Source organism: Rhamphochromis sp. 'chilingali' (genome assembly GCF_963969265.1).
Source record: "Rhamphochromis sp. 'chilingali' genome assembly, chromosome: 14".
Lineage (NCBI taxonomy): Eukaryota > Metazoa > Chordata > Actinopteri > Cichliformes > Cichlidae > Rhamphochromis > Rhamphochromis sp. 'chilingali'.
The window spans coordinates 26034199-26149046 of NC_137941.1; the positions used below are offsets into that span (position 1 = coordinate 26034199).

General features: G+C 41.1%; 9 protein-coding genes across 13 annotated transcripts; 7 read left to right on the forward strand and 2 right to left on the reverse strand.

Annotated features, from left to right (window-relative positions):
- Positions 1 to 1299: 1299 nt before the first annotated feature.
- On the forward strand, positions 1300 to 33701 carry ankrd44 (ankyrin repeat domain 44). 2 transcript variants are annotated; one of them, XM_080904114.1, is made up of 28 exons: positions 1300 to 1837; positions 8780 to 8863; positions 10036 to 10114; positions 10525 to 10595; positions 13525 to 13725; positions 14217 to 14304; positions 14513 to 14655; positions 15381 to 15593; positions 16546 to 16624; positions 16716 to 16830; positions 16923 to 17005; positions 19838 to 19901; positions 20356 to 20424; positions 20808 to 20948; positions 22037 to 22102; positions 22725 to 22836; positions 23614 to 23685; positions 23776 to 23977; positions 24800 to 24887; positions 24985 to 25102; positions 25349 to 25571; positions 25746 to 25833; positions 25947 to 26030; positions 26119 to 26264; positions 26352 to 26434; positions 26602 to 26684; positions 26945 to 27036; positions 29506 to 33701. In XM_080904114.1, the coding sequence occupies exons 1-28, from the start codon at positions 1811 to 1813 to the stop codon at positions 29763 to 29765; spliced, it is 3174 nt and encodes a 1057-aa protein (XP_080760240.1). In that variant the 5' UTR covers positions 1300 to 1810; the 3' UTR covers positions 29766 to 33701. The 2 variants fall into 2 exon arrangements, with proteins under 2 accessions (XP_080760240.1, XP_080760241.1); XM_080904115.1 differs by having other exon boundaries at positions 29603 to 29776.
- A 2518-nt stretch (positions 33702 to 36219) lies between these two features.
- On the reverse strand, positions 36220 to 66759 carry pikfyve (phosphoinositide kinase, FYVE finger containing). 3 transcript variants are annotated; one of them, XM_080904111.1, is made up of 43 exons: positions 66225 to 66759; positions 64313 to 64509; positions 62587 to 62742; positions 60375 to 60484; positions 59325 to 59496; positions 58881 to 59088; positions 57491 to 57517; positions 57178 to 57267; positions 55808 to 55964; positions 55548 to 55705; positions 54928 to 55039; positions 54550 to 54697; positions 54145 to 54309; positions 53690 to 53749; positions 53477 to 53606; positions 51935 to 52115; positions 51731 to 51805; positions 51492 to 51599; positions 51266 to 51406; positions 50114 to 50240; positions 49156 to 50033; positions 48648 to 49055; positions 46586 to 46686; positions 46428 to 46499; positions 46156 to 46327; positions 45742 to 45920; positions 44402 to 44515; positions 44029 to 44137; positions 43803 to 43957; positions 43592 to 43688; positions 43017 to 43074; positions 41594 to 41725; positions 41391 to 41511; positions 40823 to 40918; positions 40647 to 40727; positions 39947 to 40041; positions 39789 to 39848; positions 39357 to 39533; positions 38989 to 39092; positions 38786 to 38914; positions 38284 to 38545; positions 38128 to 38202; positions 36220 to 36682 (listed from the first exon to the last, which is right to left on the reverse strand). In XM_080904111.1, the coding sequence occupies exons 1-43, from the start codon at positions 66266 to 66268 to the stop codon at positions 36567 to 36569; spliced, it is 6357 nt and encodes a 2118-aa protein (XP_080760237.1). In that variant the 5' UTR covers positions 66269 to 66759; the 3' UTR covers positions 36220 to 36566. The 3 variants fall into 3 exon arrangements, with proteins under 3 accessions (XP_080760237.1, XP_080760238.1, XP_080760239.1); XM_080904112.1 differs by having other exon boundaries at positions 36221 to 36682; positions 48657 to 49055; positions 66225 to 66758; XM_080904113.1 differs by lacking the exon at positions 57491 to 57517 and having other exon boundaries at positions 36222 to 36682; positions 48657 to 49055; positions 66225 to 66757.
- A 3152-nt stretch (positions 66760 to 69911) lies between these two features.
- sgo2 (shugoshin 2) lies at positions 69912 to 82313 on the forward strand. 2 transcript variants are annotated; one of them, XM_080902173.1, is made up of 9 exons: positions 69912 to 70099; positions 74654 to 74770; positions 74865 to 75040; positions 75183 to 75257; positions 76354 to 76427; positions 78700 to 78842; positions 78931 to 80757; positions 81852 to 81972; positions 82056 to 82313. In XM_080902173.1, the coding sequence occupies exons 2-9, from the start codon at positions 74686 to 74688 to the stop codon at positions 82156 to 82158; spliced, it is 2604 nt and encodes an 867-aa protein (XP_080758299.1). In that variant the 5' UTR covers positions 69912 to 70099; positions 74654 to 74685; the 3' UTR covers positions 82159 to 82313. The 2 variants fall into 2 exon arrangements, with proteins under 2 accessions (XP_080758299.1, XP_080758300.1); XM_080902174.1 differs by having other exon boundaries at positions 70097 to 70234.
- A 1487-nt stretch (positions 82314 to 83800) lies between these two features.
- c9h2orf80 (chromosome 9 C2orf80 homolog) lies at positions 83801 to 90619 on the forward strand. Its single transcript, XM_080903511.1, has 9 exons — positions 83801 to 83877; positions 86320 to 86391; positions 86479 to 86560; positions 86650 to 86732; positions 86963 to 87053; positions 87192 to 87269; positions 87376 to 87463; positions 88415 to 88515; positions 90394 to 90619. Exons 2-9 carry the CDS (start codon positions 86351 to 86353, stop codon positions 90460 to 90462), a joined length of 633 nt encoding a protein of 210 aa, XP_080759637.1. The 5' UTR covers positions 83801 to 83877; positions 86320 to 86350; the 3' UTR covers positions 90463 to 90619.
- Positions 90620 to 96415: 5796 nt separating this feature from the next.
- Positions 96416 to 100412, forward strand: LOC308410433 (gamma-crystallin M2-like; the record flags this gene model as incomplete). Its single annotated transcript, XM_080903770.1, has 5 exons — positions 96416 to 96427; positions 96694 to 96933; positions 97700 to 97927; positions 98997 to 99239; positions 100140 to 100412. 5 exons carry the CDS (start codon positions 96416 to 96418, stop codon positions 100410 to 100412), a joined length of 996 nt encoding a protein of 331 aa, XP_080759896.1.
- A 707-nt stretch (positions 100413 to 101119) lies between these two features.
- Positions 101120 to 103047, forward strand: LOC308410553 (gamma-crystallin S-1-like; the record flags this gene model as incomplete). Its single annotated transcript, XM_080903957.1, has 3 exons — positions 101120 to 101242; positions 101441 to 101683; positions 102775 to 103047. 3 exons carry the CDS (start codon positions 101120 to 101122, stop codon positions 103045 to 103047), a joined length of 639 nt encoding a protein of 212 aa, XP_080760083.1.
- Positions 103048 to 103822: 775 nt separating this feature from the next.
- On the forward strand, positions 103823 to 106994 carry LOC308410434 (gamma-crystallin B-like; the record flags this gene model as incomplete). The annotated part of the gene is made up of 5 exons (XM_080903771.1): positions 103823 to 103831; positions 103932 to 104174; positions 104482 to 104754; positions 106378 to 106620; positions 106722 to 106994. 5 exons carry the CDS (start codon positions 103823 to 103825, stop codon positions 106992 to 106994), a joined length of 1041 nt encoding a protein of 346 aa, XP_080759897.1.
- Positions 106995 to 108955: 1961 nt separating this feature from the next.
- LOC308410557 (gamma-crystallin M1) lies at positions 108956 to 109705 on the forward strand (the record flags this gene model as incomplete). Its single annotated transcript, XM_080903961.1, has 3 exons — positions 108956 to 108992; positions 109076 to 109327; positions 109430 to 109705. The coding sequence occupies exons 1-3, from the start codon at positions 108984 to 108986 to the stop codon at positions 109703 to 109705; spliced, it is 537 nt and encodes a 178-aa protein (XP_080760087.1). The 5' UTR covers positions 108956 to 108983.
- A 2352-nt stretch (positions 109706 to 112057) lies between these two features.
- On the reverse strand, positions 112058 to 112924 carry LOC308410558 (gamma-crystallin M3-like). Its single transcript, XM_080903962.1, has 3 exons — positions 112876 to 112924; positions 112507 to 112746; positions 112058 to 112391 (listed from the first exon to the last, which is right to left on the reverse strand). The coding sequence occupies exons 1-3, from the start codon at positions 112888 to 112890 to the stop codon at positions 112113 to 112115; spliced, it is 534 nt and encodes a 177-aa protein (XP_080760088.1). The 5' UTR covers positions 112891 to 112924; the 3' UTR covers positions 112058 to 112112.
- Positions 112925 to 114848: the final 1924 nt, after the last annotated feature.

The following is a 114848-nucleotide window of genomic DNA, read 5'->3' on the forward strand; positions in this document are numbered from 1 at the left end:
TGTGGATCTTGAGAAAGAGGAACTGTAGAAATGCACGAGGAAGTCAGGACAGCAAGACAGTGGTGAGATGTCTGGAAGGAGTGCCGGAGGTGTTCAAAGTGGGGGTGGGATTACATCAGGGATTGGCTCTGAGCCCCTTCTTGTTCACAGCGGCAATGGACAGGTTGATGATGATGGCAGCCAGGATGTTTGCAGAGTAGGAAGCAGGTGGAGGAGAGTATGGAGAGGTGGAGGTATGCACTGGAGAGAAAAGGAATGAAAGTTAGTAAAAGCAAGACAGAACACATATGTGTGAATGAGAGATAGACCAGTGAAAAGATGAACATGCAAGGACTACAGAGAGTGAAGGTAAATGAGTTTAAATACCCGGGGTCAACCATCAGAAGCACAAAGCACAAAGATCTGGGTCAGGGCAGATAGCTGCCGCTCCCTGTGCCTGGTTCTGCCGGAGCTTTCTTCCTGTTAAAAACTTTTCCTTCCCACTGTCGCCAAGTGCTTCTCAAAGGAGGAATTTGATTGCTGGGGTTTTCTCAGTATTATTGTAGGGTCTTTGCCTTAAAGACCACAGCTTTTTGAGGTGGCTTCTGTTGCGATTTTGGTGCTCTACAAATAAAAGTGAAATGAAGTGTATAGAAGAGAGTGCAAACAAAGTGGAGTGGGTGAAGATGAATGTGAAAGGGAAGGTTTACAAGATGGTAGTGAGACCTGCTGCCATGTAGTGTGTTTTGGAGACTGTAGCACTAACAAAAAGATGGGAAGTCAAGCTGGACGTGGCAGAGCTGAAGACGTTAAAGTTTTCATCTCAGTATGACCAGGATTAGAAATTAGTACATCGGAGGGACAGTTTAGATTGAGCATTTTGGAGACAGCGTTAGAGGCAAGCCTGAGATGGTATGAACATGTGCAGAGGATGGATAGCAGATGTGGAATATGGAGCTCCCAGGCAGGATGGATGGATTAAACTGGTTTTAGTCCACAAAGAACAATCTGCTCTGTCTACATGGTGCTTGATGTCTGCCCATCTTATCAGAAATTACATTTGTCACTTGAAGTGGGACTAATTCATGAACAAATATCTGGAATGAAAATTACACTACGTCTTTATATAACCTACAGCACTGCAGTCATCACAGCCATCTCTCTTTACACGCATTCATTTTTCATGCTTTGTGTTACTTATTTTTGGATCGTGTAACTGCGCTTCGGCCTCTCTCTGTATCCAGTGGATGGCAGCAGCGAGGGGTATTCTGCTTGTTGTTGATGCTGAGGAAGCTTCTCCTCCACTTCTGCATCTAAAGAGACAAGCACGAACTTCCTGTGTGATCTCCGTTCAGCTGACTTCACCCTGGCTGCCTCTCTGGGAGGCTTACAGGCTGTGCAGTCTGGGGGATAGAGAGCCTTCTGTGGGCGGTGTACAGCTCGCAGAGACGCTTGGAATATTCTTGCAGAAGCATCAACAGAAGATCAGCAGCAGCAGCCATAAATGTGGATTGTTTACACCGGTCGGTCGAGCCGTTCCTGCTTCCCCGCCTCCCAGCGACTCCGAGCGGCCGACTGTGCTCAGCAGCGTAGCCGCAGATAGCGTCAGTGGAACGGGGCTGATGGCCCTGGTGCTCGGCCCGGCCTCCATCACCCTCAGCGTCTGCCCGTGAGACTCCTAGAGAGCTACAAAGCCACACCGCTACACCTAGTCGCCTCAAGTCCCGTGGGAAGAGCGGAGAAAGGAGAGGCGGAGCGGGGCTCAGCATCGCACCGTGCATGGTGCTGCGGTGTCGGAGGGAGTGGATGTGCAGCCAGAGCTGACCCAGAGATGGCTGTTCTCAAACTGGCCGACCAGGTAGGACCAGCTAGCCAGTTAGCTTAGCTTCCAGACCTGCAGAAGCACAGTATTTCTCCTCCTGTGTGGTAGGAAAGTGTTTCAGTAGCACATGTTGTGCTATTTAGTTTTATACAGCCTAGAAAATAATAAAATAGATTCCTTCCCTACAGATTGGGCACAGGACTCTATCAATAAATTAGCATAACACTAAAAAAAGAAAATGGCCTTATTATTTGTTGTAAATGTCGTTAAAATGGTGACAGCTCATCTGTCTCACATTTCCTGTTCTGTTTCCTCCTGTAAGCTGTTAATGTCTTCAGTAACTACTGTGTTGAAGTCAAAGTACCCGAGTATGTCCCAGGGAAGGCCCCTAAGTTTGAAAACAATACTTTCAAGCTTTGTATTCTTGGACTTTGCTAAAATAGACTCGCACAGTTCACAGTTGTAAGTATGGATCACTGACTCTTTATGCATCCTCTCAGTGCAACCTGTCTGAATCAGGCTGCTTCAGCTCCTTCCTCTTTAAGGTCCCCTCCCTAAAAGTCCGCCTTCAAACCCATTGGCCAGTTTCTGAAAGCCTGCAGAGTAGTAACACTCAGCCCATGTAAATTGTATTGCTTCTACTTCTGGGCCATCTTTTGCCCATGAGATGATTTATCATCATTTCATTTAAAATCTTTTAAAAACACTCATATAAAATGTGCATTTTGGTGCACACAGTATAGTGTAATTAATCTGTAACTGACTTATTAAACTTGCTTCTTGGTAAAAATGAACAAAAGCCAAGTATGTCTTTTGTTCTTATAGATCCTGCTTTTCTTCTTATATAGTGCTTTTCTAATCTGTTCAGTGGTAAACTGTGAATTAATGAACTAGCTGATAATCAGAAGCTATTGTGCTCTGTAATTAAACCGCAAAATTTAAAGTTGTCTTTGAAAAAGCTAAAATCTTCGTTCAGTGGGTATTGTTTTAAAATTTTTCTTAAAGAAATTCTTTTTCTGTTTATTGACTGATTGTTTCACCTTGAACATGTCGAAGAGGAGCTTAGAGAATATTTTACTTTGAAGGCGATTTAATCAGACAATTTTTATGTAGAATTCTGGCTGAAATATTTACTTGATGAATTATTCAGTATAATATTAAAATGATTTTAACCTGTCCATTTTTTTGAAACTCAATTTTTCAACCACAGTGTTTCTTTTTTTTCTTTTTTCTTTGAATTTAAAGTACACAGACTAAATTTGAGGTTTGAATTATTAGTTGAAGTCATTCACAGCTATCAGTTTGGCTCTTGTTAATTTCAAGATATCAACAAATCGAGCAAATTCTTTTAGTCTTAAATTAAACAAACAACATATGAAACAAAAATAAAGCAAAACAAAACAAACATACATAAATCAAAAACAAGAAATAAGCAAACCCCACCACAGTATAGTTTCTTTCATATGAAAAATACAGAATGTGTAACTTTGCAGATTCACAAGTTATGGAAAAACAAACAAACAAACAAAAAAACCCCCAAAAAGAACTGAAACAGCATTTCCAGCAACATTACCGTCCTGGGTTAACCCTGTTTTCTTCATTCTTATACTTATTTAAAATTAGGTTTTTATATTTTAATTTAAACTGGTTTATGTTTTTACTTTCTTTTCTGTTAGACTGTTCCATAATTTAACTCCTGCAATTGAGATAGACGTAGTTTTTAAAGTTGTTCTAGCACTTTGTATTTTTAAATTCCATTTCCCTCTTAAGTTATACCCACTTTCTCTTTCTATGAACAATTTACAGATTTCTTTTGGAAGCAATTTATTTCTTACTTTATACATTATTTGCACTGTTTTAAGCTGCACCAAGCCTTGGAATTTAATAGCTTGCATTTTGACAAAGAGTGCATTTGTATGGTCCCTGTACCTGTGCCCCACAATGAAAATGTTAGAAATGCTTACTGGCTGTATGTCAGCAGTGCTGTAATGTTTCAGATTCCTTGTGAAGGACCTCCAAAATGACCTCCAACTCCAAAAATTTAAATTGTCCCAAGGAGACATACTTGACATGATGTGTACAGTACTCTTCAGCAGAGGTTGAAAAATAAGAATTTTTATTTAAACAAGTCATAAACAAGCAGCCCTAAAGGTGTTCAGAGAAATATAAATTTGAACATTTACATTTAAAACTCGGGCACAGTCTGCGACTGTTATGTTACTTTACAGTCACACACTGGTTAAAAAGTACAATTAGACAAACTGCTACAAAAAGAATCACAAACGTGACAAAGAAACATTTAAAGGCTACAAAGAAACTTGTAACAGCTACAGGACACAATATTGCTACAAAGAGACACTTACTGGCTACAAAGAGATAGTTGTTGATAACAAAGACACACAACAGCTACAAATAGACAAATGATGGCTGCACATAGACAACCAGCTACATATGGGCAGAAAATGAAGAGATACACAGTGACTACAAAGATCTCTCTGTGGGCAGCAGCACAGATACACACCTCTCTGAGCAGATGTGAGCATGGAAGTGTAAAAGTACGTGATTTTGTAAATAAAAATTCAAAAGCAACACCACCTATTAAAACAGGACTTTGAGAATCACGACCCTCAGAGGTCCTTCATAATCTCACATTAAGATTTTTTTTCAACGTTAACTGACTCAGCATCTCTCTGCAGAGCTCTCATGTGGCCATGTGAGATATGTCTTGAGGGAAGCAAGGGCTGCTGTCAGAGTGTGTGTGTGTGTGTGTGTGTGTGTGTGTGTGTCTGTGTGTATGACCTAGAAGTGTAGCACTTCCTGTTATTTTCAGACATGCTGATGATGCCTGATAACTGGATGCCTCAAACTTTTTTCTTTTCATCCCGGGCTTATCAACAGCGGGTACCATAACAATCCCACTGCTGTAACGTCTCTTTTAACTTGTCATCTGCTGAATTGATTCCGAGGTTGACGTCATGTCTAAAATTCCTCGGATGTGTTTGTGAATAAACATCAACTTTTTTTTTCTCTCTCGTTTTTTGTGCGTGCGTGGAAATGAAAGACTCTGTGGGGTAAAAAAAAAACTCATCGCAGAACACAAAGGAAGTACAGGAAGTCGTTGACTTCTGACTTTGTGCCAAAGCACAGTTATGTGTCTGTTGTAGATGTGCACACGATTTGAAGCAGGTGAAACATTGAGACCTCTTTAAAAATGACTGCAAACAGAAGTAAATAGGAACGATTTTGTCCTTTTCAAATACGTAATTGTTCGTGTTAAACTCAACTTTCAAAACGTTCTCAACTTTCTTTATAATTAGCCCCAAACCATAGGATTGTCTTTACAAAGCTGAATAGTGGATCGTGTTCAGGAAATTACAAGGAACGTTTCCAGGTAATTACAAGGACAAAACGAAACTTGTTACGCTTTCACTGTTTGAGGAAGTCTGAAGTGTGCCACTGAGCCTGAGGAGAAGAGACTGAGCCAGTATGAGGCCTGTTACCTCAGGCATCAGCGGAAATTAAGGCATTGTTGCAGAGCACATATATTTCAGATTAGCCTGCTAGTGTGTTTGGAGGATGCCAGTGGAATGAAAACATTGGTAATCAGATGCAGGATGTTTGTGCAGTATAAGGTGGAGAGAGGATTGTCCTGCACCGGCCCAGAACCTCAGGTTCTAATAGCTGGTTCCACTCGGTTCTTGTTCACGATTAGTAAAATCAGTGTTCAGAAATTCCCCCAAAAAACACATGTACTGAATGCTAATGACCCAGCTTGCTTTTAGAAGCAGCACTCCATTAGCTTAAACAGGATAGCACAAGCCAAAACATGTTAATGGTAGCTGATTGATGAATCTAAACTGGACAACATTAGTCGTCTTGCAACCACGTCTTTGGCCTTCACGTGGAATTTAGGTTTAAGGAACTTTCATCTTGGCTTCATTTTTGCACCAACAAATAAAGCTCAGTGAATTTCCACGTCTTCTGCTGTTTGTGGCCCAAACAGGGTTCTATTAATTACTGATTTAGACCAAAGAAAAATAAGGTCAGGTGCTTTCATAAATGTTAAGCTAACATTAGCCTTTGGAAGCATTGCTACTCCACAAACAACAATGGCTCCTGACTAGTAACTAGTGTTAAAAACATCTCCCGCATCCCTATAACCTGTTGTTAAATCCAGGCTTTGTAGAGGATTACACCAGGTGTAGATGTCATAAAACAGTAACATTTAAAGAGATCAACATTGTCTTTTGTTTTTAATTTTAGTGAATGGAGAACCTTTAAAGTATTTATTACAGAGTCATATGTGTTCTGCAGTCTCATTGGTTGCACACCTCAAAGTTGAGATAGGTTTATATTGGGACATGCCTACTTCAAGGCACTAGTGGTTTTGTTTTTTTGCCAGTAGTCACTTGAAACTGCTGAACGTCACTGACTTTCTTTGGTCTGTAGTCACCACCAAAAAAGTAGTAAAAATATTCATCAGCTTTCAGAGTTACTGCAAAAATTTTCTTCTAGTAGCTCTTGTGTGAGCACGTGTTCGATTTCTCTGATTTATAGAGTTTGGGCCTTTTAAACAGTTGACATACTTGAACTTGAGAATAGAAGAAGTGTGACTTTTTATTTAAAATATATAATTATTAGATCCTTAACACAAAAAGGCATATGTTATGGCCAAATATGTTTGGCTGTTACCGGCAGGCTGACACTGCACGTTGAAGAGCATTTTCTCATTGTTATTGGTTACTAACGGGATGTTGGTCACATTGGTTCTGCCTTAAGGCTAATGGGAAGTGTGTGTGTGTGTGTGTGTTTGTGTTTGCGTGCGTGTATGTGTGCAAGCTGCAATAATGAGCTCCTGTGTTTGAAATAGCCTGTGGGGATGATATACCAGGAAGACTAGTGCAGAAAGCCAAGTCCTGATGTCATTTCCTGTCTAAACCTGTCTTCCTCAAGCTTCACTGCATTTCTCACTTAGCATTTCTCTGAGTTATTGGATTTATTTACTAGAGTTCCCAACAGAGGACACTAGCTTTTCTACTAAGGTATTCCCCTGACACATCCTATGAATCGTTGCCTTCTTGTGGCAGTACCAGCCAACTCCTGAGAGATGCCAGCTGAGTGTTTTTGTTACAGCCACTAAGCATCGAGCTAAATATGCCTATAATCCTGACTCCATCACTGCAACTTTGTGAGTGTGGGAACGAGCATAGATGAGCTCATTTGCATTATTGTGTGACTCTGTCAGTGTTACACATTAGATCTGATCTGAACTAGCAGCTTTAAACATTAGTGTGGTAGAAAAGCAACTCCTGTGTACTGCAAGTAAAAGTAACAGCTACAGTCCTGCGACATGCTGTGCACACGTGTCTGCCTTCACTCTCAGCAGTGAGTGAGATGATGGATGCTGCAGCAAAATTACATTCAGGGGAATGAAACAGTCAGATGAGGAAGAAGTGTTGTGGCGTGCTGTATTTTTTAAAGCAGAAGTGAAAAACTTCTCTGTGGTTGGTTCCTCTCTCAGGTTTCTGAGAAGGAGAGACTGTGTAACAGGAAGTGAGGCAGGAGTAGCAGAAACGCACAGGAAGTGAAGTGAGGCCTCCCTCTGCTCAGCCTGGTTCATAAATAACACAATGAGCACAATCTACACATCATCTACATTTCGGTTTCAATTTTGCAAAATTTTAAATTGAGACATTTTGACTATATTTGTAATTGTGTTTTTAGTATTTTTTTAAGTAAAGGAGCTATATCTGTTTGTTTTTCACGTTTTCAAATGGGAGCATTTGCTGTTGTCTTTAAAAAAATCATTTTCTAAAAACTGGTAGTCCTTAGCATCCTGTTACTCTTGTTCTCCAATACAAATTTGCCGCCTTCAGAATATTAATAATTTATAAAAATAACAATAAAGAAACATATTTAGATATTAATGCTTAAAATTTTTTGTAATGATATTAACCTGCTACTGATGTTGCTATGACAATGATATCATAGCAACATAACATACTAGCCTAAAAAAAAGAATAGTTAGCTCCTTTGCTAGCCTGAACAAGCTAACATCACCTGCTATTTTAGCCCAAATAGTATAACACCAGTGATAATGACTTTATTTTGTTTAGGTTATTGTACATTAGATACAATAACCTAAACAAAATAAAGCTAGCTGATAATTTAATAGATTAAGCAGAATGAGATAAACTGAACCTAAACTGGGTACATTACCTGCAATCCTCATAGGCTAAAGTAGAAAATAGAGGTACAGTTTTAAAAAGTCATGAGTTTATATAATGTCAGTGCATAGATCATGATTGTGTTTCAGAATTTAATCCATGCTTGTTTCAAAACAGGTTAATCGTTAACAGAAATGTAATCAGGAAAAATGATATTCCCATACTTTGCTTCCAAAGAACCAGAACTTGTTCTAATTTGTCAGAATCTTCCTTTTCAGGGTTTGCCTTTGGACATTGGCTGCTGTTTCACTCGTGACAATTTTGATTGTTAAATTTATTTATTTATTTAATACAAACATTTAAAGAACATATTTGGCTTTAATACTGTTTAGCAAAACCTGCATGAACCTGAACCTAAAAACTGGCCTTTAAGTCCGCCACATGTTGTCCCAGTTTTCTGTGTTTTTGCATTCCTCAAAAGCCTCTGATATCTGCTGTTTGGGCCTGTATTTACCTCACCTCTCTCATCCTGAAAAGAATAATAGGGGCATCGGAGACACTGAGCCCTTTTTTATTTTTGTGATGTGTATCTACCAAAAATTTTCCACAGTAGTTTCTCTGTCTCACAGAGAAACGGGAGATATAAGAAGTAGGGGAAGGCTTGCATTTCTTTTGTGTACAGTCTGCAGTTTTTGTACACGCTGCAGCTTTAAGTACTGCACACATAGGCAGCACTTCATACCGTGGGAAGGATCATAGCCTTTTGTAACGGCCGTAGTGGTCACGTGACTGTTCTTTCTCGTCCCCACAGCCTCCTCTCATCCAGGCAATCTTCAGTGGAGATTCTGAAGAGATCCGTATGCTCATATACAAGTCTGAAGACATCAACGCTCTGGTATGGTCACATGTACACCAAACAGGCATTCTGTCTCTGTGCATGTGAAACACTCACCTATTCATATTTTCCACAGAGCAGATGGTTTGTATTCACAAATAAACTGTATGCAGGTATTTACCTCACTGGCTGCTGCTGTGAAGTGGAGGAAGAGTGAGCTCTTTTTTTTTTTAGCTCTTGGTTTCTACATTTATAAACATGACAGATGTGTATAAGTGACACATGATAAGAAGTTCACCCTGCATGTGCTGAATTTATAAAGAATATCAATCTAATTTAAGTGGTTTCACCATAACTCTGTTCATCCAGGACACAAATATTCACACAAAGCACTTGTGTTCTCGCCATCGTCTGTAAGCGTGCATGTTTTAGTGCAGAAAAAGTTTCCTTTGCCCAAAGTCAGCTTTTAGGGAAATAAAACTGGACTCGGTGGCAACCACCTTTTTCTTCGTTCCAACCCCCACTTCCTGTTTTAGAATGAGGGAATTAGGGCTCCGAGTTAAGAATCAGTAAAATCAGAGTTCAGGGTGAGTGTTTATTTACACATCTGCTCATATGGGTATAAATACACAACACATGTCGGGGCTGTCCTCTCTGCTTATGTCAGCCCACTCAGCCAGTGTGATGGGCATTTATTCAATGAGACGCTCTGAGCACGAGGTCACTGATCCTCTACTCATCTGTGACCTCATACCAGCTGCATGAATGGAAATAGCACTGGATTTAAATACTTATAGATTTCGTTATCAGATCCATCTGTTGATGGTACGCTGTATGTTTGGTAAATGTAAACCGAGGCTTTTGTGTTTACAGGAAAACTCCACAGAGCGCTCTAAATGTTGCTGTGCAGACTGGCTTTGCCTTCGAGAAAAATGCAGAACAACTGGAAGCATGTACAAAAGAGCCACACATAGACAAAAAACACCCCCAAAGAAACATAAAGACACATATAACTGCCACACAGAGACACAGAAACGACCACAAAGGGGCAACCCCCCCCACGACAACAACCACAGAGACTCGACCAAACAGCCGCAAAGTCATACAAGCAGATAACAGAAACCATCACAGAGGGAAAATTGCCAGAAGACAATTAGGACTGTAACTGTGTGACATGTGCTCATATGTGGGAGGGTCACTTGTCTCATAACGCACCACTGTTCCTCCATCAGGATGCAGAGAAGCGCACTCCGCTGCATGCAGCAGCCTTCCTGGGCGATGGCGAGATCACCGAACTCCTCATCCTCTCGGGTAAAACACGCCACGTCTTTCTTGCAGATTTCAGCTGTTTTTGTTGTTGTTTTTTATTGAATGAATGTAGATGTGGAGCTTTATGACATTTAAAGCATCCCAGATAAAATACAGTTAGCTCGTGTCCAATTTAAAAACAAACACACAAACAAACCCCTACATTGTTTTGATAATATTAAATTGGCTAAAACTTTACGTAGCCCGGCCACTAGCGTCCTGACTGTCGCCCTCAATATGCTTCATCATTTTCTGGTGAAAGTAATCACCGTATGGATGCATCTAAGGCTCATGTTAGTTGATGGAAGTGGAAGGCTGGTGTTTCCTGGAGCTGTGAGGAAATTTCCAGAGTGCTTTGTAAACGTGAAGTTACATCTTTTCCGTGTTTGCCATGCTGTGTTTCTGCTCTGCAGGGGCACGTGTCAACGCCAAAGATAACATGTGGCTGACCCCTCTCCATCGCGCTGTTGCATCTCGGAGTGAGGTGAAAACACACACACACACACAGGCAGTGCAGTCAGGGAACCTCGGTGTGTTTTACATGAAAGCAGACAGATGACTTTTCTTTTCAGGTCTCAACCAGAACTCACGCTGTTCTCCATCTTAAGGAATCTGGGTTACAGCAGTTCATTGGCTGCATAACTCCCAGTATCCATACTGGTAATTCATCATAGCAGGACTAGCTGAAGGATCCACTGGCTGTGTGCCCATTTATAGATACCAAGTATCATGGGTTTATATGTACACGTTAAGAGTGGTTAGAGTTTTAGCAAGCTCTTGCTTATTAGACTGTATGTATTTATGTGACAGATTAACTTTATTTTCAAATTCTGATCACTGTCTTTACATTTAAGTGCAAGATATTCCAACTGTTCAGAAGTCTTGATCCACCCCTCATTTCTTTGCCAGGGAAATGGGAAGTTGAAACATGACCAAACAACCAGGGAAATATAGTTTGTAAGGATAAAGCAGAGTTTGTACAATTCTTACAAGGCTGAAAGTCAATGTCTGGAATGAACATCCTAATTCACCAACATAGCCTGAGCTCTCTTTGGCAAGCTTCTGGGGTTGGCTGTAGCTCAGGTGGTAGAGCAGGTCAGGGGTTCAATCTCAGTCTGCTCCAGTCTGCATGCCAAATATCCCTGAGCAAGATGCTAACGCCGATGCATCCATCGGAGTATGAATGCATATGAATGTTAGATAGTAAGCACAGGAATGACAATGACGAGGGCCGGTATCCTGAAGTGTTTCCATGTGTCCCTGCTGCAACACACCTGACACCTAACCCTACTCAAGTATATTTAAATAAAAGTGCAAGTTTTAAAGAAAAAATGTATTTCTAAAAGTACTTTTATTGCACCTTATTCATTCACTCAGGAGCTGCTGTGACATGAATCAAATGGCTGAATTGCCACCTGCAGTCCAGTTCTATACAGTCTTTCTAATGACCAACTAATATTATTTAGCTGTGTTGCAGCAGGGACACATGGAAAAGTTACAGGACGCCGGCCCTCGAGGAGTTCGACACCAAAAGTACTCAAGTGAATGTACAAGTTGTGTAAAGTGCTTTGAGTACTCAGAGTAGAACAGAATAATCCTTTAATTGTCCCACAAGGGGAAATTTGGCTGTAACAGCAGCCAGAAAGACACATATACAAACAAACAGTACACAGGACACAGAACAGAAACATACGCAATTTTTCTTACATATTTAGATTAAGGATAATGGTTACTATAAACAGAGTACTGTACTATTATTAAGTGAAATAAAAATAACTACAGATAAGAGGCAAAGCAGGTTGTAGTGCGAATTGGTTGATTAAATTATTGCAGTTACAGCGCAGATGTAAACATCTGTTTGTTGGGAGCAGTTCTGATTGTACAGTCTGACAGCTGCAGGGAGGAAGGACCTGCGGAAACGCTCCTTCATGCATCGAGGATGCAGCAGTCTGTCACTGAAGGAGCTCTGCAGTTCAGCAACATTTACATGCATGGGGTGGGAGACTCTGTCCATCAGAGATGTTATTTTGGCCAGAGTCCTTCTGTCTCCCACCACCTGCACTGGATCCAGGTGCATCCCAGAACAGAGCTGGCCTTCCTAATGAGTTTATCCAACCCCTTCCTCTCAGCTGCCAATAAACTGCTGCTCCAACATACCACACTGTAAAAAAATGACAGATGCCACCACAGAGTCATAGAAGGTCTTTAAAAGCGCTCCCTGGACTCCAAATGACCTCAGCCGCCTCAGCAGGTAGCGTCTGCTCTGACCCTTCCTGTAAAGAGCATCAGTGTTGTGGCTCCAGTCCAGTTTATTATTCAGGTGAACACCCAGGTACCTATAAGAGTCCACTATCTCAATGTCCACTCCCTGGATGTTCACCGGTGTCAGTGTGGTGGGTCTGCGTCTCCGGTAGTCCACCACCAACTCCTTGGTTTTCCCAGCGTTGATCAGCAGGTGGTTCTGCTGACACCAGTCCACAAAGTCCAGAGTCCACTGTCTGTACTCTGAGTCGTCCTCACCTGTGATGAGGCCGACTATGGCAGAGTCATCAGAGAACTTCTGTAGGTGGCAGCGTGGGGAGTTGATGGAGAAGTCTGCAGTGTACAGGGTGAAGAGGAACGGTGCCAGCACAGTTCCCTGTGGGGCCCCCGTACTGCAGACCAGTAGAGTAGAAAAGCGCTATGTAAGAATCGGTCCATTTATCATGTACTTTCTTCTAATTCGATTAAGTAGTCCAAGTCTGGTTCCCTGAAAGCAAAATATAAGGAAATAAGTTGTGGTTCAAGACTTTTGCACAGCTGTATATACAGAAAATATGTTGCTCGGTTAATGTTAAACAGTCCTAGGACGTGTTACAGGTTTAACTGTGTTCTCACTGATGTGCTGATTACTGAGAATAAATACTGTTATAGGAACAACAGCATGAAGTATGAGGAAATCCCTAAATGAGGTGAATATACTAAAAAGATTAGAATAAATAATATCTGATAATTTTAATATTAATTAGAACATTAAGGCTAATTGTAAAATCATTGATGCCTATGCGGAGCTTCATGTGACATCTCAGTGGGAGTGTCTTCCGTTAAAAAACCTATAAACTCACATCATTACAAGAAAACTCTTTATTTATTTGTTTCAAAGCCACTTTAAAAAAATTCCTCCCATTTCAAAGATTAGCACCACTTAGATAGCGCTAGCTAAAGAAAAGAGCTGAAGTAAAAACTGTCTCAGTACGTTAGTCAGGAGGGGATTTACAAAGAGGAAGCTTACCCTGTTTTAATGGCATTACTTTCATTAGTTAAATAATGTTCTGAGATATCAGTTGACTGATCAGTTTATCTGCAGGCTTGGACTGCATTTATTCAGGTGTCACATGATTCAGGTATGTGCAAAATTCCAAATTCTTCCTCAGGAGGCTGTTCGAGTCTTGATCCGCCACTCTGCTGACGTGAACGCGCGGGACAAGAACTGGCAGACGCCGCTGCATGTCGCAGCAGCGAATAACGCGCTGCGATGCGCTGAGATCATCATCCCACTGCTGAGCAGCGTCAACGTGTCAGATCGTGGTGGACGCACTGCTCTCCACCACGCTGCCCTCAACGGCCACACTGAGGTAAAGCAGCCTGGAGCCGTCTTTTTAAGCACTGGAAGTAAATGATCAGCACGTAAGCTGCAGAGTGGGGCCGCATTCGGTTGCACTTCACACTGCAGTTCACAAATAAACAGGCTGTGACGTAACCGTCCTTTGTGCTGTTCTGGTTGAATAGCTTGGTTGAAGGAAACAGGTGGGCGAGTGCAGCTGTGTCACTGGGATTATTAAGTGGGCTGTGCATTTTGAAGCACTCCTCATCTTAGACAGAATCATTCACCAGCGTGCCAGATCTAAAATTAACAATGAGAGGCGGCAGATTTGTGGAGCGGAGCTGAATGGACGGTGCCTTCATTTCTGCTCGATAGGCCCTCCGGTGTGTTTATGCGGCGACTGGGCTGAGAGATGAGATGGATTTACAATGCTGTTATAAAAAGACCCGCCCGCTCACACATCCTGTTGCGCACACCTCCCTCTAATATTTCCTTCTCATGTCCTTTCTGTTTATTTGTTAGATGGTAAACCTTCTCCTCACTAAAGGAGCCAACATCAATGCCTTTGATAAAAAGGATGGCCGAGCTCTGCACTGGGCAGCTTTCATGGGTAAGAGACAGAAGTGAAGGTTGTTAAGCACATGTCACAGAGATAAAGGAAATGGAAAACCAGTCCAAACATAACAAAAACCTACCAACAAAAACATAACAACAACCTCTAAGGTCTACAAAGACATCAGCGGTTCATCGGAGCAGTGCTTCGGTGAAAAGGACGACCAATCAGCTGAGTGTCAGTGTTTCTTATAATCCCCCTTCAGGTCACTTGGATGTGGTGTGCCTGCTGGTAAACAAAGGCGCAGAGATCAGCTGCAAAGACAAACGAGGATACACTCCGCTTCACACGGCAGCCTCCAGTGGACAGATTGCCGTCGTCAAACACCTGCTCAACCTGTCTGTTGAGGTCAGGACACATACACCCACGTAAACACACGCTTTTGTCCCTAATTTTCAAACAGTCCACATTGCAAACAAAAATACATTCAGAAGTTTACTTTCACTCCGAGTGCTTCGAGTGATCCCTCACAGTAGAGAGGATGTTGTGGAGAGTAGTTAGATCCCACTCCAGCTTTTCAAAATGCCATCACTGTACCTCTGCTGTTTCAATGTGAAAACTACCACTAACTAAATAAAAGAGGGAAAAAAAGGATACATAGAGTCAGATTTTCCTTGAATCTAAAAAGAAATCCTCAAAACATTCCTTCTGCGTGTCACTCATACGCCTGCTTGTTTACTTCAGAATGCCCTACAGAGATAGACAGACAGTCCCTTCTTGAGTGAACAGACCAATCCTAACATGACCAGCATTCATTGCATCGTTCACAAGTTAGAGCCAGCTCATTCTTATATACCTCAGAAATATGCTGCTGACCTCAGTAAGTGAACCATTTCGTTCACTTCTTTTAGCTAGCATATAGCATAAGCATACAGTCTATTACTTTTATCTAAACATAAACTATTATCTAACCCAAATATGCCCTAAATATTTTTACTAGCTTTATTGCTTTTTAATGGAGTTATAACTGATTTGACAAGTACTAGTCACGTTGAGCTGATTGTGCCGTTTTCCCTTTGCACCTTGAAAGAGTTTACCTAGTCTTTATATGTTTCTGTTTTCTCTGACCACAGATAGATGAGCCCAATGCATTTGGAAACACGCCTCTCCACGTGGCCTGTTTCAATGGTCAGGACGCTGTTGTCAGTGAGCTGATTGATTATGGGGCCAATGTCAGCCAGGCCAACAACAAAGGCTTCACCCCGCTGCACTTTGCTGCTGCCTCCACACATGGAGCGCTCTGCCTGGAGTTCCTGGTCAACAATGGGGCCGAAGTCAATGTACAGGTACAGAGAAATATAGTTACTGGCAAGACTGGAGCCCAGCTATTATTGTATATCGAGGGTAATGGTGATGTTTATTTTTATTTTTATGGAACAAAAAAATACAGACTTAAGTTTAGACACATTAAGAGGTGTTTTAGTATTCTGTGGTAAACGAGTGCTGCTGCAATTGAACCTGAAGTGTCTGTGTCGACAGTTCGAGTAGTTCAGCTCAGTTCAATTTCATTTTATCTATACAGCGCCAAATCACAGCGACAGTCGCCTCAAGGCGCTTTATATTGTAAGGTAGACCCTACAATAATACGTACAGAGAAAAACCCAACAATCATATGACCCCCTGTGAGCAAGCACTTTGGCGAAAGTGGGAAGGAAAAACTCCCTTTTAACAGGAAGAAACCTCCGGCAGAACCAGGCTCAGGGAGGGGCGGGGCCATCTGCTGCAACCGGTTGGGGTGAGAGCAGGAAGACAGGATAAAGACATGCTGTGGACATGCTAGTTGGTACAACATGCTAAATGCTAAAGCTAAAAACTTTTTTAGTCAATATTTTGGGCTTTCTTGAAAATGATTTTAAAGTGTTTAAATAAATGAACTGTGGCTATTTGCTGATTAATTAAATTTTGCAAAGTAAAGCAGAGACAGGAGAAATACCCTTCAGTTATCTTATGAGTGCTGATGTTGCATAATTTGTCCACCAAAGGCAACAGGGAAGTTGCAGAATGTTAAATGATAAATATTACCAGGATTCTAGAATGTTGAATGAGAGGATTACGAAATGTAAAAATATTCTAGAAAATACTGAATGTGACCCAAAGAACACCGTCCCCAGAGTCGAGCACAGAAGTGGCAACATTACGCTTTGGGGGTGTTCTTCTGCTAAGGGTGCTCATTAAAAACACTGAAGTCTGAAGTCCGTGTTTCATTCGAAAGCTTTTTTTCTTCTCTGTCCACGTTAGAGTCGGGATGGAAAGAGTCCTCTCCACATGACTGCGGTTCACGGACGGTTCACTCGCTCCCAGACCCTCATCCAGAACGGTGAGACTTCTTTATGCTTGTGTTTGTCTCGCGGTGTCTTAAAGCTGCCTTAACTCCACTGGGTCATTATTTTTTTCGCGTTTTGTTTCAGGCGGAGAGATCGACAGTGTGGACAAGGATGGCAACACACCCCTTCACATTGCTGCTCGCTATGGCCACGAGCTCCTCATCAACACGCTTATCACCAGCGGAGCCGACTGCACCAGGTTTGTTTGTTTATTTGTTGACTTGTTGAGAATTTTATTGGTTACAATGACGTGTTATGCAGATAAAGAGATACCCATGTCTTTCTCCAAAGGCGAGGAGTCCACGGGATGTTTCCTCTTCACCTGGCTGCCTTGAATGCGCACTCTGACTGCTGCCGGAAGCTGCTGTCGTCAGGTAGCTAACTGGGAAATGGTGCATGATGGATTTAGTTAAACTTAGCTTTGCCTTATTTTCTGCCCTGTGGTGCTACAGTTTCAAAGTTAGTCAAAGCTTGAAATAAAGTAAATGTTTGTAAATGCGAAAAGTTGAGAATGAGGCAATGTAGAAGCTCAAATTGATACCATAAGTGTGTCTAATAATAATCTCGGACGAGTTTGACCTCAATGTCAGAGGTCATGTTTTCTGAACATTTTCTGAATGCAATAACACAAGAAGGAAGTCAGCTAGTATTCTGAAATTGATACCTGAGTGGTGACCTTGGTGATTGCCAGTATTTTCTAACATTAGTAACAAAATTAGCTGATTTAAAATTCAAAATTCAGATATATTGTCCTATGATGTTTCCCGTCTTATTGAGACGTACAAAACATAAAAAGATCTCTCTAATATTTGTCTGCCTGACCTGATACGATCAGCTGGCTGTTGTGTTTGTGGGACTTCAAACAGGTGTGGGCAACATGTGGCACATCCTCTGGTGGACAAACTATCCAACTTCAACACTCATAAGTTCCCTGAAGAAGGTTTCTCCCATCTCTTATTTATTAAAAAAAATAAATGCAGACATTGATAGACTGGCATATAGATAACATCAGCTGATACATTGGTTGGTCTTTAGCCTGCACTACATGGTCCTTTTTTTCCTGGTGTCACAGGAAGCATTCTTTATATGTACTCGTCAGCTACATCACAGCGTGTCCACAGAGAACAGGAAGTCGAGTTCACGAGCACAGAGTGTAGCTGCTCAACAAGCGCCTACAGAGCAGAGGAGGGTGAACTGGTTGTTTCTGAAAAAAAATAATAACTAGCTAGCAACAGCTGATGAAAAATGCATGAACGGATGCTATTTTCATTAAGAGCATTTTGAGTCAATCAAACACAAACAGTGTTTTATGTGCTTTTGTCTAAAAAAGTGAAATTATTTGCTATTGTTTGTTGTTCCAAGAACGCCGAGTCAGCATTTCTACGTATGTGCACGTTGCCCTCAGTGTGCTGACTGAGGACTTCTGTTGTCTTAATTTCATCTTGGAGTGTAACTTCAGTGAGCGTTGAGTCCAGCTGTTGTTCTGCACAGGCACGTTCAGCTCCAGCCAAATTCAGGTCACAATGCTCCTGAAAAGACAAGGCCTCAGTCTCATTACTCATTTTCCCTCCGGACACAGTGCATCCCTGTGAATTCTCCTCTATCAGCAGTTATCTTGTTTACATCAGAAAGTTTCCGTGTTGCTTTATATCTATATGTCTATAGATGAACAATCAGAGTAATCTGCTGGTTGTGCTGTAAAATAATTTTCTTCTCATATCATCTGCTAAACTTTTATTTCTGAAAACAGACGAAGAAACTTTGCATTAAACAAAAGTTGAGAAAAGACCCGACTTCTTCGTGCTTCCAGTTAACTTGATGATTTAACAAGGCGCCAGCGCTTGTGTGTGGATGAAACTGGGCTCCTCACATGGCTCTGCTGAGCTGCTGCAGCGAACAACAAAGAAGTCATTTACATGTGTTTGTGTGTTGTGCAGCTGCAGTACTGGGTTTGGTCAGGAATGCTGTGTTTGCTGCACCCACAGCTAAATCTTGGATTTCAAAATCCTTCATACCGTGGATCTCAAGAGTGATTTCCTGTCAGCTATGCAATTGTAGGTCTAACTCTGATAATCATGTGGATGTGAAAGAAAGCGTACACGTGTACGTGCAGCCTGTGCCAATCTGAGCCTGGACTCGGTAAGACTTATAATTCAGTGCTATAGAAACAGCCCGTTACAAGTTTCAAATATTCTTTAAAGGCCTTTTTGTTCATTTCCACAATTTCTTTCAAATTATGACTTTGCATGGCTTGTTTTGTCTAAAGAATAACATTAAAATGAGCAGTTCGGAGGAGAAACTGAAAATGATCATATTTAAGAAGCTAAACTGAGTAAATGTTTCAGGATGGAAAGAAATGTGCACGACTTTAGCACGAGTCCACCAGTTTTAGAGAAAATGCCTTCTCGGAAATGCATCCAAAAATTTACTAGTTGTGAGCAGTTTCATGGTGGACGCCATCTTTACTGGGTGACTTTGGTGTTTTCATGGTGCCGTGGTGACTTTAGCACGGGGTGGTGTGCCAAAAGAAATCCCAGTTCCTACATGAAACTACTAAGTAATCACAATGTTTCAAAAAAGAAATGACTGTTGAGTTTTGTTCAGTTTTTGTGGTGCTTACTTCATTCCATTATATTTAATGCAAAGGCAGAATATGTCTATAGATGAACAATCAGAGTAATCTGCTGGATTATTAGCAGACAAAAGGTGAACCCTATAAATGTAAACGAGCTTTACCTCTAAATAAATGTACGTTTCCTCTGATTAAAACGTCCCATGTAAACATTGCAGAACCATAATAATGGATTAATTTGATGATGACTTTATTTATCTGCGTATCTGTAAAAATCCTAATCACCCTACAGTGTCAAACGTCCATTTAATTCAAGCTGTGTTGCGTTGCGCCGTTTGTCTTGTTGCACTTTATCCTGTGAGGCTGTCTGAATGTGTCTCTGACCTGAAGATAAGATGTGTGGCTCTCTCTGTGTGTAACCTGTCCTTGTATTTTCCTCTATGTGCATGATCGTCTGTGTAACCCTCGTTTCCCCACCTGTCACACTAACCCCTGTCTCCCTCTCCGCCTCCTTCTCTTCCTCTCTCTCTGTGATGGCTGCTGCTGTCTTGTCTGGCCCTCCTTCGTTTCCCTGCGCTGCTCCCATCAGGTCGGAGGTTTAGCATAATGTGTAACGACTTGGTCCTGTCTGCAGGCTTTCAGATAGACACTCCAGATACGCTGGGGAGGACCTGCCTCCACGCTGCTGCTGCTGGAGGGTGAGTCCATTACTTTCCAGATATGAGAATATAGTCAGTGCAGCAAAGGTCTGAGGAGAAATTGCCAGGTGGAACAAATATGATAAAATCTTCCAGAAATGGAAAATCATTTGTGTTCTGACATCAGCCAGGACATGATAACATTAGCTGATGTGGTAACGGAATAAAACCAGTGCCTGTGTTAGCCTCGGCATGATGGTCTAAATATGAGAACAAGTCATGGTGTTAATGGCATTAATTTGATTATGTTTTATTTATTGATTATGTTAAGACCTTACAACAATCACATGGCCCCCTATGGGCAGGAGCCTCTGCCAGAACCTGGCTCAGCAGTTCAGTGTTATGCTGCATGTTTTTCAGTAACCAAACATTTTCCTTTTGCCTAAGGATCATAAATCCTTCACCTGTAAGCGTCATTTTGAGTAATAACTGCCGTCTCTGTGTTTTTGTGCAGTAATGTGGATTGTGTCAAGTTGCTCCTGAGCAGTGGAGGAGACCACAACAGGAGAGATAAGTGTGGCAGGTACTTCATGTTGCTGTGTGGAGAACAGCTTTCTAAACTTTTTAAGAAACGTCAAAATAAAAAGGAAAGAAAAAAAGCAGGTCTTCAAATTCTTGTGTATGGTATATTTTGTTCTATTTTATTCTACTGTATATAGTATTTTATTCTATTCTGTACAGTTGTGTACTTTATTTATTCTGATTATATTCTAATTTTTGATACATAACTTTTGCACTGTCCACTTCCTGCTGTGACAAAACAAATTTCCCACGTGTGGGACTAATAAAGGTTATCTTATCTTATCTTATCTTATCTTATCTTATCTTATCTTATCTGTTTCCCTTTGATTGCATTTTGAATGAAGTTACTTTTGTTGTCTTCATTTGAATTTCTCTCACTTCCAGGACTCCTCTTCACTATGCGGCTGCCAGCCGTCACTATCAGTGTCTGGAGACTCTGTTGGCATGTGGCACTGCCATAAATGCCACAGACCAGTGGGGGCGCTCCGCCCTGCACTATGCTGCTGCCTCAGATCTGGATAGAAGGTGAGCAAGCATTCAAAAACTTTACATAAAGCTGCAGTCACTTCTTTCTTTTTTCTTCTTATATGCTGAACTTGGTCAAGTTGTTGGCATTTTCAATCCAAAGTTATCTAATTATATTTATATTCATATTATTTTTTTATTTCGGTTTGATTTTGAGTTTAAGTCTAAAATGCTGTGTTGTAGACAGTTCCTTGGGGGACTATGTGACTCTCTTGTTGCTTCACTCTGTTTATTAGCTGCTCTGATCTTTGTACTGAGCACACTGTGGCTTTTAAAACAGCAGAATGCTCCTTTGAGAGCCTGAGTTTGCAGCTGGATGTACTGCTAAAATAAAGCTTCAGGCAATGATCCTTTTTTCACATTGTATTCACACATTTCTTTAAAGTATTGCATTGACATTAAACCATCTTCACTACATCTGGTTTAAAAGTTAATTTAACATTTAAAGGAGAAGGCCAACTAGTTTAAAATGAGCACATTGGCTAATACTGTCACGGTAACGCTGAAGAAATAAATGCACCAATACAAGCATTCAAAGACGCTGCATGCATTTGTGTAGAAACAGTATACGTCTGGTTACTATATTACAATGATAAATACTAATGCTGATCAGTGTATAAGCAGCATTTCACTGTTGGGTTTCCACAAGGTGGAAGAAGTTATCAGTGCATCTCAGTAGATGTGTTGAGCAGAGTCCTCCACGTTTACCTCAGTCACAAAAATGAGTGGAGACAGACGTTAACAGGTTATCCAGCGCCTGGCTGGGAGCTGAGCTGAGCTCTTCACACCCCCTCCATGGTGCATCACAAATCTGGCTAGCTGTCCTATGTTACCACATAAAGAAACCTGCTGAGCCATACCTACTGTTTCCATGGTAACCAGAGGTTATGCTGTCACTGAGTCATGCATGGTCTGCAGGTTTACGTTCAGTATTAGTTCAGTTAGCGTGTTAGCACATAGTTAGGCTGTTTTGTTTTTGTTTTGTTAATGCGTGTTGTATGTATGTAGTATATTGATACTTAATGTCATCCTATCTCTGCGCCCATCTGATTTTTACCCTGATCCTCTGTTTGTCTCCTCCCTCATAGACGTCGTGTTGCTCTGGAGCCAGAGAGTGAAGGCGTTCAGGCAGAAAGGGAGAAGGAGGCAGCACTGTGAGTGGGAACAAAATCTACTGAAATTTGACCAAAGCTATGCACAAATCTACAATACATGCCAAAAACTGAAAGGTAGAACCGCATCTGTTTAAATGAAATTGTAAACAACAAAAACGACATTTTTGAGACATCTCCAAAAAGAGGTGAAATAGACTGAATACTTAGATTAAAAAAAAAACTGATTCACTGAAGGTAATGAATAAATGATTAGCATATAGTAGTATAGAAAATTAATAAATTCTATTACTATGTAGCCAAATGTGATTATATCAAAGTAAATAGTAATGTTAAAAAATGGAACAGGAAATATAACAGGTGATTTTCACAGTTTTCTCAAAGTTTATTAATGAAAAAAAGAAACAAAAAAGTAAAAAAAAGAAAACAAAATTGGATAAATAAAAAGAACAAATGGCGATAAAAGACTATCATTAAACACAAAGTCTATAGCATACATGTGTGATGTGTAACTGACATTTAGCTCCAGTCAAGACTCACCACTATACATTTAAAACACATAAAACATTTAAAACGGTGTTATCTTGATGTCATAAGCTTGTGTGCTTTAAGCATGTTCTCTGTGGTTCGAGCTGCCTTCTGAAATGACATGTTTGTGTTGCAGATGTTTGGAGTTCCTGCTTCAGAGCGGTGCTACGGCCTCACTGAAAGACAAACAGGGTTACAACCCTGTCCACTACGCCGCAGCCTATGGACACAGGCACTGTCTAGAACTGGTCAGTTTACACAAACGTGTGACACATAGCACACCTTAGCCCCTTACCCCAGTGTGCCCCAACCAGGGCTATTAATGGGGAAAGAGTAGCATCAGCTAGGGATAGACCGGTGGTCACCGTAGCCTCTGAGAGTCACTGAAAATTTGCTTTATATTGTCCCCGCTCTCTGCCCCCCTTTCCTAGCTCTCTCAGTCAGTCAAATCTAATAAAAACCAAAGAGCCCCGAAACAAATCTGACATAGTATTAGCTAGCTGACAGTAACAGGTAAGCTAACAGCTAGCTAAATGTAAGTTAGCTTGTTACAATTTGCCAACAAACTAATTGTCTTTGAAAAAGTAGCAGGCTAAAAACAACAAATTTACTGATTAGTTAATATAATTTGCTAAAAACAGCTGACTAAAAACAATGGTTTAAATGGGTAGCAAAAGTATAAAAAGGTAATGGTCAGTAATGAAGTCATTTCGATTGGACCCTATTTCTGAACCCTGACTGAATCAAACTGCCTTCACTCTGCACAAACAGGATGTCTCCAGACTAAAGTCCTCACACAGATGCTCACACTCCTGTCACATGTTGTTGAATATGGTTGAAGCCTTACTGAGGAAATGCTTGTACTGTTGGGGAGTGTCTGTTAAGTTAGAGCATCAAGTCTTTTATGTAACAAACAAACAAAAAAGAGCTCTGAGTAAATCCCTGAAAAACAGAGCTACTTAAATTTGATAAAGCACATGAACAGACTGTGACTGTGTTCACGTTGTTTTTGTTTTGACCTCCAGCTGCTGGACAGAGATGGCGGTCACCAAGATGACTCTGAATCTCCACATGCCAGGAGCCCGCTGCACCTCGCTGTCAGTATTAAACGGATAAAAGGATTTGTAGTAGGTTATCCTATTTTATTTTTTTAATTTACATTTTTAAACAGTAATTTCTCTCTTCAGGCGTACCATGGCCATGCTCAGGCCCTGGAGGTGCTGCTGCAGGGGGAGAGAGAGGTAGACCAAGGGGACGAGATGGGGAGGACAGCTCTGGCGCTGGCTGCTCTCCGTGGTCACTCTGACTGCGTTCACACCCTCCTCAGCCAGGGAGCATCGCCACGCACTACTGATAAGCAGTATGGACGCACCCCGGTGCACCTTGCAGGTGAGCTTAGAAACATGGAAGCATGCAATTTGGCAATTTGTAGAAAAACAGGAATAGAAATAAGATAGCTGGTCTGGGAGACTGAATTTTCAAAACAAGAGCAAGGATGTTGTTATTTTGTTCCAAAAGATAAAAAAATTAATCAAAAATATAATTTCTATATGTGAAAATTTGTAGTGAAATCAGCATATGGTCGGTGTATATAACACTTTAATCCCTCTGCCAAAGCTTTTTTAAACACATGTGGACTGTGAAACTACAAACAGCTGATTACCAAACCCTGGGATGGTTGTTTATTTAGATGGAAATCCAAGTATAAGATGTGTTATTTATGTGGAAAAGCTTTATTGGGTCTCTTATGTCTGAAATTGCTTTGGCCTCTTCCTCCAGCCTTAACTCATTACTTCAGAATCATAGGAAACACTTGTTTTTCGTGCACCTCTGGGCAGGATTCTTTAGTGTATCAAAGGTCATCTTAGTTATTGTGTCCTCTTATTCCAGCAATGTGAGCATCATTTGAACATACTTGAGATGCCTAACCTTTGGACTGAATGTAGCTCTCTGTAGCTTCAGATATCTGCAGTCTTAGAATGGAAGAGTCCTTATTGTTCATTTGAAGCACATGTATGTGCCGCTCACGAGCCTGGGTTGCCTATAACTACAGTTCAGATGAACTAAATTTAGAGTTTGTTCCCCATGTGGCTGAAAAAACAGGTGGTTAAATACTTTTTTTTCTACTGTGGTGACAGAAGTCATCACAACCTTTGTGTCACAGAGCTGATTTGTACGTTTGTGACACCTTGTGTTTTGTTCTCTTTGCAGTGATGAATGGTCATACTACGTGTGTGCGCCTCCTGCTGGATGAATCGGATAATTCAGACCTCGTGGATGTTGCTGACTCTCAGGGACAGTGAGTGACCCTCGCTCCCGCCCCCACACATCCTGTTTGCTTCGTGCGATTTGTCCCTTTCCGTTTTCCCTCTTAAATATGTTGTCCTCGTCTGCAGGACTCCTCTAATGCTCGCGGTGGCCGGAGGTCACGTCGACGCCGTGTCACTGCTGCTGGAAAGGGAAGCCAATGTCAATGTGGCCGATAACCACGGCCTCACAGCGCTGCACCTTGGGGTGAGCGCGGAACTTGTGTTTGTGTGGATTTAGTGCAGTCTCTATTTATAATTTCTTTCATTTGTGACAAGAAAGAAGCAATAAGTTTTATATTAGGGCCTATTAGACTCCCATTAACATTTTTAGGAGGGACCTTCTTGGAAATGTGCTTTATTCATTAGAAGACTTGTAAAAAGAGACAAACAGGAAATGTTCTTTCAGATTTGTATTATAGATTCTTATATAGCTTCTGCTCTGTTGTCTCAGCTGCTGTGTGGTCAGGAGGAGTGCATCCAGTGTCTGCTGGAGCAGGAGGCTTCGGTTTTGCTCGGCGACTCGCGCGGTCGTACAGCCATCCACTTGGCCGCTGCCCGAGGCCACGCTTCCTGGCTGAGTGAGCTGTTGAGCATCGCCTGCTCGGAGGCGCCATCCTTGCCCCCGCTGAGAGACCACAGCGGGTACACACCGCTGCACTGGGCCTGTTATTATGGTTAGTGGCACCTGCAGACACGTTTTTAAATTTAAAAAAAAAAAGTAAATTCAGTTCAAAACAGACAATCCTTTGTGAGCAGCACTTGGTGATAGTGGGGAGGAAGAACTCCCATTTAACAGGACGAGACCTCCAGTTAGGAAACTTTTCCCTAAAGTGTGTGTTTGTGTGTAGGTCATGAAGGGTGTGTGGAGGTCCTGCTAGAACAGAAAGGCTGCCGCTGTATTGATGGGAACCCCTTCACCCCTCTGCACTGCGCTGTGTAAGTCACACTGATATCCCGGAGTCGTCTTTTTTGCTACTGGAATAGTGTTTTTCCTGCTTTTCAGAGGCCGATTTCAGTCGCTGAACTCCTGTTTGTGTTTTGTCTTTCAGAACCAATGATCACGAGCCATGTGCATCGCTGTTGCTGGAGGCGATGGGTTCAGACATTGCTGGCTGCTGCGATGCTAAGAGCAGGTAAGAAGCGAGTGTGGACATGTCGCCAGCGCAGCTCCTCCCACGCTGCCGAGCACCATATGTTCTCATTCCATCCTCTCTCTTTCAGGACTCCTCTTCATGCTGCAGCATTTGCCGGTCATGTCGATTGTGTCCAGTTGCTCCTTTCCCACGATGCACCTGTGGACGTCGCAGAACAGTCGGGTCGCACTGCGCTGATGATGGCGGCTCAGAGGGGCAGGGTCGGGGCTCTTGGTACGGGGTTGTTTTACATGTGCTTATGTTCAGAAAATGAGCAGTGATTTTGTTTTTTATACGTGCTCTGTATTCTGTCTCGTACAGAGGTGCTGTTGACCAGCGCCAGTGCCAACCTCAGTCTGACTGACAAGGACGGCAACACCGCCCTGCACCTGGCTTGCAGTAATGTACGTCTACAAGGGGGCACCACGCTCCAGCATTAGTGTTTGGCCCAGTTTTGTGGGACCTTTGTTTACCTGTTTTACTGAAAGGAAGGCTCACAGATGAGACCTCAGTGCTGTTTACTTATGCAGAACTCTGGAGGACTTTTTAACTTGAGTCCTTCTTCTTCCAGGGGAAGGAAGACTGTGTGTTGCTGATCCTCGAGAAGCTGTCTGACACTGCGCTCATTAATGCCACGAATGCAGCGCTGCAAACGTGAGTGTGAAAATACTTTGGCCCTCATGTCTGTACATATAGGAAACACATGTGTCACTGTAAACAAGAGCTTTTGAAATGATGTATGTAAAGATTTGGTCCAGGATCAGTCCAAGTAAAATAAATAAAATTAGTTTTTCAGATACTGTGAACATTTTATTAAACAAATTTGAAAACCTGTTTCACTAGAGGTGATGTAGTTCAGTTAAACAAGAGTACTTGTGTAACCATGAGTGACATTATGTGTAACTTTCTGTCAGTCCTCTGCACCTGGCGGCTCGTAGCGGTCTTAAGCAGGTGGTCCAGGAGCTGCTGTCCAGAGGAGCCAACGTTCAGACGGTGGATGAGAACGGTACGGTAAACTCAGTACTTATCAGGGCCTGACTGCACACCTGCATGAATGTCTTCCTTCTCTCAGCATGGACTCAGCTTGTCTACTGAAAAGCTTTAATGCTGTTTTCCACGTTTGCTGCAGACAAAACAGTTTTTAAAAGGGTTACCACTCGTTGTAGAGTTAGGTGAGTTTTATAGAGTGCAGGAAGGGTTTTCAAGTGAATTTGGGGTTTGTTACATAGCAACAGACAGACAGGATGGGTATAGAAAGCAGGCCTGTTACTGTTCGAGGTCGGCACAATAACTAGTCCACCCATATCTAGGAAAACGTAATGATCAAAGTAAATCTTTGATGGAGTGATATTTTTTGGCTTTTATTTGATGGCAGGAAATGAAAGAAGAGCATGAATTGACATAAGATTTAGAAATTGATACTTCAGGTGTATCTACTAAAAATCACAAGTTCAAATCTGAGCTCTACGGGAAGGTCAGAGGCCAGGAAAATCATGTGAATGCGATACATAGGACTGTGATACCACAGGTGTTTGATACCAGGCGACTGGGGGCCAGTAGTTTTTATATGAAGCTGTGGAAACCCGGATTAAAGCTGTTCATGTGTTTTTTGTGAGCTTTCTTTGTTCTTTGTTCTTTGTTTTGTTGGCTATAGATCAATTTAAACCTGAAAGTCCATAATTGATTAGCTTAGATCAGCAATACTGGATGAAGTACTTTTGTATATATTCAGTTACTGGAGTTTTAGATTAAGTTGTAACCCCATTTCTTTTCACTACTATGGCCTAAGGATTTGTTTTATTAAGGGTAATTGTAAGAACAAAAATAGTTAAGCTATAAAAACAAAAGATTCATTTTCACTGAATATAATGTAGAGCTACACGTGGACAGCTTTTTGCTAATGTCACTGAAAAAATAGTGTCTCCATACCCTGAATGAATAAAATTGTATTTATATTAGGGCTGTGCGATATGACTAAAATCTCATATCCCAATATGAGACATCTATCGTCCCGATAACGATATAAATCACAAAATTGAACATTTTCTGTAAATTCTGTGAATTTCGGGCAGCTCGACTTGCGTGAAGTGTTTCCAGCTGGGCGTCGCGTACCTGGAGTCGAGTGTTTTAACCGATGCATGAAACGATACATTTTTAGACATAAGTTGAAATGGCCGCCATTTTCTTTGTATTTATTACACGGCGTGCGGTGGGGAACAGCCTGTTCTAACGTTTGAGTCTAAGGTTTATTTTTTAGCACCTGGCGGCTCTTTTTTGCTTCTCATCCGTAAATACTCTGCATACTCTTTCACGTGATTCAGTTTATTTTGAAAAGTCTCAACAGGATCTTGAGCTTTATTGTGAAAGGTTTATGTGGAAAATAAACAATGGTTTTACCATCGTTGTTGCTAATGACAACGCATAAAAACAGGCGCTTGTCCGTCCGTAGTGTGGTTATATAAAATATAAGAGAAAGAGAGAACTTTAACAAATTAATAGAGCCACTACAGTGACCATCAAAACCATGAAAAATATTGCCGTAGACAGTTTATTTTGCGACACCACAAAACGAACGATAGTGTAAAATGAAATGACAGATGTTTTTATATCGTCATCCGATATATATCGTTATATCGAACAGCCCTAATTTATATGACACCAAATCATATGTTTAAAATGTTTAAAAACTCTTTAATATCAGAGAGAAACCCCGACAATCAGCTGACCCCCTATAAACAAGCACTTTGCGACAGTGGGAAGGAAGAACACTCTTTTAACAGGAAGAAACCTGTGGGAAAACAAGGCTCGGATGAGATTGGTAAAGTTGTAATGAAACTTAAACTTTAAAATATAAAAACACAGAATACAAACCTCCTGTACAGTTCCTTCTGCTCATCCCCAACCAATCACAGCAGGTGGATGCGCTCTCTGCCAGAGGTTACTTCCTGTTAAAAGGGAGTTTTTCCTCTCCACTGTTGCCAAGTGCTTGTTCATAAGGTTTTGTCTAATTATCGGGGTTTTCTTTCTGTCATGGTGGAGTCTTTACCTCACAATATAAAATGCCTTGAGGTGACTGTTGTGATTTGGTGCTGTATAAATACAATGGAAATGAAAAACCAACATCTTTTCCTGCAAGTAAACACATCATTTTTTGATATAAAGTCATATTTTTAATATGGGAGTCTGTTTTGCAGCTAGATGAGATGAGGTCTCCAGTTTTTATTTTATTTTGTGACTATACTGCGCTTTGTTTATTTATTGTCCACTTTGGTGTCGGGCTGCTGTTGTTGTCGCTGTCCCCTTCTGTCTGCTCACACTGTCAACTGGCTGAACTCTAACGGGATGCTGCTCCGATGCTGCTTTGCCTTCCTCCGCTTCCTCCTTGTCCACGTCTCGCTCTGTTCCTCCTTTTTGTCCGTTTTTGTCGTCCTCCCTCCCTCTGTCTCCGTTCTTTCTCTCTGTCGCTCTACCTCAGGTCTGACGCCTGCTCTGGCTTGTGCTCCTAGTAGAGAGGTGGCTGACTGTTTGGCTCTCATTCTGGCTACCATGATGCCTTTCTGCTCACCTTGCAGCTCTGGAGCTCCCTCCCCAGGGTCCTTGTTGAGGCATATACCCCACCAGGGGGGTAAAGGCCTATCCACTGGCCCTCGGGCGACACGCAGCCCCAGGAACCCCTCGGGACCATCCAGCGAGGGAACCACAGAGAACGACTCAGAGGATTCCGAAACTTTCTGACCCCTCTAAACCGACTCTCTAGCTTCCTACCTCCAAGAGTGCACGTGAACGTCTTACCTCTCTCCTCGGCGAGGAATGATGCAGTGTTTGAGTGCACAACTGAGGGAGAAGGATAGAGACTTGGTCATTCATAGAGCCCATAAAAGTTCAATATTAAATAAATAACTTGTGGACAATAATTAATCGTAAGATGAGTTGGAATATTTTCTAATAGATGGTTAAATAATATTCATATTTCTCATGTCTTCTGTTTGTTTAATATTGAACCTTTGGTGCTCCACATGCAGTGTCTATATCTTCTGTTCCCCATGTTGGGAACATGAACACGAACTGAATCGCTCTGCTTTGACGCCAGGCTGGAGACCCTGCAGCTTCTTTTTTTTGTAATGCTCTTTTTTTAAAAGAAAAACCAAGATGGGAGCAGCTGCACTGCCCAGGACTGACTGACTGGAGCCCAACGAGTCGCTCCGTGAACAAGAACTCGATCTGGACCAGTTTGGGTCTGCATGCTTGTGTTAATTTACACCACGGTTCATTCTTTCTACTCACGGGTGCTTAAATCCAAACGACCTCGGTACTTAGTCTCTGCACGGCACAGCAGCTCGCTGCGGAGACTCGTGTTGTCTTTTTAAAAAAAGCCATTTTTAACTGTTTGTACAAAACGAAGGAGACTATTAAGAAATCAGAGTGTAATTTTAAACTTTTTATGATTTTAGGCTTGTTGTACCAAATATTTGACTTCCACGAGTAAATAATGAACATGTGACAAAAGGTCACATAAACAGGTACATAGAGCTTGTTTTTAACTGTTTAACAGCTGAAGCACAAATTTGTAGGTTTTTGTTTGGTTTGGATGACGTTTGGATAGAATGGGAATTGTGTGGCCTCTCCGAAAGACGATCCTAGTTCAACTGTGGACCAGAATAGAGGATACGAAACACTAGGTACATCTCAATGACCTTTACATCGAGAAATCCAGATGACACAGCCCTGACGAAAGATTCCTCAAGCCTGATTTAGAGTTCTGTGGTAAATCATGGTAGAGCTTACCATGTGTAACCCACGTAAGTGGCCGTCAGCATTTATGCTTGTGCTGGTTCATTACATGTTAATTACCAAGTGGGTATGTCCACTGATGTTTCCAGCTGATGGAAACATCCTGGGTAAACATATTTGTCCCTGAAGTTTTTCCACTTCTTTCCACATTCCCTCACGTCAATTAATAAATAAATATCCCAAGTTCGTTTCAGTTCCACAGTCACGTGTGTTTCAGCATAAATTTAAATGCTAATGCAAACACTGAGGCACAAAGCTGTGTTCAGAAGAGCTGAACAGTAATAATGATAGTCTGTTAATGTTAAATAAGTTAACGTTAGCCTCAAGAGGACATAGATACATGCTACGTTAGCATAATCCTGACAAATCTTTTGCTATGTTAGCCATTTCATGTTTCATGTTGAAGGATGCATTTATATCTGATTTAATTTTATATTAATCAAAGCGTGGTACATTTTATGGTAGTATAGTAGCTACACAGATAAGTCAAAATCCTAGTTCAATTAAAAAAAGGATTGCATTAGCAGTGCTGTTAGCCTAAAGAAAATAGCTGCTACATTAGCACAAAGTGTTTTTACTATATTAGATCAAAGCTAGTGGTATCTAATGTTGTTGTTCGGGACATTTTTGAAAACATTCAGTATTGTCAGTATGTGGTGTAAAGTCAAGAACTAATGTATCACAGGTGGAGTTGTAGATATCAACCATGGGGGTTAGCATTGCTGCTATGCTAAAACCAGCCTGGGGGTTCTTCCAGTTTAAAACCAGACTGAAGAGATAAAGACGCTTGTGTCCACCACTTGAATGACTTCCTGTGGCCATGAAACAAAGGCTGTTCTCTTGATTCTTTGAAGCACCATCTGTACTTTTAATGGAGTGATGTGATAAGGTAATGGGGATGTACCTAGTGATGAATATAAGGTCTGTGGAGATCAGATTGAAAGATGAGATTATGACTAAGATTTATGCATTTTGTCCTCTGGCCTTGAATGGCCATCTGCACTGTTTTCACTCCATTTGCATCCCTACCTGTTGTGTTGTGCATGCTTGCACACTTCCAGGCAAAGCTTCTTTTTTTGTACTTTAATGTTTAATCGTAAATGCCCAGATTCTCAACAAAGACCAAATTTCTGAGGCAATGAAAAGCTCTGTTTAGCTCTGTTGTGCTATATATGATCCATTACACGATGGTACAAACAATGCCAGCACTTAAATGTAAATTAACACAGGGCTTTGACCACTTTCCTCACATTCCTCCCCACTGTTTGTCGCTCTGCCAGCTATGTGCCATTGTTTCGAATGTGTCCAGTGCCTTGATGAGTCTTTTTTTCTTTTATGACATATCCTGTGCTAGTAGTTGGAAAGGATGAGTTCACTATTATTGCAAAATAGGAAAAGTGTTGGTGGTACAGTGGTGCAGATTTTAGCCATGCTTTGAGAGATTTACCTCAGACCTCTACCGTTTTATTGTTTGTGTAGGTTTTTCGCCTTTTGTACACACCAGACACTTTTAAAAGTGAGAAGAAAGTTCCAAACCAGCCGTCAGTTATGAGGAGCTGCTAAATGGATTTGAAGGTCGAACTTGTAAAACCAGACTTGATGTGCTGCTGTGGTCATATGATGTGACTGAAAGCACAATTACTGAATGGACCTATAAATATAAATCTCACTGCAAGAAGAAAGAAGGAATACTTGATTCATCGTTTAAGTTGGGAAATGACTGAAACCGTGAAAACAGCGAGCTCTTTCTCCTCTCTGTGGAGGTGCAAATCTTAAAACCTGGACAAACGAAAACTAGGCGTGGCTGAGCACCACCAGGTACCACCAGTTTTTTTGAAATTGTGTGAAATTATTCTTTAATGCGTTGAGCTAAATATGAGTGGTTATGTTGTATTGAATGACAGTGTTTGACACAGTTTTGGTTGTTTTGTCACCTTAAACCTCTGAGGTCTAAGTCATCATTTTGCTTTTGAGTTTTTGCAAAAAATGTGAATTGTTTTTCGTGTTGTCAGTTGAACTGATTTTTTCTTTGGCCCCTGATTGCCAAGATTTTGGAGAACAAAGTAATAAAAAGGAAAAAATGATGTTTGCTTGCCTAGGGTAGGGTCGGGGTCACCACCTGTGACAACTTAGACCCGAGAGAGTTAAAGGCTGGAGATTTAATCCCCCTAATTTTATTGTCAACAAATCCACTGCTCCATAAATCCTTTTGTTCCTCATGCAATAAATTAAGGAGGTTTTACCGTCAGACCTCATACTCTTCCTGCTAGATGATTAACTCGTAATACTCACCCAGTTGAGTGAGTATTTGGAAGCCTTTGATTTCCAACGTATTCCGAGTGGAAAGCCTTTTAGTCTTCTGTTATTGTTACACGAGTGAGTCTTACTACAGCAAGATCGATTTCAACTTTGCAACAACAGTCGAGGCCTGCGGCTCAGAGCAAGGACTTAGTTATCAGTCATTTGTTGACAATAAGAAAAAAAGACAATATCTCCAGCCGTGTGTGTGTGCGTGTGTGTGTGTGCGCACTAGCTTAGGTACTGATATGAAATCCACCTGCTTTTTACATTATGTACTGTAAGGGAAAGCTTTGTATGAAGAAATCTCCATCCCAGATGGTTTTGTTTGACTTTGGATTTAAAATGTAATGAGTTGTGAATCCTGTTAGCTGCCAGATAAGCACACATATTGTTAGCAAGCACAGTCTTTACTGCCTCCGCTGTCCCTGAGAGACAGAGCCTGTCCGCCAGTATTCAACCAGAAAATGAGCTTCAGCAGGCCTGACAATCGTCGTGTGATTTTCATAGCAGTTCCTGATGCAGTACGGCATGCTGAGGGCTGTTTGTCACCTCCACTTTGTTTTATATTAACTGTACAACAATAAAAATCTGTTTGGAGTTAAAAACATGCCAATTCTTTTCTTTTTCCATCAATCTGTGAGGAGACTCATTACACCAGAGATGTCAGACTCATCTTACATTGTGGGTCACATACAACCTGTTTTGATCTGGCCAGACCAGTGAAAACCCAGTTTCTGTCAGTGTAAAGAAACCTAACTACTCATGTAATCAATGATTAGTTTAAGACAGAGAAGAGTAATTTCAACAATATGTCTCTACATGATAAAGAAATGCTGCTGTAGTAAATGAAAGAAAGCACAAGTTGTGCTTACAGATTTTAAATGTGTAAAATTACAGATGTGTGTAACTGAATTACTTCAGTATACTGTAAGTGACCGTGGGGTCTTTATCAGTAGGAAAAGCTGAAAATACAGTTAAAAGTCCGACATTTCTGTCCTTCACATTTTCCAGAGCTCCCTAGCGGGCCTGATTGAAGGTTAATGGTTCTTTATTCGTCACATGCATAGTTATACAAGTATAACACAGAGTGAAATGTAACCTGACACACTCCTTGACCAGGATGTGATGTTCTGTGTGAGGATGCTCTCCACAGCACCTGCATAGAAAGTCCTGAGGATCTCTGGAGACACCCTGACCTTCCTCAGTTGTCGTAGGTGATACAGGCGCTGCCTGGCCTTTTTGGTCTGGACCTGAATGTGGGCAGACCATGTCAGGTCTGAGGAGATGTGGACACCGAGATACTTGAAGGACTGCACCCTCTCCACTGGAGCTCCATTGATGATAATGGGCTTGTAGTCTCTGTGCTGACTCCTTCTGAAGTCCACCACCAGCTCCGTGGTCTTGCTGACGTTCAGCTGGAGGTGGTTGTCTTGGCACCACGATGCCAGATTCTTCACTTCATCCATGTAGGCCGCCTCATCATTGTTGGAGATGGTGCCCAACACCACTGTGTCGTCACCAAACTTCACAATGGTGTTGTAGCCGTGGGTGGCCACACAGTCTGAAGTGTAGAGGGAGTAGAGCAGTGGCGAGAGGACACACCCCACTGTGGTGCTCCTGTGTTCATGGTGATGCTGTCGGAGACACATCTACCCACCCTCACCACCTGAGTTCTGCCAGTGGGGAAGTCCAACACCCATGCACACAGACGGCTGTTGAGTCCCAGATCCCTCAGCTTTGTGAACAGTCTGCAGGGCACTATTGTGTTAAACGCTGAACTGTAATCAACAAACAGCATTCGCACATAGTTACCCTGTTTCTTGTCCACGTGGCTGAGGGTGGTGTGCAGGTCGTGGGCGATGGCGTCCTCTGTGGATCTGTTGGGTCGGTAGGCGAACTGGAGCAGATCTGTGGTGTCTGGGATGGAGGAGGAGATGATGTTCTTCAGCAGCCTCTCGAACACCTTCATTACTACCGAGGTCAGTGCAACTGGCCGGTAATCGTTCAGGGATGAGGGTTTGCTGTTCTTGGGCACAGGGATGATGGTGGATCTTTTGAAGCATGTGGGGACCACAGACTTCGCCAGGGACTCATTGACGATGGAAGAGAACACACCTGCTAGCTGGTCAGCGCAGCAGACAGCCGGTGATGCCGTCTGCCTCAATGCTGCTCGGACGTCGTGCTCCTCATTGGTCTGATTGTTGGGCTGATTCTGGTCCCTGGGCTTTAGGTTTGACACCTGCGTTACACTGTCCGTGTTCATGTTTCTCAGAGCATATGCTTTATATGGTCAATGCTACAGGCACAGCACACCCATGAAGTACAGACAGGTTGCAATGCTTGCTACCTCTCACTAGGCTCCCAGATGTTAGCCAATCACAAGTAAAGGGGCATTAAGAGGATTAATGTATGGACTATTTAAAAACAACACAAAAACACTTGTTTCTCATTTCCCACAGAAGAAAACAGAAATGTCTGACAGTGTGCTTATTGTCAGATTTAATTATTAGAAACAGGTCAATTAATGTGATGAAGTGGTTTGGGAAAGCCTGAAAACCCCAAAACAAGCTGAAAGACACGAAAAAGTTCCACAGCGCTGAGAAGAACTGGGTGAGGACTCTCAAGTAAAGTACTTTAACGGTCCCATTCATTCATCACTCATCCTTTAACAGCATCCAGTGTAACTGAAACTCTCATGATTGGTTAAACCCTGTTTTCGATCCTGTGAAATGAATGAAATAATAAAACAGAAAATGATCCCCAGCAAGAAGCCGGAAGTATTTTTGATTGTCTTTCAGTTCTCTGTCTGATAAAGAGTGCAGTTAAGACGAGCCATTGCAACATAGATGTATGTTGAGGGCTGAGGTGACAACATGTATATACAAACTTGCTTATGTTTATAGGACCACCTTGTGTCTTCCTTTTATTTTTCATTTTTCCCTTGCTGTAAGAGCTCTGTAACTCCGACATTTCTCATCTGTGGGATAATAAAGGTTTATTCTATTCTATATTCGTGCATCTATCTTCATTAACATCAGTGGAAACAGAAGATATTGATAAGAACCTTTTAATAGTTACATAATCTCTTTACATTTACAAATTTTAAATTACATGAATGAGTCTTTTTAACAAACTAAAACTGCCACAGCGACTACCGTCAGTGGCTCCACTCATGGCACTAATTATAAAATAAGAGGAATCCAGAGGGTTAGTCATTAGAACCTGATTATACTGGGATAAAACTGAATGTTCTAGACTGTTTTCATAATGCCACGGATGCAGAGTGCTGGCTCTGCTGGAATGACACTGCTGTCTGTCAGGATTTAGCCTGCACCATTCTTAAAGATTTACAAGGTCCAGTGTGCTTCTAGCTCTCAGCCAGGCGTTTACAGGAAAGTCTGCTTTGTGCACAGCGGCTGTGTTTCTGTTGATCAGTACTCAGTCTCAGCAGTTAGTTCCCAGACCAGTCCAGTGGTCAGGGACCATCAGGAAGTATTTGTCCATGGCTTCGCAGAAGCGAGCTCTGTACAGCTCCGGAGAAACCACAGTGGGCATCTTCCCTGGAAACAAAGCATAGCAACACGTCAGAGGAGAAGGAGGATTGTAATTCAGCTGGAAGTACACCGATGAAGAAGAAAAACAAAAGCATTCTGTCATATATACACATATACATTTATATTCAACTCTACCTAAGCACTCTAAGTGTTTTATAAAACTGGCTGAAGTTTAAATTATTGAAGCCAACACATGAACCTCCTGTGAGCTAAAAGCTCAGGCTTCATATGTTGGAGAGTAACTCCACTATTGCCACTTTCTCTCTGTTGTTCTCATTGGCTTTGTGTTAAAGTTTATTTATCTTAGGTTTCACGTCTATGTGCTCAGATTTGACACCGAGCTTTAACACTAAGGGTGACTTGACGTTTCACAGCCCCTACACGAGCTGGACACAAATATCTAAGGCTACGTTCACACTGCAGGTCTTAATGCTCAATTCCGATTTTTTGATCAAATCCGATTTTTTTTGTCTGCGTGTTCACACTACAATTAAAATGTGACAGCAGACGCGCTCTAGTGTGAACCCTCAAAGCGGCCCGCATGTGCAAAAGAAGACGTCACACACAACGCGCTCTGTTTAGACCCAGAGCAAACAGTATTTGCCTTAAAATTGGAAGGTTGCCGGTTCGAGCCCCGGCTTGGACAGTCTCGGTCGTTGTGTCCTTGGGTGAGACACTTCATCCGTTGCCTACTGGTGGTGGTCAGAGGGCCCGGTGGCGCCAGTGTCCGGCAGCCTCGCCCCTGTCAGTGCGCCCCAGGGTGGCTGTGGCTACAATGTAGCTTGCCATCACCAGTGTGTGAATGTGTGTGTGCATGGGTGGATGACTGGTTGTGTAAAGCGCTTTGGGATCCTTAGGGACTAGCAAAGCGCTACACAAATACAGGCCATTTACCATTTACCGTTTCCCAATTTAGCTTCAAGTTGTAAAGTTATTTTGTTATTTACAAATGGCCTAATAATGATCCTTATTGCTGTTTTAGAGGAGCGGTGCTTCAAAGGATAGTTGCAGATTTCTGTCAGAATCTGCAGATTATACAGTATAAATAAAATGTTCACGTTTCTCCAACGTTGTCTTCCCAACAGTTTCACTGACATCTACACTGGATGGCCAGGAAGCGTTCACGATGTCTTCTCGGGCGCTGATAATTGGCGTCTGTCTTGTGTCAGTGACGTAAAAGACGGATTTAATGCGACTTGACCGTTCAAACAGCAGTCGCTTTCTAAAACATCAGATATGTATCGCATTCAGTACCACATATGAAAGTGACCCAGATCGGATTTGAAAATATCGGATTTGTGCCGTTCACACTGTCATACCATGATGGGATATGGGTCGCACAGGGTCAGAAAAGTCAGATTTGATGTGCTTTCGCCTGCAGTGTGAACGTAGCCTAAGTAATCCATCCCTCCATATGCAGCCATACTTTCTGTGGGCTTTATGACATTTACCTTGGCCTCCGAGGATTCCAGTGGATTTAACAACCATTTCCAGTCTCTTGTCCCAGGTGAACGTCCTGATGTAATCTGCAGAAATGAGAGAGGGGAACAAATTAAAACAAAACCCCAACAAAAGTCTCCAAAAAACACTTCTCCTCCTCCTCTCACCTATAATCCCAACGACCAGCTGCTCGGTGGCGTCGTCCCGCCCAACCAGCAGGGAGTAGTCGATGATGAGGTGGCTAGACAGGAAGTAGGCGTCGCTGTGAATGGCAGCTCGTAAGATGGACTTGCAGTGGGAGCGGATGTAGAGCGGGTTGTCGTGGATCAGCTTCAGCAAGTTCTCGTCCAGTAGGACCACCTCGCAGCTTTCCTTGCCCGATTCTGTCTTCACATTGCGGTTTCTCAGCGAGCCTTTGAGGTCGAATACCTGCAGGGACGGCACAGCATCAACAGAGGTCAAAAGGTCCTCATGATCCGAACAGCCACTACTGAGGAAACTGTGATGGATCTAAGATTTGTGTTAGACCTGTAAACACGTTTGTTCACACTTTGATGAATTATGGACAAACATGTTACAAGTATTGTCCTTTCCATGTTCTACATCAAGAATAAACAGTGTGTCCTGTCCTATCTGCACTGAGAGGCAGAGTGACACCACATCTCTGACCTGAGCCATCTTGCGTCCATAAAACAGGTTTTCCATAACAAGGAGGTCCAGCTTCTTCTCCGTGTTGTTCTGAGAGTTCTTGTAGCCAATCCTGTACACACCCAGGATCTTCGCCAACGCCGTCGGCCGCTGTGGTGCAAACACGCTCGTTACTCATTTGCAATCAGATGGTTAGAAACGGTGCGAGTGTTTATGATGCATACTTTCTGCTGCACAGCTCCTGTGATGTAGGTAAAGTAGTGGGGTGCAAAGTCCAGGAAGGACTGGACCTCCAGTCTGGGCATCTGCTTCAGGATGAAGCGGTCGTCTGACAAGACACACAGCAGGACTTACATCAGAGGAAAGAACAAAACATGCATCCTGAAGTGTCTGAAGCTAGCAGAGGTTTGGCGTTTTATTCTTATTTGCCATATTCACAAGTGTCACGATGTTTTGCATCCATTTTGTACTTACTATTTTATTTAGAAAAGCACAAGCACGCTTCCTTTTACACATGTGCACATACATACTTGTGCAAGCTCATGTGCCCCTTTTATATCTATGTTGTATCTGTGAGGATATCAGCCCCAACCTTCTGTTGCGTAGAACACAGCTCCAGATTTCCCCCCACGAGCCTGCCAGTTAACGCAGTGGGACAGCGAGCGGACGAAATCCTCCTCACTGCTCTCCATGATCTCCTCTCGCATCTTGTGAAACTCCTTGGCGTAGTAGACCCGACAGTAGAACTTGGCGTTGGCATCGGAGAACTCTGAAAATAAGAAGGCAGTCAGGAACAGCAGGCTTAGACACATTTATCAGAGGGATAGCATTCAGCTTGAACCAAAGAGTGTGCAACACAGTAATGCAGTGGTTAGCATTGTGTCCTAACCAACAAGGTTTGGTTTGACGTCTGCACGTTCTGCCACAGTAAGCGTGAAGCCGTGAGGTGACCTGTCCAGTGTGCACCACTCTCAGCCCCCGACTGGAAAAGCAGTTAAGAAAACAGTAATAATAAAACACTCACGCAGCTCAACGTGTGGATTTAGGGCCTGTTTCTTCTGCTTATCTGCTGAGTCGGCCTCTTCTGCACAAAACAGAGACAGAATTGAAACATTGCACCTCCAGGTACGCCTCTACAGCCTTTGCTCTTTCACTGACTTTGTGTTGTATGTGAACACTTACTGAGAGAATCTGTGTCTGTGCTGCTGCGACTCTGCTGTGATGCTGTCGTCTCGGTGGGCCTGGCAGGGCTGCTCTTAACCCGGCTCTCTCCACCACTGAGGACCAGACAGTAGAAAACTCGACTCACATTTGAATTCATTTGTTTAAAATTTGAACCATTTGAGTTTTAGAGTACGTTTTGCTCTTACACTGCTGGGCTTTTCAAACCATTACTATCCTCTAACACAACACAACTCTGGTGTGGCTGGTTTGGCCACTTGGGGGCAGCAGAAACAAGTCCTGAAGAGTCATGTTAATGACTTCAGTTGATATGCTTGGCTTATCGTCATCACTTTATTATCCAACATTCACTTAGAGTCCAGTATCAATTTTGGTCTCCCCCATCTCCCGAGGGTCTAAAGGTGCTTTTGATTTGTGTGATGATGCCACTTCGTCACAAACGAAAATAATGGGATTGGAAAGCTGCGAGAGATGCTCCGTAATTAAACTGGGGTTAAAGAGGATATATGAAATTAAAGTACCTTAGCATTTTAAATGATTGTTAACAATAAGGACGTTACCTTTAATTCTTCACCATATTCTGATGTATTGTGTTCATTAATTAAGTGCAAACATAATTAATAGATAACAGAAATAAGCTAACAGCTGCACAGTGGATTTTGAGGCACAGAGTTGAAGCTCCGGTGGGAATGCAGCGTACCTGCTGGGCTGTGAAGTCTCCTCTCCTCCTGCGTTCGACACCTTAGACAGATCATCCAGTGCTGTTTTGTACTCCTTGCAGCTGAATGGTGACAATCGTATATTTTAGCATATTTTTCCAAACGTGACATCAATAGTGCCAATTTAAAAACAGAGAGGAGGGAAGCAGGTGGTCACCTGAGGGCGAAGGCGATGATGGAGCTTGGCTCTCTCTCGCACACTGCGATGGGAACCCGCTCATGTTCGTACATGAGGTAGTGCTTATCTGGATCACTGTAAACATGTGACACAGCAGTCAGAAACAACGCCTGCTGAACGTGAGGTGGTCCACGCCTCTTTGGGGTTTTATTTTGGATGGCTAAAGCAAAGTTGGGAATTATTTTAACTGGCTTCAACAATCACATTTTCTTCATTTATAATAACACCCCACCCTTTATAGCAATAGCTTCCTAGCCTTAAATGATAATCTAGCGCTCCACCCTCTCATCTAAACTGGATCACTTCTGGATCAAAAAGCAACATAGTGGAAGCTAAAATGCTAACGCTGAGTCTAGTCCAAACACAAATGGCTTATGTCATAGTGGCCTTGTCCATCTTTTAAGTACAGTACACTATTTTTCCTAATGGTATTGTTTACTATACAAGTATCTAATTCTCTATTTAGTATCAAATATATCTACCACTTCAGCCAATATGTGATCAGTGACTAAGTGAACGTCCCGCAGACCTAGAGCACAGTACTTACAATGGGAAAGGGATGGGATTGTAGCTGTTTCCTGGGAGGAAGTTGGCGAGGATTGCTTTCATGGTGGATTTTTCCTTCACCTGGCTGTCAGTGGAGCCCAGCAGGTGTCCGTCAAAGACGTCTGAAAGTGAGCACGCACACGGCATGTAGAGCAGGGGTAACGGTGCACGAAATACGATAAAGATTAGAGGAGGAGTGCGAACCTTCTGACATGCTGACAGAGTCCTGCTCGATAAAGGAGGGGACAGGTGTGACCGGCTCGGCTCCAGGATCTCCTGGTGATGGCAGCAAGGAGGAAACAGTGGAGGAGGACAGCGTACTGAGGTGACGGTCCTCTGCCAGACAAGAGAGGGGAAGAAAAAACAAAGTGTCGCAAACAGCTTCATTGAGTAAGGTTTAACATGGAGGGATATTACTGATTGAGCAGATCTCACCCTAACCTGGAAATTGTAGAAAAAATTATTTATGCTTTTATCTTCTGAAATCTCAAAGCTCCCCGCTTTCTGACATGAATAAAAACAGTTGCTGTCTCTTGAAGTTCTTTTCGGAACTGAGCGTTTTTCATATTCTAGGCTCGTCTACATAACGCAATGGCTGCTTTGCATCAGAAGTTAGTGAGGGTGGTCTCTGCCTACGCAGTTACCCTTGGGGGGGGAAAAAAAAAACGCAAAAAATATTCTAATGGTCGCCAAAGCACATCTTTATTGATATGTACCGTGGTGTCAAACTCCGTCATTACAACGAGATCGTCAAATGTCGTCTTTATGGGGCGAAGAGTTAAAATGAAACAGAGCTTTTACCACGATGATCCCTGACTTTTATATTTACATGCTTTTTTCTTTACTGTTGTTTTAACTCTTTATCTCAACTCTACTTCAAACGAGACCTATTATTATTTCCAGCTTCATGTTTATCTTAAAGCTTTACAAGAGCAGCTTTTCACGACTGACAATTTAAAAACATTCCTACTGTGCCCTGGCTTCTTTGTCACTTTCCACTCCCTTTCTAGTAGATCTATTTTGATTGGCTGCTCTGGTATAAACCTAACCTTCCAAGTCTAGCGAGGGAGGGACCTCTTTTTAATGGAGAAGATGACTCTGTCGCTGAGAAAGGAAATAACTTTTTACAAAAGTGGAAGAAATGGATTGCCTACACCTCCCCTCAAGAGGACACTGCCTTTTCATCTTGATGCAGGCTCAATCATCCAGGTAAGTAAAGGGTTAGTTCATCTGGACGTAGCACTTTCAGTGGGAGAAACGCTCAGCTGAGATAGAAAAAGTCACTCGGATGAGTGACGAAACGTTTCTCCCAATGAAAACGCTGCGTCCAGAGGAACAGAATCAACCTTTTGGGATACTACCTTCTTATAACGTAAATGCTTGGGACTCCTGGGACAATATGCACCAAGTATCCCACTGGTTCTTTTTTTTTAAATAAAATTGTCAAATCTAAACAAACACACAAAAATCTGAAATCCAAACAATTGAATTCAATTCTGTTTTATTTTTATAGCGCCAAAACACAACAACAGTCACCTCGAGGTGATTTACATTGTAAAGTGAAGACTTCACATTAATACTTTAAATGAGAAGTCACAAAAGCACACTCAGTAAAGCAGTAACTCACCTTTCTCACCATTTTGTACCACCGGTGATGGGTTACGAGGGGAGGACTCCACAGCACTCTATTAAAACACAAAAAGATTATTGTTATATCGCATGTACGGGGACCATGAAGCTACAATCTAAGCTTTGTTCAAACCCACAAACAAAACAGAAAGAACGTCTCAAATTCTTTCTAATTGGTTTGTTGTCAAGTTACACAGTGAGGAAGAAGATGTGGAGAAGAATTCCCTTTAGGAGCCTTCAATAGAAACCGGATCATTAACATTAACCTTCATGAACGTCCCTTTCACGCGTCCCTCACACCTTGAAAACCTTTGTTCTGTGAAAAGTGATGTAAACTCAGATTTTTAGGTTGAGTTTTGGATGCACCACCCATCCACAGTGTCCCAATACTGATGCTGACTCCTGTCACTATAGTCAATAATATTACATCATAGTTATAAAACATTATGTCGTAAGGACAAGACTACATGGTTAAGAAACACAAACAGCCCAGGTCTCTGACTACACAGCGTGTAAAGCAAACGGGTGACTGAGTGAAGTGCATGCAAACATTCACTGAATGATGCTACAGACCTTGCTGTCGTCAGTGGTGTTTGGCCTGTGTCTGCCTGGGCTGGGGGGTACAGACAAGCGCTTCTTGCCTTTCTCCTGCTGGAACAAATCCTGAAGTCTGAAAGTATGAAATCAGGATTAAAACCAAGTGTTGGTGTTGCTATGGTGACATGACATTTATATTGCATGGATGATGTAATAAAGCACGTGTCAGATATTCTCCGACTCTCACCTGCTGTTCCAGGACTGCAGCATCTCGCACAGACTCTGTTTCTTCACCACCAGCGACTCGAGAACAGCCTGCAGCTGCTGAGGAGAATCTGAGCCGCACACCTGCAGTCGAACCTGAAGCTTTTCGATCCAGCTCCGCAGCTCTGCCTCTTCCATCTGCACATAAATACCAACATGAGCCCAAGACACCCCCTGCAACAAGAGACGCTGATGTGGGGAGAACCTACATCTTTCTGAGCGAAAATGTCCTCCATCTTTTCTTCACGCGTCTTACTGAAGGTTTCAGTTTTCAGGGATGTGAGGCGGTCATCGATGGCCAAGTACACCTGTGTGACTCTAGGGGGGGGGGGATATTTGCAGGTTACTGTAAACATGCTACTACACCCCTACCTCATGCACTGAGACCTTGTTCCGGTGTTTAAGTAAGTAAAAACCGTAACAATCTAAAGGGTACCCTCCATAATAGTCATATCAATTATCTGAAGTTGAGGTATATCAGATCTCATATCTGCAATTCTCTTAACATTACAGCTGTTACATAGGATGTAGTGGTAGAAATACACTAATTTCTTGAGCTGAAGCTAGGTCAGTGGTATTTACTTCTGAGTGAAGTCCTTCAGGTCCTGCTGCAGGTTGGTTTTGGATGGTCCCAGGTTCCTGATGAAGATCTTGGGCCGAGGAAGACAAATCTCCAACAACTTTATAGACGTGTAGCTGAAGAAACAGGAAAAAACAGAGTCCCATATTTGAAACTGTTGTCATTAAAAGTGCTTTAAGACAAGTATTGTTGTGAACCATTTATACAAATACACTTTAACTTAAATGAATAGCCATGTGTAAATAATTACTACATTAAGGCCAAACTCCTGGTTATTATCATAGATATTATCAATAAATAGTTATGATGGAATTTGGTAATTATAAGGTAAGGATATGTACAGTTTCTGGTGCTATTTATGTATTATGTGTTTATCAGAATTACTATTGCTACAAAGAAGTAATCAAATCATGCAAACAAACATTTATTGGGCCATGGAGTATAGAAGGTGGACAACACAATTAACCTGTAAACTGGATTTAAAAGGGAGTGAACAACAAATTACTGAAATGTGTGTTTTTGTGTGTCTGTGTACTTTAGTAGCTGTACTGTCTATCATGAGATGTGGTGTAATGTATATTATTGTCAAACGTGTGTGTTTCGTCATTGTTTTATTAAGAGAATCAATACTGGATGCCTGTGATCTTCAGGTCCTCAGAGGCCCTGCGTTAAAAACAGGCATGATTCTGTCACTGCACGTCTGTGAACTCACCATGCCATCCACAAACGCAACTCTATCATGCAATGAAGAAGCTAAACAGAAGCCAGAGCTCAAAGCTTGTTTCAAAATGACTCGGGAGAAAATGAAAACTGTTCTGGAGTCAGACAAATCCAAAAGGTAACCTGGAATTGGCAGCTTTCACATTGGGAAGGGTATATACAAGTTTTAGAGAGCAGGTCTTCTGCAGGGAATTGCTGGCATATTGCAGCGAGACAATAGTGAACTGCATACTGCATGTATTACAACAGTATAGTTTTGTAGTAAAGAGTCCGGGTGCTGAACTTGCCTGCAGTCCAGAACCTTCACATACTGAAAACATTTGGCTCATCATGAAATGAAAAATAGGCAAAAGAAGGCTGCTGAGCAACTGTTCGCCTCAGTTACCAAACATTTAAGAACTGTTAAAACAAGAGTGGATGTCAAACATGGCCCTGTCCCCACTTTTTTCAGACTTGTTGCTGACATCAAATTTAAAATGCAACATTTTCCCGGTGTAAACGTCATGTAAACTGTGAATAAAATACAGGTTTTATGAGATTCATGAGATCATTGCATTCTGTTCTCTGACCCATTTGTTGTTTGACACTATAATGGCTATAATGCAGTAGTGTGAATGACTACCTGAAGGAAGCCACCATCTGGTTATATGAGAAGTACTGGTGGTAGTCTTTGTGGATGGAGTGCCCGCAGGGCTCTGCATTAGCCCGTCTGGAGTACTGGTGACCATAGAAGCGAAGTTCCAGGTATTTGGCAAAAGACATACACCACGAGTCATTGGAGAGAGGAACCACCGGTGTCACCTACAGACAGAGAGAAGAGAAGCATGGTGAGAAGACCGGGTCACCACTTTCATTCATTCATTCATACAAATAGTGGAATTTTCAGTGGCATCACATTTGGCAGAGTACACCTAAGATACAAACACAGCAGAGGACACTTTAAGCTGCTTTTGACTGATTAATTGCTCGACCATAGAAAACGAACACACACACCATACAGTAAGGCCCCAGATGGTCTATCTGAACTGTTACTGACCTGCTTGCAGATTCGGCACCAGGAGTAGTTGAGAATTGTGTGCTGATAACCAGGCACAGGGGAGTCCAACTCCTTCAACACAATCTGCACACAGCCGTTGCCGTGCACAAACCGACGGACGTGATGCACCATGGGAGTCTCACAGAACATGCTGGGGCACTGGTAGGATGGCCTGCAGGTGAACATCCACACAAACACATTACAACATGTTCCAAGAATCCAACTTTTTAAATCTCATCTCATTAATCTAAGGCACGTCTTTGTTGTCGTACCTGAAACAATATCGTTCCAGGAAAACACCCAGAGAGAGGTCGTTCTTGCCATAAAACTCCATCGTGACAATCCTGTTGACAAACACAGGGCAGTGACTCCAGGTTCTCTCTTTTATTTCGGATCATATTTACAGGTTATCTCTGTATGACCGGTTTACCATGGGCTGACACAGGGGTTGGGTGCATTGTTGGACTGAATAGATGAACTACTGAAAAGCACACACAACCTCTGATGGTTGATGGGATTCAGGCAGTCCAGCTGAGGATGAGAAAAGTAAAGAATAAGTTCAAACACCTCGATACACTTCTTAAATCAAAGCTGAGGAGTCCTGGCTCAGCAGTGCAACTAGGATGCAAAGGCACTTTCTACTAAAAGGTTCCCTTGAATGTGCTTTTGCACATTAGTTCAGCCGTTTTTAATACCCCTACAGACAGGCAGCTAAACACACGAACCAGTGACAGCATCAAGCATAATGCTGAGCAATTTGTACTACAAATATACTATACGGTCAAAAGTACTGGGACACCTACACGTGACGTCTACAGATGCTGCTCAGCCATGAAAACCCATGACATGAAGCGGTTTTGTGCTGATGTTAATGTCGGAAGCGGTTTGAAACACAGCTTTTACTTTTACTATGATGTCAGCGCTCAGTGACAACATCTGTATCTTTATAGAGTCTGCCACTTCATGGCAGCGTTGCTTTGGTTCCTACATGCATCCAGTCTGCAATACCACTCAAAGCATTGATTGTAAAATATCTAGAAAAAAAAGGCATTTCACAAACTGACCTGTGGCAACAGAAGCATCCTGTTACAGTATCGCACTCTAATTCAGTGAACTCTTTAGAATCACCCATTCTTTATTAATGCTTGTAATGACAGACACTGTTGCCAGCTGCTTGATTTTAAATACCTAAATTGAACTGCAAAAACCTGAATTCAAAGGTCTTTTGAGTAGGGCTGTTCCACATAAAGATATATATCGGATGACGATATGAAAACATCTATCGTTTCATATTACGCTATCGTTTGTTTACGGTAATATGTTTTCATGGTTTTGATGGGTCACTGTAGAATTTCTTAAGTTTCTCTCTTTCTCTTATATTTAATATAACCACACTACGGACAGACAAGCGACTGTTTTCATGCCTTGTCATTAACAACAACGACGGTAAAACCATTGAGTGGCTCCGCCGTCCGCTTGCTTATTTTCCACATAAAGCTGTAGATCCTGTTGAGATTTTTCAAAATAAACCGAATCACGCGAAATACTATGCAGTGTTTACAGAGAAGCTAAAAAGAGCCGTCAGGTGCTAAAAAATAAACCTTAGAACAGGCTTTTCCCCGCAGCACGCTGTGTAATAAATACAAAGAAAACTGCGGCTGTTTCAACTTATGTAACACTCGACTCCAGGTACACGAGCCCAGCTCAACACTTCACACAGTCGAGTTGCCTGAGATTCACAGAATTTACACAAAATGTAAAATTTTGTAATAGATATCGTTGTCGAGACGGTAAATGTCTTATAGCGGGATATGAGAATTTGGTCATATCGCACAGCCCGACTTTTGAGCACATAGTGTGTGTTTGCATTACTGCAGTTCATTTAAACCTCCAACAGTCAATTCACTAAAATTTCACAAAGAAAGATATTCCCAAATACGGCAAATACAGAATCTTGTGCACTAAACCCACCTTTTCCTCTGCATTTCCTCTGATTGAAATTTGGTGTGTGGTGAGAAAATATTTTAAATGATAAGAGCATTTGTATCAATATAGCTCCATATATGGACATGTTTTTGCCCTAAATAGACCCTAGTAGGCTGCGTCCTTCAAACTGTTGTTTTTAAATATCTACAAGTAAATACTCTTTTTGAAGATTTAAACCTAGTTCACCTCAACAAACCTCTGAGAAATAATGACAATGAAATAAACAAACAATAGACAACTTCACAAAGGAACAACATCAGACTTTTAGTATCTGTTTAGATTCTGTTCCTCAGCTGAATTCACCAGATAACGATTGAGAAACTGAAACCTCAAGGCTGGAACTCATGTTCAGGCAGTAAATACACATCACACAAGCATACATCATTTATCAGAAGTTACAAATATATGGAGGCTAAACAAATAGTGTCTCACTGTGCTTGGCAGTGTCAGATTAAAACATTTTGATAGTTTGAAATTCTGTTCTGGTGAAGAATGATCGGCCTTACGTTGCTCACCTTGGGGGCCCAGTTCATCTCGCTCTGTTTGCTCGGCCTCTCCTCTTCTCCTTCGCTCTTCACTGATGGTTTGCCTGGTATATCAGCCCCCCGGCTCTGGCTACTGGCAGCAGCTGCGGCAGAGTTGAAGGGGTCATGGGTTTCTTTCTGCCGGATGCGACCCCCCTTTGCTCTGTAGTCCGCCAACATCTCGGCCAAATTCTGACTATTGCTCAGCTGCTCTACAATGCGGGTGCTGGTCAGACTGTGGCAAGGCAGGAACTCAATGGGCCTCGGTTGCACAACGCCGTTGGTCTGTCCTCCAACCAGTGAGGAGGGGGCTGAGTCTTTAAGGAGCTGCCGTTTTCTGCGCACGTCCAGTTCCTTCAGGTCCTTGTTGAGGAGAGGAGAAAGGTAGACCTACAAGGCGTGGAAAAACTCAAATTAGTGGTCTGTGAATCGGGGAAAAATTCGGAAACAGCGCCAAAGTGCAGGCAGGAAACTAAGTAAACTAAGGTACCTGCTCAGGAAAGTAGTCCCTGCTGGGGCAGTGCATGCCAGCTGGTGTGAGAAGGAATGGTTCTTTAAATGTGATGAAGGGGGAAATGCACAGGATGACGTCCTTGAGCTCCTGCTTGAACACTGCAGAGATGGACTTCAGGCGGTCGTCAGATGAAGCCACCTGCTCTGCGAAAAACATCCCCGTGTCATCCTGCAGGGGGTCTCTGAACAACTTAGGAGTTGGTGTCTCTGATCCATCACCATCCTCTAAACCTAACGACTCCTGCTTCAGCAGCGTTGCCTGTCGCCCCATATCCCCATCAGATGCTGCGATCAGCGTGTCGGAGCCTGTCATCTCTTGGTCTTCTTCCATGAGGAATGGAGGGGACACAGAAAAGGGCGGAGCAGGAGGGTTGGAAAATGGAGAGGAGGTCCTCGTCTCTGCAGGAGCCTCATCCTTTCGGACAGATGGGGTAGGTGATTTTGGGTTCAATTTGTCTTGGAGAGCTTCTAGGTCTCCATTTTTAGATAAAGAGTCTAAGAGAAGCCCTTCATCCTCAGTCTGTGCTGCAGATGCAGAATCTTCACTTCCTGCAGTTTTCCCTGGGCTCTCTTCATTGTTCTCGCTCCCTGGACTCTCTCCATCTTCCTCTTCCTCTGAAGCAGCGGCGCCTTCCAGCAGACAGGGGAACGAAGTGCTTTGTGCCAAGCTGGGCGGCATGGCGAACTCATCCATGAGGAACGAGATCTCCAGCTGGGAGTGGTAGGCCACGCATACCATCAGCATGATGATCTCCTTCACCCTGGCCAGCTCGTACTCTGAAGCACCACGCAGTTTTATGGAGCATCCAAGATGAGGAGGGCAGCCCTCAAAGAACATCAATGTCTTCACCTCACCTGGAAGGACAAAGAGAGAGAATGACAGCAATGACCTATCATTGCAGCAGGGTCCACTGAGAGGAGTGTGTGCTTCTTACTGTTTGCCAGTATAAAGGGCTGCATGTAGAACTTGTGGCAGGTCCCCAGACGAGGTTTGGTGAGGAGCTGGTCCATGGACATTACCAGGTCTCCCTGAGTCATATGACTCACTCTGTCCAAAACTTGCTAAAAAGGAGGGGAAAAAAATGAACACTTGAGCAAAGACATCTCCTCAAAGACATTTCTAGCAGGTCCATTAGATGATGATGATGTTCCAGACCAAGCTTTGTTTCTTTAAAATGTATGAATCAGAGTAAAAGAGCATACACACAAGAAAAGTCAAGAAGCAATGAGGTGACCACGTACATTATACACTAGCAATTGTTTCATCTCACAGCACAGACTTTTTACTAAAGATGGAGAAAAATGAGTCTCAAAAGTTAAGAAAAAGACAGTAGAGGGTAATTTCTCTGGTTGCGAAGAGAAATCTGGTTATACCGACGTCTATGAGAAAATGACCCTTCGGCTCCTTTGATCCATGACCTCGGTAAACACTTTCCGCTTAGAGTACATGGCATTCTTTGGGGCTGTCCCACCTTGTGATCGACAAGTTATGTGTTACACTGCCAACGTTTACATGGTCACAGGCATCTCCCTCTCAGATCCAGTGTCGCCAAGTGCTGGATCACAGAGGTCATGTGATTAATGGGGTTTTGCGTCATCGTAGGGTCTTTACCTTACAATATAAAGCAGCTCAAGGCGACTGTTGTTGTGATTTGGTCAGTCGTCATGACTACATCCATTTTTTACATGCAGATTACATCTCAAAGTTGACAAATTTAACTTAGTGCCCACCTAAGTGCATCACAGTGATTTATTTATTTCAGACCTGCATGTCCAGCACCTTTCCACAACATTTATCAAGGCAGGATGTGATGCCTCTACCAATCTGCTGTGATTTTGGCTGCACTCAAAACCCAAAACTGTGATAAAATGAGCAGGTGACAGAAATTTTATAATCTTACCAACTGAAAGAATTTTATTTCTCGGTGTATTAAATGTGCGTACAACATGTTATATGAATACTTTTTTCTCAGTTCACCATTAATGCCACTGTGACAGTGGCATTAATGGTGAAACTGTTGTTGGTAAAGGTAAAACTAGAGAAAGTAAACTATATATTTCGAGTGGAACACTGACGTTAAACTGACCGGTTTGACGTTGATGACCAGTGTGATGCCATGCTCCAGCAGCATGTCTTGAGCAATACGAGAAACCGTCTTCTCCACCAACACCAGGTTTGGACGGACATCCACGATGCGCTGCACATAGTTCTTCAAAAACTCTCGCTCCTGAGGTAGAGACAAAGAAAGCTTCTTTCAGAAAAGCACAGAAAAGGCTCGTTTCCTCTGCTGTTTCACTGCTGGAGTGACTCACTTGTAGGACGATGGGGTCAATGGAGGTAAACTTGGTCTCCTCTCTGTACAGGTACTCTATGGAACACTTGAGCATCAGGATCCTGGGGTTCTTGATGTAGGGGTTCATCTGGTTGCAGGTCAGACGGATTAGTTTACTATCAGCTATTCTTCACATATTTCATTCAACAACTGGTACATTCCTTTACTGTATTTCTTGATATAACTGCAGATTCATATGATCACAATAGTTGACCCTACCTTCTTGTGGGCGATGTTTTTTGTGCACACAAAGCCATTTACGACCATTGAGTCAAACTTCTTGCCTCCAGGAATCTGAACCACAAATAAAGATTCAGTTATAACTGTATGTAACTCAGCTACTCATAGAGCTGACTATACTGTTTATTTAGTTAATTAGACAAAATATGAATACAGTGGTTGCGGCTAAAGTTTGGCTTCAACCTTCTTGATGTGGACCAGCTGCCGGATGTCCATGTCGTCATCGCAGTTGCGAACGTCGGGCCGCACCGTCTGCACGACCTGCCGGACCACGGGTACGATGATATCCCGCCAGGACAGAGATAGCGACTCACTATAGAGCAGCTGCTGCAGCAGCGCCATCATGTGGCTGTGGTTGGCTGAACTAAACAGACAGGCAGGTGGTTAGAAACCTTCTACCATGTAGAAATGCCAGCAGCTTACCTTCTAAGTTACTGTCATCTTCAAACCATTTTTTGGAGCTTTTTACCTTATTTTTACCGAATTCTTCTCTGGAATCCATCACCCACCTGAAAGTCTGACTTATTGCCGACTACTGTGATCCCCGAACAGTTGGAACACTTCCCCCTCCTTAAACATGGGAACCATCACCCCAGTCTCTGCCAATCCAGAGGTACCGCCCCTGATGTCCACACAACATTGTAGAGGCATATAAACCAAGACAGCCCTACTATATCCAGAGCCTTCAGGAACTCAGGGCGAACCTCATCCACGCCAGGGGCCCTGCCATAAAAGGAGTTGTTTAACTGCCTCAGTGACCTCGTCCCCAGAGATAGACGAGTTCTCCTCATTGTCCCCAGACTATGGAAGACGTGCCAGTGGAGGTCCTCGAAGCTTTCCTTCCACCGCCCAACAATGTTCTCAGTCTAAGTCAGCAGCAGTTCTCCTCGTGAGTCACCTAACGGTTTGCCAGAATCTCATCAAGGCAGTCCGAAAGTCTTTTTCCATGGCCTCCCCGAACTCCTCCCACGCCCGAGTTTTGGATTCAGTCACTGCCTGAGCTGCGTTCTGTTTGGCTGTCTACAGTCCCGCAGGCTAACTAAGCCCGATAGGACTCCTTCTTCAGCTTGGTGGCTCCCTTCACCTCTGGTGTCCACCATTTAGTTCGGGGAATACCACCACGACAGGCACCAACCACCTTACGACCCAAGCTCCGTGCAGGGGCTTCGACGATGGAGGTGCAGAACATGGCCTATTGGGGCTCAATGTCCCCAGTCTCCCTCGGAAAGCTGTTGAAGCTCTGCCGAAAGTGCGTATCGAAGATCTCTCGGACCGGGGCCTCTGCCAGGCATTCCCAGCGCACTCTCACTATACGTTTAGCATCCACCTGATCCAACTCACCACCAGGTGGCGATCAGTTGACAGCTCAGCCCCTCTCTTTATCAGCACATATGGCCGCAGGTCTGGTCATCGACAAAATCGATCATCGACCTGCAGCCTAGGGTGTCCTGGTGCCATGTCCACTTATGGACACCCTTAGGTTCGAACATGGTGTCCTAAATTACATCTGATTTAATTTGATACACTTGTGTTTTTGTTTATATTTATTTATCTATTTGTACCTCTTCTTGTGAGTTAATGTTATATGTCTATATCTATTACATGCCAATATCAAATGACTATTCTATAGCAAGTAAATAGTGAATGCAAACTGGTAGTTTGTGGTTTGCAGCCCTAGTTTTGACACTATTGCTCTATAATCACAGTGGTGCCATATCCACTCACAGCAGCCTCTCCATGGCCTTCTTCTCCCCGTTTTCCTCTCTGAGCTGATCCAAAGAGCTGTGGTGCCAACCCAGTGGGGTGAACATCATCTCTTTAGCCTTTTCCTCCACACGACGGTTGAACAGAGACTCTGTGGCAAGAATAATAAGTTTGCCTAGTCAGATATGCCAGTGAGTTACCAATTAAATCAGTGAGGATCTGCAGAGTTCGTACCTTTGATGAATGCATCAGTTATGACAATGTTCTGCACTCCATCCTCGGACAAAAGAAATTCTGTTTAAAAAAACAAAAAGAAAGTGTTATTTTTAAACACTCCCAAACAACTATTAGATTTTCACTCAGGCATTTCCTTTTGTTAAAAAATCTAAAAAACAGGAAATGAAATCCATCAGCACAAAAAACTGAGACAGCACGTGGAATTACCTGCATGTTATCTGCACTTCTGTGGAAGAAAATAGGCCCTGCTTCTACCACAGACCCAGCATAAATACTTTGCTTCACAAAACAATTTCATTGCAGAGACTGTCGCAGGGCTAACACAAAGAGACAGACAACCATTCACACTCATATTCACACCTATGGCCAATTTACAAACTCCTAATGACAGACGATGTCACTGTGGCCAAGGATCCTCACGTACAGGTCATATCGCAGCAGGGAATATTTACCTTTCTGCTCAGCAGCAGGAGGCACGTGTGGATATTTGGACTGCTTCTTAACATGAAAGTTGACATTGTTTTGCTCCATGTTAAGGTTTATAGAGGCGGCGGAGTCACTATCCACCACAGAATGGGAACTGCTAACTGACGTCCTCTTGCTGGGGCTGGCAGAGTCTAGATGCATGCATACACACACACACACACACAGATTGGAATGCAGAGAAACGATATGAAGGTAAATACGGTGTAAAATGTGAGAGCTTGTAGATGACATGTGTCAATTAAAAAATTAGTAGAAATACAAAAATCTCCCACAGTTTGCAACATATTTACATTCATTAAAACCAAACCCCATGCAAAGAGGCTTCAGTTGCAAAGATAAAACACTGAATAAAGTGTCACACAGATACGTACTGGGCATGGCGTACTCAGTCTCATCTGCAAGCTGCTCTGTGTCGCTGTCATCAAACTTGATGTCTTTAAACCAAGATGGCTCTGAATGTCCCTCCAGTGAGTTGACACTATCGCTGTCTGGAGATGGGGTTTCTGAGAACTCTGTGCTCTAAAGATCAAACAGCGTGACGTCAAAGTCTGCACATTAACCTTCACTGAAATAATATGACCCCCTTGAGCAATCAAGCCCACCCCATTGAATCAATATCACTGCTGCAATGAGTCAATGCGGATTACAGCAAATGTAAAACAACTTAGACGGTATCCTAAAATATTTCTGTAATTCGGCTTTCCCTCACTATCTGCAGGCTTTGCGTATCAGCAGGAAGCAGCTCTCACCTGAAGAGGTCGGTAGAGTGCATACTCGTCCCTGAACAGCTGGTCGTGGTGTGTGACGCAGTCGATCCAGCGACCGTCTACTAATGCCTGGCCTATTGCAATAGCCTGTGCCCTGCAACATGGAAAAACCGGAGTAAAACATGAGAGAGAGCAGCTTTTAACATGTTAATATATTTTTATCAAAATGAGCAGGGGAAGTCAGTCAACCGTTCATGCATGTACACATAAAAAGTAATTTACCAAACTATTAGAAACTTTTAGAAGAATTCCTAATCATGTGCATGCAGATGCAGATGCCAAAGACCTGTCCAACGATGTTTATGAAACACACACCTTTAACGCACTAGAAGAAAATAAGCATTGTTGTTTCTCCAGGGCAGGGGTGTCCAACTCCAGGCCTCGAGGGCCGGTGTCCTGCAGGTTTTAGATGTGTCCTTGATCCAACACAGCTGATTTAGATGGCTAAATGACCTCCTCAACATGTCTTGAAGTTCTCCAGAGGCCTGGTAATGAACTAATCATTTGATTAAGGTGTGTCTACCCAGGGTGAGATCTAAAACCTGCAGGACACTGGCCCTCGAGGCCTGGAGTTCCTCAGCCCTGCTCCAATGCAATCGTACCTGGTGGAGATGGTTCCATTTCTCAGCAGCCAGTTGACAAGCTCCTTTCCCACAATGCAGTTTGGGTAAGTCCTGAGCCAGTATCTGTGGTCCTGAAACTCCATTCCTGTGCTATTGTGGCAGATTTTCTTCCACAGATCCTTCAGCTGAGAGGAATCCTACAAGACATGTTGTACTGGTTGGCATCACTCAGATGGTGTTACAACAACGAGGAACCGTGAACCATGAAATCAGAAGAAGAGAAAGGAAAAATCAGCTACCAGCAGGATCTTTCGCTCCTCCTCACTGTGGTCCAGCTTGGTGCCGCTCTTGGTCCCCGACATGGATCGACTGGTTGGCGGGCTGACTGAGCTGTCGTAGGAAGGCACCATAGAGGATACAGAGCGATCCAGCGTCATGGTGGTCACACTGGCAGATCTGAGAGAAACGGGAACCACTCACATTCATGGCTTCTAGCTATTTAAACTGTACAGATGTTTTTACCCAAGGTTGTTCTGGACTGAGACACAAATAAGCTGAAAAACTGAGCTCAATAATCTTTTTTTATAAACTTCTACTGCTAAGAACAGAAGATACAATTAACTGTGTTGCCTCTGGAAAATTACTTCTCTGGTCATGATCTCAATATTTCATGTTGCAGTGAGTGGAAACACTCTCAGACAAACTGGTGACAGTTATCAAAAATAATTCCTGTCTTATTTAGAAACACTGACTCCCTGAAATCACTCTGAGTCAGTCTGCACCGACGAGCCCAACTTCAGTCGCAACAAACGACTCAGTTCAACTGCTTGCATTCTAGTAATACTCGTATAGGTTGCTGAGCATGTGTGTGTTTTTGCAGTTCAGCTGCTGTCCTGCAGCAACGTCACTATTGGTGGAGAAAATTTGATTTCAAATCTCGGAGGTTCTGGCAGGACTCATGTGGATTTATGTTTAGTGTGAATTTATGTGCATGTACGTGGCAACAGATTTGCAATAGACAGAAATACTACTATGCTTTTCACCAGTGTATTACAATTGTTACCACAAACAGATGCGTGGAATTACCAAATTAACTCAATTCAATCTCAAACTGACAGCAGTCTGACTCAGACTTATTGATATTTTATTGTCCTCTTGATGCACCAAAGTTTCTTTGAAGACAGCAACTGTCTCAGAGTGGTCGCAGCCCTGACCCTTGGCTTCAAAGCAACCATTTAAAATGCAACAAGATCACAAGCTCTTCGCACTCAGTCACAGCAATTCTGTTTGTGCCACAGTCTACAATAACTGTTTCCCCCAGTGTGACTGCAGCTTTGGAAAATCCAGTCCTAGAACTCAATTTCCATTAGATGACCTTACTAAATGAAGACTGAACGATAATAACAAAAATAACAGTAACAAATGGAGACAGAGAAATGTAGGAATGAAGTAGGAAACAGAATTATTCGATGTGGCAATGATCTGGATAGCTTGTTGTTTTTGGATAAAGATTGAGGTGATCTAAAAAAAACAAACAAAAAACTTCAGACCCTGCTGGCATGAAGAAAACACGGAGAAAACCAAAATTCTTCTTTACCTGTGCGGAACGAGGCTGGAACACACTGTGCATAATGTAATTTGTACAAGCAAACAAAAAGCAGCGACTGACCTCTTCCTCACAGGTGATTTTCCTACGTCTTCCTGCAGTGTGGTCAGCCTTGAAGTGAGGCCGCTGTTCTGAGGCTCCTGGTGAATCATACTAAAAACACACAAACTTGGATTTAGACTCTTCCTGCAGTCCTTGCATTTCCTTTCTGTTCTCCGCCCACATTTATGATCAGTAGATTTCAGAATGCAGAAGACTATTTTCTTTACAGAGCTAGAAAGCATTAGCCTCTGCTAACTGACCGCTAAAGCTGAGACACATGTGGAAAAAAAGAAGAAACGAAAAGAAAAAGAATGAAACAAACAGCAAGACTCACGTCTTTCTCATCCCAATAGGAGTTTTTCTATGCCAGAAGAGAGAGAGAGAGGAAACAGATTTTCTTTGAAGGAAGTTGACAGAGAAAAAGCAGGGGAGCACACAGGCTTAAAACTGCAACCAAACAAGCACAAGTTGTAAAATGCACATATGCTTGGAGAAAGTTTGAAACAGATAAGTCTTTGAAGACTCATTTAACAATTTGTCTGGTCTGTTCTGTGCACGCTAAAGATATCTTTTAAAAAAAAAAAAAAAAGATCGTCAACCATTTTTCAAAAGGAAAGTTGAGATTAGTTATGCTTTAAGCAGATTCTTAAATAATTAGAATCACATGTTAAAGGCATGTGCAATATGATTCAGCTTGATGGGTCTTAACCAAGCACATAGTACAGAATCTACAAACTTCACATTGAAGCAGAAAATCCAGCAAGGAAAAGATGAGCAGACATCAAACAGCATGATTCCACTAAGAGACGGACCCTTCATGACAGGCTTTAGTGAACAGGAAGAAGTATGACGGCTGGAGGTGCAGCGTGGAGGCAGGAGGAACTGGGCTACAGTCAAACAGTGTCCGATTGCCATTGTAGGGTCTTTACTTGACAATATAAAGTGTCTTGAGGCGACTGTTGTTGTGATTTGGTGCTATATAAATAAAACTGAATTGGATTGAAGCATCTCCTCTGACAGGGCCTTGTCGGTGAGCTGGGGGAGCTGCGCCCTCAATAGATACATCTGTTGCTGCAGGTGGTTAAGCATCATCTCTCTCAGCCACACTGCTCTCTTCTAACCAGGGTTGGGTCATTATGTCCATACTGACCACTATTATTCCCCTGAATCTCCTGCTTTGACAGCAGGTTTCTTCTAATGAGCTACCAGGTACTTCATAGTCATTACAGACTTGTTCTCATTCATAGTTACTACATGTGCCAGCCAAGTCTCTGAGTTGTCTGGCATAGTAGCATTCCAACACTTCCATGTTCCCATGTCTATGTAAAGCCTTGTTCCAGTAGCCCTCATCAGAGCAGCATTAAAAACAGGTGTCACATGACTGCCCAGTCTGATTCTCTGAGCAGTGCGTGTCTCTTCTTTTATGTCCCTGTGAGTACTCAAACTTTACAACATGAAGTATTTTTATAAGAGTGGTCAGGAAAAGACAGGAGGACACTTTTTTGACTCTTTGACTGTAACCATCAGTTCAGAGCTGATAGTGAAGGAATCATGCAGAAAGCCTGTATTCTACCTGCGTTTGTTCAAACTCAACTGGAAATCATTCAAACATAAGTGCCAGAAATCAGGTTTTACATACAGTATATTACAAGCTCAATTCCATCTGGGTATGTAAATTAAAATTTCTCAGATATAACTTGCCACCAAGTGTGCATTTGTGTCACCTCTGCCAGGTCAGGTCCTCCTCAAGGAAGATGTTCCTGCTGGACTTGCGCCCACCCAATGGCGTCCGTGGTTCACTGGGCTCCAGCACACACACAGAGGAGGGAGAGTCAGACAAGGCGCTCAGATCCTCGCCGATGGAGCCCGAGTCAGCTGAGTGAGCGTAGTTTAATGCTAATTTACGGCAGTATGTACACGCCCGCAGGTCTCCTGGCAACACAGAGAGGCCGACCAAGACAGGAAGAGGCGTAAAGAAGGAAAGAGTGACAGATAATAGAAATGGGAGGAATTATTCTCACAAAAGTGTCACGAGTACTTAGATAGAGGAACGTTTCCACCAAGGTTAACATTAATGTAGGATGATGTAAAATGACAATGCAAGATATTCTGGTGGATTACAAACAGTTTTCTGATACATTCGTAACCAAGTAATATCTGGACCCTACCTGTGTAGCCCATGAACTTTCCGGGAATTTCCTGGTTGCAGCAGCGGCTGCAGAAGATCTGCCCACACAGCCTGCAGTGATGTCTGCGGCGAAAGGTGGTAAACTTCTCGTTGCAGTCATAGCACTCCTTACACTGGCTATCTGGCATCCAGTACTGCTTCAGATCGCTGTCCTGAAGGGGGACAACATCACAGCATGCTGCTTTCATCCACAGAGACGTATGGGTGATATGACCTTAAGATGACATCACGATAGTCCAAGGAAATTTGCAAGAACCACATTTTTGATAATATAGGGAAAAATTGAGTTCCTAATTCACTTCCTAATTCTCTTAAAAAAAAAAAAAAAAAAAAAAAAAAAAAGGTCCCAGCAGCATTCTCATTCAATAAAAGAACTAGATGTTACAATCCCAGATAGTACATTGCTTCAAAGGAGAAAGTCTTGAGGGATAGCAGCCCAGAAGCTTTACCACCTTTGTATTTAAGTAAAAATGCAGCAGCATTATGCAGCAGTAAAAGTACAAAATTACTACTGAACACTGTAGTTCAATAATAACTAAAATAAGCTAACCCTGTCTTCAGGAGTTGTGCAAGATTATGACATTATGTCATATCTTGGGCCCTGCTTTCCCACCATGTAACTGCAGTCATTTCCATCCAGTGTTTGGTCATACTACCAAGTGCTTCAGTGACATCATTTGTAGTAGTGTGCTCTGTTTTATGTACACCAGGGTTATCTTATTGTTGTGCACAATGGGGAAGATAAATGCATGGCATCGCTACAACAAAAACTTTGCAATATGCTGTTTTTGCATCGGGTAAAGATGCTTACTGTATTATCGAGGATGATATGGCACAGCCCTAGAGAGGTATTGCATGGCTTGGGCCATATTTATGACATTGTTGATTAAAAACAGACAAACTCAGTTCACTTTTAGCGCTCAAAACCTTTGAACTGGACTGAACATTCACACTTTTCCTAGAAAAGGCATATTATAATGAAATACCAAAGGTAAACAAATGTTTCCAAATATAGAGGAGTTTGTTTTACCTGGCTCTTTCCCTCCATGATCTCCTTCAGCCGCTTCAGTGCAGTGCGAAGTTGCACAGCAGTACGAGGGTCATGATTACTTAGAGATGCAACAGATTTCCCGCTTCCCTCTAAAAATCATCCATGCAAACAAATGAACAAACAGAACAAGTGAGCACAATAAATAAGTCTATAAATAAGTCCTGCCGCATTGTCAAATATTCCTCTTTTAAAAAAGAAAATACATATATATATATTTAATCTGAATAAATGCTACATTGGCTTCTCTTAGGTAATGTAATTACACAGCTAAATGAGAAACATTTGACAATGAACAACTACCTTTAAAGTTGCAAATGTGACATGACACAATCCAAGTTAATAAAAAAATAAAAAAACAAAAAATAAATAACTTGGCAAAAAAGCATGATGACTAGAAATGTTAGCTTAAAAATCAATCATAACAAATTACATTCCAATTATTAGTACCTGAGAGGCAAACCAAACACTAAAAGGAAGCGCTTTGTTTTAAAAGGCAAATCTCACACACACACACACACACACACACACACACACACACACACACACACACACACAGGCTATTTTTTCAGACTGAGCAGCTACAGTCCAGACAAAATAGCTTTAGTAAAACCACACAGTGCAGAAGAGCCCTCACCTGGCCAATCCACTGCAATCAGAAAAGACACGAGAATGGATGTTACAGCGCTCATGTGCATCATTTTTTTGTTTTCTCTTTCCAACATAACAATGGCTGTGTCCCAAATCACTCACTTCCATTAGATATTTTGTATTGCCGTCTGATCGTACAGTAAGTGTAAATACGGTGCTCTGAAAGCTCTTCTGAGCAGGTCACTATCCAGGGATTGTATACCATCACGCACTGTGAGGAAGAAGGAACTTGTTGATGCTGATTTGTCACAACTTCACTGCATGACAGTGACATGATTCAAAGTGACTCGACAAGTTTCCAAAAGTGTTTGTGTCATTTTGCCAATGAGTTCATATCTCGTCTGCTACACAGAACCCCTGACACAAGCAGCAGGGAATGATTTCAAACACAACCAGTTACACAAACACCAAAAAGTTGATTCTGTTCTTCTGGATGTAACGTTTTCAGTGGGAGAAACGTTTGGTCACTCATCCAAGTGACTTCTTCAGTCCTTGGATGAAGAAGTCACTTCGTCTGAAAACACTACGTCCAGATGAACAGAATCAACTTTTTGGCACTTACTTACCTGGATGATTGAGGATGCATCAAGACAGTTACACAAACGCTCACAGAATTGTTTCTGTGATCAACTCACATTCAAATCTGCAGGTTTTCGTTCAAAAAAAGAAACACAGAAGCTGGTGCTTCATTAACAAAGACATTTCTAGTCAGACACCTGTTTCTCTACTGAGTTAACACTAATAAAGGTTTACACAGAACATGTTTTTTGCCTCTGAAACTGTAATTAGGGGAGTTTGGTGGTGTCGTCAGGCAGAAGACATTTTAACTTAATCACAAAAAACAACAAGACAGACACTTTTTTCCTGCCATGAGCTTTATTTTTGCTCCACTTTCCTGACCACTTCTATGAATTCTTTATAAATTTCCTTTGTTTGAATCAGTGTTTTGTTGTCATTTAAGTGTTATTGTTGGCATGTACAAAACTAACAGTGTTTAAGGAGTGTGCAGTGTTTCTTCACAGATGACAGCCAAGCAGTCTTACCAGAACAGACCACACAATAATATTTACTCAGCATTTTAGTTGAGAAGACAAAAACCTTATCAGTTGTACTGATCATCACAACCACAACACGTGCAGACACTATAGCCCGTGACAGGCAAATGACTTGTTTGTATTCTTATGTTATAATATGCAATATGGTTGTTGCTTCTGTTGCTTTATTGGATGAGACGACTCTTATTATTCTTCCCCATCAAAAACTGGAACCAAATGCAGGATGCAGTTCAATTCAATATTGTGAAATGCATTTTATGATCTTGTGACAATAAAACATGTTTTATTGGTTTTGCACAAGATCAAAATGTTTAAGAGGTTTGCAGCACTGGAAATGATCCTGTTCTTCTCGTCTCACAGCTATCTGTTCATTTTCAACAGAGTGTGGAGCTGAATTTGAAAGCTTTCAAAGAGTTTGACTAATTTGTAAGCATAAAAAAACCAAACCTGTCTCGAATATCAGGAAGTGTCCAGTGTGTGACTTTTACCTGAGGCTGTTGAGGTGCGTCTGTAGTGGTCGGGATGTTGCTTTCGATGCGTCCTCGAGTGAGAGGGACTGGTGGACCAGCTTCTCCTCTCTGATTGAGGAGAAGGGGCTGGAATGTCTGGCTTCTCTGAGGCTGTTGAAGGAGGGCGTCCCTCATCTGAACACACAGAGAATGTGCTGAATAATTAAGTCCAGTAGTTTGCAGTTAAATCAAAGCCAATTGTAAAAAGTCATCAATTTCAAGATAAGAAATCTGACAGTAAAGGACTGTTGTTCAGTCTAAAGATCAGGATATTAGAAAATTAAATGCATTAAATGCAACCACAAAAAGGTTTCTCTCTAATGTGAGTGAATCCAACCTCTTTTACTACAGACTCATGTGACTCCAAAATCTGCATATTTTGTTGAGCAATAGAGCCGCCTTCACAGATGGGCCGGGTGCAATAAGGCACTCTATCGGATTCACTCTTTAACTGTGTGCTGATAACAAACAGAATGATGCAAAAAAAAACAACAACAACAACAACAACAACAACAAAAAACGGATTTCAACTGGTCAGATGACAGGGTAGTTTAATAGCTCCATTTTAACTAAACCATGCAAAAAGTTTTTAACTAAACTCTTTGCATGGTAAAATCTTAACATGAGACATTTGCATATGCAGTGCTGAAGTTCTTTTACTGACAGCGGTTTAGAGGAGTACCCCTGAGTCTGTGCTGTGATTTCTACAACAGTCACACAGATCACAGCCGTCACGGGACTTTCACTGTCCCTTATGTATAAAAACTCTTCTTTGTGTGGAAATTTCTGAATCTGTAATCAAATTATGTACCGGTTAACAAGAGTAGTGAACGCATCAGCTTTTCTGAAATGCAATATTACTGATGTGTTCAATATTACACAACTTCTCCAGTTTGTTGCCCCTTGTTTTGTTATATATGTTGCTGGCAGCCAATTCAAAATGATCAAATATACGTTTGAAAACAGCGTTTTCATCTGAAAACGCTCCACGTCCACACTATCGTTTTCAGTTGTTTTCACAGAGTTGCGCGTCCACATTGAAACAGCCGAAAACGCTTACGTTCCAGTACTGCGCATGCGTGAGACGCAAGACGATTCGACTGCCGTTTGTTTACTTTCCGGCTCTTTGAAACGTCGCGGCAAAATGTCGAGGAAAAGCACCGAGTTTTTTAAATGGACTACCGTAACAATGAGGTGGAGTTGTTGCTGTGAGTAACAAAAAAAAAAAAAAGTACAAAGTTGCAAAAGTGAGTGAGAATTAAAGAATTTGAAGAAAAGCTATCTGGAGCATGTACACACTCATATTGATCTTTAATAGGGCTGTCAAAACTCAGAGCAAACAAAACAACTGGTCACATGACTGCATCACATGACTAAAATTAGGGGACCAGACTTATTGGAGAATTTTAATTCATGACTTGTGCAGCTAACTGGGTCCTGGCTCCGGTTCAGATAAACATCTTCTATAAAATATTGTGTCGAGTCAAAAATACTGTAAGATGTAATTTCCACTACAGATTTATCACACTGTGTTTACAGTGGTAGGCAAAATATCTATATGTAATCTCTGTTAATCAGTGAGCGGTCTCACTTTTCTCTAACTTTCAAACATTAAAGAAATAAAAATCAATACAGAGTGTAGCTTTTGGACTAACTCAAGTGAAATTCTTGGGCTTCTATTTGATTATATTGTGCATTTCCTCACCTTTGTTGTTAAACCGAAACAGGTTGACAAAGGAGCTGTATGCAGAGCGGAGGGGAGGTTCATCCTGCTCTGGAGTCAGTGGCTTGAAGTGAGTCAGGTGGGAGGGGCTGGTGGGTGAGATGCCAGCTGGCTCCACGCTCCAGTCCGTTGAGGATGAGGACGAGGACTTGTCATCTGTAGCCATGTCACTGTTCCTCCTGCCATAGAGGGAAAAAGGTATGCACTGAAGAATGCACATGTAAGCAAGAACACGTTTAGCTTATTCAGTCTTTAGTCAGTTCCTAGAAACTTACCTGCAAAAATATTCCAAGATTCTTGCACCTACCCTGCCTAAAAACAATCAAATTGCACGCTCTGTCATCTAATACACATTACACATTTCAAGGACTACACTGTTTTTCTACGAGAGCAGTTTTGCATGATTCAAAGTTCAAAATAATCCTTATATATCTTACAGTTTGTCCACTTTCTGAAACAAGCTGTTTAAGCTCCTCTCAGTTTACAATTAACATCTTCGGACTGGTTGAAAGGGTCTAACTGTCCGAGGGCTTCTGACAGTTTAAACTTAGACACAGCTGGGTGTTCCAACAGGAAAATGATCCAAAACATACATCAAAGCTGATTTTACCATGGACAAAGGAGGTTAATATTGAGCTGCTGGAATTGCCTTCTCAAAGTCCTATACTTAAAACTATGCTTAAAAGCCAGTTCTGTGGCAGGAAGCCAACAAATTTAAATGAATTCTGTCAAGAAGAGTGGTTAAATATTCAGCCAGAATTATACCAGAAGCTTGCTGATGGCTATCAAAAGTTAAAACTTGGTATGAGATATTTAACCACATATTAGTGGATGCTAACAGGGATAAGCTACCCAGGAAAAAGGAAAAAATGATGACCATGGTAATAAAAGTATTTTAGCCATTTGTTTTTGCTTTTCATTTCCTCAAGCATAACATATATGTTTATTTATTGAATGACAAGAAATAGCAGGAATATGCCAAGTGGCAAACTCCAGGCTGAAAATGAAGCCAAGACAGACCTGCCAGAATGGTAGTTCCTCACGTAGCTACTCACCATAAGCAAGTCAAATCCAAAGACTCCAATGTCAAAATGCCCAACTTTAGGGCATTAAAAACTACAATTACAGCCTGACATTGAAAACAAGATGAAAACTGTTGAGCTTTATGCTTTTGTGTCTCCTTCTATTCATTTTCTGACTTTTCCATCCTTAGTGGTGACTTTAAATCCTTGTGTTATTGTGCAACCAAAGTCTTTGCTTAGGGAGGGTATGTGCAGTGTATACAATTTGCATGACCTGGTAGCTGAGTCTGTACTGAGTCTGTGTTATAGGATAATCTGTCCATGCTGGGTCCCCTCAGATTGTACCCAGTAAACCTGTTGAAATAGGCTCAGCGTGACCAACAATTTTAATAGTGGTGACAGGAAGTCTGTATGCCCAACACCATCACCACCAATGTTGAAACTGATGACACACAACCTTGTGACTGCAAACTTCAAAACAAGAGCTCAAATCCTCACTCTGTGGTGTAACCACTCAACTCCAGCAACCATTTCAATGTATACCACAGTGAACAAGGAAGTCCACATTTTAGGGCAACCTGTTTAATTTCTTTCAAATAGTATATTTGGAAAAAGAGTCTGCTAATAAAGAAGAAATTATCAGGTTTTTTACTTTGATTTTTTTTTTCCATCAACGGGAACAACATCTTTGTATCTCCTTTCACACACTGCTGTTGCAACCTAAAGCTGACATATCTAACATTTGATCGCTGACGGTCCCACACATGAACTCGACCTCGTGACAAGAAAGACTCTCGGCTGGTCCGCATCCGCTTCTTAAAATTCTCCGTGATCAAAGCTTAAAAGCCGATACCAATCTCTTTTTTACTTACCTACTCAAGAAGGCCACGGACTTTGAGTTTGCAATACAAGCCATTTTAGATACTAGTAGTGAAAGCAGAAGTAGCAGAGGCACCACATCCACCACCTTATCATGTGATCAAAATAGGCCGAAGCGTCACTACAGTGTCCTGACACGACCAAGCCCTCAGCCCCATCAAAGAGCTAAAGATTGCTGTCGTTTGGATACGCTCATAGACTGCACAGATATCCATCACCATTTTCCACATTTTTTTTCACTAGTCGTCAAAGTTAGCCACTAGCTCGCTATTAACTACCTAAACTAATACCTTTTACGTATCTTATATCACCAGATTTTAATTGTAGCATATTGACTTTATAATTACAAGTATCTTGAAATGTCTTTTAACGAATTAGTTGTTTTTTGTAGGCGGAAACTATGACTCAACTCAAGCCGTGCTGATCAACTAGCTTGACGAACAGTACAGAAGCAGCTACAACTGTTTTTAGCCAAGCTAGTTAGTACTAGCTTCGTATGCTAACTAGCCGGTAGGCTCTACTGGTCGTAAAATCTGGGTAACTGCCGTGACAGCAAAAACTATGAATTACCCGTTCACTATAGGAGACTGACATCACTGTATGGAGCACCTCCGCTTTCAAGGCAGCTGTAAAACACCTGGAGGAAACCCCGACTCCTTTGAAACACCAGACAGACCTATCCAATCGACTCCCACCACTGGTTGTGACCAGCCAGGCGCAAAAGCCGAACATAGAGACGGCGATGGAGGCGTTCATTAGAGGATGGCAGCCAGGCGGCAGTCTCCTACTTTAGCGGTGACTAAAAGCAATGTTGTTTGAACAGGGATGTCTCAAGTGCAGCTAAACACATTCAGCCATTACCTTACTTCTATTACATTTTTATGGCTATTTGATTCTCCATACAAATAAACAGTAACAGATACACAGGGTAGCAGACTGAGTCACATAGCTATATGAAAGACAGTAAGCAAAATAAGCAAATTACAAAATAATTACAATTAAGAGATGTATATAAACACACATACAAATAGGGGAAAGAAAAAAAGTCTACAACAGTCTAAACCACAACAGCAGTCAAGCTGATAAGGTAAAACGCTTCTCGCTAAAGTCAGTACAACCAAATAAGAGGTTTTTGTAGAAAACTACAAAGTCTGACCAACTTTTACTAAAAATGTTGTGGTATTTATGTTGTTAAAAAATGCCGCTGTACTTATTCTTATTGTTCTTCATGTAATTTCTTCTTTTGTTTTTCCTTTTGTAAATGGATAACTCATACAATGTAAAATTGCATTTTTTGAGTGAAAAGGGGAACATTTTGTGGATTATTTCTATTTTTATTTATTTAATGTCACAAAAGTGTCTCTTCTGTGAGCTAAAACTTTCAATTTTATCATTTTTGTCTTTTCCTACATTCAGCTTTGTCAGACAAACTTTGTGTAGCCAAACTGTTCGAAGACTAAACCTCTGAATTTAGTCTTTTATATGAAATAATTTGTTATCGGTTTATTTTTAATATTAGTTCACTCTTAACCAGTGGCGGAGCGGGGGGGGGGTGGCTTGCTGGGCTTAAGCCCGGGTTGTTTTTTCAGAAGCCCGGGGTCTTTTGGAGTGTAATTTTTTCATAGTTAGATGCCTGGCTGACAACTGTATAAAACAAAAAACTACACACAATATTCGAAGCACATAGTGCACACTGTGGGAATTTAGGACTGTGTGTAAATCCCCCCTAATATTGGTATGATCCGAGCTCAGACACTAAGCGGGGCGGGGCAGCTGCTGCCTGCCAGTGCGCTGTTGGAGAAACGGAGCTAGGCAGACAGACAAGAACTGAAGTTTGACCAGGTTCCAAAGCAAATCATTTATACTGCACTTGACCCATATTACTTACTTGCTCTTCAAGTGAATCAACAAATGGTGAAATGAAAAGCTGAAAAACAACAATGCTGTTTCTTTAGAGAGTCTTAGCTTACATGTGTGTTTATTTCATATTTTCAGTTGTTACCCTCCACGGCTAAATAAATCGGTTTCAGTAATGTACTGATATACAAGAATGGACATAAGGAGCTTCTTTCAAAGAAAAAACTCTGGTAGTATTTTATATATTATGCTTTGTATGTTGTTCAGTATATTTCATGTATATGCAAAACAAGAGGAATTTCAATACACAGCAGTATATTCACAGTTTAAACCAGATATTTACATACACTTTATGGAAAACACAAGAACATTTTTTTACTGTACAACATCAATTTAGAGTAAACTTGTTTTGTTTTGGATAAATAAATATTGAAATATCTTTTGAATTAGTTAAATGTCAGAATAAAGAGAGACAGAGCTCTCTATTTTTATCACTTATATCAAATTTAGGAGTACATATACACTAAGTTTATTGTTAATTAATTAGAAACTCCAGACGTTCCATTCTGAGCTGAAGAAGCTTCTGATAGGTTGGTAGAGTCCATGTGAGTAAATTGGTGGCACAGCTGTGGATGCATATAAGGCAAAACACAGAACCTGTTTCTTTGAAATGGGAAAATCAAGAGCTATCAACCAAAACAACAGGAAAAGAACTGTGGAGCTCCATAAGTGTGGCTCAGTTTTGAATACAATTTGGTGCCATTAAGAAATACAGATAGTTTCTCTCTTTACTCTTAAAGTTAACAAATACGTTTTTTATATTTATCAATCTAAAAAAATAAACATTTAGTCTGATTTGATGTTACAATTAAAAAAGTGTTTGTGTTTTGATCTGAAGAGTGTGTAAATATCTGGTTTCAACTGTATATTTGATGATTGTCAGCACAAAGAGGGAGAGAGAGGAACAGAGATGGAGAGAGAGGAACAGAGAGGGAGAGAGAGGAGAATGAGGACAGAACAGAGATGGAACAAGAGCAGATGAGACACACATGTTAGTCAAATGGTTGTTTACCAAAAGTATCACCGTATCATAGGTACTCATGTATCTCGTACCTAGTGTTTCTTTTTAGGTTTGTTATTTTTCAAGTTATACATTTATTAAGTTATGCAGGCTTGTTTGCACAACAAGGCTAAATAATTATATAAACTTTTCTCAATCTAAATAGTGTACTTTGGTAGAATTAAAAAATAAGTGTAGTGCAGGTCTATGATGATTTTTAGTGCTACTATCATCTAGTTCTGATTCTGGTTCTGTTTTGGTTAAGTCCTCAGTAGTCCTGATTTTGAACTGTTGTAGTCCTGTTTTAATTCCGGATCAGTTCTGGGTCTGGTTGAATTGGGGTTTAGTCCTCGTGCCTTGATACAGCCCTGGCCTTGTTCTGCCTTGCTGCTTAATTAAAAAACTAGTTTAAGTTGTCCTGCATATGTGATATATTTTTTTCCCTATATGAAGTCATTCTTTTTTGAACAAAACTCAAAACAGAGCCTATTAATCTTTCAGTCATTTCTACCCCCCCCCCCCCCCCCCCCCCCCCCAAAAAAAAAAAAAAAAAAAAAATCCCACATGCATACTATCCTTTAGGGCTAAGCCCTGGGTGTTTCAAATGTCTGGCTCCGCCTCTGCTCTTAACTTAAGTTTGTCAGTAAAGTTAAACATCTGCGCTAAAACCTGGTGACTTTTAGCTTTGAGCTGCCTGACAAAACAAGTTCGGGGAACAGCATACATCGTTTCTGATTGGTTTTCAGATTGTTGGACACGCCCTGTAACGCTTGCGTGGAAGCCCGGCTGACTTTTTGTTTATGTTTAAAATGCAATCAGCAGCGTAACATTTTTATTCAGTAAAGTCACGATTAGCCTTGTTTGAATCGATTTGAACGTCAGTTTACGTGGCTATGAAGGGTAGTTACTAAGATTTTCCAGAGGCAAGTCTTACCAGTGGCTGAAGTTACCGTAAGTTTTGACCAAATTGCAAGAATACGCCGGTTACACGAACGTGCTAGCAGATTTAGCCTAAGTAAGCTAAGCTAATGTTAACAGAAGCGCAGTGCAGACAAATTATAAAAAACTTCCGGATTGTGAGCTGAGGTAATCACATATCTTATGATTGTTTTATTTAAAAACTATTACTTAATCACAGTGGGTTACATGGGTATTTTTTTATTGTTGAAAGCAGGTACAAGACGAGTTATGTAAGAAAAAAGATATCCAGACAGTTTAAGGAAAACATGAATCCTTGACAACGTACAATGAAAGAATGTGTCGGTTTAGTTATGCTACTGCATGATTTGGGTCGACGTGTCTTGTAATAGAGAAGAGTCACTGCAAATCTTCACCCATTGAGAGGTACATATTGAATAAGTTATATACTATAACTTATATGATAACTTCGCTTATGGGAAGTTTGACAGTGATGGGATGAAAGATCTAATGACAGAATACATTTTGGAAGAATTGTTTCATCCTTCAAGCAGAGGGAGGGGACACTACAAGCTGCTGTGGTGGCATGCGGTGGGCTACATCTTTATAAGATTCGCCTCGTTTTTCCTTTATATTGTGACCCGTTTGTTTGTGATGGTTAATGTAGTAGATACAGAGTATTAATAAGTTATTCTTATGAAAAGAAACCCCAAACTGTTAATGACAAGCACTTTTCAAATTTTATAGTCATTGTGCCAATAAACCTCGTCCACATTGTCATGCATGATTTTTAAGATAACGTTTGGTTGTTAGTGGCTATACCATCCTCTGGTTGCCTAGGTAACCATCTGGCATATGCACTCCCTCACATACCAGTCAACAGTACCTTTTACCCTCATTGCTGCCTGCCTCAGTGGGTCGTTTTAAAGCTGAGAAAAGTTTAACTCGTGATTTGCCCCCATTATTAAGTCACCATCATTTCTCTATACTTTATACGGCAGCGGTGGGTAATTAGTTTTCCCAAAGGACCACATAAAAATTTGGCACTGTTGTGGTAGACTGCAGCAATAAGCCTATAAAGAGATAAAATCAATTTTGAGCAGAACCGAGTTAATCTTATTGCTGTGGGCCTCCAAAACAGTCCCAGTCTGTCATGTGTCCCCTTTGGATAATTCATTGCCCACACCTATTTAGATGGCCACAAATAGTCTGCCCCAGAGCAGCTGTGGCTACAACTGTAGCTTGCCTCCACCAGTGTGTGAATGTGAGAGTGAATGAATAGTGGTATTGTAAAGCGCTTTGAGGGCCCCGAAAAGCACTATATAAATGCAATCCATTATTATTATTATTATTATTATTATTATTATTATTATTATTATTATTATTATTATTATTTCAATAAAATTCGAATCACCTTTTCCTGTGTGGATGTCCCTTATGATATGACTTAACTGGTGATATCCAGTTAGCAAGTCAGAAACCTGCATGTTTTTTCTATTAGCCATCAAAAGGTGACCACTATTTTTGTAAAAAAAAAAAAAAGAAGTCTGGTTTCAGAGAAATTGACTTGAAGACAGCAGAGCCTGACTGATATAGGATTTTTAAAGATCAATACTGATATTAATGTTTGATGATTTAAAAAGCTTTCTTTCATTCAGACACACAAAATATAAACAAGTTTCCCTAATATTCCTTATGAATCCTTACTAAGATAATATAACAGTGCATTTTAAAAATAGTTTTGTTTACTGTCACAACTAGCTGTGAATTATGCGTCTGCATTCTGTCCGACTCTGCTTGGATCAGCTGGTTGTTGTCTTTGTGGTGTTCTACACATTGTACAACGTCAACACTCTTAACAGTTTAATTTCATAGCTGTTATAAATGCTGTTATAAGAGCTAAGTTAGACTAATATTTAATATATTGGTCGAATTCTAGAATTTCACTGATTTATGACATCTATAAACATTTTTTGTTGAGTTTATTGTCTCAGTCACTAGTTTTACGTCATATTAAATACAGTATGTTTTTCATTTTCTACTATTTTTGTCCCATTTGAGTCAGAAGAGAAGATAAAACAGAGTGAAGCAACTTTTAGCCAATAACCTATCAAAACCAATGTTAGTTTCTCAGAGCAATATTGTGTGAAATTAGTCTCAAAAGGTTGACAAATGTATGTGATGTGCTTGGCAAGCATGCATTAAGTTACAAATGTCTGTAAAGATTTGGTTGTAATTCTGAATACTCACAAAAAATGGTCCAATCCACACACAAATGTAGGGCAGTGTGAACACACAGAAAACTATTTTACAAATGCAAAACCTGAGTGATATTTACGCACACATATTTAAGTTTAGCTCCACAAATCTAATCATTTTCTCTTTCGGAAAACTCCCTGCATGTAAAATGCCTAAAGTTATTTGCTTTGGTATTTTTGCTCACAAAAATATGAATGCACATATTGCATGATACACATAGAACATCACTTTGCATGTGAAATTCTGAGGATCTTCATACTGCCAGCTTCCCACAGATCCACAAATATAAACTGCATTTAAGTGCTGCTGAAAAACTGGGACCTGTGGGTTCCCTGTGTTTAATAAATAAATAAATAAAATGGGTGTTTATTTCTAAACAAACAGAGGAGTTCATCACTTCTTTACTACAAATGATACATTTATCAATTAAATATGCCATGCAGTAGTATATAATAAGCTGTCACACCTTAGTGAATAATCTTCCGATGGGAAATCATTCTGACAAAATGGTGATAGTTTAGGAACAGCAGACATACTCTTCAAACTGTATTGCTGATACAGCTGATTTGATAACAATGATCGACTGTTTATTACGCATTCAGATAATGTTAACATTAATCTGCTGTTATTGAGGAATGATTGGATGAATATGAAAGTGTTATCTCACATCACTGGGATCATTTCTATATTCAAAATATACAACAGCTTAGCTAGCACATATTCACTTCAGAGGATGAGCCACAGGAATGTTCAACCAGGGTGCTCTCCCATCTTCAGCTGTGCTCTGACCCTTTTCCCAGCAGAAGATCGTCCACTAAGTGGCGATAGGTTAGTTAAGACATATGCCATACATGCTAACGTATGGCACATTTAACTGGTAAATTGGTAAAGTGGATGAGGGGTAATGAACTGTTTTGCTTATTTAGAAATAAATATGTGTTTTATTTGAAACAACAAGAATCCGCTGGAAGCCCAGATGTCCCAGTTTTCCAATAGCACTTGAATCCAGCTTTCACTTTTGGACGTGCAAGCTGGCAGTGTGAAATGTGTCTCAAAACTCCACATGCACATGCAGCGTGACTTGTACACATCAGGTGTTTCTTGCACGTGTATTTAGCGATCTGTAAGCAAAGGAAATGAACATTGCAAATATTTGTAGTAAACAAAAACAATCAGTTTTGATAAGTTGAACTTGAAAATGTGTGCATAAATGGTCACTGTTTATTAAGGGTTTGATACATGCGTTTGTACAATAGTTTTGTGCGTTCAAATTGCTCTGTATTTGTGTGTGGGATTTGTGGGTACTCAAAGTTACACACAAATCTGTGTTTATGCTTGTGGATCATATCTTACATGGCTGTAACACTTTTGAGACTAAGGCTATGTTCACACTGCAGGCGAAAGCGCATCAATTCTGACTTTTTTGACCCTGTGCGACCCATATCCGATCATGGTTTGACAGTGTGAACAGCACAAATCCGATATTTTCAAATCCGACCTGGGTCACTTTCGTATGTGGTGCTGAGTCCGATACATATCTGATGTTTTAGAAAGCGACTGCTGTTTGAACGGTCATGTCGCATTAAATCCGTCTTTTACGTCACTGACACAAGACAGACGCCAATTATCAGCGCCCTCGCGAACGCTTCCTGGCCAACCAGTGAAACTGTTGGGAAGACAACGTTGGAGAAATGTGAACATTTTATTTATACTGTATAATCTGCAGATTCTGACAGAAATCTGCATCCTTTGAAGCACCGCTCCTCTAAAACAGCAATAAGGATCATTATTAGGTTATTTACATTATTATGTAAATAACAAAATAACTTTACAACTTAAAGCTAAATTGGGAAACGTAAAGTCTGAAACACGTCTTTATATTAAGGTCCATCAGTCAAACAATCCTGTTTGGTCTGGGTCTAAACAGAGCGCGTTGTGTGTGACGTCTTCTTTTGTGCATGCGGGCTGCTTTGAGCGTTCACACTAGAGCGCGTTTGCTGTCACATTTTATTTGTAGTGTGAACAAGCAGACAAAAAAATCAGATTTGATCAAAAAATCGGAATTGAGCATTAAGACCTGCAGTGTGAACGTAGCCTAATTTCCCTCCATAGATCCACTGTCATGTCCGATTTGAAAATGCCAAGATGATCAGGCTGATGCTTCACATCAGGACTTGACTAAGCAGTGGATGATGCCAGCATGCCTATGTCTATCTTTTAAATACAGTTTCTGGTGACTTGACAGCATCACAGGAAAGACAAACACATGCATGCTGCTGGGTGTTCTTAATTACTGTGTACAATGACTAACGTGTGTATCTTTTTCAGGTTTTTGATCGAGTCTTCCTGTTCATCTGATAATGTTTTCTTTGAAGACTATGATGGCCTCGAAGGCTACCAAGCAGACTTCAACTGCAGCATCCAAGATAAAAAATAAGCTTCTCAGTGAGTCTGTTTGCTTTTTTTGGATCTCAGAAATTTGCTGAAAGAAGAGTTCATGTAAATGCCAAACACAAATACTGTCGTGTTTCCGCACCAGATACCTCGTCCTTCTTCAAGGTCTCTTTGAAGACCAACAACAAAGCCTTAGCTCTGGCCTTGCAAGCTCAGAGGAGGAGAAGCAGCCAGCTGGAGATGGAGGTCATGTACCTGCAGAAACAAGTGGACGCTCTCTGCTTTGAATTAGCCACCAAGAAATACAAGCACAGAAAACTGGTGCGTTTGTCGTTTGCTTGTGTTCTTCTACAGCACTAAAATTCTGAGTAGACAGTTACTGGTCATGATGCAAAGAAGAGTGCAGCGATGCTCCGCTGGATTGATTGCATTGACTGCAGAGCGTCTTGTTTTCCTCTTGCAGCTCCTTATCTTGAACAACTTCCGTAGTAATGCTTTGCAGCACCTGGACATGGTGGCAGACCTGTTCTCTGACAGCGTAAGGATTTCATTCAATACATATTTACAGTTTCTGCGGCATATTGACATATTTGTGACATTTTGGTGAGCGCTGCTGAAAAATTTACTTAAAACTGGCACAATGCAGGGTTTCCTACTGATGCACATAACTTCAGAACTGTTCAAGGCTGACAAACTCTTAACTTCTACAACTCTACAACTTATCTTTAATCTTTACAACTTGTCAGCTGACAGATGATTTTTTTTTTTAGAGCCTCACCAATACAGGATTTGAAAGACATGTAATGATACTGATATTTGATTATTTAAAAATCCATATTTGTTTTTTAATTTCAGGCACAGAAAACAAATTTCCCTAAACTGATCCTTTGTAGCTAATTATGAGTCCTTATGACGATAGTATGCACAACAAGTCGTGGATTACTTGTTTGAGTTCTGCCTGACCGCTGACGGACAAACTATTCAGTGTCACTACTATAACTGGTTGAACGGTTATTATACATTTTAATTTATCAGCAGATAAATGAAAATGATTATCAACAGATTGCTAATATTGGCTGATATATCGGTCGGGCTCTAAAAGTTTCCCATAGCTACTTCAGATGTGTAAGAAGCTGCGCATGATGTGTGCTGGCTTGCAGTGATTGTAATGAAATATTGGCTGCACTTCTGCAATTTAGCATCACACACACTCTGTAATGTAGCGCTGGCAGTCAAACATTCATCCTCTGAGGGGTTAATGATGCACCAAGGAAAAGATTAGCAGTGACTTGGCAACTGGAGACCATAGACAGTCAGTGACATTCAGAAACAGCATGAAATAACTGCTGCTGGTGTGCAGTGTTTGGGTCCCAACTTGAACTATACTTAATTTCACAGTGAGACTTTAAGATTGATTGGTAATTGCATTGGAGGATTATCTGGACAACTAAGCCTAGAATGTCAACGAGTGACCAACTGTCAGCTATGAAATGATGCGGTACAAATGAATCGCTTCCTGTGTGAACATTTCTTGGATCCTAGGAAAAGTTTAGACGGAAAGCCACTTAAGTTTGAACAAAAGTAGAAGAAAATGCATTGCAATATCAAACCATACTAACATTTGCTTCTCACAGGATTCTCAGAGCCTTTCAGGAGATTCCCGGATCTCGTCTGGTGACATCAGAATGGAAAATCTTGCAGCTGGAAGGTCAGAAATGAACTGAGTTCACAGTGATCGGCTCTTTGCAATGAGAACCACTGATTTAGCTTAGGCATCTCTGAATGGCATTGACATTTCTTTTACACTTTTCAGACTTGCACTCCTTTTTTATTAAGGTCACTTCAGTGACGCCACCTAAGTGTGTCAGAATGTGTAGCCTGGTCATGTTTCCATAAAAGTCAGTGACAGACTTAGTAACATTTATCACTTTTAAAAACAGCACATTATTGAATAGACACGGACAAGAATACAATGTTTATATCTTACTGACAGCTTCAGTTGCTTTTCTTACACAGTGCTGTGAGAACGTATTTGCCCCTCCCTGTTTTTTGCATATTTGCAAAAATAAAAAACCAAAAAAACATTTTTCAGGTCATCAAACAAATTTTAATGTTGGGCAAAGTAAATAAAAAATGCAGTTTCTAAATGATGATTTATTCAGGGAAACTATCCAAACCCACCCAGATTTATGTGGAAAAAGTATCAGCCTCAACCCACCCGTTAAATCGAGATTAAGTGTTGGGAGAATGGCCTTAATGGTACAAGGGGAAAAACCAGGGTTTTATTTTTCACACTTTAAGACCCATTTTAGTGTTATACACTACCTCATTTAATGGTTTGTCTTTATTTTTACTACTTTTTGTAGTAAAAATAATATTGTAGATAAAAACTGAAGACATCAAATATACCAAGCAAGATATGTGGAATTATTTAGCAAAAAATCTTAAAAAAACATCTAAATATGTCTTATTTTTTAGATTCCTCAAAGTATACACTCTTTGTTTTGTTGACAGCGCTGCAAACCCTCGGCCTTCTCTCAGTGCGCTTCATTATGTAGTCACCTGAAATGGTTTCACCTCACAGGTGTGCCTGTCAGAGTTGATTCTTAATGAGGTTGGGACCATCAGTTGTGTTGTGCAGAAGTTGTGTTGAACCTTGGATTAGAGCCCAGATAGATGCCACACAGAGTTGCAGTAGAAGACACATCTCTACATCAGCTGTTCAGAGGAGACTGTGTGAATCAGGTCTTTATGGTCAAACAGCTGCTAAGAAACCACAACTAAGGAAAAGCAACAAGCAGAACAGATTTGTTTGGGCCAAGAAACACAAGGAATGGACATTAGACCAGTGGATATCTGTGCTTTGGTCTGATGAGTCCAAATGTGAGATCTTTGGTTCCACCTGTGTCTTTGTGCAGAAAAGATGAATGGATGTTCTTTACATTCATGGTTCCCACTGTGAAGCATAGAGGAGGAGGTGTGATGGTGCTTTGCTGGTGACACTGTTAGGGATTCATTCAAAACTGAAGCCACACTGAAACAGCATGGCTACCACAGCATTCTGCAGCGTCATGCCATTGAGTTTGCGTTTAGATCAAACGTGTGAGCTATGTGCTACCTTCATTTTGCTTGAGGAATATGGAGCATTTAACTTTTCAACTCCAAAAAGGAAACACAGAATTTGGTGATGTCTGCCAGTTCTAGACTTTAGGCGGTCATTAACTAAAAAGGATTTTCAACAAATTTGAGTATTAAAAGCAATCTTATAATTGGTAGCTTGTCAAATTACTTTTGAGCCTGTGCAAAGTGTGTCATTGACCAAATACTTTAGGACTTGACTGTAAAATTCTGTTTTCAGTGACAGAAATGTTTGCGCATGCACACGGCCTAACAGTGGTCAATTTAGCATTTACTTAAAATACCTTAGCCTCGACATAGAGCGAGATCTTGCTCTATAACAACAAGTGACAAGTGGATTATCACACGTTCTGTTTATGCTAACCTACTGTATACTGTAGGTTACGGTAATATTTGTCAAGTTTGGGAGACATTCTTATAGTTGCATAGGGTCCCCCAAAATATAGCTGCAAGACATCTCAATATATGTTACCTGATGCACTGTGAAAAGTTGCTCTACTACTTCCATTAACAGTGTGGAGAGAAGCTGTGAGAAATGATGATAATAATAATAAAAATAACAGTGTCAGACTGCTGTCACTAAACCAGAGTCTGAAATTTTTTTTTACCTCTCAGCTGCAAAAGAGCTGATGGAGTGTTGTCATCGCCCTGTCAGGTGGACCCAAGCTTGTGAATGCAATGTAGGATTTCACAGTTGATTCCACAGATGCATCTCCTAAAAATCTCAGACAAGTTTGAGTCTACCAGGAGGCTGAAAGGGTGGCACCTGCATTCACTAGTGAGTTGAAAGAAAAAAAAATTATATATATTTTTTAATATCTTGCCTTTTTGTCCCATTTTAGTCAGTTACCGCTGCAGACAGATGTTTCAAGGAATTTGTGGTGTACCAGCAAAATCACAACATCTGCCCTGCTTGAAAAAACCATCAACGAGGACGTCTCCACTTTTCCGAATACATGTGAAAAGTCGACTGATGTTTGCAACGGTAGGCGTGATTTAAGCATTGAAAGTTTTAGTGTTAACTGTAAAATGTTGATGATGTGAAATGCTGATGTACTCTGCTTTTTGTGCAGATAACACAGAAGCTGAAAAAAGGCTGTCCACCCAGTGTGCACAGGCTGCCCACATAGAAGCGTCTGGCATGGCCAATACTCCGAGGGAAGATGTGGAGAATCCCTCTCAGTCCCAGGCTGATATTCATTCCGTCGTCTCTGTTCAGAACAGTCAGACTTGTGAAAAATCCACACCATCCCTTTCTGGAGATCAGAATCTTCCCAGTGTCTCCACCATGGAAAGTGAAACACAGCTTGGCAAAAATCAAGAGAAAACTGTTTTGCTCAATGCAACCATGGAGATGACCTTAAGTGAAGCCACTGAGATAGTCACTGTGGAAACCAAAGCGAAAAAAAAAGTCAGCTCTGGCAGAAAGGACAAGGAGCAAAGCTGCAGCTCAAGTATAGAAGTGCAGAAGTCTGCATCTTTGTTACAAGCACATAAAAAGCCGCTGAAGGATCAAAGTACTGCCACTGTCACTCGCATTCCTAAACTGGGCAAGCATCAGAAAGTATCAAAGGATAAAGTCAAATCTTCTGACCGCACTAACATCTCAAATGTAGACCAAATGGATGTGGAAGATTACTTCTCTGATCCTAAAATGAGGTTTTCAAGCACCAGCAGAAGTGTGGCTGAAGAAACAAGTTCCAAAATAACATGCAGGAAGTCCAGAGCTAAAGGAAAGTGGGCCTCTTCAGTAACCAGGAAAAGTTTTTTCACTGTGCCGTCTGGTGAAAGTGAGGGCAGCCAATCCCACCAGGAGAAAGTCCAAAAACCTAAAGCGGGAGACGAAAGCTTACAGTCTCAAGTCTCTGAGGACGCTCTGCTTTGTGCACAACCAGAGTCAGAGCATGCGGAGCGTCTGTCCTTTAGCAAAACTAATACTGTGACTAATTCTAGGGGAGGTCACAAATCAAGATGCAGGGAGACATTTGTTATCTCAATAACCGGCGACAGTGACTCACCAGAGCATGATGTGGCGCCTCCTACAGGATCCAGTTTTCAGGCAGAAGAAGCAGTCATGAGGAAAAGCGTTGTTGGACGTTTAGAATCAAGCAATCGTTCAAAGACTCGGCGCTCTGGGAAGCGATCCTGGGTGGCCACTCAGGACTCTGGGAACTGTCAAGAAGACTCAAGTAGCGGTGACAGTGGTGAAGCACTGCCACTAGACTGGCAGGCGGCTTTAGGATCACAGTTTCAAAAACCTAAAAAATCCAGGAGAGACAAAACAGGGCAGCCCAGCAGGAACAAAGTGGTGCAGCGAGAAGAGGGTGATGACTTGTTAGATGACAAGACGAAGAAAAAAGACAACAAAGACTTAAGATCTGAGAGTGAAACATGTTATCTTCCTGACCCTAGAGACGCCTCCGCTCTCTGCCTTGATTCTGAAATTGCTAAAGATCAATTACATGATTTACAAATGCTCGACTCACAGTCTGTCATCAGCGAAAAGCATGAAATCTTTGAACATCTGAATGATTCGCAGTCCAGGAGGGATTCGAGTCCCACATCATCTAGAAATGTATTCATGCTGAACACAGCCACGGAAACCAGATATCCCAGGAAGACTTTTGTTGTCTACAGACGAAAAACTAAGAACAGAAGTGGATGTAGTTCTGAAAACATCACCAGGATGTCGAATGCATCGGACACCTGCAGTCACACGGTGGACACCAGCGACCAGGCAGTTCATCAGAATGTGGGCGACCTGCTGATGGATGAGCTGCCGCCGTGGCTGGACGTGGATAACAGCACAGCTCACTTCGATGTGGACTCTCTACCCGCCACTCCAAGCAGGGAAACACCAGGCAGGCTCGCGACAATTGGAACGGCTGAAGCCTCTCCAGGTGTGGAACAGTCTTTATTTACAGCAGTGCAGTCTAATGCAAGCACAGCTCTGTCATCAGCTCTTATGTTACTGAGTTTGTACATTTTTAGCTTTCATTTGTGACAGATGGGTAATAATTGTACTTTGTTTATCACTGAGTTCATAGCAGACAAAGGTCAAAGGTTCAATACCCTGTCACTTTAAGACATTAATGTTTGTGGCAAATGTCCCCAAAACATTTATCTGAACAGAAAAGTATATACATAAGGACAGATTGTGAATTTGGCTATCATAATGCAGTATAGGGCTGTGCGATATGATCAAAATCTCATATCCTCATATCCATCTATCGTCCCAATAACGATATAAATCACAAAAATGTAACATTTTCTGTAAATTCTGTGAATTTCGGGCAGCTCGGCTTGCATGAAGTGTTTCCAGCTGGGCGTCGCGTACCTGGAGTCGAGTGTTTTAACCAATGTATGAAACGATACATTTTTAGACATAAGTTGTAACGGCCGCCATTTTCTTTGTGAGCATTTATTACACGGCGTGCTGCGGGGAAAAGCCTGTTCTAACGTTTGAGTCTAAGGTTTATTTTTTAGCACCTGACAGCTCTTTTTTGCTTCTCATCCGTAAACACTCTGCATACTCTTTCACGTGATTCAGTTTATTTTGAAAAGTCTCAACAGGATCTTGAGCTTTATTGTGAAAGGTTTATGTGGAAAATAAACAAGCGGACACGCAATGGTTTTACCGTCGTTGTTGCTAATGACAACGCATAAAAACAGGCTCTTGTCCGTCCGTAGTGTGGTTATATAAAATATAAGAGAAAGAGAGAACTTTAACAAATTAATATAGCCACTACAGTGACCATCAAATCCATGAAAAAATATTGCCGTAAACAGTTTATTTTGCGACACCACAAAACGAACGATAGTGTAAAATGAAACGATAGACGTTTTTATATCGTCATCCGATATATATCGTTATATCGAACAGCCCTAATGCAGTATGAGTAAATGTAGAGGGTAGCTGAGAAGCAAAGCACAGAGTAATATGCATGCAGCATGCTATGATGCTGTGCTTAGCAGTACCTGTTTGTCCCCGCAGGCAGAGTCTTATCGACAGTAACCAACACTTTGACAACACCAGACTGTGAAAATGGAGAGAGAAGCAGGAGACGGAGACCTGGGAAGGGTGCCGTGAGTTACAAGGAGCCGCCTCTCAACAGGTGAGGATGTTTCTGTCTAAAATCTGTGGCCCTGCGAAAACCCAGAACAGCACAGTATTAACCTCATTTATGTTTTCTATCAGCAAAATAAGGCGTGGAGATAAATTCACTGACACCACATTCCTGAGTTCTCCTGTGTTTAAGGATGGCCGGAAGAAGAAGAAGATGACGACGACTGCCAAATGATAATTTGTCTTTTTTCCATTTTACTGTTTTTAAAAGTGATTTTAAGCTGTTTTCTTATTAAAGTTGTTTGCTAAAATCATTTTTCTACAGATTCGACCAGAAAGTATTGTGTGTCTTTAAGTGCTTTACATTTCACATTAAAGTAGAAATTTGAAGTATTTGTTCTTGAGTCTTTTCTTCAAGCTGTGTTCTGCTGACACTCAACAAGACAAAGTGTCACTAAAAAACTATTATAGTCATTATTGTTAACTTCTGTAAAGAGAATTTCCCAAATCTGGTTTAAAATGTATATCTTATCTTTAATGCTAGCACAGCTCAGTTGATGGACTTTTAGGGATTTGGGTTTTTTGTTTATGCACATATATCACATGTATAGCATTTAGTAAAATTTGTGTAATTTTTAGTAATGTCAAACTGGCATCAAAAAGGAAAAAATATATACCTCAGGGACATTGTCATATTGTTAAATGTTCAAATAATTAGAACCTGTTACTGTAATCGACAGTCAAAGTCATAATAAAGTAATCTGATATTTAGAATCGCCATGTATCATTGCTGTATGTTGGTAATACAAACAACAGCAGTAAGAAACATTGTTTTGATAAATAGCTCTGCGCTATTGTTGACATTCAGAACAGTCGAGTGACCTTGAAGGAGAGGTCGGGGATCAAATATGAAATAATAGTTTGAATCCTTTTACAGTACTTGTGTTGAGAATGTTTAACACAAGTACAAAGTTACAAGGCTTTGTTTATGACAACAGCTGAGTCATTAACTTGACAGATTTTAATGGATTGTTAACATGATCTACACTCCTATAAAGTTTTATTAGAATTCATTCAAAACTTCTTGATCTATCATGTTTACAGACAGAATGATGACATGCACGCATAACCTACTTGGCAGAGACAATAAGGTTTACCTCAGTCACTACATTGCTAAAATGCTGCGGTTTCAAATCAAATCACTTTTATTGTCACATCACATGTGCAGGTACATTGGTACAGCACATGTGAGTGAAGTTCTTGTGTGCGAGCTTCACAAGCAACAGAGTTGTGCAAAATACAATAATGTAAACAAGCAAAATACAAGAATGGCTAAATCTGAAACTAATAAATATATATACAATATATAGGTTTCCTTAACCTCCTAAGACCTGAACTCTTCCACAGCATGCATTTTTAATTTCTCTTTGCTATTTGGGCTGATTGGGACCTGATGAATGTAGAAACAAATAATTACCAGATTTTTTTAAACCAGATTTTTGGTTCTGAGAAAAATGAGATCCACATATGAGGACATTCAGTACTGGTTTGTAGTATTCTGATATTTTCCTCCTTATACATACATACATTTGTGTAAGTACTAATTTAGCCTTGTACCAAAGTTACAATATGCTATTATGTTGTTTTTCTCCCCTTGCTCCTATATTGATTGCAATAGGCACATTTATGCACGTCACTGCTCTCTGTGTTTCTACCTACCCTGCTTCACTTGTTTCCTTGGGATGTCTGGTTTGGTAATGATCAGACTGACAGGTCTGTAAATTATTCAGGCTATGCTGTTCATCTGAGAAGTCTGCTGGACGTTGATGTTAAAAGCTTGTGTCCCACCTAGAAAGGTTAAAGCATTCAGTGTCGCATGACTGCAGTCGTCTATGTTTAGGATTTTGTATGATCGTGTCAGGTGAAGTACTGTAATCTCCTTTTGACCAGTTGAGTGAGTATCTTTCTTGAAAACACGTGCATGTGTTTAATGTGTTGCTGTTTGTTCTTTGTCTTTATCTAAAATGTGCTACACGGGGAAAAGGAATTCTAGTTTGGATTCGGAAATCATTGATTAGAGAGGAAGTGAGCCCAGTAAGGGTGTCAGGTTGTCTGTGAGATCATCAGTTAATCAATCCTGTATTTTAAGTGAACTGCCTGATGCAAGCTCATTGCCACCCTGATAGATTAAGACAGCGGTCTCCACCACCCGGGCCACGGACCGGTACCGGTCCATGAGTCGTTTGGTACTGGGCCGCGAGAGTTGAGGCTGTGATATTTATGGTTTTCGTGGTTTTTTTTATCGTTGGCTTGGTTTCCCTGGTTCTTTACCCGTGTAGTTGTGTGTATTATTCTGAAAGAAATGTTTACACGTTACCATAGCGACTAGAGACCATTATGGGGCAGAGAGGAAATGCTCCTCCTGAAATGCGCCAACAACATTGAGAGTTGGCGCATCTCAGGGGGAAGCTGATAATAAAGTGACACAGTGAACTCGCGTTTATCATTATATTTACAAAATACCACAGTTTTTGCTTGGTCGTAACATTTTATTTTGTTGTATTTGTCTGCGACACCTTTAAGGCCGGTCCGCGGAAATACTGTCTGAGATTAAGCCTTTCCTTGGGGACCACTGGATTAAGAGATAAACTATCCAATCTCATCTGATAGAATTCACATCTACTTGCTTTGTTCCACTAAAGTATGTTTTGGTATTAATTTTAAAGGATTGAAATGGCTATTTGTCCCACGTCAGTTTTTGCATACTAATCGTTAATAACAAAATGTTGCAAATGTATTAAAAATCAACAACTAAAATATCTAATTTATAAAGGTATTTAGACCTTTAGTTGAGAAATTTTTGGAAGCCACTTTGCGTTTTGGTCTTGTGTTGCCTGTTTGCATAGATCATTCTGGGAACTTAACCAATGCAGAGGCTGGTTGGGCACATCAGTGAGCAGTCCTGCAGGAAGACGACAGTGCAAACTTGAGCCATGATGGCTTTGAGTGCCGGCAGAATGGTGACTGCCTATAGACCAAGACCTTAAGTTGTCTAGAGGATTTGCACGCCTGGTTGCGGACAGTATATCTTATTTCCCATGACAAAACTTCTTGAGCTCCTTCACATAGGATGGGTGGTGTCAGTAAACTGGCATCATAAGTCTCTCTAACGCAGGGGTCTCAAACTCCAGTCCTCGAGGGCTGGTGTTCTGAAACCTTTCCACATGTCCCTGTTGCAACACACCTGAATACAATTAGTAGGTCATTAGCAAGAGTCTAGAACTTGACTGAACTGCCACCTCAGCATGCTCTATACTTCTATAGAGTCCTGGTAATGACCTATTAACTGTATTCAGGTGTGTTGCAACAGGAACACATGAAGTTTCAGGATACCGGCCCTCGAGGAGTGGAGTTTGAGACCCCTGCTCTAACGTGGTCTGTAGGTTTAAAGCACAGGTGTTAAAGGGCCAGTGTGCTGCAGGTTTTCGATGTGTCCTTGATCCAATCCAACACAGCTGATTCAAATGGCTAAACTACCTCCTCAACATGTCATGAAGTTCTCCAGAAGCCTGGTAATGAACTAATCATTTGATTAAGGTGTGTTGACCCAGGGTGCTATCTAAAAGCTGCAAGACACCAGCCCTCGAGGCCTGGAGTTACACACCCCTGGTTTAAAGCATTGGCGTTATACTACCACTACCTTGCTTCACTCTAAGGATGGTATCAGCACACACACTGCCTCTAGTTTATTAGTGCAAAGAGTTTATATTTTTTGTAATCCTTTTCCATGTGCTCACAGAGGCCTTTCAGAGCTTTCTGACAAACACAAAAGCTGATACGGTACCCTGTTAAGGAATTATATTCATGTCAAAAACTGCAGGTGAGAAAAAACGCAGCCAGGAGCAAATAATTTCATTTCATGGGTGCAGATATTCATTGCCACTCAATCAATTACATTCTTTGTGTATAAATTCAATAACCTGCAGGTGTAGAACTCAGCAGCCGCACACATAGAGAAGCCATCATGCATGCAACATCGAATTCTATAACTTTCTTGCACAGTCTTCTGTTTATCGAGGATTGGTTCCTGGTAAGTTGGTCCTTTCCCTGGTGTGCACTATTTCTGCTCAAACTGGCCAGATGCCCATCTCTATGAAGTCTCCCAGTGACTGGAGAATTCAATAAAAATGAACAGGAGGCACATCAAAGGGTCTGAATATGTTAACTGAAACATTAAAAGCATGGTTTCACATTCAGTTAGGTTACATGTTGTTAGGAAAATTACACTTTTATCATTCAAAAATGAATAAAACAACAAATTGCACAAAACTCTGAGGTGACTAGTTAAGATGTAGAAGATGTACTGTGGACTCTACATGTGTTGATTTCTCTGCAGGAGTCCTAGATGAAAGGATTTCATTCAGAAAATGGAGGCAAACAAGCTCAAAAGAGATGTTGAGGCCCTTATGTGAGTGGATGCTAAAATGTTACAAAGCATACCGTGCAGTCGGTAAGTAAACTGGCAACTGGTTCATTTTCTCCTGTTCCCAAACAGAGACAACTACATTGGACAGAAACTTAGGGAAGACGCCTTTGATCCGAAGGGCAAGGGAACTTTCACAGCGCTGGATGACTTGGTAAAAACTCAGCAGAAGCAACCAATGCTAAAATAATGTTTTAATGTATAACTAAGTAGAGCTGGCAACTTCTGTGTGACATGTTGTAGGCTCACTATGATCTTGCAATCAGTGTTGCCCTTTGGTGGCTGGAGAAGAAGGAAGGACGACATGTGCTCGACAGAGAGATCATGTACGTTTTCTGTTTTTTAAAGTTAAACGTTCTATCATTGATAATCCTGAATTATGTTTATTATGCTCACAAAATTTAGTAAAAATTAAATAACAAGTATAAAAATAAACAAAACTTTGGTAAAAGCAGCTGTAATAACACATGATGCCGTACAGTGCTTTTACAAAGGCAAATGAATAGAGTCAGTTGGTGGATTGGTTGCCTTTCATCACCTTCCTCCTGCACCACAGTGGAGCAACATGCAGTTTAGGAAGTGCCCAGTATCCTAATCGCTTAGAGCGGGAGGCTATGATCTTGTCATCCTTTGCTGGGATTATTATGGTAAGGATTTTTACATGTAAATGCAACTTTTAATAAATCTAAAAGCTGAAGGTAAACTCTCGAAAAACCTTCCTGAAAGTACTTTGATGCACTTAATGCCTAAACTGCTTATTTTAGCTGTTGTGTGTTTCTGTTTAGAGTAGCCTGCCAGTGGAGGAAATCTTGACTCTGTACAGGTGTAAACCAGCCGCTTCATACCCCAACCAGAAGTCCAAGGTACAAAAGTGTCCTAGTTAGGAAAGTGGCTGCAACTGTTTTATCCTTTTTGAAACATAATTTTGCCTAAAAACATTTCATTCCTTTTTCTTTTTCTTAACCCAAGGGCTCAATTGTCTATCCCATCACTCTGTCCTATCATCCGTTTGCAATACTTGGATCCTACAAGGCCGTGTACCACTCCAAGAAACACAGTAAGTGTGTGTTGTCTGGTTTAGCCTTTATGGTAGTGACAAGAGAATAAAGATACAAATTGTTTCTCAAATGGGAATCAAATAGATTTCTATACAATTAAACTGCTTTGTACAACCAAAGCGGGCGCGAGTTGCTGGCAACTTTAATACAGTCTATACTTGAAACAAGTCTCAAAACGGAGTGCGTCTGGTGCTTGGCAAGAATATTTAGATTTTATGAGTACATATAAAATATAAGCAACTTAAAATAAGATTTTCTTTTCTTTTTTTTACTCTTTCTGGAGACACACTCCTCAACAGATAAATGAGTATAGCAAAACCTCTCTGACCTCTTAGTAGTGTACTCAGCAGTATTTATCTTGAGTTTCCTGGGAAACTTTAAGTAAAAAAACAAAACAAAAAAAACAAAAGCAAGAACTTTTCCTTCTTTTGAGTTTTAATCTTCTTTGATCTGTGTTTTGTTTCTTTAAACAATATAGACAACATCATCAACAATGTACTATTCTGTCTACATGAACTTTTATGACTTCTGTTTTGTTTTTTCTTTGATTTTTTGCAAAAAGTGCTCTTTTGCCAAACGTTATTCTTTAAAAGTATTTATCAGTTTGCAGAATGTTTGATTTTTGAGCCAAGTAGAAATATAAGGAATACAAAACAGAAGCACTCAAACATGTACTTCAGTTCAGTAGTGACTGAGTAAAGCTATTCTGCAGACTCAGGCTGACTGCAATTGACAGCAGTTATTTGCTGGGAGGCAGGTTTGCTCCTACCAGGTGACCAGTGAGCAAAAATGGTTTCAAACCAGTTGGTTGCTTCAAATGCCAAATGTGAAAGAAAATTCATTCCAATCATCCTGGGAGGTTTTTCAATCTAGTGTGACTGAGCCATTAATATTCTGAAGGACTGTTTTTTGTTTTGTTTTTTGAAAACCCCAAAACGAAACTCTTGCAGATCAGAAGCTGAAACGATGGCTGTCCGGGCAGACAAAGGCAAGTGCTCCACCGAAGCAAGTTTCATCTTCGTTTTCCACTTCATCTCAGTCCTTCATCAGTGTGAGTACCGTATCTGAGCAATCACCATATGTGTGGTAGGCAAAATAAGAACTCTAAAAGATCTCTAAATACCAAGGAAAAATACTTCAGTAGTCAGTACAAATCATGTAAATGGCTCCTGTGTTTCCCATCATATACCATATACAACATGCAGATATGTTTTAAACTTTTAACCACTTGCTAAACTCAGCTGCATACTCTGTTTTATTAACACCTGCTGCTTACTAAGTCTCGTTGTGTGCAACCCCCACCTCCCCCCCAATTACAAATAAAGACAAGCAGCTTTATTTCAATGATGAAAGTAAAGTGAAGGTTGCATCTTCAAGAGACAGTAGCTTCAGCGCATCAGACACACCTCGATATTTAATAATCTGACATCAAGCAGATTATTAAAGACTGCCTTTATTGTACATAGAGCCAAATTAAAATAATACTCTATGGTGCCATGGTATAAGACAAGATGTTGACTAAAACACGAGACGGTAGCACGTAGAATAAATAAAATCACACCTTTTAGGTTTTTTTCTTATTTAACATCCGCACCGCCTGCTGAAACAACCTTTTGCTAAATCTGGACGTGTGAGTCTTGGCCTATAACACCTGCCATAGATGATGGCCCGGGTGAGTGAAGTCCTGGACAATTTTGGTATTTCTGCTGAGGTAGCGTGATATGGCACTCTCCTCCAGAAACAAGCAGTCAGTTCTTTTCTGTGCAGTTCTTATCGCTCATTCCTGCACTTTCTTTTGGAAGTTGCAGTGGTGTTGGCCGACCAGGAGAGGTCCTCGTATATGAAACCCCCAGGATGTCTGCACCCTTCCTACGCGTGCTCCATTTATACAGAGAGGGGCAGAACTGTGTCATATTTCCTCCACTAATAATGCAGTTGTCTTTGTGGTGATGAGTCTCTGGTTATTCACCAAGAATCACTCAGATAGTCTTCATAGCTCTTCTCTGTATGCTGACTCATTTCTTGTGATAAGCTTAATGATGGTTGTGTCTAATTTAATTATGGTGTTATAGGAGCGGACAGGTACGCAGTGATGGAGTAGTAGAGGTGAGGACCTAGTTTGACTGTCTGTGAACGGCTGGTGAGGAAGTCTTTGGTCCTGTTGCCGATGGGGATCGAGAGGCCAAGTCATGTAGCATGCTGATTAGCATGTCCACAGGATGTCCAGCTCTGTGTTCCAGGTGGTTTAGTGCTGTGTGGATGGTGATGGCCTCTTCGGTGGGTCTGTTAGCTTTGTGTGCAAACTGATGTGAGCTAAATGTGGAAGAGAGGCTGGTTTTGATATGATGCAGGACCAGTGTCTCAAATCACCTCTTAATCAGTTAGGTAAATGTAGCTGACTTTATGTATTTCTAGAGCTGACTGACCTGAACGCACATCCTATTCCTGCAGAGTGAATCTATGAAATCTTTTGGCCTCAAATTGGAAGAAGAAACAATTTAGTTCCTCCGTGTTGCCATTCAGATGTTGCAGATGTTCCCTTTGTTGTTGTAGTCTTCATCAGACCTTTCTTGAGTTGTTACATGTCAGGTGGTCCTCAGTGCCACTGTTGTAGGCCCTCTTAGTCTCCTGTAAATACAGTTTGGGTAATGCGGTTCTTTTTTTCTTAGTATTCCCACATTTCCCTGACCTCATGGCATTTTCAGTCTAAGTTAAGGAAAAGTGATTAGGAAAAGCGATAGGAAGTAATTTTGAAATGTTCAACATCAGTCCAGAAATATTTCAGAGAAAAGACTAGGCTTTGAAATGGCCAAAGCCAAGAAGGAAATATTTGAACAGTAATTTCTTTTTCCAACGTCTGCATTGAAAATCCTCTGCTGCCACCCTGTGGATCTAAAAAGACCTCCCATACGCTCTGCTTCACTTTTAGGAAAGCAGTGATGTTCACCAGGAAAGGACTGAGCACTATGAAAGCTCGCAAGAGTCTCTGCACAACTGACATCAACCTCCAGCAGCTGCCAGAAGTAGAGACATTGAGCTGGAGCAATAATACTAACATGAAATGGTAAAACTGCTCAGTTGAATGTTAACGTACTCAACTAAAAATGTCACTTAAACTCAAAAATGCACTTGAAGTACTCAGAAATAAAAGAGACATAAACAGAGAAGTATTTTCTGTCAACTGGGCTCTGTGTTATTTGATAATGCATTATATGAATAAGTTGTTACTACATTCAATGTCATGCTTTAATGTGTTTCCTTCACTCTGTACTCCTCGCAAAGTGCCATACCAGACTGTGTTGGTGGAGTTTATGCGATTATGGAGGTCTGATGACCTGAAGCACAACTCCATGCTTCTTGGTCAAACAGCCTTTGGTGATGCTGGAGATGTGCAATGACTCAAACTACTGATGGTCTCACTGGAGTCAGAGATTTTTAAAAATATATTATTTACCCAGGAAAAATACAACTCTTGGAGTTAAAAATGGCTTGTCCTCACCAAGAAAGACACAGCTCATACACAAGGTCAGGGTTTACTGATTTTCATATTTGATATGACCTTGACCTAATTTTCATCAAAATTAAATTGGCTCAACCTGTCACTGGTATCTATCTGGACTGGACTTCTTTAAGTTGTTTGAAGACGTTTTTATTTCTCATCCAAGAGGTTTCTTCAGTTCTAAAACCAAAAGGTGGAGAGTCCTGGATATTTAAACCCTAGTAGGGATTGGTAAATGGACTGATCCTTATATAGCAATTTTCTACTCTATCTGAGCACTCAAAGTGCTTTACACAACTTGTCACACCAGTACTTTTCCCCCCTAAGCACTTACTATCTAACATTCCTACATACCCCGATGGATGCATCAGAGAGCAACATGGGGTTAGTATCTTGCCCAAGGATATTTGGCATGTAGACTGCGATCAAACCGCAAACCTCCCAGTTAGTTAGTAGGTGACCTGCTCTACCACCTGAGCTACAGCCACCCTCAGGATCGATTCTGTGAAGGGTCGTTGAAACACTATTGATCATGTATGTCATCAAAAGGTCCAGGGTGTGAAAAAAAGGCGTGGGTCATTACCAACAGAGGTTTCGGGAGACACCTGTGTGACAACCTCAACCTCTCATGTACCTATTGAAGTCACCTGATGAGTTGGGGTTGAGGCGCCTGGGAAGGGATCTCAAAACTGGATTGTAGGTGGCAGACAGTGTGTCGTAGGCCTCTGTTCAATGACGGTCATTCACAGTAGACATAGAGGCCTGTTTCAGTCCTTTTTCAAACCAGCTTTCTTCTCTGTCCAAAATGTGAACGCCGGGAACCTTTAAAAGAGTGAACTCTATCCTTTAGGTCAGGGGTGGCCAACCCGCGGCTCTCGAGCCGCATGCGGCTCTTTGCCTGGTTTCATGCGGCTCTTACGTTCATATCAAAGTTTATGTTTGTGTTTTGATTTTTTTTATGTTGTTGTTTTAAAATGTGCGCGTTCGCTTCGCTTGAGTTCAATACGGTATTTTTCATCAAATGCGCATGTGTGTGAGATGAAAATACCGCAAAGTTTCCCAGTAGGAGCAAGTTCGCCCTTAAAATGGCAGGAAAAAAATGCACAGCAAAAAGAAAATATGAAGATGAACACAGGACGTTTTTAACAGAGTGGGAGAGTTTATATTTTTTTGTTGAACGCAATGGTAAGCCATTCTGCCTTATATGTCAGACGTCATTAGCGCATTTCAAAGCTTCAAATCTTCAGCGCCACTTCAGCTCACTCCATGCTAACATCGACCAGGAATTTCCAAAAGGGACTGAACTTTGCAAGCACGAGTTGGCCACTTTGAAAAGTCAGGCAGAAAAGCAGATACAGTTTTTCCAAAAATTTACGAAGCGGTCAGAGACCATAACGCTCGCATCCTATCAGCTGGCTTGGAACATTGCACGGGCTAAAAAGCCATACAATGAAGGGGAGTTCGTTAAAAAATGCCTCAGTGATGTTGTTGGAATCTTGTCTCCTGAAAACGACAAATTAAAACGCATGGTATCAGACGTCCAACTGTCCCGCCACACTGTTGAACACAGAATATCGGACATTAACACGGCTATTGAATCACAGTTGCACTCTGACCTTCAAGCATGTGAGTATTTTAGTGTCGCATTGGATGAGAGTTGTGATATACAAGACAAGCCTCAGTTGGCAATATTTGCACGGTCTGTTTCAAACGTGTGTGTGTGTGAGACAGTGCACACAATGTTCATTGTTGAAAATGACTGGCCTGTGGTTTTAGTACTGTAGGAGTCCATTTCTGTCATTATCATGTTGGTGTGTGACATTTACAATAAATCTGGCTGAGCAGAGGTGTGTGTGTGTGTGTGTGTGTGTGTGTGTGTGTGTGTGTGTGTGTGTGTGAGTGTGAGAGAGAGAGAGAGAGAGAGAGAGAGAGAGGGAGGAAAGGATGGGTGATGTTCATGTGTGCCCATGCGTATGATGTGGCTCTTTGCGGTAACACAGTAAAAAAAAAGTGGCTCTTGGTCTCTGACTGGTTGGCCACCCCTGCTTTAGGTGCAGATATACAGCTGAGCCTTGTCCCGTCGAGGTGGCATGCGTTTGTGGAGTGGCTGTTTGGTTTCTCCCATGTACAAGTCTAGGCACTCCTCATAGCATACAGCAATATAAGTTTATGCTTTTGACAAGATTCACTTATTACCTGTTAAACATTCCTTTTTTTTTTTTTTTTTTTTTTTTTTTGGCCTGTCCCGTTTGGCTCTTTTGCCATCAGAATTGTTGTCTAAAGGCAAAGAAAGATGCCCAACGGATTTACTTTACCAAATTGACCATCCCAGCCTTGCCGTAATGGTCCATTTGATTCACCTTTTATTGTTTATTTTATTTTCACTTACTGAATACGGGACAGACTTGACTGGGGGAAAGAAGGGGAGAAAGAAAGAGGGAAAGAGAAACAGCTGAGAAGAGGGACGGGGGAGAAGGGCAAAAGACAAAAACCAACAGAACGGGCAGAGAAAAAAAAAATGCATATATCAATCACCTGGATCACCTGCTGAGAAAGAAAAAAGAAAGCAAGCAGAAGAGAACAAGAGTAATAGAATAAACAACATCACAATGATATATGGGAATATGACAGTAAATACTAAATGTTAAACATTATTGTGCAGCACATAAGATCAACAGAACACAGTGTGCTTTGAGGTAGGAGCCAAAAAGGGTGTAGTTTGTGGGTGTGATCACCCGTGTGTACACCTGTGAGCATGGACGCGCTTGTTTTTTGTTTTTTAAAAGGTTCCTTCATGTAATGATCTGCTAGAGGGTGTGGGGGGGCCACAGCCCCGTCCTCCAGGGCATGAAGCAGGTGTGGAGGAGATCAAAACTCCAGACATCCAGAGGCCCCCAGAACACAAGAGACCAAGGAAGACCAACAGAGGGGCAGCTGCGCCACTGTCCCGGAAAGAGCTGAGGAGAGTCCCAGATGAGGGCTCACTCAGCAGCCGCGGAGCAGAAGCCAGGGGGAGTTGCAGTGACGCGCCCGTGAGCTCCGCCGGCAGCCAGCTGCGCCTGAGTGACCGAGCCCCAGGCCGAGAGGCCGGGGGCACCCCACCTCCGAAGTGGCCCGAGCGAGCCCCAGGCTCCAGGCCCCGATAAGCGGCCGCCAAGGAGTGAGCCGGTGTGTACCTGGACGCCCATCCCCGGACACAAAGAACCACCAACGCACCGATGTCTGAGGGGGTCCGCCACTGGCAGGGGAAGTGGTGGTAGGGGGAGATAGGCCTCCAAACCTTGGAGGGCCTGAGATGTCCCCAGAGAGGTGGCGCCTGACACCCAACCTGACATATAGACACAGACATACAGGCACACACAGATACAAACATCCATTCCCACCCTCATGCTCTCATATGCACTCAACCAAAGTGGAGACAGACATAAAGAGACGTTGTACACACGATCACACTCCCCAAGCGTACTCTACAAACCGGGTCTAGGTGCCCCCACCCCTGGAGGGGGGAACTGCACCCAGACCCAGGTGGTGTTTCCCTTTTCCCTGCGGTGGGGGGAGGCAGACCGCCCCGACTCCGCAGCAGCAGGAAGGCTCCACACTCCAGACCGCAGTCGGACGGCCAACTCCTCCTCCTAGTCCTAGCCCCCCTGCTCCAGCAGGTCGCAGAGAACGGGGGTGAGAGAAGACTCCAAACCTCCCTCCACCCGCTCATTGTAATGTTGATGCATGTGTGTTCTAAGGTGCATTTAAAACCCAGGAGGGCTTGGAGCTACCTGCCAGAGAGCAGCAGGTAAGCGCATGGTCCCTCCTGCTAGCCCTCAATGTCTACGTGTATTTAAAATGGACTGATCCTTATATAGCAATTTTCTACTCTATCTGAGCACTCAAAGTGCTTTACACAACTTGTCACACCAGTACTTTTCCCCCCTAAGCACTTACTATCTAACATTCCTACATACCCCGATGGATGCATCAGAGAGCAACATGGGGTTAGTATCTTGCCCAAGGATATTTGGCATGTAGACTGCGATCAAACCGCAAACCTCCCAGTTAGTTAGTAGGTGACCTGCTCTACCACCTGAGCTACAGCCACCCTCAGGATCGATTCTGTGAAGGGTCGTTGAAACACTATTGATCATGTATGTCATCAAAAGGTCCAGGGTGTGAAAAAAAGGCGTGGGTCATTACCAACAGAGGTTTCGGGAGACACCTGTGTGACAACCTCAACCTCTCATGTACCTATTGAAGTCACCTGATGAGTTGGGGTTGAGGCGCCTGGGAAGGGATCTCAAAACTGGATTGTAGGTGGCAGACAGTGTGTCGTAGGCCTCTGTTCAATGACGGTCATTCACAGTAGACATAGAGGCCTGTTTCAGTCCTTTTTCAAACCATCTTTCTTCTCTGTCCAAAATGTGAACGCCGGGAACCTTTAAAAGAGTGAACTCTATCCTTTAGGTGCAGATATACAGCTGAGCCTTGTCCCGTCGAGGTGGCATGCGTTTGTGGAGTGGCTGTTTGGTTTCTCCCATGTACAAGTCTAGGCACTCCTCATAGCATACAGCAATATAAGTTTATGCTTTTGACAAGATTCACTTATTACCTGTTAAACATTCCAGTTTTGTCTTTGATGAAAACAATGAAATCATTTTTGTTACCTCGGGTTATGTTATTAATTTAGAGAATCAGTTTGTGGATAAATGATTATTGTAGGTTTGTTACCTTGCAGTATAAACTACCCTGATGCAACTGTTGTTGCGGCTATATAAATACAATTGAATTGTTATAGAAATGTAAGAAAATCTCAAATGATTGACTTTTAGAATCAGTCCTAATCCATGCCCAGTAATATTTAGAAGCATTCGTTACCATTGTAAGAGAAAAACTGGATATTTGGTATCTCTTTACAATTACATATCAGATTGTTTGTAGAGTTACTAAAACTGTCAAATAAGTGTACCTGAATACAAACTCCAAAGTGACACAAAGTAAAAGCACCTAAATATCACTTTGGTACTGATATTGACTTTACACTGAAGGTGCCTGGTCCCATTTTCCTCATACAAATAAAACACACAAATCCACATTTTTCTTTTTTGGAATTTCTGCAAATGTTTATAGAGGCTGATTCATTTTGTGATTACCTCTGACATTCTGCGAGCAAAGATTAATCTCCTTGATGAGTGGATAAAATGTGTCCATATCGATAAAGAGGGCACAGTGGGTCAGTAATTTGCCTGGTAGGACTTTTGCATTGATGATTCAGGGATTTTCGCTGTATGCGCAGGATCAAGACTCTTGGCAACGATGCCAGTACGTTAAATCCCCACTCATTGAAAAAACAGCTAAAGTGGGATCTGCTAACCCTTTGATTGAGGTTTATATAGCGGGGCTCTGGTGCCGCTTTGTGAGACCACCATTTTTCTGTAGGTGACTGGCTCCAGCACACTGCAGGATGAGTAGTAAGGTAAGAGAGATTCATTTTGTTTAGAAGTGGGCTTCTTCAAGCTGACAAGTTGTGTTGCAGCTTCTCAAATAATGATTAGGTTCTAAAAACTAAACTGCCAGACACACCGACAAACTGACAGTGCCTTTAACTGACTTTAACAACCCATGACATGATCAACACTACCAGAATCACACATACAGGCTCGACTGAAATCTGTAGTACAGCATCACCAGACTTGGCTGTGACTGCCTCTGTCCACCCTCCTCCTCCTCCCCTGGCTTTAGATCATATTCTATGAGGACAGAAACTTCCAGGGTCGCTCGTATGAGTGCGACACCGACTGCCCTGACATGCACCCCCACTTCAGCCGCTGCAACTCTATCAAGGTGGAAAGTGGTTGCTGGGTGCTGTATGAGAAGCCCAACTACACTGGCTACCAGTATGTTCTGACCAGAGGCGAGTACCCAGACTACCAGCGCTGGATGGGCTACAACGACACCATCCGCTCCTGCCGTACCTTCTCCTATGTGAGTGAACAGGAAACTATGTGCAGTTAATACTATGAAAAATGTCATTTGAGAATTACATTTTCTGACTTAGAAGTGGTTTTATGTCATTATTTAGATGATTAAACCACTGATTTTTACTGTTTTCTATGTGCACAAGCCAAATAACATGATTAAAATATTAGATATTTTTTCCTTCCAACTAAAGTTGCACTTTAATAAGAGTTTAGATTTAGTTGCTGAAAAGTGCTTTCCCTGTAAAGAATCTACATGAAATAGTTCAAGGTCAGGTGTAGGAGAAGGTAATGTTTGGCAAACAAGTAAATAAAAGTCAATTATAAATGTCAAATAAGTTGTTGTTGCTGTTTTCTCATAATTATGACACATTGTAAAACTGTATTAAATCAGGTTCCATGTATTATCTGTATATTATTATTTTTTATTTTAAGCACGTCTATGTTTAACTATTCTTTTGATGTGGCACGACAAATAAATACCAGCCTCTGACATTACTTAATGAAATTTTATTTGCTCACATGCAGATATCACTGAACAAGGCCAATGTAGGCCAACATTTAGATGATATATTAATGCAGTCCTACAAATTTAAAATAAAAAAACCCCAATGGTTTTGACATTTTTTTTTTTTTAGACACATTTATTTTTTAAGAGTAAGCTATGTCAATTTCCAATAAATCTTCCCCTCACACACACCCATACAGAGCTGCAGAGGTACTGATGCTACTCTAATTTTGTGTTTTACCTTACTGCTATGTTCATCCAGACCAGCGAGGGGCCCTACCGCATGCGCATCTACGAGCGACCCAACTTCCAGGGTCAGATGATGGAGTTCAGTGAGGACTGCGAGTCGGTGCAGGATCATTTTCGGAGCCGTGACATCTATTCCTGCAATGTCATGGACGGCTACTGGACCCTCTACGAGCACCCAAACTACCGTGGCAGGCAGTACTTCATGAAGCCCGGGGAGTACCGCAAGTTCAGTGACTGGGGGGCCACCTGCGCCACCACTGGCTCCTTCCGCAGAATCACAGAGTTCTAATCTGGATTGAATCGCTATAGAAAAACAAAACGAAATAAAAATGGTAACGTGTCTCAGCGATTGACTTGGCATTATTAAGATATAACTTCCTAAATAAATGGAGCTGTTGTTAAACTACTTTCTGTGCTTTCTTTGTTACTGACTGATTTAACTAACATCACATGAAATGACACATAAATTTTGTGGAAACATTTCCAGCATTTAAGTATCATCATTTATTATATGGACATTCCACACATTGACACATTTATTTGAAACCTTAATAGTTTCCTGTGCCAGAATGAGCCTTTATCTCATTTTGACATACTTGCACATTCAATAAGGAGGTTGCCATGTGGCATTAATATAATTAAAATGAACATGGCATTGTTCTGCTTAATTTTTACTGCATAAAATTTAGTGAAATTGCAGCAGAGAGTTTTAGAACACACTCACTGGCACGAGTGTCTCTAACTCTTTGTAATAAGGTAATTATTTACTTTCTGAATTCTCCTGATTAAAAAAAGGGCTAATTTTTGGTGTAATGTTTGTTGGAAGTACGGTTTTTAGTTTTTCTAGTAGTCAGTCTCACTCCTACAGAAAATTATAAATCAATATCAACACACACCAGCAAAAAGAAACGTTTTATAGGCATTTACTCACCCTTCATACTCTGAATCCAGCCCATTTAAAGCAAACACATGAAGATTGAAAGACCTGTGACTGTTCCAGCGCCTGCACATGTTGTAGCTCTTGCTGGAAGCTGTATGGCATCTGTTAACCTGAACACAGGACATGACAAACAGGAGTGGGAAGACTCTTGTAATATTTCTGCTGACACCACGCCTCATTTAAATAACACCAACTGCTCCTAAAAGGGTATTGTATATAAAGATGGAAGCTAATTTTAGGATTTAAAAACGCAGGAAGAAGTTTGACCAACAACAGCAGGCATTATGGGAAAGGTTTGTATGTCGTTTTACATGACGGATATCTGTAGATCAAAAATGAGCTTACATGCCTTTTTCTGTCCCTCGGTCAGATCATCTTCTATGAGGACAAGAACTTTGGAGGCCGTTACTATGAGTGCATGAGCGACTGTGCCAACTTGCACTCTATGTTTGACCACTGCCGCTCCATTAGAGTGGAAAGTGGCATGTTTATGATCTATGACCGTCCGGGCTACGCGGGAAACCAATACTTCATGAGGAGGGGAGAGTACTCTGACTACATGGGCATGACCGGCATGAATGACTGTGTCAGATCTTGTCGCATGATCCCCTCGGTAAGAACCTCAGTAAAATACCATCACTGTGTCATACTGCATCTTAACCTCTTACAATAATAGATTCAGCGCACAGAAAAACATACACAAACTATTCAATGATTTTCTTTTTCGATTAAAAAAGTAACTACTCTGAAATTAGAAATGAAGGTGATTTCACTTAAACTAAAGAGGTCACTGCTGACTGCTCCAAAGCTGATAAAGTGCTGCTTTTGTGCTCTTCTGTTAATTCTAATGTTTTAAATTTTGCTTGCTTGTCCTCCAACATAACTGCCAAGCAGCAGACTGTATACTTGACTTTTAGCATGTAGCATCAGCCAATAAATGGGCTAATTTTGCTACAGCAATCTGTGTTCAGAGGTGTTTTTGGTTTAAAAAATATAAACTATCCTATCCCACCAGAGAACTTTTGTTTTCTGGGTAGAGGACCATGATGTAATATCCTTTTCGTCAACCATAGTAGCCACACGCTAGCTTGTTACTGTCTTTTTTCTCCCGTTTTATGGACAGTGGCAAGCTGGGTAAATTGTTAAGATGTATTAGAGTGAAAATCAGTCTGTTAATTGCACTGGTTTACATTATCAGATACTTGTGATACTTGTAATACATAATACTTGATATTAATATTTCATTTTTAAAAAGTATGGTGGTACTGGTATGTTAACATTAATTAACACGTACCATGCCTACCAGTGGTGTAGAGTAGAAATGGCCTAGAAACAGGCATCAGTGTTTACTCTCTTCTTTTAGTGCCAGTATCTATGCTAAGCTAGGCTAAGCAGCTTATTGCAGATATTTTATTAGGTATGTGGTGCATCATCTAACTCACAGCTATGCACATGAACAGATTTCACAAAAAACAAACCTAATGTGACCGTTTGACTTTCCTGACCTCTGCAGCACAGTGGCAGCTTCAGGATGAGGCTGTATGAGCATTTCGACATGGAAGGTGGAATGATGGAACTGACGGATGACTGTCCTAATCTCATGGACCGTTTCCGCCTCTCCAACTTCAACTCCTGCAATGTGATAGATGGCCACTGGCTGATGTATGAGCAACACCACTACAGGGGGCGCCACTACTACCTCTCACCTGGCCATTATAGGAGCTTCAGCAACTGGAACGCCATTAGCTCCAGGGTTGGGTCCATCCGACGTCTCATGGATTTATAAAGACGGAAGGACAGTTCTTGTGAAATGTCTACTCTTTGCCTTGTTTTACACACTGAATAAAATGGCATCAGTGCTCAAGTGTACTCCGTTTTGTTTTTGCTCTCTGCATCTAGAGGGCATCTTTCCCCAGGAGAATGTGCTGGGCTTGTGGCCTGACATCCTAACTCTCATAAGAGGATTGAATAAAATCATTCAAGCACTAACACTTTTCTCACCCAGGCTCAAGTGTTATCTATTGGACCTTTGTGTTTGTTTAGACATGAGCAAATATCCTACAAATTAACACAAGCATTTTGAAAGGTTGTCAGTAAAAATGTAAACATTGTTTCTATTTTGGTCAGAAATAAAGCTCACCACCAGATGGCAGTGGTAGAATAAAAATTACATAAAACACAAACTATCATTCTGTTGACAAAAACACAGACAGACTCATTTCTACCATGGGAAAAAATATTCTAATCAAGTAGCTCCAAACAAAACAACTGGAGGTTTTTATGAATGTAAACATTTAGAAGATATCTTGGTGAACGTGGGTGGAGCATAAACCCTCAGTCTGAGGTAAATTTTAGCAGTGCAACAACAAACAGCACCCATTCAGAGTTGACATTGGACCAGTCAGCGCTCACCTGTACATACATAATCCCCAAACATCTCTTCAGGATAACACAACGGCACAAATGCCAAAGATTCCTGGCATTACAATATGAATGACACGTGCAGAGTCTGCATTTCACATTCACTATATATGTAACAGGTTTGAGTCTTCAAAGAGCTGGATGGATCATACAGAGACTAGGCACAGGGCAGGAGAAGCAGCCAACATGGGGAAGGTAAAAATGACAGTTTTGGGCAAACAAGCAGGTGGGGTACGAAATGCTAATAGGCTTCCTGAGTGTTCACAACTTGTACCGAGATGTCCATTAAAACCATGAAAATGCTTGTAATACTCAAGCAAATATGATAATATTTGTTTCCAATGAACATATTTGCAGTGCAAACACTGAAAAATATATGATTTGTATGTTTAGATTATCTTCTATGAGGACAACAACTTCTCTGGGCACCATTTTGAGTGCTGTAATGACTGTGAGGACTTGTTAAGCCGACTCAGCCGCTGCAACTCAATCAAGGTGGAGAGTGGTTGCTTCATGATCTATGAAAAACCCAATTACTCTGGTAACCAGTACTACCTGAAGAGAGGAGAGTATCCGGACTTCCATCACTGGATGGGTGTCAGCGAGTCTGTCAGCTCCTGTCGTCACATCCCTACGGTGAGCTACTGTTAGTTGGCCAAACCCAGCCTTATACATTCGCTAGAGTTCACACTGCCTCTTGATAGATTGTGAGAATGTAAACTAACCAGACCTAACTTTTATTGAAACAATTTTTAAACCTTTGTTTTTAAAATGTATTTCAAGATTTTGCAAACACTTTTTAACCTACAGGTTTAAAAACAGTCTCCATTATAGACTCATTTATAATCTTAGCTGCCGTTCTGTTTTTAATATTTTCTAAGTAATAGCATATTATGTCTAATTTACTTATTCCAAGCTGTTATATAAATCAAATGGATCTTTATACAAGAGGGTGCATCTTAATTGTTGCTATTGATCTTCCAAAAACAACTGTTGTAGGACTAATTTTGCCTTTGGTGTAATATATTTTAAATGTTAGCATGATTTCACTGTTCTTTCACCTTAAAGAAAGGCTAAATCAGTATTTGAATTTAATTTTACTTTGGATTTTCTTTGAAGAAAATGTAAAAAGAGGGTAACTTTTACCATGAAAATGGTCAAATCAGATATGAATACATGACGTTTTGCTAATTATAACTTTATTTAAATAACTACAGAATTAGTCTGCTCTATAAAGGTGAATAAATGCTGACACAAATCTAATGCCTATCAAAACACTTTATAATGAAAATATCCATCCAGTCAATCTGTACCACAGTTTTTAGAGTCTTGAAGATGGGCTGGCCCAGGTACTGGATTTCCACTCACAGGTTTTGCAGACTCTAGTTGTAAATGAGCCATTAACACATGTTTTAAAGTCCACTTTAAGTATTTTTTGCCTTCACTTTTTGTGCAATCTGAGGAAGTGGAACTGTGTCTTTCATTTTGACCAAAGTAGGTACATTAGCATGTTTAGCTAGGTTAGCTAGCAAGCTAAAAACATATTATTTCATTGTCGTTCAAAAAATCAGTTTCCCAAACTCATTCAGTATTATTTCCTTGTAGCAAAATAGAAGATTCCATAATTACATTCGAGAGTCATTACAAATATAACAACTTTTTTTTTGTAGAGGTAGTTCCTGAAGGTGCAGCTGAGTAAATGATGACCATCTTTGATTCAAAACTAGGAGCCTGGGATGTTCAACATGCGCCTGTATGAGCGGATTGAGTTTGGGGGTCAGGTGATGGACCTTGTGGATGACTGTCCCAGTGTCATGGATCGCTTCCACGTTAATGACATCTTCTCCTGCAACGTGAAAAATGGCAACTGGCTCTTCTACGAGCACCCAAACTACCGGGGCAAGATGTACCTGATAAGGCCTGGAGAGTATAAGAGGTTCAGTGAGTGGGGTGGCAGGAGTGCCAGAGTCGGATCCATCAAACGCATCATGGACTATTGACCACTTTTGGTAGTTGCCAGAGCTACATGAACATTTTAGAGAGCCTTCATACTCAGATAATTATGCTTGCAACACTAAAGAAAGAAACAGAAAACAGTTTTTGTCACTTAATCAAAATACTACTGTCCTGCATCAGAACATTCCCTTATGTAAAGCTTGGGCTCACCATTGGACTCACCATTGTAATAAAGCAATTGCAAAATGGAGTCGTCATAGTCCATTCAGTTGTGAGGAGGACCTCATTTATCAAAGCATGATTTGTTAGTACTGTAACGTTTCAAACAAACAGATTAGTCCATGGTGGTAACCTGATCTGAGTAAGACATTTTTGTAAGTCCTTCATATGAAGTCATAGCCAACATGTTTGATACTTTAGAAATGTTGACTCACATAAAAAAAAAAACCCAACAAGCAAACAGCTGGCAGCTTGTGCAAATTATGTGCTGGCTCTATTAAATATCAGTATTATTCTGCTGATGTTGTGCAGGACTATGTGACTATCATCCTATTGTACAACAGCATTTTCGGGAAGAAATTGTGATGAACATGGAGGAAAGAACAATAACGACACACACCAAGAGTCATCTATACATAAACAGATTTTCCTATCTGCCCACCCCCACTTGTGATCCATCATCACTGTGGGGATATATTTAAATGACAATACTTTATGCTGTGCAATCACACAGCAGTCCTTTCTTTCTTTCTTTTTTATAAAGCACAGTAGCTTGGCTCAGGGACAGCACTGGTAATAGAGTCTGATGCCAACACAACCATGGGAAAGGTAAAGAAACTAAATGTTGTGGTTTTACAAAACTCCTGTTTTTGTGGCTTCTAACAGCACTCTGTAAAAAAGTGTCCGTGTGTGCCTGTTGCTTTTGCAGATCATTTTTTACGAAGACAGAAACTTCCAAGGGCGCTCTCATGAGTGCAGCAGCGACTGTGCCGATCTTCACACCTACTTCAACAGATGCAACTCCATCAGGGTGGAGAGTGGCTGCTTCATGGTGTATGAGAGGCCCAACTACATGGGCAATCAGTACTATCTGAGGAGAGGAGAGTACTCTGATAACCAGCGTATGATTGGCATTAATGACTGTGTCAGATCTTGCCGTATGATCCCACAGGTAGGTCATAATGACTTGCTTTAAGACTCTGTTATAACCCCATAATATCCATCAGGTTACCAGAAACCCATATTGGGTTACTGCTAAATGGGCAGATATTCAGAAACTATAAATTGATAGAGTTTACTGAAAGCTCTTTTGCAAGATGTTAATAGACAAAAATATTATATTAAGGGACTAGTTTTTAAATCCTTATAGGTTACCCGGTCAACTCTTGCTTTTCAAAAATGTTTTAAGTAATTAAATGCATGTAAAGAAGGACCTGATTGGGGAGATTATAAGAGTTTTTTTTAAATTTCTTTGCTAGCACCAGGGTTCCTACAGGATGAGGCTTTACGAGCGTGCTGACATGACCGGGCAGATGCATGAGCTGGTCGATGACTGTCCAAATGTCCAAGACCAACTCAGCATGTCTGATTTCAACTCCTGCAATGTGATGGACGGCCACTGGCTACTGTACGACCAACCTAACTACAAGGGCAGAGTGTACTACCTGAGGCCTGGAGAGTATCGGAGGTACAGTGACTGGGGAGGCATCAGCCCAAGGATCGGCTCCATCAGAAGAATCACTGACTTCAACTGAAGTCAAGCTTCATTTAAATGCATCTTTCAGTGACTTGAATTGTCTGTATTCCCAATAAACTTTAACTGCTTAATAAAACAAGCATCTTTTATTTCCATGTATCACTACAAAACTTCATTAATATTTTGCAAAGGACCCTTAAGATGGCAGATGAGTTTTTCTTGCAATCAAATGTTACAGAATGGAAAATAAGTACTCTTTGGGGCCAGTGGTGAAACAATTTATCTACCAGCTTCTGGGTAACTGGGCACTATAGTTTAATCTCCTCTATGCTTAGGCATACCATGGCAAACAATACCTCTCCCAGTTGGTTGGCTCGATAGGATTAGCTGGTCTGCGGTGGGAGAATTTATCCATACGATTAGTGTTAAACACTACGCTGCACGGTGTAGGAGAGGAAACTGATCCTGGACACCTCTGACAACAAATGACAAAATATGGAATAAACAATGTAAGAATGAGATTGATCTGGCAAAGATGGTAACATAAGCACATGTTTTTTAAACAGTTTAAATATAATGTCAGACACATTACACTGTTATGATTGACAGTTGCTTTGAAACAGCTCACAAGGACCAAAAACATTCATTATGCTAAAGATTGTCTTAAAGAATTTAAACAAACAACAAAAAACGTAAAAGTTAAACAAAATTTATCTGGAAAATAAGTATAATATAAACTTTAACTTTTTTAGTGATTGATAAACTACACTGCTAAGTGATATTAAATACAGAAACCGTAACATTTTCACATAAGTCTTACATTTGAAGAGAGAGGGAGAGGAAAAAAAGGCTCAAATCAAGGTGAAATTTACTATTGCACAGTTTTCAGCATAACAAAATGTTATAAGTAATTAATTATATTTGACTAGTGGCTGGTGGTAATACCAAGAAATAAAAATAATAGGAGTTATGTGTCCAGGTCCATTTCTCCTGTAGGGGGAGTCTTCAGAAAGTCAAATTACTGTGAGTAAGTAATCGTGAAAGTCCTAAATCATTTAAAAATAGTGAATTTTACATTGCTTAACATACAGTAAACTGTAAAAGTATATACAAAACTTCTGTTATCTTCTATGTCACATGAAGACTGGCAGCACAGTATACACATGCTTGTTTATTTGCATATGGTAGGGTTGCTCAGGTAGAGGGAGAGTAAATGGCTTCCTGCTCTGTTACACAACATATTTAATGCCAAAGCCCTGTTCCATATTGTTCTGCAGCTATTGTCCACTGGATGTGTGGATACCATACTAGTCTTTTCCTTTGTCCATGCATGTCAAAACCAAACCAGTTAATTTATCCTTTTTTTCAAATACAGATCCATATTTCTCACCCAATGTTGGGCTCTAACAAAAAGGTAAACATGTGCTAGTAGCCTTCAATTATAACTATGAGATAATTTGAATAACAATGCATTTGTTTGTCGCAAGGTAGTATAAAAAGCCCTGAAAACATGGGGAATCTCTCCAACGGAGACCATGGGCAAGGTAAGTACTGGTTTTGTCTCTCTCTGCTCACATTGAATGTTAGTTAAATTTGTTGGTGGTCTTTTACACTTTTTTTTTTTGCTGGAAAGTCTTAACTGAGCAGTTGAAGCTACGACTCTTTTATTTTTCATTAGATTATCTTTTACGAGGACAAGAACTTCCAGGGTCGCTCCTATGAGTGCAGTAATGACTGCACAGACCTTCACTTGTACTTCAGCCGCTGCAACTCCATCAGGGTAGAGAGTGGCTGCTTTATGATCTATGAGCGCCCTAACTTCATGGGCCACCAGTATTTCATGAGGAGGGGAGAGTATCCTGACTACCAGAGGTGGATGGGCTTCAGCAGCTGTATCCGCTCCTGTAGGATGATTCCAGTAGTAAGACAGACATAACGCTGAAAAATACACCTAGACATAATGGTTTCACTGAAATATGGCAAAGGTTTGAACATGTTGCTGATTCTCTTCTGGCCCTACAGTATCGAGGTTCCTACAGATTGCGTATCTATGAGAAGCCTGACTTCAGTGGTCACATGATGGAGTTCATGGATGACTGTCCCTGTGTGTCTGACCGTTTCCATCACCGCCATGTCTACTCCAGTAATGTTATGAATGGCTACTGGATCTTCTACGAGTACCCCAACTACCGAGGCAGACAGTACTTCCTAAGACCCGGGGAGTACAGGAGGTACCGCGATTGGTGCGCCACCTGCGCCATTGTCGGCTCCTTCAGGAGAGTCACCGAATTTTAGCCATCAACTGAAACCTTGCTGTAAATATAAAGCACTTTGTTTATTAAAGATGTTGAATTTTTAACTCGTCTTGTGAATTTGTTTTGATTGAGTTGTTCAGCTTTGAAACTGTGATTGCTTTGTTGCGGGTACATAACGGGACCCATCAAAAGACTGGTAACATGTTGACTGTTTGGTCTGCAGATCCTGTACTTACTCTGTAGGTACTGTGAAGAACAATACCTACTTTTGTTTATTAAATTAGATGTAATTAAAAAAAACACCCTGGCCAGTCCAGCTGATCTTAAACAAATAAACTATACATCAAGTAGGCAACAACAAAATCATCTACAGCATTATTGTTTGGACTCACTTGTTGTACTTTCTGGAATAAAAGAAAGAATCTGTGTATAACACAATGATACATTAATTTCATGACTATCTGTCATATTCTACATACTAATACTAGGTATTTGTACCATTATTTCTTATCGACATTGCTGAATCCCTTATTATGTTGGTAATCATAAGTATTTATAAACTTAATAAAATAACTTCTTTTCTTATGTTTGAATTTTTATATTAATATTATTAACTTAATATTGTAATTTCTTTTGAAATCGCCCAAATTCCACTCTTTAGGTCAAAGTTAAACAAAGCCCTAATGTCAGTCAGGAGATATATGTTTCCAGATGTGATTTTCTTTTAGATTTTTCTTATCAAAGTTGTAGACCACATGGAGCAATCCTTCTTCAAAATCCCAGCTCACGATGTTCACGATGGCTCATCAGTATTTCTACTTACGACAAACTAGTTGAATTGAATTTGGAAGAACCGTCTAATATATACGTCTCACTTGAACAACTGTATAGTTATTATATAGCCTAAAACCCAATCATAACAACAGAGTCTTTTTTCAGGACTTCCTAATAAACTCAACTTTTCAAAATAAGGGAAGTGAGTGTCTTTATATAATTTTAGTTACAGTGCAAGAAGAAGAGGCAGATCAGTGATAGAAATGAGTGTTTCTGATCCAAATTTGCAAAAACGTTTAAACAAATGCCTGCAAATGAAAAAGTAAATTAATGCAACTGAAATGAATTAGTGCAATATCACCATATTACTAATGTTTTTTCTCCAGCCAGCTGCTGTTAAAGTATTGCAAAAAAGGAACAACCAGATGTTGCATGATGGAATTAGAGGAGTGACACATTTTTAATTTTAATTTCTTTAGAATTAAGCTGTGTGAATGCAAATTAAAGTATTCTCCATAGGTATATGTACATAAACTGTCTGAACTTTTAATATTGCATAAATCCATCTACTGCTAACCTACTTTTTAAACTTTTTTAGTAACTCATCAAAAGTAAGAATACTGAATAATTAGTTACTATATTTTATGAGATTAGAATGTTGATAGCTGTGTCTGTGTTTGTTTAAAGGCTGTGTATCTTACTGTAGCTTGTGTATGGCCTTTCATCTCATGATTATTTATCACACTTTAATCTTATAGTATAATAACATCCGTAAGAACTTAATAAAACATGCAGATTGTCCTTTAAATGAAGCTCAGTCTTTTAAGTTACGGAACATATTTCTTATTATCGAGAGTCCTGAAAGCCGGCAGTTAGTATATTTATTTCTTTGTATTAACGGAATCTTTCCACAGTTTGTCAGAAGTTTACCACAGATGTAGCCTGATGTCATGTTCTTTCCATCCCTGATTACTAACTGTATGTGAAGAGCCTTCTGACTCAAAATGGAACACACACAAAGCATATGCTTATAATAGACAATACGGATGACTGCTGCCAGAAATGTATGGATGGAGAACCATTGTTAGTCATTTATAGGCCCCGTTCAGCAAAAGTAATACTGCTAATTCATCAGCTTTGCACATTTGAATAACAACACATCATGGCCCCTGGGATTTTGTATAAAAAGGCCCTGGAATCATGGAGTTGGCAGAGCAAGTTGAACCATCCACTGGGAACAACCTTAACCACCATCATGGGCAAGGTAATGGGATGATTTTTACTGTAAAAGGAAGCAAAAATAATCTTCTTTAATCGATTTACTGATTTATCATTTTGTTTTTTCAGATCGTCTTCTACGAGGACAGGAACTTCCAGGGTCGCTCCTATGAGTGCACGAGCGACTGCTCTGACATGTCCTCCTACCTGAGCAGGTGCCAGTCCTGCAGGGTGGAGAGCGGCTGCTTCATGGTCTATGAGCGTCCCAACTACATGGGCATGCAGTTCTTCCTTAGGAGGGGCGAGTACCATGACATGCAGCGCATGATGAGCATGGGAATGATGTTTGATTCCATCAGATCCTGCAGAATGATCCCCTTTGTAAGACGTGCTTCACTTTTGCTACTATAATTTTGATTCATTATTAACTTTTAAAATGCGCCTTAGTAATCATACTTACATTTTCTCTACATTTAATTACAGCACAGAGGCCAGTTCAGGATGAGGATCTATGAGAGGGAGAACTTCGGTGGTCAGATGAACGAGCTGATGGACGACTGCGACAGCATCATGGACCGCTACCGCATGTCCGACTGCATGTCCTGCAACGTGATGGATGGCCACTGGCTGATGTACGAGCAGCCCCACTACAGAGGCAGGATGATGTACCTGAGGCCCGGAGAGTACAGGAGCTTCAGGGACATGGGCATGAGCGGGATGAGGTTCATGAGCATGAGGCGTATCACTGATATGTGCTAGACTTCTGTATTTGACTTCAGCAAATAAAAGCAATGTGTACTTCATAACCACATTTGTCACATGCACTTTCTTTATCTTGCTACATTTTTTATGTAGCTACATCTATGTACCTAACTGCAAGAAAGCATTCCCTAACTATACCCCAAATTACGTGTTACTCAATAACTAAATATATACATAATTATCAGGTTCAACTTAAAAAATAATAAGAACGATCAGCAGTTTCATAGCAAAGTCAAGACAGCTTCCATTCAGTAAATGATGAGGCTAAGTCTATAGAACAACCCTAGGCTTTTGCGTTTAGCCATCCTCAGTTAGCATACGAACTTTTATTCTGGAACTAAAGACTATAACAACTAGGACAAATAAGACTGTAAATACAACAACAGCATAAGCATTCAAATCTGCAATAACTGACCTACGAAGCTCAGATACAGTAATGTTGTTAAAACTGATGTATTAGGCCAGAACGTCACTTAATATTTCACTTCATCATGCATTGTCAATATTTTTCCAAAAATGTACTTTTTTGGATTATAAATATTATATTTAATTAAAAACTGAACAACTAAACAACTAATCAAAATATCTACACTCTTGTTTGTAGCACCAAAGAAAAATACACCTAATTTACCCATTTTTCATTGAACACACACACACAAAGGAGGAGGAGGAGAAGAAATATATAGATAGAAATATATAGAGGTCTATTGAGAATAAACAAATTTTTTTCGATTTTCGATTTTTTCCCCCGTTTTTTTCCTATTGAAAAACACCAAAATAATTATTTGCCTAATTAGCCTAATTTAGCAAAATAAACTATATTAATATTTACGTTTTATTTTATTAAAATAAAAAAATAAAAATGATCTAATAAAAAAGTAAATTCAATAGCTTTTCTTTAATTGTTTAATTTGGTAAAATGAAAACAAACAAACAAACAAACAAGGAATATCACAGATCTAGGTCGACTCAAACACAGGACTCAATATCAAGTTCAGTGCATTTATTTACAGTGAATAATGCGTAACACAGAAGATCAACAGTAGCGATGGTCCCAGTCCCCTCAGGCAAGGTTTTCCACAGAGCCACACTTTCCCACAGATTCTCTCTACAGATCACCAACACAGGTTTCTCTGGGAGGATCACAAGTTCACAGGGAAACAATGAGTGAGATTCTTCCTTGGAGGAAAGTAGCAACATGTACAGAAGCCGTAAAACAAACCAGCGAGGACTGAAGGTCAGCCACCACTGCCTTAAAAAGTTGTCACAACAACGACATCAGGAGCAACTGTGAGACTGAGTGAGACACACACACACACACACAGACGCACACACACACACACACATAGACAGAGGAGAGGTAGAGTGCTTATAAGAGAGAGATAGATAGAAAGTAGTGAGCCAACTGGAGAGGACAAAGGGAACATGACAGTAACATCAAACGAAGATCTTTTTGTAATGCAAAAATAATTTCAAATTTTGATTTATCTGACCTCTAACAGAGGAAATTTTCAATTTGCTTCAGTCCATTTTAATCAGCTTTCAGTGTTTTTCCTGATGATATGTTTCATTAACCTATATTTGCGGATGGCACAGCAAACTGTGCTCAGAGACAATGATTTCTGGAAGAGTTCCTGAGCCCATACAGTGCATTTCCATGAAGCTGCCTGAAGGTCACACGTTGCACAACTACACACAACCTTTTGATGATATACTGCACATCACGATGACATATTAAAAACTCATATACTCAACTCTGCTGAACCCGTAAATGCATTTTATGAATAGCATGTCCTATATATGTGACTATGTGTTATAACCTGCCAGCTTTAATTTAATTAAATTGTAATTATTCTAACTAGAAGGGAAACAGCATATGCTATTGAAAAATATTAAAGAATTAGTTGCCATTTATTCTGTATGCTGCTTTTTATGCATACATTTCCTCATATTCAAAATTACATTGGCACAATTAATAAATTATGTGTAATTTAAATTGTTGTGCCTTTTTACAGGTCGTTGCATGAATAAAAAGGCAAATGTTGCAGAACAGAAGGACTGCATTCACATATTCTGCATTTCTAATATTGCGGTGTATTTAATGTATTTATAATTTGCCTAAATGTAACCATTTACTGTGGTTACATTTACAGATATAAATAAAAATGGTGATATGCTGTCATCTGGTGGTGTGCAGCATAGTGACCCTAAAGGTTTGCTGTTACACTGAATACACAGCATAGCACTTAAAAGTTAGCTGTTGCTAATTTATACAAAAATGTAGCCTATGTTTGCGTGTCTTATTTTGGTTTGTTGTGCAAGTTTCCGATCACTCAGTGACAAATTCAATTAAAAGAGAATTATTAGATTTTTATTTAAAATCATGCTTTTATACACTGGTGCTCTAATAACAGGAATCCATGATGCGCCTCATGCTATTGAACCTCATCCCGCTCATTCCCATGTCCCTGAAGCTCCTGTACTCTCCGGGCCTCAGGTACATCATCCTGCCTCTGTAGTGGGGCTGCTCGTACATCAGCCAGTGGCCATCCATCACGTTGCACGACTGGCAGTCGGACATGCGGTAGCGATCCATCATGTTCTCGCAGTCGTCCATCAGTTCGTACATCTGACCTCCGAAGTTCTCCCTCTCATAGATCCTCATCCTGAACTGGCCTCTGTGCTGTAAATTGAAATGAATAACAATGAATCAAAGAGATCTCGTTAATATGCTTTCGCCAGGTTCAGCATCTTACACCATATGTCAAATATTAGAAGGAGTTTTCAATTTACAGTACCATGGGGATCATGCGGCAGGACCTAATGCAATCACTCATGCCCATACGCTGGTAGTCAGAGTACTCTCCCCTCCTGACAAAGAACTGATTTCCCATGTAGTTGGTACGGTCGTAGACCATGAAGCAGCCGCTCTCCACCCTGCAGGAGTGGCACCTGCTCAGGTAGGAGGACATGTCAGCACAGTCGCTGCTGGTCTCATAGGAACGACCCTGGAAGTTCCTGTCCTCATAGAAGATGATCTGAAATTGAAAAAAAGAGAAAAAACAAGGACTATTTGATATCGTACTTTTTGCATCGCATCCACATTTGTTCAGCATCCAATCAAATGCAAAAAATCCGAACAATGAAATAGCCAAAGCTGCACACACCTTTCCCATGGTCATGGTTTCAGTTAGGACTCTTTAGGCTCAGAAGGACTGCACAGTTTTCACGACATCCCACGAGTTGCTTTTATACCTGACCTCACGCCGAAAGATACATGACCCCATTGTTCAAATTCCTGACAGAGCAACATGGAGCAGAGGCCCCCCGTGTACGTTTCAATTCAAAGGGACCTTCAACGGATCGTGATTTGCAGGGGTTGCATTTGTGAGAAGAGGCCCCACTGTGTATTGTCTTTGCAGCTGAATAACAGAGAGAGCGTGTTTTCCACAAACATAGCATTCTTTGAAGGCCTCATTAAAGTTTTCATCTCTAATGTTTCACAGGTGAAAGAACATTCTGTTTTTTTGTTCTTTTTGCCAAAATTAGCCAAAAACCAAATCTTTAAAATCTGTTAAAATTTAATTGGACTCAATAGAGGATTGAATCAATTCATTAAAACTGAGTAAACCTATAAAACCTATAAGGGACAGATAATCTACTGATATGTTAGTCTAAATATGTCTCCATCAAGTATTTTTTGGCCCTCATTTAGTTTAATGTAATGAATGAGATGTTGCCAATGAATTTCATGGATATCATGGTGATTTATTCATGAAGCTAATCCTTACATAATTTGTAGATGATATTCAAGCCCTTTCATAACAAGTGTACTGCAGGTGATTTCTTCTTTTTTAACCCATTAACTTGAATACTGGAGTTATATGCATGGCTGTGTGATTGACATGTCTCTTGACACTATTAGCTGTAGACAATGGCTGTTGTCTGAACTGGACCTCTCAACTGCATTTGTTTTGTTGGTGTCTTCTGGAGCTTTTTTAATGGAATTACTTGGCAAATGTTTTCATGTGATGTACAGTATGGTCTCACTTCCATTAAATGTGGGCATTTTGATGAGGGAAGTTATAGTGCTTTATTAGGCTGTTAGCACTGAGTAGCAGATAACTGCTGCTGTGACTTGGAGCTATATAAATAAAATTGAACTGAACTGAAATTGAATTATTTGTACAGCATGCTAACCAGGCTTTTCCACATTTCTACCTGGCTTAGGATTCCACTCTGTCATCCAAACCTGGTCACTTTTGGCTCCCCAAGCAAGCAAGCAAGCAAGCAAGCAAGCAAGCAAACAAACAAACAAACAAACAAACATTGGCCAAAACATTAGCACTAACGTCTTAAAATGTGTTCCAAAACCAGTGGGTGACCTCAAAGTGGAAATGTTAATGTTTTATAGCTGATGAAATGTTTTATTTGTTAATGAAATTGTCATTGACAAATTAACAGTGGATGTCCATGCAGTCCTCCCATGACTTTCCTTCATATGTTTGTATGAGAAAAAAAAAGACTTTTTCTATATTACTGTAATTTCTCACATAAAAACAATACACTGGGTATAGATGTAGGTTGTTACGATCTGGAGTTATACTCTTTGACTTAAGCCATTAAAACAATAAATCAAAATCTCTAAAAATCAAAGTAAGATAGTAAGATCCTCGGTGAGGTAGAGTAACTATTGCTTTCTTCTTTTAAGGTTTCCTAGCTTTAAATTCTACATATTTTAGTTTTCTTTACAGTTTAACACATTTCCAGCTGCTGTTTTCTTATGAGATTATTTCTGACTTATAATAATAATTTTTAGACAACAACAAGCATTGTTTGCCTTTTTCAGGCAGTCTGATACAGATGGGTCAGATATAAGTGTTCGCTCTCGGATATGATGTGAAAAACAAGGTTTGTTATAAGGCCAATGTTGATACATGGCCATATAACTGGATCAGAACTAGATTGTATTTTCTTCTGAAAGTGACAAGAATGAACGAAACAGTGCTCTTACTGTGAATATTTATTGGAAGAAATCTGATGTCGCAAGTCGCAAGAAAAACATCTTTCATTTTTTGATGTGAAAAATACTTTCGTGCAACAACCTTTGGCTTTTAATTGGAGTCACAAAGACCAAGTT

Excerpts from the sequence above, each read along its gene's own strand:
- ankrd44 (XM_080904114.1), top strand. The coding sequence starts at position 1,811 with ATGGCTGTTCTCAAACTGGCCGACCAG. Across the intron at positions 14,305-14,512 it reads GCACTGGGCAGCTTTCATGG|GTCACTTGGATGTGGTGTGC; the intron begins GTAAGAGACAGA and ends ATCCCCCTTCAG. Across the intron at positions 26,435-26,601 it reads TGCACCTGGCTTGCAGTAAT|GGGAAGGAAGACTGTGTGTT; the intron begins GTACGTCTACAA and ends TTCTTCTTCCAG.
- pikfyve (XM_080904111.1), bottom strand. The coding sequence starts at position 66,268 with ATGGCTTGTATTGCAAACTCAAAGTCCGTGGCCTTCTTGAGTAG. Across the intron at positions 40,728-40,822 it reads ATCATCGCCTTCGCCCTCAG|CTGCAAGGAGTACAAAACAG; the intron begins GTGACCACCTGC and ends GTCACCATTCAG. Across the intron at positions 38,203-38,283 it reads GCTGGTCGTTGGGATTATAG|ATTACATCAGGACGTTCACC; the intron begins GTGAGAGGAGGA and ends TCATTTCTGCAG.
- sgo2 (XM_080902173.1), top strand. The coding sequence starts at position 74,686 with ATGTTTTCTTTGAAGACTATGATGGCCTCGAAGGCTACCAAGCAGACT. Across the intron at positions 74,771-74,864 it reads GATAAAAAATAAGCTTCTCA|ATACCTCGTCCTTCTTCAAG; the intron begins GTGAGTCTGTTT and ends TTTCCGCACCAG. Across the intron at positions 76,428-78,699 it reads GAAAATCTTGCAGCTGGAAG|TCAGTTACCGCTGCAGACAG; the intron begins GTCAGAAATGAA and ends GTCCCATTTTAG.
- c9h2orf80 (XM_080903511.1), top strand. The coding sequence starts at position 86,351 with ATGGAGGCAAACAAGCTCAAAAGAGATGTTGAGGCCCTTAT. Across the intron at positions 87,270-87,375 it reads ACCCCAACCAGAAGTCCAAG|GGCTCAATTGTCTATCCCAT; the intron begins GTACAAAAGTGT and ends TCTTAACCCAAG. Across the intron at positions 88,516-90,393 it reads CATCTCAGTCCTTCATCAGT|GAAAGCAGTGATGTTCACCA; the intron begins GTGAGTACCGTA and ends CTTCACTTTTAG.
- LOC308410558 (XM_080903962.1), bottom strand. Across the intron at positions 112,392-112,506 it reads CCTGCCGCATGATCCCCATG|CACAGAGGCCAGTTCAGGAT; the intron begins GTACTGTAAATT and ends TTCAATTTACAG.